We start from the raw sequence: 136,912 nt of genomic DNA, 5'->3' as shown, positions 1-136,912 counted from the left end.
TCAACGCGTGTGGGAGTGCGGGCGTGTGTGCGCGCAGGTGAGTACAGACGTGTGGGAACGGCTGCGAACACGGGTGGGGAGAAGTACCTGTGGGAGTGGGTGGATATATACACGTGGGTGAGCACACGCACGTGGGTGCCCTCACCCCCCTGTCCCTCTGCGTGTCCCTGTGTCGCACACCCGTGTCCGTGTCCCCACAGACCCCTTCCCGGATGGGGCCACGGAACGTCCCGGGTGGGAGCCAAGTGGGAGCAGTGCCAGGTTGTGACGGAGGGTGAGTAATGGATGACGTCATCGATGACATCATCCCCCACAGCGGGTGAAGGGACCCAGTGGGTGCCGGGAGGGGGGGACCCGGGGGGGGGGAGTGGGGCCGGGGTCAGCGGGTGGGAGGGGACACGGGTGGGAGGGGGGGGTCCCCAAGTCCCATCCCTGACCCCATCCCAGTCCCACCCCCCCCGCCCTTGGCTCCGCCCCCTCCCCTCCTGCCCCTCCGAGGCTCAGCCAATCAGCGCCGCCATGACCAATTAGGGACGAGCAGCCCTTTCCGTCTCCACCAATCACACCGCTCTTTCTCCATCCGCCCCGCCCACCCGCCTCTCCCTCTCTCCCCCTCTACTCCAATCACAACCCAGCACCTCTCCCTACGCCACGCCCCTTCCCTTCCCTCCACCACTCAGCTTTCTCCTCGGCGCCGCTCTCCGTGCCGATTGGCTGCCGCCGCCGGGCCGGAGGGGCGGGGCCGGACACCCCGCTCGTATATAAGTGTCTGTGGGGCCGGAGGGCCGCAGTGCCGTTGCCATGACCACCGCGCTCTGCCCGCTCCGCGCCCTCGGACGCTCCGCGCTGCGGCCCCCGGGGCTCCCCCGCGCTCGCCGCCTCCACCTCAGCGCGCACAGGTAGGGCCCGAGCCCAGCGGGACGGGCGGGGGTTACACAGGGCCAGAGAACCCCCCCCCAAACCCCCGTGCCCCTCCGCCCAGCCGCGGGTGGGGTCGAGGAGGGGAAGGTCCAGCGCATCCCCCCTATCCCGGTTCGGGGGTATCGGTCCGGCTGCCCGGTACCGCGAATGAATGAGGCCGAGCCCCCAGCGGCCGGCCCGGGCGGTGCAGGCTGATGAAATCCCGCTCCCGCCTTGCGTGGGGTGTGCCGGCCCCACACCCCCCATCCCTTCCCCTTCTCCCCACGCAAAGGGGCCCCGGGTCTGCCGCCACCTCCCCCCCTTCCCTGCCCCTCCTCGGGGACCCAACCCGGGGTTAGGGGGGGTGAGAGGGGCTGCAGCCCCCCGAGCATCCTGCTCCTGCTGGGGCCAGGCCCCCGGTGAGGGTCCCGATCCCTTTCTGGGTTCCCTCCCCGGGGCTTTCGCTCCAGTTCATCCAAACTGCGCTTACGGAGCTGCTGTTGCTCGGTTCCGGTTCTGTTCCCTCCCCTCATGAGGGCTCCGAGCTCTGGATTTGCCCTCCCTGTGTCTCCCCCATCTCTGGGGAGCCCAGGCTGAGCCTTAACCTCACCCGAGGGGAAAACTCGGGTTGGTTCTGGGAAGCTTTGAGTTGTTTCTTGGCGTGAGGTCTCTCTGATTTAATAAGTATTCCTTCCCTTAACCCTGCCAGGTTCTTGTCACAGTTCCTGTGACACCTAAAGGGGGGTACAGCAGTTCAGTGGTGAAACTGCAGTGAGAATTCGGGTGCTCCAGGTGGGCTGGGCTTTTCCAGGTGTGCTTGGGGCAACTGCTGTTCGGGATGAAGTCCCATTTAACTGGGGAAAATGATGGACTTGAGTAGCTCGGGGATTAAGAAAGCCCCAAAAAAGTCCTCTGCCCTCCAAGGACTGAAACAAAAAAGGTTTTCCTACCTGGGCTGGTGTCTTGGGGCTGTCCTGTGCAGGCAGAGCTGCTCCTGTGGTCCCCAGAGCTCCAGGATCAGGATTGCACCTGGAGAAGGTCAGGAAACAGCAGTGTTGGACTTAACTTGGGAGCCTCTGGTGGGATTTAGAGGGGAAACTGAGGCAGGGCAGCTCATTCATTCCCCTGGGATGGTGTTGGGAATGGTTGGGTGCCTGTGTCCTGAGTCCTTCCACTTGGGAAGGCTCCGTGGGGCATCTCTGAGGTCCCGTTCCTTGGGCAGGGGAGTGAGGGGCTTGCTGAGAGGCCTTGGAGCTTGGGAAGGTAAAGCCAAGGCTGGGAGAGCAGAATTTTTTGGTATTTTAGTGAGAAACTGAAGGAAAAAAAGCATGAGCAGTGGGAGAGGAGCTGAGAGCCCCAGCCTCCCAGCTCCCTGTGGGTCAGGCTGGGCTCTCCATGTCCTGTCCAGCTGCCTGGGACACATTTGGCAGTGACTGGAATATCCCCCTCACCCATTTAGGCTCAGAATGCCTGCCAGGAGGTGTTCTGGAATGGCTCAGGCAGGCAAATGTCCCTCCTGTCCTGTTGGGAGGGGATGAAACTCTGTAATCCCTCTTTAAACAGTCTGAAAACACAAGTGTGGTGGTGACAGCAATGCCTTGAGTCTGGGGGAGGTTTGAGACAGCGTGTGCTGGGCTAGAGGGGCTGACAGCCCTGCCAAAAAATTGTTGGGGGGTTGAGGATCTCCAGGAACAGCTCCTGGCCCGTGTCCCAACCCCCTCAGGGCTGGAAACTCCAAAGTGGAGTCAGTTGTGCTTGGTGTAAACCCTTTGTAGTGAAGCCCTGGTGAAGAACAGGTGACTGGCTTTCTAAAACTGGCAGCAACAGGATCTCAGCTTGGAATGGGAACAATTCCCATGGACTCCTGGCCCTGCAGACAGGAATGGTGCTGCAGCTCTCAGGCTGCACAGATAAGTTGGTCCCTGGGGCAGCTGTGGCTGCTCAGCCTGGTTGTGAATGGAGGCTGAGAGGGAAGGGGCAATGGAAAAGAGCTTCTTCCCCCCTGGCCTGGGGTTGGCATTTTGGTTTTCCTGCTCTGTGTTGCCCAGCAGGTGGGTTTGATAGCTTTATAGAGTCCTAGAATGGGTTGGGTTGGAAGGGGCCTTAAAGCTCCTGCAGTTCCTGGGCAGGGACACCTCCCACTCGAGCAGGTTGCTCAAAGCCCCATCCAACCCCTCCCTCTTAAGTTAAAGAATTTCTTTAAATAAAGAATTGCTTCCTAATGTCCAACCTCAGCCTCTGGTAACCCTTTCTGTGTTGCAGGCAGGAGGCTGTTGTGATCTCTGGGAGGAAGCTGGCCAGGCAGATCAGGCAGGAGGCCCGGCAGGAGGTGGAGCAGTGGGTGGCAGCTGGGAACAAGAGACCCCACCTCAGCGTGGTCCTCGTGGGTGCAAACCCTGCCAGCCACTCCTACGTCCTCAACAAGACCAAAGCAGCTGCTGACGTTGGTAATGTGCTCAGGGCTGATAACGTGGAGCAAGTGGTGCCTTATCCTGCTGCTGGGGGAGGCTTCTGGGTGCTGGATCTTAGAATCATAGGATGGGCTGGGTTGGAAGGGACCTCAGAGCTCATCAAGTCCAACCCTTGATCCACTCCCCCCGTGGTTCCCAGCCCATGGCACTCAGTGCCACATCCAGGCTCTTTGGAAAGATCTCCAGACACGGAGAATCCACTCCTTCCCTGGGCAGCCCATTCCAATGCCTGAGCACCCTCTCCAGAAAGAAATTCTTTCTCATCTCCAACCTAAACCTCCCCTGGCACAACTTGAGACCAAGCCCAACTTGAGATCTTATCTGTCAGGGTGTGGGACAGTCCCCAGCATTTGCTGTGACTCCCTGGTGTTACAAACGTGGTTGTGCCTTTTGACTCTACAGAGCTTGGATTTGCAGTCCCAAAATCCCAGAGTGTTGGGTTGGAAGGAACCTCTGGAGATCATCCAGGGCAGGATCCCCCAGAGCAGGTGGCACAGGAGGGACTCCAGGGGGGTTGGGAATGTCTCCAGAGATGGAGACTCCACCACCTCTCTGGGCAGCCTGGCCCAGTGCTCTGCCACCCTCAAAGGCAACAAGTTCCTCCTCAGCTTGAGCTGGGGCTCTTTAAATGTTGGGTGCAAGAGTTGGGAAGGTTTCCTGCCTGGAAAGGGGTTTCTTATTATGCAGTGTCCAGTTTTTAGTGTTATTAAACAGTGTCCAGGCCTTGGTGTCTGCTCTACCAAACCCAGCAAGCACTGAAATGGTGCAGCTGAAATCCACGTGGCTTGAGGAAGTGTCTCTGCCCTTGGTACACGTGTGGCTCTAACACCTTCTGATGCTTGTGCAGGAATCAGCAGTGAAACCATCCTCAGGCCAGCATCTGTCACTGAGGAGGAGCTCCTGGAGCTGATCAGCAAACTCAACAATGATGCCAATGTGGATGGGCTCTTGGTCCAGCTTCCTTTGCCTGGTGAGGGTCTGGCTTTCATCCTTCCTTTGCAGATAAAGCAGCTTTTTTTAAGGCTTTGTATGTGTCAGAAGGGGGAGTAGCAGCACCAGAGGTGTCACTCTGCAGGAAGCTGAGGGAGCTGCTCTGGAGGGGTTTAAGTTGCTGGGGGTGTCACAGAAATCTCTTCTTGCCTGGGGAGTATCAGCTTCTGGAAGCTTGGACTTAGCTGGGACACTGAGGCTGCCTAAATGCCCTCTGTGTGTTGGTGACACTGATCTCAAAGTCTTTCCACCCCCCTTCTGCTGGGAGCTGTTGATCTTGAGCTCTTTGAGGGGGGGGAAGCCTTGAGGAGCTTTGAGTTTCCAAGCTCTGGAGGGGCTGGTGCAGCAGCAGGTCAGGGCTCTGACTGTGCAAAGAGCAGGCTTGATTTTTGGTTTTGTTTTTTGGCTGATCCCTGGGACTCAAAGCTTTTTGGTCTCTTCCAGAACACATTGATGAGAGGAAGATCTGCAATGCTGTGACTCCAGACAAAGATGTTGATGGCTTCCATGTCATCAACGTGGGACGCATGTGCCTGGACCAGTATTCCATGCTGCCAGCCACCCCCTGGGGGGTGTGGGAGATCATCCAGAGAACTGGTGAGCCAGAGACAGCTCCAGGCTTTGCCTGCTCTCTGGTAACGTGTCTGGTGGTGATAAACTCTTCTCTGATCCTTGTCTTGTGACTCCCAACGTGTCCCCTGCAGGCATCCCAACGCTGGGGAAGAACGTGGTGGTGGCAGGCAGGTCCAAGAACGTGGGGATGCCCATTGCCATGCTGCTGCACACTGATGGCAGGCACGAGCGCCCGGGAGGTAGGAGCTTGGGGACCTCAGCCTGGGTGCCAGGGGGCAGCAGAAAGAGGCCTCAGCTTGTCACATCATCCTCATCAGGCTCCCATGCCCGTGGCCCAGGAGCATCTGGAGCCCATCACACAGGCTGAGGGGTTAACTCTGCACATGGAACGTTTTGCAGCCTTTTCAAATCACAGTTCTTTTCCAACCAAAACATCCTGAAGAGCATTGAGTCCAACCAGTCCCCAGCACTGCCCAGTCCCCACCACCCCATGTCCCTCATCCCCACATCCCCAGGCTCTGAAACCCCTCCAGGGATGATGGGGACTCCAGCCCTGCCCTGGGCAGCCTGGGCCAGGCCCTGACAACCCTTTCCAGGCAGAAATTCTTCCCCAGCTCCAACCTAAACCTCCCCTGGCACAACTTGAGTTGTGCCAAAAGTTCCTCTTGTCCCACCCCTTGTTCCTTGGGAGCAGAGCCCGACCCCCCCTGGCTCCAACCTCCTCTCAGGGGGTTGCAGAGAGCCACAAGGTCTCCCCTCAGCCTCCTCTGCTCCAAGATCAACACCCCCAGGGCCCTCAGTTGCTCCTCACAACTTCTCCAGACCCTTCTCCTTCTGCTCCACACCCTTCCCCAGCTCCCTTGCCCTTCTCTGGACACCCCCAGCCCCTCAGTGTCTCTTTTCTGACCCAAAACTGAGCCCAGAGCCTGAACCCCCCCCTTGGCTCCAACCTCCTGTCAGTGATTCCTTGTCCTCTTCCATCCCAGATCCCTCTCTCTGGCTCTAGGCTGTCCCCTGTGATTGATCAGCAGGCTCTGCTGGTCCTGATCAATAGAGAGGTGGGGACAGAGGGTTAGGGGTGTCCCTGGCACTCAGGTGTGTGTGACCCCCCTGCAGGTGATGCCACAGTGACAATCTCTCACCGGTACACGCCCAAGGAGCAGCTGAAGCAGCACACCATCCGTGCAGACATCGTGGTGGCTGCAGCAGGTGAGACCTGACCCCAACCTCAGGCTGCTGTGCTGCAGCTTGGGGGTGTTTCTGGTGGGGATCCGTGCTGACAGGGACATCCTGTTGGTGTTAACCATCTCCTGGGGCAGCTCGGGAGAGGCTGGGGCTCTGGGTGAGGGGCAGGACTGAGTGGGAGGCAGGTTGAGCCACATAATTAACCCTGTGATAGGACATGGGAGAATGGCTTCAACTAGAAGAGGGCAGATTGAGGTTGGGCCTTAGGAAAAAATTCTTTGCTGTGAGGGTGCTGAGCCCCTGGTTGCCCCCAGAAGCTGTGGCTGCCCCATCCCTGGAGGTGCTGAAGGTTGGATGGGGCTTGGAGCACCCTGGGGAGGTGTCCCTGCCCAAGGGACTGGATGAGCTTTAAGGTCCCTTCCCACCCAAACCACTCTGGGATTCTCTGGGGCTCCCCTTTAGAAGCAGCTGTTCAGAAATTCCAAGCACAGAAGCTGTTTGGAACCAGATGATCCAAACAGCACCAAACAGCTTCTGTGCTTGTTACTTCTGAACAGTTTTGTATTGGAGGCAGAGTGGCCCAGGTGGGTGAAAAGATCAAATGAAGATGGGGTGAGGGGGAACAGGGGCTGTTGAGCCCCACCATGAGCTGTGTGGTTCTTCTGTTCTCTCCTCCCAGGCATTCCCAACCTGATCACAGCTGACATGATCAAAGAAGGAGCTGCAGTTATTGATGTGGGGATAACCAGAGTGCAGGATCCTGTCACTGCCAAGTCAAGGCTGGTGGGAGATGTGGATTTTGAAGGTATGGAAAGGTTCTGCCCCTGGGGCCTTGAGCAGTAACCAGCAAGGGTGCTGAGAAGGGGAGGGGAAAGCTCACAGAGCAGATGCAGACTCTGCTCATGTTCCTGATGCACCCAATGTTCTACCACACCCAAGGGTGCAGCTTTCTTGCTGGGTGCTGCAGGAGACCCACCCTGAGCTGAAGCAGGAGGTTGCTTTGCTTCTGCTCCAATTCCTCACTCATACTCCTGCTAAACTAAAACCATGCAGAACTTACCTTCTGCCTTGCAGGTCCCTGGTCCTGTTCAGTGCTTGGCTGCAGAGGGGCTGCTCCAATGATCCCTGCTGCACCTCTGGGTGCTGCTGGAAGGCACCACAACCTCTGCCTGGAAGAGAGAGTGAATGTTCAGATAATTGTGGCTGCCCCCATGGGCTCACCTCTGATCTTAGCCTTGACATTTCTGTGCTAGAAATCCCACTATCAGACCTTGCTTTTTGCTTTTCCCCAGCTGGGGTTTGGCAGTTTTGGTGGCTCAGGAGCAGGGATGGGACAAAGTGGGGTGTGCTCCATCCTGCTGTCTAACTCTGGGGGGGCAAAAGTTCCTCTTGAGAAATTTGGGTAGTAATTTTGAAGGAATTTAAGCACTTTTAAACTGAATCATAACCAATCAGTTTGACAAGTGGTGCTGCTCTCCACTTGTGTCCTAAGCTCCAGGTTTTCCTTCCTCAGGGGTGAAGAAGAAAGCCAGCTACATCACTCCAGTCCCTGGGGGTGTGGGGCCCATGACAGTGGCCATGCTGATGAAGAACACCATCATTGCTGCCAAGAAGCTCTTGAAACCCAAGGAGCTGGAAGCATTAACTGCTTAACACGGGACTTGTTAGCACTGAAACCAACATTCCAAAGTGACTCCCAAACAGGCCGATAGAAAACATGCAATATTTTTATTTATTGCCTTGGAGGGGGGAATTTCTTCCCCTGAGGTCACAGCTATTTATTGGCAGCTGCAGCTTAGGCACAATAGTTGGACTAAGGTGTCAGCATCTCCACTCCTGCCTTACTCCTGCTTGTGGTTAAGCTCTTGTAGGAAGCTCTCCCTGCTCTTGCAGGGGAATCCTGGCTGTGCAGCTTTCCTGGGAGTTTGGTGATTCCATGGGAACCACTGCATGGTGCAAGGCAGGACCTGCAGGGTTCCCTCTCTTCTCTTGACTGCTCCCTCTGGCTGGGTTGCTGGTGTGGAACTCGTGCTGAAGTCTTCTACTCAAGGCTGGATGTTTTGTTTGCAGTTCAGCTCTTCTGTAGAAGAAGTTACTTGAAAAAAACATAATGATTAAAAAGAGAAAAAAAAAAAAAAAAAAAAAGCCATATGTCTGTTCCCAGAGTGTGGGGCAGTGGCAGAGCTGTTGTAAGATGAGGTTCTCATGTGGAGCCAAGCTGGGGTTTTTTTGCTAGTTAGATGGTGACATTTTTAAAAGTTGTTTTTTTGGTTTTTTTCTAACCAAAGAAGAAGGGGTGGGGGCTGCTGGTGTCTACCTGGGGCACACAGGAGGTTTAAAGTGTACAGGTACTTAGTGAATAATGCAGGTTAACTTCAAATAAAGTGTGAGAAGAAAAAGAACCCCTCCTTCTTTCCTAGAGTTATTACTAAACAAGTTTTTCACTTCTCCCAGCAAAGAGCAGCCCCCAGGAAGGGTTTATTAAAGAACTGGTGCTGCCAGGTCCCTTTGGGCCATTAGCACAGGTCTGGGGTCACCTTCCCAAGTTCAGCCAAGACACAACTGCAGCACAGCTCCCCCCTTCAGCACTGAGCAGCTCGGAGGTTTTCCTGCCTGGACAAACCCAATTCAGTTTCCTGACTTCTTTAATGACATCAACATCCTCCTCTAATGAGTTTCTAATTATCTGTTGAACATTAACCTTACCTGGGGTCATGATGTCCTGGACAGGATGGAAAATCTTACATGTGAGGAGATTGCTGGGGGGCAGCCAGGGCAACTCAAACTCCTTCTCCTTTGTCAAGTCCCTGGAAAGCCTGAGCCCACCTTTCTGGGAGTGGGAAAGTGGGTGCTGAGGGGGCTGCTGAACCCCCCAACCAAAGGGGAGGGAGAGCTGAGGGTGAAGGACTCTGCACCAGAAACACAAAGAGCTGAGACCGATTGAAAGGAGGTTTATTGGGTTGTATGGCTGAGAAATACAAAATGCCTAAAGTGGAACTGAACAGAGGGGGCTGAGCTGGGATGCTCCACTCTGCCCAGATACAAAACGTTAGAAACCCCATGGAAACCCTGGAAAAACATGGAGAAATGGAGGGTATGAGAGTGGCTTCAGCTCTGCTCCATCAACATCTACCAGAGTCCACCAAGCCTTGCTGGGGAGTAGAGCTGAGGGACTGGATGAAGCAAATTAACCTGGTTGATTAAAATCTTAAGCCTACCTGTACCATGCTGCAGCTACCACATGGGAGGTGGGAACAAAAAGCTACCAAAGAGATAAAGAAGATGCCTTTCAAGTTGAAATAGTTCTTAAAGTCAAGCTTAAGTGGTGGGGGGAAGCATAGGGTGGTGTTGAGCTCCCCACCTTTCCCCAGGAGGGGGATTGGTACTAGAAAAAAAATAAAATAAATTGGTTATAAATAGGAATCCACATTCCAGTCTTTCTGTTGGACTCAGCTATTTACAGAGAGCTGGGACCTGTCCTCTGCAAGGGTTCAGACCAGTTGCAATAATTAATTAATATTTAATTAATACACCTGTAGGGCTGGTGTGGAGGTTGGGTGTGTGAGCTCAGAGGAAGGGTTGGGGCTAGAAATTGAGCAAAAAACCAAACCCAAACCCAATCCAACTAGTAAAAAAGAGTAAAAGCAACACATCTGAGAGGGCTGCTTATGTTTGAAACCACAGTTGGGCTCAGGCCATGGAAGAAAATAAAATAAAAAGCTTGGAAGGTTCATCATCCCCCTGGGCTACAGGGAAAAAGGTGAGAGCTGGGCAGAGCTGAGTCCCACCCTGCTCCTTCCCTGGGGGGACCTGGAGAGAGCAGTGGGTGAGAAGAACCCTTTGGGAGCCAAAATTCCAGCAGGGGCCAGGAGGAACCAGGGTGGAGGAGCTGAAGTGGGTGAGAAGCTCCTGGCAGGGCTGGGTGGGCAGAATCTCCAGCAGGGAAAGAGCTTGGGCTCATCCCAGCCCCAGGGAGGCAGAGATGGGGCTGATCCCAAATCCAGGGCCCTGGGGGTGACCAAGTAGCTGGGGGGTCCCAATGGGAAGGGTCCTGCTGCCTCCCCGAACCACTCCTAACACCCTGGGGAAACCCTCTGGCTCCTGTTGCCCTCCAGAAGGAATAACCCAAAGCCTGAGCTGCTTTTCCATCTCCTCTTCCCGTGGCTCCAGGCCACCTCCTCACCCTCCCCTCTGCACCCAGCCCAGGCTGAGCAGAGCTGGGTCCCTCCTGGGTGGCTCTGGCACCCACAGTGGGGGCTGCACCACCAGAAAGGGGTCCCAAACACCTTGGGCTTGGACCTGCATCCTCTGACCACACCACAACCCCCCATGGACATCATCCTCCTCTTCCCAGACCCTCCAAGAGCATTTGTAGGACTTGGGAAGCAGGGATGAGAACTCCCATTTCCTTCTCAGCCACAGCAACCTCCTCCCCACCCCAAAAAATCCCCTTCCAAACCATCCCCCATTCCCATCCCCTTCCCCATCCCCTTCCCCATCCCCTTCCCCATCCCCATCTTGGCTGCTCCCACACCTCCAACCCAGGGCTGAAAACCACAGAAATCACAAAATATTTAGGTTGGAAGAGACCTTCAAGATCATCCAAGCCCAACCTTTGACCAACGAACCAACCCCAACCCCCTAAATCATCAATTCCACCTTTTCAACCCCGTTTTGCCACCGCTGCCTTTGCTGGGCAGAAAAGGGAGGAAAAAAAAAATAAATTCCACCTCGCTTTTGAGACTCATGATGCTAAAAAAAATAATATACAACTACCAGAACAACCAAGCCCAGGTTTGGGGGGGAGGGCGAGCAGGGGGCACCAGTCTCCTTCATCTCCAATAGAAAAATAAAGCAGTTTTTTTTCCTTTATATATATATATGAATATTGCAAATATCAATATATATATATAAACGCTGAGGAAGGCCTGGGGGGAGGACTAGAGGGTGGTCTCACTGCCCATGTCCCGAGGTGCTTTTTCTGTGTCTGTGTCCTCGTAGTCTGACTCCATCTCTATCTTCACCTGGGGCACGGTGCAGATGGGGTTTCGGGAGTAGTTAAATGCAGGAGAGGAAGGGCAGGAAATCTTCAAGTGAAGCGTGATACTGAGGAGGAGAGAGACCAGTGACCACCTGGGCACCCAAAGCATCCCAGCACCTCCAGGTGATGCCACCACCAGGGGAAAAAAAACCACAAAAAGGAGGAATTTTTGCCTTTCTTAAGGGCAACCTCCACGTGCAGCTGGGAAGTCTGCAGAGTAATCTCAAACTGGGGAGGATTTGGGTGTTCAGCCAACTGGAAAAATCCCCGTGGCTTGGCACCCAGTGGCTTTCTGATGGTTGGAAAGGATCCCTGAGATCTCTCCTGCCAGGCTTGGGAGGTGTCACCCAGCACCCACCCACCCACCAGCTGGGACAAGGAGCTGAAAGCACCCAAAACACCAAAGGGATGCTGCAAAAATACCCCCAGGGACTGAGTTTCTTTATTTCACTGAGGGTGGGGAACAAGGAGCAGCATCCCAAGGTGTTTCCCATGGGGGATTCCCTAGGGAATGGGGTGGGAAGAGGGTGAAGAGGGAGTGAGTTGGGTGCAGGAGAACAAGGAGCATCATCCCAAGGTGTTTCCCTTGGTGGATTCCCTAGGGAATGGGGTGGGAAGAGGGTGAAGAGGGAGTGAGTTGGGTGCAGGAGAACAAGGAGCATCATCCCAAGGTGTTTCCCATGGTGGTCCCTTGGGAATGGGGTGGAAAGAGGGTGAGGAGGGAGCCATTTGGGTGCAGGAGAACAAGGGGCATCATCCCAAGGTGTTTCCCATGGGGGATTCCCTAAGGAAGGGGGTGGGAAGAGGGTGAAGAGGGAGCCATTTGGGTGCATCCTACCTGCGATCCAGGTCTGAACCATTTGGGGAAGGATCAGAACGCAAAGCTCCAGGTGGAGGACCTCTTTCCTGGGGGAAAACACAGCCTGGGTGAGGAACCCTCCAAAAAAACCAACAAAGACCACTCAAACCCCTCCCCTTCAACCTGCATCCTCCAGCACTGGGAAGAGGAGAGAAACTCCTGGGAAATGCTGATTTTGGGGGTGATGTGAGCAAGAGAAAGGCTCCAGCAGCCCCTGCCAGCAGCAGTTAGGGGACAGATTTGATGTTATCAGCCTGCTGGTTGCCCCCAAGTTTATTCTGAATTCTGGGGGGTCTTGCACCAGCTCAGAACTGAGCAGAACTGAGCCCAATCTGCTCTTCTGCAGCCAGGATGCTTTTTAGGCTCCAAACCTTCTAAAATATATATATATATATTTCTTTTTTCCAAAAAAATCCCCTTTCAGCATCATCTTGGGGTCGGGTGGGAGGGAAGCCCAGGAGAATCTTGGGTTTCCATCACCTGCATCTTCTCCAACCTCCATTAAAAGGAGCAAATCCTCTGTGGGTGGGTGGGTGGGAGGGGTCCAGGACATGGGTGGGAGTGGGGTTAGTGCTGAGGGGGTCCCGGTGAGGGGGGGTTAGGAGGGTTTGGGAGGGGGGGGAGCAGCTCCCTGAGCTCTTTACTTACGGCTGAGGCAATGGGGACCCCCGTTGCGGGGCTGCGGTGGCAGGGGCTCCATGGGGATCTTAATGACTGAGGGAGGTGGGAACTGGGGGAAGAAAGGGTGAATTCGGTGAAGGTAACAGCCTGGCTGGGCTCCAAAAACCACCAAAAGGACCCAAAAAAAACAACTTTCAGAGCTGGGTGGAGGAGAAGGAGGCTTTGCCTTCCTCTTCTGTGCCTGGGGAAGGGGCTGCAGGAGGAGGTTGCTGGGTTGGATGATGTTTTGCCACCGTTTGATGGGTGCTGTGCCCTCAGCCATGAGATTTTGGCTCTTCTCCCGAAGGATTTCATTTTTTTGCTATGATTTTCCAGCTTTTTGGACATTTTGAGCATCCCTCGGAGCTTTTGGCCAGCCCCCAAGCATCACTTAAAGCCCCTCAATCAGCCAGTCCTATATGTGCAGGGAAAGTCAAAGGTCTTCATCCCAAACCAACCAAAACCAATCCTCCAGGTTGATGGGACCTGGGTTTTGGTGGGACCTTTCCCTCCCCAGCTGGTCTGGGATGTCCTCACCACCCATGGGGGTCCCTCACCCACCTCCTCTTCGCTGCTGCTGTCTCCTTTGTTGCCTTTTTTCTTCTTCTTCTTGTCATCCTCTTTCTTCTTCTCCTTCTCGGGGATGATGTTGTCAATCCAAGCCAGGTCATGTTGGGAGAAGACAAAATCCAGCAGCCTCCTCACCAGGATCAGGGCTAAAATCTAAGAAGGGAGAGATCCACCAGTGGGGTCTCCAAGAGCTCCTCTCATCCCAAGACCTGGAGACCCCAACGAGCCCCAAAATTCCCTTTCCACCTCCACGGAAATCCACAGGAGGTTGCAGTGGCAGCCCAGAGGAAGTGGTGGCCTTACCATGACAGGGAAGATGATGGCAGCCACGGTGGATTTGAGGACCCAAAGGACAGCCAAGCAGATGATCTGCACCAGGGTGAAGAGGTGGATGCGGCGCAAGGGGACGTGGCGCAGGAAGACGTAGTCGGGTTGGTGCTTGGCTGGCATGAGGAAGAGCTTGCAGCGGTCCCAGAACTGGGGGTGGGATGAAGGCTGGTGTTAGCCCCCAGCCCCAGGTCCTAGACTCTTCGAGTTGCCCAGATAAACCCTCTTTTAGCCCAAAAAAAATGCAGGGAGTTGGGGTCGCTTCGATGTTTCTGGGAGGGTTCTGGGTAGCTGCTGCTCCACGCAGATGGGAAGTTTGGCTGGGTGTAAATTTGGGGGTTTTATGTCCCTTTTTGTTGGCTGCCTGAAAATTCGAGGGGCAAAGGGCTCCTTTTGTTGGCCTCCTGAAAATCTGGGGGTCAAAAAACCCCCTTTTGTTGGCTGTGTCCAAATTTGGGGGTGAAAATGCCTCTTTTTGTTGGCTGTGTGCACATTTAAGGCTCAAAACTCCCCTTTTTGTTGGCTGTGTCCAAATTCGGGGGTGAAAATGCCCCTTTTTGTTGGCTGTGTGCAAATTTTGGGGTCGAAACTCCCCTTTTTACCCCAGGATAGGAACTCTTCGTGGCTATTAAGGAGGAAGAGGAGGAGGAGCTCTTACCTGGATGCCATTGAGCGACGCGACCCCCATGTAGAGAAAGACACCATAGAGCACGGGCATGGGGATGTACTGGGAAAAAACAGAATTTTTACCCCCAGGAAGGTGGCAGCTTGTTCCCGGGGACCAACGTTGAGGATAAAATCCATCTTTTATTTCCCAGGTCCCCCAGGAGCTGCAGGGAGGGGGGAACGGGTCCGTTTTACCTTCAGGATTGGGGCCAGGAAGACTGAAACCCCCGTCAGCACGAAGACGATGATGCCCGTCACCCTCTGCTCCCTGGAACAGAGCAAAACGAGGATGAGGAGGGAGCTGCTGCTGCCTCTGAGGAAGAGTGTGGCCGAAGCCTTCCTCACCTGACCCCCAAGAACTGGGGCTGCTCCCCCGGGGCACTGGTCTCTGTCTCCATCTTCAAGCTGTCGATGTGGGCGATGGAGATGACGGTGGCTGCCACGTACCAGGGCAGCCCCATGAAGGAGCAGACAGCCATGAGAATGCCCACCCAGAAGAGGTCCAGGTGGTAGCCAGCAGCTTTCTACAACACAGCACCCCAAGTTGGGGACAACAATGCTCAGGAAGCTGCTCCTGGGATCACCCAGCAAGGCGGGGAGGGGTTCCCCTGGGATGCGCTCTGCAGCACCCCAATCGCACCCCCCTGGAGCACCCTGAGACACCCCCACATTGCTGTGGTGCACACCACATCACCATGGAGCACCCCACATTGCACCCTGCATCCCCCCCAGTGCACCCCATGGGTGGAACCTTAAAGGGAGGAACCTTAAAGCCCCCCCAGTGCCACCCCTGCCATGGGCAGGGACCCCTCCCACAGCCCAGGGTGCTCCAAGCCCCATCCAACCTTCAACACCTCCAGGGATGGGGCAGCCACAGCTTCTGGGGGCAACCAGGGGCTCAGCACCCTCAAATTCAAGAATTTCTTCCCCATGTCCAACCTCAATCTCCCCTAAATCTCCAAGTTTTAACCCATTTCCCCTCGTGTGTCCCCAGGTGTCCCAGCTCACCCGCAGCTTGTGCTCCTTCCTGTTGACAATGACAGCTGTAATCTGCTGGTCCATGAAGATGAGGATGGTGACCAGGAGGGCAGGCAGGGCACTGGCCAGGTAGACCCACCAGGGGTTCTTTCCAAAGGGAAACACAAACCACCCTCGGTCCAGGCGGGTGGGCTGGGGGGAAAAGAAGAAAATGTGGACATCTTGGACTCTTCCCCCAAAGGTGGAAAAGGCAAGAGAATCATAGAGGGAGAGAATGGGTTGGGTTGGAAGGGACCTTAAAGCTCATCCAGTTCCAACCCCATGGGCAGGGACCCCTCCCACAGCCCAGGGTGCTCCAAGCCCCATCCAACCTTCAACACCTCCAGGGATGGGGCAGCCACAGCTTCTGGGGACAACCCTCAAGTTAATTAATTTTTTTCTCATGTCCAACCTCAATCTCCCCTTTCTCTCCAAGTTTTAACCCATTTCCCCTCATCCTCTCCCTACCCCCATGTCCAAAGCCCTCCCCCAGCTTTCTTGGAGCCCCTTCAGATATTGGAAGGTTGCTCTGAGCTCCCCTGGGAGCCTCCTCTTCTCCAGGCTGAACAACCCCAATCCCTCAGCCTGGCTTCCCAGGGAGCTGCTCAGCCCTCTGAGCATTTCAGTGCCTCCTCTGGACACCTTCCAGGAGCTCTGTGTCCTCCTTGTGTTGGGGACTCCAGAACTGGACCCAGAACTCCAGGTGGGGTCTCACAAGACCAGAAAGTCCAAGAGGACATTTTGGGAAGCCCCACCTCACCCTCCATCCCCATCACCTTGGAGCATCATCTTATCCCATGTCCATCACTCAATCCCACCCCTCAATCCCATTTTTTCCTCTCATCAGATTGTCCCTACCATCAAATGCTCCAGCTTATCAAACGATGTTATCAAACTATTCAGAGAATCACAGACTGGTTGGACAGGACCATAAAGATCCACACTTTTCTGCTATCAGATTATCCATCTTCTCCAACTATCAGGACTCCCCTTCTCACCCCAGGGTGGGATTTTCCAGCAATATTTCCAGAAAGGGTTTTGATGGGGTTTTTAAGTGCCTTTTTTTTCTTTTTTTTTGTCTTCCTTCTTCATGTTTTTTTACCTTAAAATCAGTAGGCACTTGGAGCTTTGGGGTGTTGAGTCCAAAAAGTACATCCAGCCCCACAAACATTAGTATGGACATAAAGATAGAGAAATCACTTATGAGTTTACGCAGCTGCCAGCAGAGAAAAAACAAAAATAGGAAGAAAAGAGAGAAAAAGGGGTGGGAAAAAAACCCAAACCACAAAACAACAAAAGGAAAGAGAGAGAGAAAAAAGCAGAGAATTAGAATATTCCCCCCCAAAAGAAGACAAAGCATATTTTTTAAGCCAAGTTGTGATCATCCCCTAAGATTGGTGAAGAGGAGGAAAGGCAAATGAGAGGTCCCCTCCCTGGGCAAACCTTGATGATACTGGGGATGTGGAGCTTGGGGGTGTCCAGTCCAAAGCAGGCATCGACTCCACAGAAGATGAGGATGGAGAAAACATTGGAAAAATCAGCAATGAAAGCCCTGACCTGGAGGCAAGATGAGGAAATGGGGGTGGAAAGGGTGATTAATGGGATGGGGAGGGGAATGGAGAGGGAGGGATGGAGTGAAACCATGGGATGGGGAGGGAATTCATGGGATGGAGAGGGTAGCTCATGGATAGATGGGGTCATGTATGGAAATTCCTGGATGGAGAGGGCAGTTCATGGGATAGAAATGTTTCCTCCTGCTCCAGCATCCTACTCTGGGGCTTTCCAGCTCCTCTCCCCATGGACAACTCAGACACAGAATGGGACAAATCTTTTGGCCAATTCTCCCCTTGGGTCCAACACCCAAAATTCCCATTTTTTTCCCCCTTTGATGGGGCATTCATGGAAGAGCTGAATCAGCAGCTGGAAGCTCAGCAAGGACTCTCCTAATTGCTACCAACGTCTCCTAGAAATCCAGATTTCTTTCCCTCTAAAGAGCCCAACAGCTCCTGGGTTTCCTACCTGGTGGCAAAACGAAGGGTAAAACCCCAGGGCTTTCCTTACCTTGGTGGGGAAATAGCGACTGAATTTGAATTTTTTCAAGGTCAAAGTCATGGAGTAGGTCCCAAAGAAGAGGATGAAGGACATGAGGGCCAGGTCAGGCACAAATTTACAGGATTTTCCCACTAAGCTCCCGCCGTATTTGAGACATTCCTTCTTACTCAGCTGAGTCCAGTCCAGAGCTGTTAGGTTAATAGCATTGTACTGGGGAGAAAGCCCCCCAAAAAAACCCAAAATTAACATTTGAAGTCGTTGCAAAGTGCAAGGAAAAGGTGTTTTTCCAGCCCAAAAAAAAGCAAAATGAGCAAAATGAGCATTTTATGCAATCATGCAAAGAAAGGGAAGATTTCCTGGCCAGAAAAACAAAGAGCAAAAATAGCATTTTTAACATGGCAGCCTGCACAGAAACGGGTGTTTCCTGGCCAAAAAGAAGCAAAATTAACACTTCTAGCCATTTCAGAATGCAGGAAAGGGGAATTCCCCAGGGCTGCTGCCACTGGGAGCTCCAAACCACAGGAAAGCCCTGGAGCTGCTCTTGATGTGAGCAAAAAAAGAGAGGATTGAGCCCAACCGTGAGCCCAGATTGATGCAAATTCACATTTCCCTCAGTCCCTGGGTGCAAAAGCCCTTGGGATTTGCCCTCCCTTGTCCCAGATTTCCCGTTGGGATGAGCAAAACCACTTACCAGAGAAGTGTTAGTGGTGTTTGGTGCCACTGGAGCTGAAGCATCAAACAAGGTTGCGTTGGCTGTGGGAAAGGAGTTGGTTAATTGAGGAGGGGTTGGGTTTTGGGGGCTATTTTGTTGTTTTTGGTTTTTTTTTTAACTAATTTTGAGTTTTCTGTCTCAAAAGCAACCGGGTTGCACCCAGAGATTGAGATGGTGGGGTGGAGAACATCCTCCTGCAGCCGGGCATCCCAAGAGAGGAGCAGGAGGTGGGGAGAAACTCCCCCATTTCTAACCCCGCAGCGACTTCTCCCTCAATAATCCCATGGGGTGGTGGAGAAAACGGCTTCTCCTTTGCTGGCTGCTCCCTCCAGGGCTGCTGAGTGCCAGGGTGGGTATTTTTAGGAACTTCCCAGCTCCTAAAATTGTTTTTTTTTGTTTTAGGAAAGCCACCAGCAGTGGGGCCCAGCATCCCAACCCCCGCCTCTGAACAACCGAGCCTGAAAAAACCAACTTAGTTTTGGAGAGGTGGCACCTGAGTGTGCCCAGCTTGCCTTATTTATTTTGGTTTTTAGAGGGTTTGAATTATTTTAAGGGTGTTTTGGGGTGTCTCACTGCAAAAAGAAACCCAACCAACCCATCCCTTCGAGCCCCCAGCACCTTCTCCTCCAGTGCAAAACCAGCTCGGGCTCTTCGGGCGATGCAGCTCCGTGGCTCCAGGAGCACCCACAGTTTTGATGGGTGCCCCTAAACGGGGTCCTGGACCTCTCTTTCCCCCCCTTTTCCCTCCGGTCCATCGTCTTCTGGGGCCAAACAGGAATTCTGGCTGCCCCCACCCTGCTGCCTCCATCCCCAGCAGAGGATTAATGAAGGAGAAGCAGTTGCTGGGTTAGAAGCAAAGACCCCGGAGCTGCCAAAAGCTGAAACAGTGGTGGCAAACCCAGCACTAAAAACATTATAATGATAATAATAATAATATTAATAATAATGATAATAATTTGGGGTTTTTTTGGCTCCCTAGCCTGTTAGTTATCCAGCCACCAGCCTACAAATGCAGCAGAACTCTGGTGCTGTTTTGAAAGGAGCCCCCTGGGCTCTACAGAAACCCTTTTAGCAGAGCAGAGAGAAAGGTATGGTAAGTAAGAGTAAAATATATGGGAGGGGGGGAAATAACCATATATCCCCCAGTGGGGGAAAGAGTATCAAATATTAAAAGAGTTTTAATATTTAGAAGGTGATACTCACTTGAGATTGAAATCAGCCCAAATTGATGTGTGCAGCAGAGACAAATATGGTACAAATCAGTTATAATAATCAAAAATCAGAGCTAGTAATTAAAAAAAAGATTAAAAAAAAAATAAAAAAGGATGGGGGGGGATAAACATAATTTCTTGCTATCTAGAGGACTGGAAAATCCAACACGGCCCTGGCTGCCACGGGGGGGGCAGCAAGGGTGAAGAATAGGACTGGGGTTGCAAAGAGACTTTTTGGGGTGCAAATCCCTCTGGGCAGCCTGGGAATGGAGGCTTGGGAAAGGGTGAGACCTCCCTGGAGGAAAAAGGTTTCTCCTTTCCTTGGGGCTGATCCATGGCAATGGTGCTGGAGGACAAACTTCAGTAGAGGAGGGTGGTGGAGATGGTCCTGGGTCCTGTTTGGGGTGTTTCAGCCCCCCACATGGGGTTGTGTTGGGTGTTGGGCTTCATTTCCCAGCCATTTCGGGGGGTTTGGGTTGGGTTGGGTTGGGTTGGCTGCTGGTGCTGCTCTCCACCATTCTGAATCCCAAGGAGCTGGAGGTGGCTCATGGGTGGTTGATGGATAGAAATGGAGGCAAAATACAAAATGGAAGCCAAGCAAAGTTGTTGCCAGCGTGGCAGGTCAAGAGCTCATCTTGCAGAGAGAGACGTGCTGGGAAGAGCTGGCATGGTGGGTCTTGGATGCTTTGGTTTCTGGGAGAGCTTCACCACCCCACCTCTCCATCCCTTCTGTCTGCAGTCAGTACTCCAAAATTGTCAGCATTTTGGGGTTTTTAAAGAAATTCAGACTGTCTGAGAGCAAGAGGGGGCTGGCAGTAGCCCAGAGCAAAGATTTCCCTTCCAGGTGGCCACAGGAGCATCTGAGTTGCAGGATTTGGGCCATGGGGTATCTCTACCCAAGAGCAAAACCAGGGAAGTCATGGAAAGACCATCTGCTGGGAGCCCCATGGCTTCTTCTTAAAAAGGAGGGAAAAAAAGAGGAGGGAAAAAAATCCAAGGAGGTTTCCACACCCAACCAGGACATCCCAGACACCGGAGAGGACAAAATCACTTGGGTACATCTTCTGGAGACTGAGATTCTTTCATCAGCAGCTTGGAATGAATGGTTTAAAATGTGGTTTTTTCTTCACTTTTCCTTTTCATCCACCCAGGTCTGGCTGCTCCAGGCTGAGGCCCTGCCTCTTCAGCACCATTCCTGGTGTCCTGGCAAACACTGATTCTCCCATCCACAGCTCTCCTTCCATCCTGCCCACCATCACCTCCAGAGGAGGAGGAGGAGGTTTCTCCACCCCACGCTGAGAGCACAGCTGTCTCCTTCCACATCCTCAGCCAACAAACTGGTGGGATTTAGTCACGGTGGGACCACCCCCCAGCCCCCTCAATCCTCCCCAGCCAGCACTGCCAAAGCTGAGCACTCACCTGGGTCGGGGGCGATGCACTCGCACTTGTACATGGTGACGTAGTCGGGCTTGAAGTCGGAGTTGATGGGGTAGTACTTAAAGGCTCCAATCATCTTCTTGATGGCGTCGTAGATGAAGATGAAGCTTATGAGGGTGGAGAAGCCTTCCTCAGTGAAGCGGGTGATGTATTTTATAATGAAGCTGGCATCAGTGGCCACCAGGATAAGGCACTGGAAGGCAGAGTGCAGACCGATCCAGAGGCGGAATTCCATGTAGTCGATGCCGTTGCCTCTGCAAGGAGGAATGGAGGTGGGAGAAACCCTGTGAGAACCCACTGTGGGCTGGAGGAGGTATCCATCCTGGTACTGGGTGGATTCTACTTCCCCTCACCCCCCCAGCACCTACTTGCTGAAGTCGAAGAGCAGTTTCTCAAAGATGAGGATGGGGCCAGTGCTGCTGAGGATGATGAGTGGCTGCCCGGCGAAGAGGCAGAACATGGAGCCTGCCATGGCTGTGCCAAGGAAGCTCTCCATGACCCCCTGGAGTTGGACCAAACCCAGCGTTAGGATGATGCTATGACACCTTAAATCCCCACCCAGACCCTGCCTGGAAATGGGAATTGAGGACCTCAGCTTGGCCCCACTTTGGATGGTTGGGACCAGGTCCTCCTGCTCCTGGGATTGCCATTGAGATGGATTTTCCCACCCTGGAGATATTTCAGGAGTGCCTTGGCAATGAATTTCCAGCCTCAGGATTAAAACTCAGCATGGCACAAGTTGGGTAAAACCCATCCCATCCCATCCCATCCCTTCCTGTTCCATCTCATCTCGTCTTGTCTCATCCCATCTCATCCCTCCCACTGAATCTCATTCCATCCCACCTCATCCCTCCCCAGCCTATTCCTGCTGGCTGTCCCCAAGCCAGTGACTCCCTTTTTTTGGACTCAACCTGGTAGTTGTCTGTAGCATCCCCCAGCAAGCCCCCAAAGGTGATGGCATTGGTGATGCAGCCCAGGTAGATGAACAAGATGGCAGAAATGGACTGGATATGAAAACCTTCATAGAAGTCGCTGGGGAACCAGGGCAGCTTCCTCTTGATATCCAAGTAGAGGCCACCACAAAACCTGGGGTAGATACCACCACGTTGGAGCTGCACAGCCCTTCCCCCAAAACAGATTTGGTGCCACACGAAAGGCTTTCACCCCTCGGTGCTCCCCAGGGGGTGAAGCAGCAGGAGGTGCTGATGGGTGCTGGCACCCTCTGGAGTTTTTGGAGTGGTGGGATTCTTGCTCACCTGCCCGTCCAGGCGAGTTCTTCTCCAATTTCATGAACTTCAGGCATCTCCCCATCGTCGCTGCCTCCTCCACCACCCCCGGCACCCGCTCCCCCAGCCGTGCCGTTCATCTGCCCCACTTCATTCAGGGAGAAAACTGATTTCCTGCAGGAGAGAGGCACCAGAGGTGGCCATGAGGATCAGCCACACCACCCACCCTCCGGTCCCACGCCCAAGGCCACGGTGTAGCTCTCCAGCTGCACCAGAGCTCGGGTTCTGGGGTGCGTTTGGAAAGATCAAGAGCTGGATTTGTTCAGCCCAAGGGGAGAAAATGCAGGTTTTTGCAGAGTGGAAACAGCTCTGGACTGATCTGGGGGCAAAAAAGTGCCCCAAAAGCAGCATTTCTGGAAAATGGGCAAAGATTTTCTAGGAATGAAGGCACACAAAGATGCTGACCTCCTCCAGCATCTCCAAACCAAGAGAGATGGGGATGGGACAAGCCCCTAAGTCTCCCACCCACCTCTTCTCAGCTGAGGGCACTTTTTTGGGTGGTTCAATCCTAATGTTGGGGTCCCACTCGCCAGGTGGCAGGACAATGACTTCATCCAGAAACTCATCTATGCCAGCAATCAGGTCTTCTCTATCCCGGGCTTTGTAGGCAACATCACTGAAGAGCTGGGGGTTGAGAAAGACAAGGTGGGAAGGGTGTCCAGCACCTCATGTCCTTATGGGATTTTAAAGCTCATTCAATGGGTGATAAGATGAAAAAAGCTTTTTTTTTTCTTGGTTCTGAGCATGGATTTTCCTGGGGAGGGCTGGGAACATCTACTCACATCATCCACCATGAGGGTTGCGATGGCTCTGCCGATCTCGTTGTAAGATTTGGCTTTTCCAGCAGGACCAAGGAGAATGAAGAGGAACCTAGGAAGGGACAGGCAACCTTGCACCCCTGGTGTCCACGTTGTGAGACCACTCAGGGCTCTGGATCTGAAGGAACTGCACCCACCTGGTGGGGACGGGCACCTCTGTCACCCCCCCCAGCATCGTGGCCTGCAGGAGACGCACGAAAGCCACAAAAGGTTTCTCCAGGAACTCCACTTCTCCCACTAGCACATTGGAGGCCTCTGCATCCTTGGGGATCTTCTTGATGAACTTGTTCTTCAGCTGGTGGAAAGGCCAAAGGGGGGGAAGGGAGCTGTTGCCAAAATTTGGCTCTTTGCCCCCTCTTTTCCAACCCCCAAACACAAAACCTGAAGCCATCGCTTGGCCTTGGATGGTCCAGAGGCTTCTGGAGGTGGGGATTCAAAAGCCATGTCCAAGAATAAACCAGCAAGAGTCTGTAAAGCTGAACCTCTTCATTTTTCCCAAATCATCATCAAGCTCAAGATGAACCTGAAACCAACCCACTTGGGGTTCCCTAACGTGACCTACAAGAGGGTGGGGGCAAAAGGGGCTTCACAGCGCTGGGGTCTATGCAAGAAAAAACCCTCGTGGCCAACCTGGGCCAAAAACCAAGGGTCCTGGAGGGACACAACATCCATTTTTGCAAGCCCCAGGCTCCCTGGGAACCCTCTCTAATGCTGATGTTTTTGTAGCTGGTTCCTCCTCAGTTTCATCCTGGGAGCAGGAGCAAATCATGGAAGTAGGAAACCTCTCTCATGGATTTGTTCCCCAGGTCTCTTCCCCCCTGCAGCTCTTTCATTATTAGTCTAAAAGGGTTCAATACCAACCCGGGCAGGGTGTTATTATAATCTATATGCCAGCATGAGGGGAGGCATGTGAGCTGGGCAGCAAAGTTCTCCCCTTTCTAATCTTTTAAACCCAAATGGAAAAAAAAAAAAAAAAAAAGTGGAAAAAAAAATAATAATAAAGCAACTCCCTCCACCTCAGCCTGGAACAAGCAAGAGCAGGAGTTAACAGTGACCATTAAGCTGTGTGTAACACTTAAAAAGTCCCTTTGTAGTGGGTCTAATAGGGTGATTAAACCTAAATGCTTTGCATATTTTGGGATTAACCCTCCACACCCCACTGTTGGAGGCTGGGATTTGGGGTTCAGTAGCAGGAATCTGGCTGGGAATAAAGCAGGTCTCCTATGGGATGTGTCCTGGAAACCTTCTGATCATGGTAGCCCTTCTCCTGAGGCTCAGAAACACCTGGATCCCCATCTTTCCCTTCCCTCTGTTGGGACAAGGATGTTGTTCCTTACATGGGACAAGGATGTCCTTGCTGGTCTGCCCTGGGGAACATCAATCCATTATCCCTGGGGAATACAAAGTCATTATCCCAAGGGATCACCAAGCTGTTATCCTGTACAAAACCCCCATTGGGTTTAATTCTGCTGAAATCATGCAGAAACAGACACCAAGTCCATATAATGCATCAGCACATCCCAGCTGAAGAGCTTTGATGCCAGGATGGGACATGCATGGTTGGACTTGATGATCTTAAAGGTGTTTTCCCAGCAAACTGGTGGTATGATCCACAAGAATGGCACAAAACCCTCCTGAGTTTTGCCCAGGAACTGCTGGAGCAGCCTGACCTCTTTCTCAGCTCTCTCCTGCAGAGCAAACCAGGGATGGAAAAGCCTCCCACAGGCTCTGGGATGAGGTTTGCATGAAGAACCTGACATCCAGCAGGGAAAAATGGAACCCACCTCTATCTGCTTGGGTGGGATTTACCCCCTGCCCTCACCAAGCCAAACAAAAGCTCTTTGAGGGGCCCTGCCCTCTTCTTTCATTCCTGGAGGGGTTAAAAAAAACCGTGTGGATATGGCTTGAGGACATGGCTGGTGGTGTTGGCTTCATGGATATGGCTTGAGGACATGGCTGGTGGTGTTGGCTTCGTGGCTGGACTTGACCCAGCCAGCAAGAGGTTGAAATCCTGTCCAACTGTAATGATTCCATGATCCTATTCTATCACCCTCTGATTCCAAACACTTTTCCTTTCCTACCTGAAGACTTTTCTCTCCATCCTAAGGATCTCAGCCATGTCAGCATCCTTGCCAGCACAGGTAAAATGCTTCTGGGACAGCTTCCCCATGAACGAGCAGGGATCAATACACTGATTAATTCCCCTAATTAGGAATTATCGACCAAATGAAACCACACAAAGTTCACATGGACCTTAATGACCACGGAGGCCCTGCCCTAACATGGGCTGTGCTGGAGATGCCCCCATAACAGCCCACTGATGGGTTTTGGGGTTTTTTTTGGGATTACCTGGTCGGTGCTCGGCGTGTCCGAGATGTCGTTCATGCTCCGGCTCTGAGCGTGACCTGGTGGAGATAAAAGAGAGAGAGGGTGAGGAAAGGGCTCTGTGACACTCATCCCCAAGGAGAAAATGTGTTGGGAGGACTGCAGCTCAAAGAAAAAAAAAAGAATTATTTCTTATTTGTCTTTCTTGCAAAGCCAGAGAAATGAAACCCCAGAAATCTTGAGTTTTCCTGATGTCACTCACCCTGAGCTTCATAGAATCACAGGCTGGTTAGAGCTGGAAGGGACCTTAAAGCTCACCTAGTGCCACCTCCTGCATGGGCAGGGACCCCTCCCACAGCCCAGGGTGCTCCAAGCCCCATCCAACCTGGCGCTGAATGCCTCCAAGGAGGGGGCAGGCACAGTTCCCTGGACAACCTACTCAAGTGTCTTCCCATCCTCACACTGAAGAATTTCCTCCTCATCTAAAATGTCTCCTCTTCCAGTTCCACCCCACCACCCCTTGTCCCCTCACCCTTCTCACAAGTCCCTCCCCAGCTTCCCTGCAGCCTCCCTTCCCCTGGGAAGCACCTCCCAGCTCCCCCTGGAGCCTTCTCTTCCACAGTCCCCATCTCCTTTACGCCCGGGGTGGCACCTCCTCTTAATTACAGCCTCCCATCCTGTTGTCATTCGATTTTTATGGGTTTTTTTTGATGTTTCCCCCTCCCCAGCTTACGCAGGCGGCCGTAGCTGGCGCTTTGCCGCATCCTCAGGTCCTCGGTGGAGCGGTGGAAGGCGGCGCCGGCAGCCGGGCTCCGGACGGGGCTGCGGGCTGGGGGGGAAGGAGTTGGTAGATGAGAGGTTGGGAAACTCTTGGGTGATGCTGAAGGCTGAAAATCAGCTGCCCCACCCAGACCTGAGCCTTCCAGGGCTGATCCACCAGCAATTGGTTTTTCTGTCCCGTTCCCACCGGTGTTTTTATCCCACCCAGGGGGGTTTTTCCCGTACCCACACCTCCTCTTGCTGCAGGACCCTGCAGCACCCCCCATCCCACCAATGCTCTTCAAAATTCCAACTTCAGGTACTCAGGAAGACCCACCCTCTTGATGCACTGATTCTCCCCAGAAACATCTGTGGGATTTTCTGTAGCCTTCACACCTCCAAACACCCCCCGGGCCAGCACCTCCTGAACGTTTCATGTGAACGTTTCCCCTCTCTACACTGGTGACAGGTCCCATCTTCCCTCTCCAGTGTTTCAACTCTATAAAGATTTCCTCCTTCCCTTTCCCCCAGGCATTTTTTCTGTGTTGAGCCCAGCATTTTCTCAGGAAACCTCCTGAATTCCCACAGCTCTGCTTTTCTTGGGGGGAAAAAACCCAAACCATCTGGACCAGATTTGGTTGAGCTGCAACCACAACATCCAGCCTCACTTTTTTCCCTTTTTTTTTTTTTTTTTTGTTAAATTCCCACTGGGCATGACCCCATTTCCAACACCATGGAGTCCCATCCACCAGGATGGGACCATCACTTCTGGACATCCACTTCCATGTGCCTGCTGAGCTCGGGCGCTGCTGTTTGTGTCTACCGGGGCAGCAGCCAAAGCCCGGCAAATCCTGGGCTCCACCAAATGACCTCTGGTTAAACCTAAGTAAATAAGCTCGGGTGAAAACAAATCCCCTTTTATAAAGGCTCAAAAATCGGCAGGTTCAACCACAGAGCAGACTGGATTTGTCTGTGGGCTGCTCTGCCAGAAAACTCCTTGGCCAAGTGACCGCCAACGGCATCGTCCCTCACACGGTGTCATTGGCCCTCACACAAGGTCATTGGCCCTCGTGTGACGTTGTTGTCCCTCACAAAACACTCTTGTTCCTCACACAACACCCTTGTCCATCACACAACTGAACCCTGCTGTCCATCACACAACTCAAGTGTTGTCCATCACACAACTCAACACTTGTCCATCACACAACTGAACCCTGTTGTCCATCACACAACTCAACACTTGTCCATCACACAACTCAACGCTGTTGTCCATCACACAGTGACATTGCCCTCACGCATGCATCTCAGGAGACATCTCCATGGTTTCTGGTTCTCAGTAACCCTTAAAGCCACCAGTGGCAGAGCTTTTGAGGTCTTAATCAATGTAGTAAATAGTTGGCTGCCTTAAATGGTTGAGTTTCTTCTTTTCCTTTTCCTGAGATCTTCCAACCCCTCTGGTTTGCTCACCAAAGACTCAAGGATGCAACTGGCCAGAGGTTGGACCCCAAGAACTCACCTGTGTTGGAGGAGACAGACTTGCCAATGTCAGCCAAGGACCTGTGGATGGGTTTCTTGGTTTGGTGACGATGCTTCCTGAGGAGCACGTAGCTTATCTTCTCCCGCAGCTCTGCCTTCAGCAGCCCGTCCTCAATCTGCTTCTCAATCACCTCATCTGCAAGCACCAAGAGAGAGAGATGCAGGAGTTACCCAACTAAAAACCCTCAAGACAACAATGACTGAACCAAGCTGATGGGTCTCAGCTCCTGCCATGCAAATGGGTTTAGGTTTGCATGGAGCAAGTCAAGGAGTTCAATGAATTGAAACCTGCTCCCAGCACTTTGGGACAAACCCATCAGAAGCCACTGCCTCTCATACCTATGATCTGGGGCAAGGAGTAGCCATCTAAGTCCAGGAGAACTGTTCCTGTCTGCAGACATGTCCGTAGCTCAAACAGGCTGTGCAAGGACAAGGTGGACACGTGGGGCTTGCTCCACCTCTCCCCTCCTTCCTCCACCTTTTCTTCAAACTTGATCCACCTGCAAGGAGAACATCAGGCGTGGGGATGGTGGGTTAGAAGAAGAGAATTGGTGGTTCCCTTCCCCAGGTGGCTTTGGAAGCTGGGACTCATTCATCCTGCAAAGTTTCAGGATGGGAATGGAGAAACGAAGTCAAACCCTTCCACCAAGAGCTGCTTGGGTGGAGCAAAACCTCTGGGTTCCACCACTCAACCCAACCCAACCCTGCAGGTTTATCCCTCCTCAAGTTGGTCCTGCCACTGCTGGGAGGTGTTCCCATGGAGCTGACCTCGGCTCACCTGGGATCCCTGCCAAAGAAACCCAAAATCCCAGCACACTGCCAACACTTCCTGGGCTCCCACAGAGGCAGATGAGAGGGGCTCTTGGGTATCAGCCCTTCCACCTCCTTATTTGTCCTTAGTTTTCCAAACCAGAAGACCTCAGAGGAAATCTGGGGATGCTGGCTGACTCCTCCCACCTCTGGGTTTGGGGAAGGGCAGGTGGCTCTTAGCAAGATGTTGCTTTTGGGGGGAAAAAGCTGCTTTTCCTTAAGAGGAGGTTTGCAGGCTCTGTGGATTAGTCTTCCCAGGGCTTAACCTTCCAACTTTTAACTGGTACAACTGGGATTTGGGCTCCTGCCACCACAGAGGGCGCAAATGGGAGGGATGGAGGAGGAGAAGAGGTTTGGGAAGAGCTGATGGTGCAGGGGGATGCATTAAAACCCTGCTGCAAAGAGGAAACATCAGGTGTCCCTGTTTAAGAAGCCCCAAAAGATGATTAGCTGGGGGTGTCAGAAATGGTCTGTGCCAGGACCAAAACTCTGAAGCATCCTAAAAATATAAAATTCAGCTCCAGTGGCCACCACCCCAAAGCTCAGCACCCTGCTTGCTTTGCAGGAACCCTTCTCCAACCCTCCAAACAAACGCTGCTTTTATTGGCAGGGAAATTCAAGCTTCCCGCCCCAGCACCTCCCCAGCCCCGGCGCCGCTCACCCAAAGCTGATTAAATCCCTTTTTCTTTTCTTTTTGCCCCGTTTCCCTGCCAAAAGTGGGTTATTAGCACGGGGCAGCAGCTCTGGGCAGGGCACGCGGGGCTCCAGGCACGTTTCCAGCCATGGCTTTTCCCCCAGCCCAGGGTCCCGTGATGCTTTTGCCAAGGCTGCAGCCAAACCCCCATCTCCCTGCTGAGCTTGGCTGCTTTCTTTCCATTTCTTTCTGTTTCTTCCCATTTACTGTGGATTTAGCCTCAAGCCAGGACTTGAGAAACCTCCATCCTCCCCCTGGGGTGGAATTCAGAAACCTTCATCTCAAGCCTCCTGGATGGAAATCAGAATGCAAGCCTTGATTTTTTTTTTTTTTTTGGCCTTCTGAGGTTTTTTTTTTTAGGGGGGGAGCAAGGTGGGATGAGTAGATGCAAAATAAAATAAAAAAGGATGTTACTAACACTGTCCCTGTGCTGCTGTGTCCTCAGTAGGGTTGGCAACCAGGAGGATGAGTGAGAGGTTTCCAAATTTTGGGGGATGAAAATAACCCAAGAAAGAGGATGAGCACCCCCAGGGCCTCAGCCTGATCCCTTCCCCATCTCCTGGGCAAATCTCTGCCCCCAGACTTGGAAATCTCCTGTGCTACTGAAAGAAAAGGGCTCGGGGTGACACCAGCATCCCTGTGTGCCTTCCCAAAGCTCCCCAGCTCTTCTGAAGTTCCCCCCAAACCCTCAACCCTACTAGCCCTGAGGCTAGGAAGAGAAAATCCCACTGGATTTGGGATTTTGCCCTTGGATAAGTTCCTAATTCAACAAAACAAATGCCACTGGCAGCTCCTCTAAGACTCAGAGTGTGGGGGGGTTTATTATTATTATTGCTTGAGGGGTAGGAGCAGTTCAACTCTTGGACTGCCCAGTAGAAGAGTGGAAGGGGAAAAAAACAGACCTGCAAAAATGTTCTTTAAGTCTCCTATTTCCCCATTTCCCATCTCTCTTTCTCTCCACTTTCCCATCATGTTTCCCCAGTTGTATTTCCAACCCCTTAGCCCTTTCTGCAGGGCTCTGCTCTCAGGCTGGGAACGGGAAAAGTCCCATCTCCATCTTAGGGGGCACATGGAAGATGATGGGAATTCTTCCTCCCTTCCTCCTCCTCCTCCTCAGTAGGCTGAAGCTGCTGAGAAAGACCCCAAAACCTTGTGTTTTCTGCTTTTCCCTAACTCAGACTTTTAAAACCCCATTAAAATCCCTGATCCTGTTTCCACACATTCAGCAGTTGTGGGAGGGGATTCTGCCCCTCTGAGACCCTCCCTGGAGTTCTGGGTCCAGTTCTGGAGTCCCCAACACCAGAAGGACACAGAACTCCTGGAAGGTGTCCAGAGGAGGCACTGAAATGCTCAGAGGGCTGAGCACCTCCCTGGGAAGCCAGGCTGAGGGATTGGGGTTGTTCAGCCTGGAGAAGAGGAGGCTCCCAGGGGAGCTCAGAGCAACCTTCCAATATCTGAAGGGGCTCCAAGAAAGCTGGGGGAGGGCTTTGGACACAGGGGGGTAGGGAGAGGATGAGGGAAATGGGTTAAAACTTGGAGAGAAAGGGGAGATTGAGGTTGGACATGAGGAAAAAATTAATTAACTTGAGGGTGCTGAGCCCCTGGTTGTCCCCAGAAGCTGTGGCTGCCCCATCCCTGGAGGTGTTGAAGGTTGGATGGGGCTTGGAGCACCCTGGGCTGTGGGAAGGGTCCCTGCCCATGGGGTTGGAACTGGATGAGCTTTAAGGTCCCTTCCAACCCAACCCATTCTCTCCCTCTATGATTCTCTTGGCTTTTCCACCTTTGGGGGAAGAGTCCAAGATGTCCACATTTTCTTCTTTTCCCCCCAGTTTGTGTTTCCCTTTGGAAAGAACCCCTGGTGGGTCTACCTGGCCAGGTCCCTTCCAACCCAACCCATCCTATCACTATGCTATTTAAGGGGTGGATTTTCACACACTGTGTTTGCAACTCAAAGCCTCTCCTCCTCCTCCTCCTCCTCCTGCTCCTCCTCTTTGCTCACCTGGCTGACTCCTTCCACTCCATCTCCTCCCCGTCGTGCTGCAGAGTGTCCATCTCTGTGAAGAGTGTGGGGTTGGGAAGTTCATCATCCTCCCCCAGGATGTAACGGAGGCGTTCAGCTGCTGGTGACACTGTCAGGAAAATAAAATAAATTAAAAAAAAAAAAAAAGTATTTATCCTCAGCTGGAGATGAGGTGATCCAACACCTTTCCCAGGTGGAAAGATCCGGAGGGAGCAAAAAGATCTGTTGAGGGGCTGTTGGGGATGTTGGTGGAAAAAAAAAGATTTGGAGGTAAATGGTGAAGGTGAGAGACAGTGAGGAGGGGGGGAATTCTAAGGAGACCTTGAAGAGGGAGGAAACTCTGAGGAGACATTGAGGAGGGAGGAAACTCGAGGGAATTCTGTCCCAAAATCCCTGTGCAAAGAGATACGAGGTGCTGGTGGACAGGAGGAGTGGGGGCTGTAGAGGTCCAGGCTTGGAATCCATGAATGCAGCCACTCCAATATACAATATAATCAAATTCCCCTTCCAGGACCAATTATTTATCTTGTTTCCATGGGCTATGCCATACTTTGCCCCATATTTCCATGGGGTACCCCCTATTTTTCCCTGGTTTGGCCAGGTTAGACCCATCTCCCATCAGCAACCAAATCCATCCAGTCCCTGGCACTGAATATTGGGATGCACGAGGGCTCAGCACCCATTTTCCCACTGGATCCTCAAGGGCAATGGGGATCACTGGAGGGAAATGATCCACCTTTCCCAGTTCTGCAGGAAAAATACAGATTTTTGCTGCAAATAACCAGCCTGGGGCTGGGAAACTCCCTTCTTGCCTTTTGCTCCCTGCAGGGTGTTTTGGGAAGGGGAGCAGGGACACATCACCCATCCACAAACCTCCTGACTGATTGGGAAAAAAGGGTTTTTTTTCCCATCCTGGAGGAATTCCTGGAGGCCACACAAGGGTGACGGAGCTGCCCTCTTCTCTGGTGGAAATAAACCAAAAAAGCCAGGTTGGTTATTCTCTTAACCCTCCCCTTTTAGTGTGGTTTTTAGTGAAGCCTCTCAGATTTGGTCACCAGTTGGGTCACAGGGAGGAATCAGGCACCTGGGGATGAAGCTGGGGTGGGACATGTTCTTCAACCAGGAGGTTAAAACTCAGCCCCATGCCAGACCCCATGGAAATGGTGTGTTTTTAATAAAACCTTGGGGTTTTAGCCCTCTCCCTGAGTTCAGCTCACTCTTTGTCAGCAGAATCCTCCCGTCCTCAAACTTTGGGTAGCAGGGTACCCAAAAAAGCTGCTCATGGGGGAGAGGAAGGCAAAATGTGAATATTGTCCTGTTCCCCCCCCAAAAAGAGCAGACAAAACCCAAGTCGTGGTGGCCATAAAAAGAATAGGATGTCCCTTGCCTTGGGCTGAGCCTGCTTAACCACTTAAGCCCTTTAAGCCCCTCTCCCAGGACTAAAGCTCTGTTTGTCAAGTCCTCCTTCCACTTCCATAAGCTCCATTATTATGATTATTAATATTCCTGTTAATTTTAGAGCTGGGCTACATGCCTGGAAGGCTTCAGGCTCTTTAAGCCTAAGTGCTGTTCAGGGAAGAGGGGATGAAGTCAGTGTGATCCCAGGAACTCCCCCACCTCCAGCCACAGGCAGCTCTTCTGCTCCACAACCCAAACTGGAAATTTCCTTGCAAATCCCTAAATGCAATGAGCTGGACCAAAAATAATGAAAAAAACCCAACAAATGAGGAGTTTGTTGGTAACATCCACCTTGGGTGGGATCTCGGGATGCATTTGGAAAAAAAGCAATAGAAAAAGAAGGGGGATTTGCAGGTCTGCAGGAGCCAGGTGGAGCTTTGCAAATCCTCCAAACCCTGGTTGCTGCTCCCAGCTCTGCCCAAATTCTTCCACTCGTGGGTTTAGGGATGGATCCTTTCTGCTCCAACCTCCCTGAGGGTCTCCCCAGGGGTTTATATTCAGGGTGTCAGGGGTAGGACACATTTTAACTACTGGAAACCACAAGAATAAAAGGTACTGGAAACCTCAAAAATAAAAGGAAATCTTGCACATAAAGAGCTTGTTTTTTTTTTTTTTTTCCTCAGTTTTTTTTCCCCTTTCCCAGCTTTTTTTTTTCCCCTTTTCTTTCCCCAGTTCAAGGACTAAACTGAGCACACAACCACCCCCTCCTCTCCTCACCGCTCACTGACCCGAGCAAAGAGGCAGCTGCTAAACCAACAGCTTCACCAGGCAGCCAAAATCCATGGGGTTTCTTCACCTGGAGGACCCTTTCGTGCCTGGGAAAGCTCTCCAGGCTTTTTTTTTTTTCTTTTTTTTCCCCTAAAAATTGGATTCATCCCCTAAATGAATCCCAGGAAATAGCAGGGATTCACTCGGGAGGAAATTCTGAACAAGATCTGGAACCTCCAAGTAATGCAAGAGCAAAACTGCTGCAATGGCACCAGCCAAAACCCCCCCAAAAGTCACCCCAAAATCAGCACCCACGTCTTGCAGGACAGTTTGGGGGTTGCAGGATTCCTGCTTCATGCCCATCAAACCTCCCCTGGGCAGCTCCAGAACTAGCTCAGGTTGGTGAGAGACTTTGGAGGAGAACTTGATGGAACAGGAGAACTTTATGCACCCATTCCTGTGGGTAATCCAACAGGACACTGATATTTACCACCTTTATTTTGAGGTGCTTGGAGCCCTTCACACCCCAGCTTGGTGAAGCTTCACCTAAAGATGCTTTTCCACCCTCAAAATCCTGCTCTGGCTTTCAGCTCCACTATAAAAAGGGTGAGGAGATGGGGAAGGGGGTTTGCAATCTGGCTGGGCAGCAGGACCCAGCCTCATTTAAGGCTCCCAAACATGAAGTACCTGCTGGTGAGGTCCCTCTGGATATGTGACAGCTTTTTCCTGGGCTTTCATGGCTCAGAAGTGGCTCCTCCTTGCCCCAAAATACAGGACACCAAGGAGCACATCCCATGGGATTGGATGCTCCATTGGCTTTCAAGATACCCCCAACTCTGGCAGGCTTTCTTCCCCCAAAATCATCTTTTCCTGCCTCTGGGGAACAGCAGCAACTGATCCAGACCCTGTCCCTCCCCTCCTGTTATTTATTTGCCTCCAGCCCAACGCAGGTTCCTGAGTTGGTTTTACAAGGCAAAAAGCAAGGCTGGAAAAGAAAAAAAAAACCCCAAAACAAAGGAGCCTTTCTTCCCCTCCAGCTACTCCCATCCCCAAACACCAAAGACAGATGGAAAGAACCTACCTGGAATGGTTTCCATTTTTTCCCCCATTTCTTCCCGGATAAAACCCAACCGCACGGTACCAAAAAATAGATTAAAATAATAATAAAAAATAAAAATAATAATAAAAAAACCCAACAACCCCCCAAACTTCCTCCTTTATCCACTCAGGCTTGTTAAACTCCCCAGGCTTAAGGAGCAGATTATAGAGAATATAAAGCACTTTCCTTTCCCTTTGGCTCCCATGACGGGAAGTTACCAAATCCTACGGGATGCGTGTAGGAGAGGTGAGAGGAGGGAGGGAGGGACAGAAATCACAGCTTTGGGGGAGTTTCTGAAGGGTTTTTGTTGTTGTTTCCCACTCAGAGCGAGGCTGGAAAGCCCACTCCATGCTCAGAGATGTTTTCCCTGGGGGGAAAAACAGCCAAAGGAGGGAGATTTCCTAAGGGAAGGCAGGGCTGCTGCAGAGTTGAGGCTTTTTTGGGGTGTTTTTCCTCCATTAAAGGGCTTTGCACCCTTCAAAGCAGACCAATGTTCTATGCTGGTGGTATTTCTGGGGACGTGGTCTTGCTGTCACTGCTGCTGAATGAAGCAGAGCAAATAAAAACTCTCCTGGTGCAAAAGGAAAAAAAAAAAAGAAAAAAAAAAAACCCCAAAAAACCCAGAGGAAACCCAGTCACTCAAACAACCAAAACAACATAACAAAACAAAACAAAAAAGATCCCAAACAAACCAAAATACAGCTGGAAAACTCCTCTCTCCAGAGGGAAAAGCCAAACCTGAGCTCCTGCCTGCTCCCCCCAGCAATGCTCTGCTCAACATAAACCCAACTGTGAATTGCTATAGGGCAGGGGGAAAAAAACCCAAACAAACCCTCAAACCCAAGAGGCCGACAGCTACTTTGCTGTGCAAATTATTAATCTGCCTTAAGGAGATTTAAGGAAACTGGGCAAAAAGCCTCTTGAGAACACGGGGTGATGCCTGCAGGGTGTCTGCACCACCAGGACCTTGCTGGACCCGGATTTCATTGAATCCCAGACTGCCAGGTTGGAAGGGACCTCAAGCATCACCTGGCCCAACCCTTCTGATATTTTTCCTTATCTGAGATGTCCCAGCACCCACTTCCAACTTTCCAAAGTGAGGGAATCTCCACCACTTCCCCTGGGAGACCATTTCCAGCAAGAGGACAAATGTTCCTCTTGTGTTCCAACAAGAATTTCATTGGAAATGACAAGGACAAGGACAAGGAATATCTCTTTTTAGCCCACCCATCACCCAAACAGCCTCAAATTCCATTCTCCCACCTTGCATCCAGCTCAAACCTGGGAATGACCCGGGGGGGGGGTGTTGGGAAAGCAGCGCTCCAAGCACCGGGGATTCCACCCGGGATCGAAGCGAGGCTGCAAAAATAAAAGGACCCTCGTGGGTTTTTTTTTGGGGGGGGTCCCGGAGGTGACTCACTGGTCCTGCTGGCGTTGTCGTTGCCGTTCTCATAGCAGCCGTGGCCGCCGTCGTCGGTGTCGGAGCGGTCCTGGCGCTCGTAGTGCCGCTCGCCCTCGCTCGCCCGGTCCCTGCTGGACGCCGATCTGCGCCGACGCCGTTTCCTCCGGTAGCCCCGGGACACCGGGACCCCGATGTAGATGGAGTGGTAATCTGGGAGGTAACGGGAAGGAGGGAAAAGGAAAAAAAAAATAAAAATAATCAAACCGAGCTTTAGACGGCGGCTCTGAGCGCCGATTTGCCAAACAGAAGGCAAGGAGATGGTTGTCTTCTTCCCACCAGGTTTCAAACCCCGCCCAGCACAAGAACTTTTTTTTTTCCTTTTTCCCGTGGGATGTGCGGTGCTGAGGGACGGGAGATGGGGATGTAGCAGCCAGCTGGGAAGACCTCGCTGCTGTTGGGGGTTTTGCTCACCTTCCTCATCGTCGTATCTTCTCCTGGAGCTGCCGAGCCCCCGCTCGCTCATCCCATCCTCATCCTCCAGCATGGTCCTGATGCCCAGAGGAAGCTGAGCAGCGGGGAGGAGAAAGGAGTTTTGAAAGGGTTTTGAAAAGGAGCAGCCCCTCTGCAAGCTCCCTGGGTGCTCTGGGGAATCTCTGGGACCTTCCCAGCCGGGGTGAGGATGCAGCAGAGAGCTGGGATATTCCTCCTGCCCCTGCTCCACCTCCCCTCTCTCCCCATATTTAAGAAAATCCAGAAAAACTCCACCGGGGTTACATCTCCATCTTTATTTCTGCTGCTCAGAGGAAGAAGGAGCAAGTGAAGAGCAAGAGGTTGTTGCTAAAGAAGAGGTTTGCTGGCATGGTTACAGACACAGGCTCAGGTAACAGGGGTTGCTCACTGGTAATAAACACCCAGATAACTTTTTTTTTGGGGTGTGCACAGACAGAAAAGGGTTTGCAGAAGCAGAGTTTGATTTTTCCCCATCCCCTCAGCACAGATTTTACACCCTCCCCACACCACTGCCAGAGAAATTCCTTCAAACCTGCTTGTCTTACTCCCCACCCGAGCTCCTTTGGGTTTTGCCACGGATGCTAATTAACCTCCTAATTATCTGACCTCCAGTGATTGCCTTTCACACTTGACTTGGATGGCAGGACAGTTACTATTCCTGGCAGCCGGGTCGATGGCTCCCAAAGTCACTTTGAGAGCTGCTGGAGCACAGCCCCCATCCCAGCTGCTTGGCAATATCAGCATTATCCAGCTAGTTGAGGGAAGAAAAACCTCAATTCAAGCCAAATTGGTGAAAAATATAAAGCAAATGGGACGTGCAGCTGCTACCTGGAAGGATCCAGGTGAGCTCTGCTCAGTTTGCCCAATTATTGATTTATTTCCCTCCAAGGCAAAGAGCATCTTTAGCCTGATGCAGGAGTTGCTGCCTGAAGACACCTCTTGATTTAATGGTTTTGGGATGGTGTTTTCAGATCATATTAGCCCAAGACCTAGAGGTGTAGGAACCAATTTATTTTAGGGACAAACACCTCTGGATGGCCCCAGACCTGGCTGTGTTACAGGGTAAGAGCCTGGTCACAAGCCTTGGCTTCCTGGGAATAATTTGGGGATAATTTGGGGGATTTTAGGAAGCTGCTGCTGGTGGCAGGAGACACAGAAAACACCAACCCAGGTGCAAGCATAAATATTTTTGTTTGAAAAATAATCCAGTACCTTCTAAGAGATGAAGTGTCCCAAAGCCCTCCAGGAGATCTCAGCACGAGTTTCAGCCCTTGTTGGTTGGGGACCCCAGATGATGGCTGATGATGCAAAACCCTTCAGCTGGGTCTAGATGGGAAAGAAATATCACTTTTTTTTTTCTTTTCTTCCTTTTTGCAATCTAACTCTATCACAGCTCTGTCAGGCATCCAAAATAACCCACCCAAGAAACCCAAATCCACCAAGAAATGAACCCACTGTTTGATGATGGTTGATTTATAAGAGTTATACAGCCTGGGAATTTTTTCCTCTCGTTTTTTTACCTTCATTTCTTTAAATTTTTACAAGCTTTTCCCCTCCCCCAAATCCTTCCATGCAACACACAAGTAAGACACAGCCAGGACCTGCTTGAAAACACGACTGTAAGTGCTCTAGAAATAAGGGAAGGGAAAAAAGAGCCCTGGTATCTCTGCCAAATAAACCCCACTGCCCCCCACCCAGCTCTCAGCTCCCCCAGAACAAGTTTTACCCTTAAAAAACTCACCTTGAGCTCCCCCAGAACTGCCCAGAAACCAGAGGATGGGGCTGCAGAGTGAAATCACGGGTGCTGGTGGGTGAGGGAGCTCGGATTGCCTTGGGATAAAGCTGCTCTTCCAACCATTGGATCGACACCCACTGCCCCAACGCTTTGTAGCTCCCAGGTTAAAATGGATTTGGGAGCAGCAAGGGCTCACGGGATGCTCAGGGACCTCTGGAGATTGAAGGCACTGGAGATTTCCTCTGCACAGTGATGGGTTTCAGATACCAGAGCTGCAGGAGGTGGGGAAATTCAAATTGTCCATCCCCACCTTGCAGGATCTGCAGCATCTTCTGGGGTTGTTGGGTTGGTTGTTTGGGGTTTGGTGTGTTTTTTTTTGGTTTGGTTTTTTTTTGGTGTGTTTTTTTGGGTTTTTTTGTTTGTTTTGTTTTGTTTTTCACCAGTTTTGGCAAGGGAAGGCAACTGCTTTGAGTTTTTGACTCTCTGCAATATCACCTCCAGCCCTGGGGGTGTTCAAGAAGGGCTCAGATGTGGCACTTCAGGAGATGGCTCCGTGGAAGCTGGGTGATGGAAGCTGGACTTGATGATCTGGAAGAGCTTTTCCAACCTTAATGATTCTGTGATTTGAAAGGAATGGAAGAAAATTCTTCAATGAGCTGTGGAGAAACATCAGCAACACTGAGCCAGCTCCTGAAACACCCTGGGGAACAAAAGGCTCAACCCTTGGGCCATCGAATCCAGTGGTGAAATCATCTCACAGTTCCCTGTTTGGACATCTGGAAATGGAATTTCATGAACTGCAAGCTCCTGGTGCCCACTCCCCTTCCTGAGGTGTCCACTTGTGTTTCATGCCTGGGTTGCTTGCTTCCACTCTGCCTTTTAATGGGGCCATCAATAAATCTGCATCAGAGTGTTGTCAGGCACAGCTTTGTTGTCAAGCCAAAAAAAACCCCAACCAACCCAAACAAAACAAGAAACCTAAAAACAAAAAGGAAAACCCAACAAAAAGGAGGGCTGGGAAGTCAAATGTTGTGTTTTCAGGTCATCTGAGAGTGGGGCTTTTCTCTTGCCTCTGGGGAGATTATAGGATGCCACAAAGCAGCCTCAGCAGGGGCAATGCAGAATCTCTCTTATATTTATGTGTTCTTTATCCCTGCTCCCCTCTTCTTCCCAACCCGTTTCATGGGATTCACTCTTCCATGGTCAAAATGCAACCTTTAGGGTGCATTAGGGAATATCATCAGCTACCCCTCTACTTCGAGTTCCAAGGGCTGTTTGTAGAGCACACTCAGCATTTCCTGCTCTTGCTTAAATCCCCTTTTCTCCTTTTCCCAGGCATTTGCAGACCAGCTCTGGGTGGGAATGAGGAAGATGATGCCCCAGGTGATGTCTGAATTGGCTTCTCTCCATTTTCCATCTCAGGATTAACGCAGGCACAAACACCTCCTGCATCCCACCCGGCTGCTGCTGCCTCAGCCTCACCCAGGGTGGTGCTTGGGAAGCTTCCAGGAGCTGCTTGTCCTGTAAATAAAATAGAAGTGGAAAGAAATAAAAAGAATAGAAACTTTCTTTCTCTAAATAAACACAAATCCAAAGAGAGGGGTGAATTTACCAGCATGTATTTCTTAAGGTTTTATTAAACTGCTCCTGGGAAGAAGGAAGCAAAGGAAAATCCCCAGAGTCCAAGAGGTGCCTGGGGGCAAGCAGCCACCCTGATACTCCTGCTCACCCCAACTCCTTGCCTGCAGGTTTTACTTTTGCCACTTGCAAAGAAAAAACCAAACCAAACACCTCAATTTTAGCCAAACCATTGTAACAAAAAAATTCACTAAGCCACTGCTCAGCTCCTGTGCTTCCCTGATTTGGTTTTAATGTGATTTGTCAGGGAAAAAAAAAAAAAAAAAAAAAAGTTTTAAAAAGTGTTTTTTTCAGGCTTGTGCTGAGGATTGCTCCTCATTTAGTTAAAATATAAAGCCTGGAAGCTGTCAGAAGGGGGAGACAGAGCCCAGGAGTTGCTCACCAGCTCTTACCCACCTTTGGGCATCCAAAGAAATGCCCCCAGCCTCCAGCTTCCAAAATACCTTTGTTATTAAAAGATGTTCCTAATGAAGCCAGAGCTGCAGACCCCTCGCTCTTGGGGAAAAAAAGAGACATTTTTCTCTTTCCATTTCACTTTGGAGAAGCTTGGTTTCCTTTAAGCCTCTTCCCCAACTCAGCAGTCCAGGGCTGGGCACGATGTTTAATTCCTGCTGCCTGGGATCCCCAGGTTGTGCTAAACCAGAAATATTTATTGCAAAGCTATTCTATTTCTTACCTAGATGTCAGAAAGGAGTATTCTTATCATTCCTTACCTGCTCATTAGTGGTTGGTCTCCAGCAGAGGGGGAGTCACCACCATCTCCAGGGCCAGCACCATTGCACCAATAAAACTGTTTTTATTTTCCAGCTTGCTGGGCTCTCCTTTTCTGTGCACTGGGGATGAAAACTCACCTTGCTGTTGATGGGGAAGAGCTGGAAAGCTTCAGAAATGGCTGGTTTGCCTCTCTGCAAGCCTTTCCCAAACTTCCATCTTGTTCCAGGAGATGGAAGTTGTGTCTCCCTGGAGATCTGACTCCTGGAAAAGCCCTTGGGAAAGGCTCTGCCCAGCAAGCTGCTCCTTTTTTATCACCTGGGGATCTACCAGGAAGCCCCTCGTTTTTAGGAGATTGGGTTAAATATAAGTCTAAAGACACCCCAAACCAGTGCCACCTCCCCCCCTGCCCAGCATGGAGCAAGTGGAAGTGATTTTGCAAAACCCAACAGAAGTCACATTTATTGTGTAAAAAAAACCACCCCAAACAACCTCAAAAACCCCAATAAAGAGACACACAACCAAAAAGGCAGCAAAAAGACCCCAGGGACCTCCCTGGGCTTGCACAGTGCATTGATTATTTTTGTTTGTTTTTAGAGCCCTCCAGTGTTCCTTTACAGTTTCCCCCCCAGAGCATCCCTTGAACCTGAGAAAATAAATCCCATTATTTCCACCTTCACCATCCACCCCCTTCTCAGTCCTCAGCCTCCTCACACTTTGCTGTGGCAGGTGGCCTCTTCCTCCTCTTCTTCATCTTCCTCCTCCCCATCATTGACAGGGATGTAACCCCCTTCCTTGGGCAGGCACCAGCACCAGCCTGCACCACTCAGATCCACTGCCCCAAAGCTGAAATCTCCCATCTCCAGGAGCTTGAAGTCAACAGCATCCAGCTTGGAGTAGATGTCATCCAGCTCCTGCCAGTACAGCCAAGCCATCACCAGGCCAATCACCTGCAAAGCACAAGGGTTAAAGCCACTGGATCACACAAATCCTTCCTGCTCATCCAGGAGGGTGTTCTCCTTCCCAGGATGCTGTCAGCTGAACTTCTAAACTAAGGAATTGTTTTGGCTGAAAAAGACCTTTAAGATCTTCCTGTCAACCATGACCCCAACTCTACCAAAGCCACCACCCCATGTCCCTCATCCCCACATCTCCAGGCTCTGAAACCCCTCCAGGGATGATGGGGACTCCAGCCCTGCCCTGGGCAGCCTGGGCCAGGCCCTGACAACCCTTTCCAGGCAGAAATTCTTCCCCAGCTCCAACCTAAACCTCCCCTGGCACCACTTGAGTTGTGCCAAAAGTTCCTCTTGTCCCATCCCTTGTTCCTTGGGAGCAGAGCCTGACCCTCCCCTGGCTCCAACCTCCTCTCAGGGGGTTGCAGAGAGCCACAAGGTCTCCCCTCAGCCTCCTCTGCTCCCCAGGACCCCCAGTTGCTCCTCACAACTTCCCCAGACCCTTCTCCTTGCTCTCCAGACCCTTCCCCAGCTCCAGTCCCTTCTCTGGACACTCTCCAGTCCCTCAGACAAGAGAGGACAAGAACCATGGGACTTGATGACCTCAAAGATCTTTCCCAACCAAAACAATTCCATGAATCTGTAATTCTAACTCTGCCAAAGCGGAATTAAAAAAAAACAAAGCTCATTGCCCAACTCATTTATGGCCAGGTCCATCTCAGGACTTCCCACCTCACCTCTGCCAGCAGGACATGGATTGCTTGGACGTCACCAGCAGCATCACGGGGAGAGGAGCAGCAGCTCCTGCTCCAATGAAGTCACTGCTGCCACTCGGGTTATTTCCCATTTCCCTGCTGGCTGGCAGGGATTCTGGGATCCCTGGCTAGCAGGAAATTAAAAAATACTCTTTAAATCTTGAGAAGAAGAAGGGGTTTGGGGAGGGGGGATTTTCATCAGCACAAGATTTCAGGCTCTGGGCTTTGATTTCCCCCAGTGCTGTTTTACCACCCATGGCAAGGAGCTATTTGCAGAGCTGATGCTGACAAGGGGCACGGTGGCAATCAGAACACTGGCCCTGGGGACACTCAATCAGCCCATTTTCAGCCCAAGCTGCTAATCCTCTGCTCACCTTGGCTGCTGAGCCTGATAATGAAGCTTTATTCCCCCTTAGCCTCTGATGCTTCAGGATATTTGGCACCAGGAGACAACTGGTGAAGCTTTAGAGATCTTTCCAGTGAATGAGAGGGGATGGAGAAGGACAAGAAACCCTCAGGGGTTTTCCTCTCATTTTTGAGGCCAGGAGTTAACACGTTCTTCTGGTCTTTTTAACAGAGTCAAGAAATAAAGGCAGCTGCACCCACACCCTCCATCAGCTGGAATCTCCCCCACACTCTGGTGTTGGGTTTGGAGCTGAAAAACATTATTCATCATTTCTCTGGGTCCTATCAATCCATTAAACAGTCTGGAAAGCAGGAACATTAAGAGAAAGATAAATGGGGACAAGAGAAAAGGGTTGTAATGCATGTTAAATCGGGGACTGGTTTTGTCCCACAGTGGAAAGGGAAAAGGGGTTTGTTTGGGGGTTTTTTGGTTTCTTTTGGTTTTTTTTTTCTTCCCAGAGGAGGCTGCAGAAAAGGGAGGCAAAAACTCCACAGGGAAAGTGTGGCACCCAGCAAGCTGAAAGCCAAGAGATGAACACAGCCACCCCCAGGGTTTAGGTTTTTGCCTTTTAAAGCTGGAGAACCCAGCACCACACAACCAGTGCCTGGAACAGGAGTCACCCCTAAAGAGCTCAATAGTTCTTTTTCCCTCCCAAATCCACTTGAAACTGGATCCCCAAGGGGCACCCCGGGATCAACAGCTCCTCCCTCAGTGATTCAGGAGAAGCAGACGACCACATCCCTGGAGATGCTCTCCCAGGATCACAGAATCCCAGGATTTCAGGTTGGAAGGGGCCTCAAGTATCACCTGGTCCAACCCTTCTGATATTCTTGTTTCTGTGAGGTGTCCCAGCACCCCTCGAGCTGAGACTTCCAACTTTCCAAAGTGGGGGAATCCACTCCTCCCCCTGGGAGACCATTCCAGTGTCTGACTGTGCTGAGTGAAACATTTTCCTCTTCTGTCCAACTGGAGTTGAAGATGGAGAATCCTCTCCTTGGATCCTTGCCCCTTTCCTACTAATTGCACCCACTACTCCTCAAGGAGCATCCTGATTATCTGATGTTCCAGCTAATTACTGGATTTGGTGAGGAACAGGATTAATCTCCCCAAGAAGAGACAAAGGGCTGGAGGTTGCTGCATGGTCACAGCCAGCAGGGCTTCCCCAAGCCAGGAATTACAGAAATCCTGGACCTAAGCCATCAGGGTTCCTTGCTGGGAAAGACAAATGAGGATGCTGAGATAGAAATGGAAGCCTGGAAACATCTCAGCATCTCCTTTTGTCATCAAAATGGCCTGAAACCAGGTTATCAGCCCCAGAAACTCCTCTGGATGCATCTATGTGTCTCCCTGCTTCCCTCCAAACCTTCCCTGGTGCTCTGAGCGTTCCAGATCTATCCCAGCTGGCAGCTCCAGGACATTATTTCATCTCCTGTACAGAGCTGCCATTCATCTCCAACCCAAATCTTGTTCCTTGAGAACAGGCACAGGAGCAGAACTGAGCTGTGAAAGCTCAAAGTCACCAGGGCTGGAGCTTGGATTTGGTGGAGGAGGAAAAACAACAAACCCAAAGACTTGGCCAGAGAAACACCAAGCAAGGTCTTGTTTGCTCTCCTGTCCCATTCCCACCCCTTCCCTTGTCTCCTAATCCTGCAGAAACCTCCAGATGGGGATGCAGGAGCTCCAAGGCTGCTTGGATGATGCTCGGGGGTGGCTCTTGGCAAGAGCTCCCGTGCAGCTCCAGATAATGAGATTGTGCTAATCCAGGTTTGCCAGCAGAGCCCTAAGGATCCCCAAAGTTCTGAAAGAATGCTGAGCTGGAGGGCAGGTTTCAGCATTATTTACTTCATTAGCCTGTCATCAGATTCAAATCCACAAGCAAGCAAAACCCATTAAAAATGACAAATCTTTAAGCAAGTGTGTCATTTGTTCTCCTCCCTCCCTCCCTAAAACCAAGAGAGTAATTCAGGAAAGATCTGGGGCTTGCAATAAATCAAATGCAAATGAATTCTTCCAAAGCAAGAAGGTTGGGGGGGAGCATCCCCCCCTCTCCTGCTCAAGACTCAGCCTCCAGGTTTTGCTGGGGATTTCTTGAATGGAATAAAATGACCCCAAGTCCTCAATTGCCAACCTGAATCACACACAACCCCCCCAAGGCTTTGCTCTCCTCTGAGTTATGAACCATCTTCCTCCCCAGCTCGCCTCGAAATCTCCTCTTTCACTTAATGAGAACAGAGAAAAGCTGTCAGGAATATAGATGCATCCAATATCCCTGCTACCAAGGGCACCATGTTTTTCCCCAAGTAAAGAGAATTCTACGGCGAGCACTGATTTTATTGCACTGCAATCTGCAGGCAGGCCTCAGAGCAGAGGAGTGTGGTAAAAAAACATAGCAAAAATCAGGCTAAAAACCTCCAAAAGCTGCTTTTCTCCCTGCCCTCCCCCTCCTCGGGCTGGCAACCACCACCAAGCAAGGGGAGAACCAGCTGGGGGTTACTTGGGGGGCATTTTTAAAGCTGAGAAAATCCCTTTTTCCCCCTGGCTGGGAGGTGCAGAACCCCCCCAGCCTCAGCCAGGCTCCAGTTTTATCTGGGGGGTTTAAATACTCAGGGTTTGCAGAGGATCAGCTGAGGAGCTGCTCCTAGAGCAGGAGCAGTGCAGGATGCAGCAGATGCAGGAGCAGTGGCATCCCTACAGGAAACCCACAGAGCTTTGCACCCCTAAAGCAGGGAAGAAGTGGCAATATGGGGTCTTTTTTATATATACATCTCATTTTTGCAGTCAAATCTGGTTCTCCCTGGCAGCACACTGCCCACCTCACAAAGCAAGGAGGGAAACTTTGGAAACCCAAAGCATCAGAAGCCACGAGGAGCTTTGCAGGTACCTGGATGATTCTGTTTCAAGCCACTAAGCCCAAAATGTTGCACTAGGAAGGTTTTGGGTTTGTTTTCTTTAAATATATTTAAACACCCAGAATGGGAGGCAGATGGCTGTGGCTGTTTCCCACCTCCCAATAGCAGCTGAAAATGATCCAAACTGGGGTATTGAAGCTGAAGACCTTGATCTCCATCTCTTGGCAGTGTTTTGGGGCTCTCCTAGAAAGCCACAGAGGGATTCTGCCCCAAACCCATCCCTTTAGGACTCAGTGAGCTGGAAGGTCCTTTCCAGCCACGATGATTCTGTGAACTTAGGGTGAAGAACTTCAGAATTTGTATTTGAAACGTGAGTGGGATGTCTGCTGACAACCAGCCATGATTCTGCCCATCCAACCCACTAGAGGAAATCCATTTCCATCAGAGAGACAGAGAAAAAAAAAAAATCACACACAAGTTCCAAAACACAAATCCTCAGGGATTTTGGCTCAGGGGCTGTAGGAGCCAGCAGGAAGGGTGAGGAAATAAAAACCCATTCAGAAAAATGGAGAACTTTGGCAATACAAAGCCCTTTGCAGAAGGCAACGTTTCAGCACTTCTGGCAGCCAGAGATGGAGACACCACCCTGCAGAACACCTTTCTTGAGGCTTGAAAGAGTTGATCTTCTGGATTTATACACTTAGGAGGGAACAACCACCTCTCCACCTGGCATTCTGTAGCTGCTCCCCAGGGAAAGCTTTGGAGATGGATGAGATTTCAAAGCAAAACCAAGGCAGCAACAATTTCCTGCCAGCTGGTTGTGCCACGGAGCTGATAAACACCAACCCTTGGCAGAGACCTGGCAGGTTTTTTTCCTGTTTAATTGGATTCCTGCAACTTTCTGCTTCTTCAGGAGGGAGAAAAAGGGGATGGAGAGCTTTTTCATGCCTTTGTTTCTACCTCATTACAGTGGCTCCCTCTTTACCTTGCTAAGGAGGATGAAATCCCACGGGAGAGCATCCCCTGCAAAGATGTGGGTGTGGAAAAGCTGGAGGTCGTTTTCCTGAGGTCCATCTAAAAGCTGCTGAATGAGCCCCTGGGTATGGCAAAGGGGAAGGAGCAAGCCCCAAGGTTATTCAGCTTATTTTAATTACAAATGCACCTCATGCAGGCTGTGAACCCCTCGGATGATCTCACTAGAGGCAGGGAAAGGAGTGCTCCAAGGCAGAGAAAATACTATTTTATGTCCTTTGCTGCACCTGCTGAAAGATCAGGGGCTGCTTGATAATAAACACAAGCAGGAGGAGGCCACGGTGTGGATTTGCCCCTGCCTGCCTGGGACTAAATGAAAACATCTTCCTGACAGGCAGAGGAAACCCATCATGGTTTGGCCTTGCTCTGCATGAGAAGGGCAAGGAAAGGAGGAAAAAAAGAGGATGAAGGGGACTTCTGAAAGGCAGAAAAACAATGGAGATGCTGCATTTTTGCTCAGCTCTGAATTGAGTCAAACGACCCCAACCACGTCCCCTCTCCTAACTGGGAGTTTTTCAACCCCTTGCTTGATGGTTTCCTCCCAAAAGGCAGAGAAAGGAATGATTTAAGAGCACATGGAACATCCCTGACTCCCTCTGGCTCGTGGTGGCTGACATCCTGGGTCCTTCCTTGCCTCCTGAAGCACACAACAGGTCCCAGCATTTTTTCAGCTTTCCCTGATCCCACCCAGAGGTGTAAGGAAACAACAGAGCAGCCTGCCCTGTGCCCTTCCCTATTGGGGGGGAAAGCAGAGAAAACAGAAAAATGTAAAAAAAACCAACTTTTGGTATGATGGAAAGCTAAAATGGGATGGCTTCCCACCCAGGAGCACAAAGCCATGACAACACCCAGAGCTCTGGGTGCTCTTTGCCAGCCAAAACTTTTCTTGGGTCTCTCTGCACCAGAACTGGGATGATGAAGACTCCAGCCCTGCCCTGGGCAGCCTGGGCCAGGCCCTGACAACCTTTTTGGGTGTCAATGCATCTGCTCAACCCCAAGTTCAAGGCACTGGCACCTCCCTACATCACCAGTGCCACCCCTTTCCCCTTGGCTTGCCAGACAAGATCCTCACCCCAGCTTTCTGCTGGCAGGAGCTGGGAATGAAGCTGTTTCTGGGCTGACAGCTCCTGGCAGCACAGATGGCCATTTATAACAGAACTCCCTCCCAAAACTTGACAGAACCCAATCTGATTTATATTTAAAACCTGGAAATAGGGAGCAGATGGGGCGAATGAGGTTCTGCAGCATTTAAGGGCACGCCAGGAAAAAAAAATCCCAAAAAGCACTTGATCTTCATCAAGGCTCAGCAACCCTCATTGCCAGCTCTGGTTTGATTCTCCATCCTTCCCAATTAAGAGCTTCCTGTTGGCTGGTTAATGGGGAACACAACAGGAGGCTCCTGCAATGGCCTCTTGACATCCTAGGAGGCAGATGGAAGTGGTCGTTGCTATTCCAGAACATTCTCACCCCATTTCTGGGCCCGTTCCCTCTCCTGGTTGGTAGCACAGCAGAAAACCATTGCTCATCTTTACAGAAAGCACTTGAGAAAGGAGGAGCATCCCAGGTAGGATGGGCACAAAGTGCTCCCTCATCCTGGATTTTAATTTGAAACCATCTGAGACCTCGAGAGAACTGGGTCTGTTCAGAAGGCTCCAAGAACCTCATTATGATGTTCCAGAACTTCAAAGGGGGCTGCAAAGCAGATGGAGACTCCCTGTTCACAAGGAGTCCCATGGACAAGACATGGGGCAATGGGCACAAGGTGCTCCTGGGGAGGTTCCCATCAGACACCAGATGATAACTTTTCATCCTGAGCACAGTCAGACACTGGAATGGTCTCTCAGGGGAAGGGGTGGATTCCCCCACTTTGAGAAGTTTGAAGCCTCAGCACCCCATCCAGCTGAGATTTCATCTCATATAAACAATAACATGAGAAGGATTGGAGCAGATGGTCCTTGAGGTCCCTTCCAAGCTGACACTCTAGGATTCAATCAAAGTCCACCCTTAGAAAAACTATTTCCCCATCAGCTTCTGCTTTATCCAACCTTTATCCAACACCATTTTCACCACAAGCAGAAACACACAAACAATTGCAACCATTTCATTCCCATTTAGATAAAACCCCACATCTGGTAAACATCACAAGTACCTCCCCTGAGGCAAACCCAATGTCACATCCCAGGAGATAAAAAGACTTTTTGCTTGGGAGCCTTGAAAGGAACTCCCTGAAGGCTCAAAGCAACTCTAAATCACCAAAGTTTGGTCAAAAATAATTCTGGAAAGATCTAGGAGAGAGCTTCACCTCCTTGCTAGCACAGTGCCCAGAGTGTTGCAGAGGGGTAGCCCCAGCTGCCACCCCAAATTTCTCTCCTTGTGGGCCACCTGTGATGAAAAGCTTTGTTACCTGTGCTGGGAAGTCACTGGGAACCTCCAGCAACTTAAGGGGAAATGGATTTCATCAGAACTGAAGGTGATTTGGGTTAAAATTTATGCTCTGTTTGAAGGGAGCTGGATAAACAAACAGAAAGGGATGCCCTGTGCTCAGAATGCACATCCTGCTTTTTCCTGCTGTTCCTTAACCCCTGATGAAGCTGCCAGGAGCAGGTTGGGAAGCACCAGCACTGCAGGCAGAGTCTGCTCAGTTTGCTGAGGATGCTCCAGGAAGAGCCACGATGTTTCCCACCCAAGACAAAGAGGCAAACAGAGGGGGAAAAAAAGAACCAAAACTGTGAAGTTTTCCTCCTCCAGACCCTGCCTGGATCCAGGATGTACCTGAGGAAGCAGCAGGGAGCAAACGATGCCCAAAGTGGCCTCGAAGTTGTCTTTGAGCCAGAGCCCCACGGCGTGGATGCAGCCTCGGACGTGGATCACCTCGAGCAGCTCCAGGCGCTGGAAGCAGAGGGGAGAGGAGCATCACAGGGCTGAGATCTTGGGTTTGGGGAGGAAATGTTACCTGTTGCATTTCCCCCTTCTTGGAAAACCAAAGGAGTGGTGTGAGAAGTGCTGTGGAACTGATTTCTTGGGATTAGACCCTTCACTTGGGTTGGTTTTTGACAAATAAACCCATCCCTGGGAGCTACAGATTGGTACCCGGGGATGGTGACATCACTGTCACCCCTGAAGGCCTCAGAATCAGCTTCTCTCCAACCACCAAGCCTCAAAACTCATCTGAGGAGCTGAATTTCCCAGGGCTGATCAAGCAGAGAGCTGGATGCTCCCACAGAGGCCACCTCAAAGCTTCCAGGGAATTCGAGCCTGCCCAAGCTTGGCTGTGCCTGAGCAACACCCTGCCAGGAAAAAAGCACTCAAAATGAATGTCTGCATTTATCTAGCTGCAGTAGCTGCCATCCTAGGTGAGGAAGAGCAGAGAACTGGGTTATTTTAAGAGGTTTGGGGAAGGAGAACCAGATTTTCTATGGAAGGAGGAAAAAGCCAACGTTACCTCTTTATCCAGGGTCCTGTACCCACACAGGGTGTTCACAACTTCTCCAGGGATCTGCAAACAGAGAGTTGGTGACCAGACTTAGAGCAGAGGAAGGCAAAGGGGAAATGCAAGAAAGAAGAATAAATAATAAATTAGAATAAGAATTAAAAAAAAAGCAATAGAAGAGCTCACCCACTCACAGGGTTGCACAAGGCAACTCCAGCCCCTCACTTGGCTACCCCAGGCTCCTTTATGTCCCAGTGCAATGCTGGGGTTTTAAATTCTTTCTTTTAAAACCACTTTTCTCTCTGGTTTCTGGTGGCTGGGAGGATGCTCAGGTCCAGTGATCTGAACTGGGACCAGTTCCACATCCCCCGAGCATCTTGCAAAGCTCTGTTGTCTCCTTTATTTCTGGCCACTTTTTCTGACACCTTCAGTCCTGCCCCTCCCTCCCAATAAAGGGAATTTCACAGGTATTAAATCTATCAAGCTCTGCAGAAAACAAGGAGGAATTACCCCAAAGTCTCCCAGCACTTTGGGGAGGATTTGAGGGATTCCCAAGGCTTAGAGCTTTGTTGGCCAACAAAAACGTTCCAAGATTTACAAACACTGAGAGAAATCCCAGCCAAACTCTGCTGCTCAGTGACTTCTAGAAAACAAAACTCAAACCCAATTTCTCTGCCTCTGCTGGGATGGAAAACCAGAACATTTTGGGTTACAAAACTGCATCTTGCTCATCTGAAAACAAAAAACAAAAATGGGAGAGGAGCTCCAGCACATCCTGAGTTTGGGACTTTGCACCTCTCAGGACTGATCTTCTGACAGTTTGGGGGTTTTTTGGGGGGGGGTTGATTCACAGATAAAACAGCAGCTTCCCTAACACCATTGCCAAAAGGGCCTTGTGGCCCTAAAATGTGCTGCAATTAGGATGCTTTCAGACAGATGGCTTTGCCATCCAGTACAAGCTCACGGACAGCAAAACAAACCCACCTCGTGCTTTGGAAGCACAGAGAAGATGAAAAAGAGAAATGGGCACATTTAGGGGGAAATGATGCTTTCCTCCAAGACATGGCATCAAAGAAATGCTGGCCAGGCTCCAGCTTCTTCCTCCTGTGGCTGGCAGGGAAATTATCCCAGAGTTACCCTACCAAGAGCTTCTGTACCCACCTCCTTGCTCAGGGTGCTCTCAAAAACCCCATCTGGCACCACTTCAAGACACTGATTCCAAACTGGGCTTGGTTAAGGAGATTAATTAGTCCCTCCCTGGGTGTATGAAAGACTTGCAGGGAAATGCAGAGCTCAGCAGCAAAGCATCCCTGAGGGGCACTGAGAGGGATCTCATCTGGGTTGGGACCACACAACTGGAACCTGCAATGCTCTGCAGGTCAAGACTGCTTCTGCAGTGGCAGAAAGGGACCTGTGCATGACCAAGGATCTGTCTATTTGGGTGACATTTCACAATTAAACCACTTTTCTTGACAGCTTTCAGTGGCCCTTGGTTTTCCAGTCTCCCTTTGGTAGCCAAACTGGGACCTTTGATGGTGAAACATCCTGTGGATGGAGCTCATCTGGCTCTGGCACAAATCCATCCCCACTTTTCTTCCTTCTCCACTTCATTAACCAAGGGTTTCACAATCCTCTCCAGTCCTGACCATCCAGCTGAGTAATTCCCTCAGCACTTGGGGTTTGGGAGACAGAAAAGTGAAGTTTTAGCCTCCAGGGACCTTTGCCAAGATCTTTGGTGGGAGGGAAGGTCAGAGCTGAACTGCAAGGTCCCAGACAAAACCAAGCAGAAGCATTTCTTCTTCCAGAATGTATTTTGATGCCTTCAAGGCTCCCAAAAGAGCAACACATGCAGATATAATTTAAACCCACCGAGGGCCAAGGACTGCAAGTCTGGCACTTTTTTTTTTTTTAATTTAATCAGCTGCTTTTCTCCCCCACATTGGTGCCAAATGGTGCCACTTGACCAGGGCTTCAGAGATGCTGGCAAAGGCACAGGCACACCGTGGCTTCCCTGGAGGAGGCACAAAGGTGTTGGAAAACCATTTTAGAAAAGCACTTAGAGATGAGGCTCCCAGTCCCAGGTAGCTGCAGATTTGCTTTTTAGTTTTACCTGAAGGTTTCTGACCTCTGGGAATCCTCTGCCAAGTAGACAGAGCATTCTGGAAGGATTCTGCTCTCATTAATGCAACTCAACCTGTCCTGAAGGATACCCCAGGGTATCCCAGGGAACACAAAGCTCTTGGAGGCTTTTGTGAGAAAAAGAAAGGAATTTCTTGGAAAAGAGGCTGGGTTTAGGGCTGTGCTTAATGACAAGTCAAAACCATACTGCAAACAACCTCCTAAGCCACGTTTCGAGCTCCTTCCTTCAGACAAGCTGACTCCTACCAGCACCTTTTGTTCTCCAGAAGATTACATTTCTACATGATTCTACAAAACATGACATTCTCCAAACTATTCCATCTCCAAATGACCTCTCTGCTGAAATCTCAGAGGTTCCCTGAGGCAAAATGTTGCTGGGCTCTCAGCCTCTCACTCAGGAAAGCCCAAGGAGGACATGAGAAGGGTTTCTTGCCTTACAAACCAGTAGGATTTATAAATGAGTTTATAAAAGGTTATTCCCAGCAAGGAGACCACACTAAGACCCAATCAGGTCTGTCCAGGGCATCCCACACTGGTCCCTTCTTCATCCCTAATTCCTTCTCCCACCTCCTCAGCCCACGAAGAAAAACCCCACAACAACTTCAGCAATTTCAGCAAACAGCTACAAACTGAGACATAAAGGCAGTGCTGGGGGGGTGGGGTGGGGGTGGTTCACTCTACTTTTTAAGCTGAATTTTTATTAGATGGTGTTTTTGTGCTGCAGAGAGCAGAGAAGTCCCCTGGGAGCTGGCTCTCTCTGTCCATTCCGTGCACTGTTGGCATTGCATCGAGCTGGTTTCTTAATCAAAAATGCTTTGCAGTGCCAGAAATCCAATCTTTGCAGAGCCAGGCTCCATCCAGCCACCTGGTTACTGCTCATCCCCTGAAATGCTCCCATTTCTCATGGAGATTCAGGGGCATTTAGTGAGGTTTTGCTTCCCATAAAGCACTCTGGCTGCCAGAGCCTCATTCATGGGCTTTAATTCTTGAAAAAAACCTGGAAGATTTAGCATCAGCTTCCCTTTCCAGGAGCTCCAGCCCTTCACTAGAACATCCTCCAGAGCAAGAGGAAGCCCCCAAATATTTAATTTCTTACCCCACTACATGAACCACCCCCCATTTCTTCTCTCTCCCAACTGCCCAATGCACCCAGGGCTTCTTTTGTGTTTGCTTTTTTTGCCAAATTGTCACCCAAAGCCACGGGGAGTCTCAAGATCCTGAATAATGCACTTGTCTCTCTCCAGCACATCCTCCCAGAAGGACAACACATGAATTCCTAATTCCAGCTTCGGGAGCTTTGAGATTCTTCATCAACGCCCTGATTGGAGCAGGCAATTATTTCTGCAGCTGATTTGCATGCCAGCCTTCCACTGCTAATTAAAACACCTCAGATTTCCCTCTTTTCCTGAGAAAATTCCAACGATATTGGATGGCTGATCTATTCCCCCAGTGCAAGGAGCACCAGGCAGGGCTCAGAGGCAACGATGCTCTGAACCCCTGAGGAGGTTTTGCCACCAGGATCATGCTCAGAAAACCCTTTTTAACAACATTTACAGCATCTCTGGCCACAGCCAGCAGGGATATTTGTACTTTTTCTTTTTTTTCCCCTGCCTTGACCCAGCTCCAGGCATTTTGTCCACAGCATGTGTTGGATTGATTGCAACAAGGTGGATGCTTGGAGTAAACAAGAGCACTTAGCTTGGGCTCAGCAGGAAAAGCACTGCCTGGTGGGGGGGGAAAAGTCTTGATTTTCAGCTCTGAAAATCAGCACAGGGGACTCCAATGGCTCTGCAAATGAACTCCCTCCTCTCCCCATCTCCCTCCCACCCAGCTCACAGAATATTGGGAATGCAGCTGCTCCCGAGACTGCTTTGAATTCCGATGCACAAGGGGGGGGGGGCTGTATCCAAGGACCTCTCAAAGCTTCATTTTCAACCAGAGACCCCAAAACCCTGCAGCAGCACATGCAGACATCTGTCCTCTTGGCCAGGAGCATTGGGGACAGCAGCTCCCTTGGGTCCCTGCTGAGATGCAGCCCAAGTCCTTCCAAGATGCTGCCAGCACTTTGCAGAACTATCCTCCAAAACCCTTTGGTATCACACATCAGGTTGAAAAAAACAAAACAACCCAGGAATCCAAGCAGGAATCCAGCATTTCCAACACCTCTGTGGCGTGATAAGAATGGAATTAATAGCCCAGTGCTTTGGTATTTATTCCAGGTTAAACCTACTAAAGTGCAGCCTGGTTTTAGTTCCTTTAGCAACTTGAGCTGCTTCAGGCTGCTTTGCACCACAGGAGCTGGCAAGAAATCCTAGAGAGCAGAAAGATGCAGAGATAACCAGCTGGAAGAGGGATTTTTTTGGGTTTTTTTTGCTGAATTATGGTGTGAAATCAAGGCATTTTGGGTGCCTTGGCTGCCTTACCCTCCTGATGCAGCAGGTATAGGGCACCCCACAGGCCAGGGGCCCGGTGCTGTTGCAGGAGTGGTACTGGTTCACCTTCCAGTCCTGGTACTCATCACCACCACAGCAGGAGAACTGGAAAAATAAAAGGAGAAGAGCTGAAAAAAACTCAAAGAAAACCCAAAACAAAACCAAACCTCAAGAAAAAAAAAAAAAAAAAAAGCCTCAACCCCAACCATGCATCTCCTCTCCATCTCCTCTCCAACCCAACCCTTGCCCTGAGAGCCCTGACTCTTTGCTGCTTTCCAGGGCAGTAAAAACAAAATTAAAGACACTTTTTTTTTAAAAAAAGTGGGTGTTTAACCTCGTTTAGCCCCATTTCAGAGGCTGTTCTAGCAAAGCACACAGAGGTACTGGAGCCATCCCTGCTTTCATGAGCAAGCTCAGGTTCATTCATGTTTCCCTTATTTAATTAGAGGTGCCCAAGCCAGGCTGCTCCCAGAGATGGCTCTTTGAGGCCCCTGAATGAATGGAATTCTTGGGTCTTGAAGGCAGCTGAGCTGCCTGGTGCCACTCCACAAAATGCTAATGATGCTCCTCAGCCTCACAGGGATTTCTCTTCCCGTCAAGTTAAATTAGAGATCAAATGCTACAGCTACAAAGGGGGAGAAAAAAAAAAACACAACCCCAAAAAAGCAGCTTTTTTGCTTCTGTTCACACAATGAGGAGAAGAAAGAAAGAAAAAAAATTGTAATGAAAGTAATTTTCTGTTCTCCACAGAATAAAAAGGGGCTGATTATCTGGAGTCAGCCCTTCTCTTGGTAAACAAGCTTGAAGCTTCTGCATTTCCCCCCCTGAAAGAACAGCCTGAAGTGGGCAGGAGAGGTGTGTGTGCTTGATGAGAAAAAAACCCCAAAACCCCAGTGTTTTGCCATCCCTTTAAGCACCACACTTGTCATGGAGCAGTTTCTGGGAGAGCTTTAACCCCCAGAGCATCTGCTCCCCACCTCCCAGTGGGTCAGTGCCTTGGCCAATGGGGATAGGAAAACCACCAGGTTTTGGGGTCCTCCTGGTCTCATCCCACCCCAAGAGGAGCAGGTAAGCCAGGAGCAGCCAGCCCACAGCTTCCCAACTATTTTCTACCTTCCTGCCTTTAATTCTTGTGTTGCTTTTAATCCTACTGAGTGAGACCTGCTTGCAAATGTTGTCTGGGAAGAGGGGGGGAAAAACACCTACAGGTTATTGCTACCCCCCACGCTGCCAAGTTTTGTCCATTTGCTTTTGTAATTATGCAAAAATTGGTGTAAATTGGTCCCAAATCCTCACAGTGAGGTTCAGCACCTCCGGGAAGCCTCACAAGGGAGAGAGTTTGAGCCTAAGCTGCTCTTGGCCCTGCACTGATTTCTTGTGAGCTGAGATGAACTTTGGAGGGGCTTTGACTTCCAGGAAGGCTGTTGCAGCTCAGAGAATCCTAAGGGGCAGGAAAAACCATGGGAAGAGCCCTGCAGGTTGCAGCTGGGGAGCTCTCTGAGTTGGGGTCACCCAGGAGATGTCAGCTCTTTGTGTCCAAAACCATCCCCCTAAAGCTCTGTGCTCCAACCAGAGCTCCAACCAGCCCCTCATCTTCCCCAAGAAAAAAGGAGAAAGTTTGCAAGTGCAACCCCCTCATCCCTCCAGAGCCTTCCTGGAGTTGGAGCAAGAACCCCAGCCCTGGCAGCTCTCTGAAACTCAGCTTCTGTGCTCAGCCAACTCCTTCCTTCCACCTGGACCATTAAAAAAAGATAAAGTGAGGAAGAGCAGAGAGCTGCAGTGAATAACTTTGGGCAAACCTGGCCTTTTGAGTCAGCCAGGTCACCAGCCTTGAGTCCTAGGACTGAAGTATAAATGATAAAAACCCCAAAGTTCTATTTTCCTCAGGGCAATTTCTCCTTGCTCCCAGGCAGCCAGACTGAGTGGGTGTCGACAAGTATTACTTGCACCATCACCCTGGTAATGTAAAATATTCCATTCTGGACCATAATTACTTGTTATTTTTACTGGATGATATGGGGCTAAGGGTGGGAAGGCAGCTGGCTCTTGTTTAAAGCATCACTTGAGCGTAGAGTGTTCTTCCCTGCCCTAAACAAGCTGTGTGCCAGCTAACCTGTGCAGAGACAAGGTCTGTACCAGGGAAAAAGAAAAGAATAATCCCTAAATTATGATAACAGGCTGCTCTGAGCTTGTGTTTTATCAAAAAAGCAGGTTTGGGTGCAGTAATTCCAGGCTGACTGCAAGTTTGCATCTTCCCAAAGCCAACTGGGCTGCTCAGAGCCTGTAAAACCAATTTCCCTCCTTTTAAAAGCAAAACTTCCTCTGCTTTCTTTCTCCCCCTTGCTTCTTCCTCCCTTCAGGATGCCACAACTCTGCATTTCAGGTGTTGGCATTGCTGCTGCTCCTGCTTTGGGAATGGTGTAAAACCCCCCCCAGCAATGAGCTGCACATCCTTGCAAAGCTCCTGCTCTCCCTCTGGGATCAGGGGGGCAGCAACACTGGAAGGGGCCACAACTCCTTTTAGTGCAGCCAGAGGCTTTGAGATGGACACCTCCCCCTGCAACAAGAGTTGAGTGAAGAAGTAAATAGAAAAAAATGCTGTAAAAATGGGGCAAGGTTGTAAGGGCTGCTCCTCACTGGTCTGGAGATCCAGAAACCTCCCTGCCTGAGCTACCTGGAGATTTCTGGTCCTTGGCCAAGGCTCACTGAAAGCTCCAACGTGAATTTATCCAGCAGCAGCCTCTGTTTGGCATCTGAATTATGGAGAGGTTGGAGTAACACATGAAAAAGATTCCATCTTTCTCAGAACCAGTCGTTCTGAGCCTCTTCAGAGAGTTCTGAGCCTGCTTAATGCGCTCGGTAACGACTCCACCAGTCTAAAGGGCACCAGGAGCCTTCAATCCCAGCTACATCAAAGGCAAAGGAACTTCCCAGCCTCCTTTTCTTCAAAGCAGGAGATAAGATTCATGCATTTATGATGCTCTAACCCAGAATGAAAGGAGAGGAATCAGGCTGATGGGAGAACACTCAAAGTTCACCTCCAAGTAGCTCTGCCATCTCCAAAGCCCACCCTGGGGATGGGACATCCCTGCAAATTCCCTACTAAATTTCAAGTTTGGGGGGTTTGGGTTTTTTTTCCCCCTTTATTTTCATTCACCAAATGCTGCCAGCCAAGTGCTTCCTTTCCACAGCAACACAAATACAGAATAAAGCAAATATCCTGACTCCAGTCATGAGCAAACCCACAGCCCCCAAACTCCCAGGAAAAGCTTCTTGGTGCCATTTGGTTTTCCAGCACCAGCAAGAACCAGCCAAGCTTCTCTGGACCAGTCCCACACATGGATAATAGCTCCAAAACCTGACTTTTTGGGGCTTTTTCATGTTGTGGTGGGGGATACCCCTGCTGAAGCACTGCTACTTCTTTGGAGAGGCAGAGAAAGACACCAAGCCAGGGCCCCCCAGCAGGAACTGGGAAGGCATTTTAATTTAATACTTAATTGAGCACTTAGCACCTCAAATGTGGTCCATAAAACCCAAGGCAAGGGCAGCAGCATCTCCAAGGTTTGGGTTGAAAGAGGAAATTTATGGGATGGTTTTATAGATCTGCAGCTTGGCTCGAGGAGAAGGGATGGGTCCTGCCAGCTCCTGGAGATGAGAGAACATGCAACCACACACCTAAAAAAATGAAAGCAGACTATGCCAAGCCACTGGGTTGGACTGGGCCAAGCTCTCCCCAGCCCATGGAGCTCAGATCTCCTTCCATCTAGCATGAAAACACCAGATCTGCTCTATTTCTGGGGAGTCAAGGGCTTGGTGCCACCTCAAATACATCAAGATCCCTAAGTTAGCCTGACCTAAGGGTTGCTCCAGCCCTGAAGCAGTTTTAGCAAGTGTTATTTTATTTCTCCATCTCTGTGCAGGCTGGGGGAGCCATAGCTCAGGCATTTATTTCCCATTAGGACTGGGAAATAGAAATATTTTGCTCTGGAACAGCAGCAGAAGGATAACTCACTGAGAACACCACTGGGGTGGGGTTGTTGGGCAGCAAAAGTGTGCAAAAAGAGGGGTGCAAACCAAGTAGGATCAAGATGTACAAGGGAAGTCGAGCAAAGCATCAGAGGGATGGGGATAAACCTCAACAAATCCTGGCAAAACAAACCCTTCAGCTTCAGTGAGGCCCCAAGTTCACCTCTCCTTGGAAAACTCCACAACCAGACCCCCCCAGTGCCACCCCAAACCCCAAACCCCAAACCTTTTCTTGTACAAAATCCAGGATGTTTTTGAAGTCAAGGTCATCATAATAGTGTCTGATGCCCTCCTGGACACTGGAGTGGAAAACTGCATTCATCTGAGGAGAGAAAAACCCAAATAAACAGAGAAACCAAAGCCAGAGCTCCCAGCTGGAAGACACCAGGAAAATACTGCAAAATAATTGAACATTTTTTCACAGTAAGCTGTTACCAGAGCAAAAACTGAATCCCCATGCTGGTACAAACCTGTTTCTTGGGGCAAAAAGCCAGCATTTTGGAGCTCTTGGGGTTAACAGCATCCCCTAACACCTCCTTTTGATCAATTGAATTCTGAAGGTGACTTCTTGGAAAGGTCCCTGGAGATCTCCAACCCCACTGACCAACAGGATTTGAACCACTTGCAGAGGGCTTTCTGCTGCATTAGGAGGGGTTGGAGGAGATGAAATGAGGTGTGATGGCCAAGACTGCCAGCAGCCTGGTGATTTATCCCTGATTTGAGGGAGCAGAAACCTCAGCAGAGCCTTAAACTGGTCCCAATCCCCCCAAACTGCCTTAATCCTGGCCTGGAAGATGCTGGGACTCTTCCTGCTGCTCCTTCAGCTGGATCTCTGAGGATGCTTTGGCACACCAGGCACTTTAAATTAAATAACTGAATGGGCAAATGTCTTTCCCAGATAACCTGGGAAGCTTCTTCATCAGCTGGGAGGCTCCAAGTGTCCTCCTCCAAGCCAGGTGTGACTCCTGCCAAACCACGAGGCAGAAAATTAATGAAGAAAATGAAGAAAAAGGCACTTTGCTCTGAGTTAGAAGCCAGGGAGGGAAGGAAAGGGGAGGGGGAAAGCAAGCATTGCTCTCATAATTCCCTCTGACATGAAAATTAGAGGGTGGGTAAAGCAGGAACGTGGAGAAGAACGTGAAGAAAGAGAAATGAAGGCAGAGCAGCAAACAAAGGCTGCCAAGAGACAGGGCTCAGGCCCAGGGAGGTGAAAGAACGGGGGAGAAATTGCCCAGGTGGAACTTTATTAAAATCTTCATTCCTGGTGTGCCCCCCCCTAAGGCCAACCCCTGAGTTTTACCCTTTTTCTGCCTGTTTTCCCCCAAATAACCTCACCCCACTGGCTCTCCAAGAAGATGCCAGCCTGGAGGCAGCCTCTGAAATGAAATCTTGATTTGAAGAGGGGAGATAAATGTGAACTCATGAAGTTGTGGTCAGGAGACTTCTCCTCTCCCTTCAGAGATCCCACCCCCTTTCTCTCTGACCATTCTTCCCTTTTCCATCTCAGCAGAGCCCATTCCAATGCTCAGGAGTTTCCATGCCCCCAAATCCCTTCCCCCTCCCTGCTCACTTAATAGAGAACCCAATTACATCTCTTTGTAACAAGTTAAATAAAACACCATTCTTCCAAACGCAGATTTTGGGCCTCCCAACAATTTGGGGTCAAGTGGATTCATTGCTGGTCAGAGCTCTCTTTTCCCTCTCATTGTTTGATTTTTAATTATCTTTGGATTCTTGCCCATTAAATTGAAATTAAGGGACAATTCAGGCCCTACTGGTTGCTGCTCCAGCCAGGAATTGCATCACAAGGCTCCTGGTTCCTCAGGGCATCCCTGCAGGATGGAGCTGAGCATCACCAAAGGAGGCTCAGGGGTGGAGAGAAGCTGAGGATTTCGGGCTGAATTTCACCAAAATGCTGAGATCCCACCAAAAAACGTGGGATTTTCCACAGGTGAGAGAGACACAAGCAAGGTGATTGCCTTTGGGGCAGCTCAGCTCCCCACCAGGGCACTGTGGGGTTGGGGGGATCAGAGAGCTCTAGAAAGCTGCTGGATGAGGTTGGCTGCAGCATCCCAAAGGCAACCGTGTCCCCCAGTGAACCCCTTCAACTCTGGGGCTCACCAACCCCATAACCCCAAACCCCAACTTGCCTTTAGGACCCACCAACCCCATCATTCTGAAGTCCAACCTGTCTTTGGGGCTCACCAACCCCATAATCCCAAACCCCAACCTGTCTTTGAGGCTCACCAACCCCATAATCCCAAACCCCAATGGGTCTTTGGGGCTCCCCAATCCCCTAATCCCCAACCCCAACCTGTCTTTGGGGCTCCCCAATCCCCTAATCCCCAACCCCAACCTGTCTTTGGGGCTCACCAACCCCCTAATCCCAAACCCCAATGGGTTTTTGGGGCTCACCAACCCCATAACTCCCAACTAGGATTTTTTGGAAAGCCCCAAGCAAGCCAGCATTTAATGTCAGAGAGGTGAGGAGCTTCATAAGTCCCTAGGACAAACAAAAAAACCTCAAAAAAACCCCAAGGTTTTGGCTGAGAGTCTGCACAGGGAGCTCAGATGGGGTCTGGGTGGTGCTGGAGCAGCCCCAAAAGAGCAAGAGCAACAAACCCCTCTATTTTCAGGCCAAGAAATAACAAATATTGGAGGATTTCCCCACCCTGCTGACACCTGAAGGCCTCTTGATTGCACCTACCTTGGTTTCAAAGATGATTTCAATCAAGAGCAGCAGCAGCTCCGTGAGGAAAATCCCCAGGAGGACCCAGAAGAACTGAAAAGGGAAAGGGAAGGATCAGCCCCAACGGGGAGACCTGGAAACCAAGAGCTTGGAAATCCCATCAGTCCATGACAAGCTCCATGAGGGGCTGGAAAACTCTTCCAAAGAGTTCAATCCTACCAGGGGATGCAGTTTGGTGCCTTGGAGAGAGAGGGGAAGGGGGAAAGGGAAGGGGGAAAGGGGAGGGGGAAAGGGGAGGGGGAAAGGGAAGGAAGGGGGAAGAGGAAAAGGAGGAAGAGGAGGAAGAGGAGGAAGAGGAGGAAGAGGAGGAAGAGGAGGAAGAGGAGGAAGAGGAGGAAGAGGAGGAAGAGGAGGAAGAGGAGGAAGGGAAGGAAGGGAAGGAAGGGAAGGAAGGGAAGGAGGGGAAGGAGGGGAAGGAGGGGAAGGAGGGGAAGGAGGGGAAGGAGGGGAAGGAGGGGAAGGAGGGGAAGAAAGGAACCTGCTCAGATTCCCCAAATCCCCCCCCCAAAATGAGGGTTTTATGACCACCCCCTCCCTGCTCCTTGCATCCAGCTCCATGAGCTCCTTCCAAATCAAATTTCTTCCTGATATGGAGGGGCCAAGCAACCCAACTTCACCTCTTTGCCAGGATCTCTCTGCCTCTTGCTTTCCCCCCCCCCAGCAGTCAGGATCAATAACTCCACAGCTCAATCCTATCATGAGCACCAAGCAGTTCCCTGGCAGCTTTTAATGCAGAAGAAACCACTGGATTGTCACTCATTTCATCTTGGACTCTGCAAAAACCTCTCCTTGGCCTTCCTGGGACTCCCCAGCATCCCTCCTGCCTCTGAGAGATGCTGGGGAACCCCCCCCAGTTCTCTTTAGGGAGTAAAAATGCAGCATGAGAGATCTTTAATCTATGAAAAATTCCTTGGAGAAGGTGACTGCAAAGCTGGCTGTAAATAATCCAGGCTGGGAGGATTTTTGGAAGGTTTTTCTCATGTCAGCCCTTCCCTGGGCTTCCAGAAAGCTCAGTAATTCACTGGAAGGCAGGACTGGGATTAATGCACTGCTTAATTTAATGATTAAACTAAAAAAAACAGAAAAGGGGTGAGCACCAAGGAATGAAATGCAACATGCTGAGAGCTTTCTGGCAAGGCTCAAGAAGTAAACCTGGCTTTTGTTGTCAGCAAAACCTTCCCAACCTGCTCCTAGGATGCAATAAATTCCATGTGTAAGTGCCAGTAATTAAGGTAGCAAAAGCTTCATTAATTCCCCCAGGGCTCCAGCCCCCTCTTCTCCCTCTGAGCCAAACAAATCCCTGGATAAAACACAACAGGGGGGATGAAAAATCCCCCATCCAAGAAGTGAGCAATCTTTACCAGAGGAGAACAGCCCCAATTTCTTGCACAAAGCTCCTGCAGCCACCCTGGGCTTTCCTATTTTGTCTCAAGCAAATGAAATAATAATCATTAAAAAGAGTGAAACCCCCCCTGGATTTAAAGGAGAACAAATTAAGAGATGGAGAGCTGGTAAAAAAAGGCTGGAGGGGCCCTGGGAAGCTTTTCCAGTCAGAACACCACTGGATTTGGGTGTGAAAGGAGAAACCTGGGGATTCTGGTACAAACCTGGAACAAGGGGGGGTTTTTATTTCTTAAGTTTTCCAAAGTGTGGAAAAGTTCCAAAGTTTTCCACCACTGCCCAGGTTTGGAACATTCTGGGCTTTGGTGGAGATGAGGAGCACCTGATGTCCCAAACCTGCAGCACCTTCTCAAAAGCTGCATTTTCCCCATTAGAAAACCCCCACAGCAGGGCTAGGAGCAGAAATTATTTTGGTTTTTTTGTTTGTTTCGTGGGGTTTTTTTCCTCTTTTTTTCTCCTTTTTTCCTCTTTTTTTTTTCCCTCATTTTTTCCTCTTTTTTTTTCCCCAGGAAGGGAATCTCCACATTGCCCACAAATACCCCATTTCCCCCCCCTGCATCCTCAACCACTTGCTTCACCCTTATTTATTTTTCACAGACAGAAAATCCCCCCTCCAGCCACCACCTGCAATCTTCCCAAGCCCAGACCACCCCAAACCCCCCCCCAAAACTCCTGAGGTCAGCTCAGGAGATCCCACCCAGCATTTTGGTTCAGCTCAAAACCTTTTCCAAGCCCTCTGGCCTTGGCAACTTGTCAATTTACTGCAAATATTCAAGGGTTGAGGTTTTTTCAGCTGGCAATGGATGAGCTGGACACTCTGTCCAAATCCTCTGCTCTCTTTTCCAGCACCACAAAACCCCAAGCCAAACATCCAAGTGATTTAAGAGCAAGCAAAGCACCCCCAAAACAGGAATTATTTCACCCAATTCTTCCAAATGCAGAAGAAAACCAAGGTTTGGGTGCTACTTCTTGGTATTTTCCCCTCCTCTGGCTTGCAGCTAACTTTAAGGGGATGCTCTGGGGTGATGAATCAGTGCTGGTGGTGGGGCAGAGGGATGCTCTCTGTTGGGCCAGAAATTGGCTCTGTATTTTTTCCCCCTTTTTGCCACACAATCAGGAAAAAAAAAACCCACAAAACCCCAGCTGCTTGTACTAGCTCAGCCCTCCAAGTGCTCCTTCACCCCTGTGTTATTCTGATTGCTTTTATTCAGGGTCCCCAAGCTGCAAATGACTGGAGGAGGTGATGCTCTGGGAAGAGGAGTTTCTTTCCCCAGGAGAAGGTCAGTTCTCCATCCAGACAATAGCTCCCTGATTGCCAACCATTTCCCCACACTCCCCTTTTTCTCTTCACATCTGAAGCATCCCCCATTTCCCAGTTTGAGCTCTCTATTTACAGGAGCAATCAGGGCTGGAGAGGTGGGGAGGGGGGGGGATGAAAAGAAGATTTCAAGCCCAGGGAAGTCACATCCTGGGGTCGAGCTCGAGAGTAAAACCACAAAAATAAATAGTATTTATTTTTATTAAGAGTAGCAAAGCAACCCATACCTCCAGAGGGTGCTGCTCAAGAGAGGACATCCCACAGGAAAATCCCCCATGGCCAGGGCACTTAGAGATGCTCTTGAAGAGCATTTTTTCTCTCCTGTCAGTCTGCAATATTTCCTACAAGAAACAGAAATCCTACGTGATGGTTTTTGCCTCCACGCAGACCACCAAACCTTCCACACAACACGTGCACAAGGAACACCCTTACTGGGTTATCTGGAGCATTTCCAAAAAGCTTCACTGCTGCCAAGCTCATGCCCAAAATGCTGAATTCCCCCATGGAGCAAACGGGGCTTCAGCTCCAAGGAACTTCAGGAACAAAACGTCAGACAAACATTAAATCATTAAGGCTGGAAAAGACCCCCAAGATCATCAAGACCAAACGCCAACCCAACACCACTAAACCAGGTCCTGAAATTTCATTTACCTGCTCCTGGGAAGGAGCTAATTAAGGTACTAATTACAGCTGGGCTGCCCTGCAGTGCCTGAAGGCAGATGAGGAGCCTTGAGTAACCCCAACCCCTCCCCACCCAGAAACCCAACCTATTTCTGACCTCTCAGACAAACACTTTCCCTCTACCCCAGCCAAAGGGATTCTTGGGGCCAATGCCTTGTCTGAGCATCCCTTTTTTTATTCCACATGGCAGGCGTGGAGCTGCTTCTGCCCCCGGGGAGATAAATCCACTCAAACCAGAATTATCTCTTTGACTTCACATTGCCCAATTGGTTCAGTGACAACCTGTGAAATGCAGTTAATGAGCTTGGGCTTTTGTCACCCTGAGTTGCTCCAAGGATGAGATTTCCTACCCTCTGATGTGTCAATTTCCCCACTTGGATGGGGGCTGTGTGGAAGCAGAGCATTATCTGTGATTCAGGAGTATTAGCAAAGAAAGGAAAATATTATCAGAGATTTGAAGTACTTATCCCCCTGCTTTGGAATATGCCTCAGCAGAAGGAGGACAGTGCCTGGAGAACCTGAAAAGCAGACAGACTAAAAAGGATTAAATATTTTCCACAAGAACTTCAGCTTTGGCAGAGAAAAGGTTTCTGGGCTAAGATGGCAAAGAAACTCTGAGGTTTCCTCTGCTGGAGAGGAGCAGGAGGGTTGTGTTAGAGGTACAGCTGAGTCCAGGTAAATTCCCCCTGGAATTGTGAGCATCCAACCAGAAGGAAAAAAGGTCAGGTGCTAAGGAATGTGTTAATAATTAAGTTTTAAACAAGTTATCAGGGCTATTCCATTTCCTCTTCTCCCATCACCAGTAACTTGGGAGAAGAGACTGAGCTCTACCTCACCACAACCAGGAGAGCAGAAAGGTTTCCCCTGAGCCTCCTTTTTTTGGGCTGAACAATCCCAAGTCCCTCAGCTGCTCCTCCTTGTGCTCCAGACCCTTCCCTGCCCCTCCCTGGAGGTGATGCCCCGGAGCAAGGGCAGGCAAAGAACTGCAGGGAGGAGGGATGCTCAGCTGCTCAACACCCCAAGAGAGCCCCTGGGAAGCAGGTTGAGGAGCAGACAGCTTTGCTTTAGTGTCCTGGATCTTTCCCAGAGGTAATTTATCCCTCTGCTAAGGGAAAAAAGCAAATGAAGCTGTTTCCTGTTGGCTCTGTCACAGCTACAACAAACTGAGTGGTGGGGACTGGGATGGGAGCTCAGCCCCCCAAATAATTCCTGTGCTGCCTCAGGAGGAAGGCAGCAATGCTTCCCTGAGGTGCTGGGAGGCATTCAGCCACGGAGAACAAGGAAATTAGGGTGCCAGCTCTGTGGCTGAAATACACCCACCCCCTGACATCCCTCTGATGGCTTCGTGGTACCTGAGCAGTCACCACCCTGCAAGCACTGAAATGCAGGAAGAGGCACCCAGCCACCTCCTTGGCATCATCAGGAGAGGGCAGTTTTTCCCCCCAGAGCATCCCCAGGGCTGCCTTACCACCTTCAGCAGGGTCCTGTTGTCTCTGAGGCTCCCAACCATGCCAACAAAGGAGACCCCAAACATGGTGAAGCCCAGCAGGAGGAGGAGGATGGCCGGAGCCAGGAAAATCCCTTCCAAGGTTTTGTGCTTCTGCCTCTCCACTTCAGCATAAATCCCCACACAGAGGATCAGGAGGCCCAGGATCTGCAAGGGAAGGAGGGGATGGGGGTCAGATACCCATAGGGAACATGCAAAAGCTTTGAGAAGGAAGCAGAAGATGTTGCAGACAGCCAAGGAAAACCCAAAATCTGGATCCCAATCCCAAAAAGCTGCTGTCAGCACTCAGTGAGGTCCCTGTGCTGGAAGCTGCTCCTCCTCTGGCTGGGAAGGGGACAGGTTCCTAGCCCAGAAAGTTGGACCAGATGATTCCTGAGGTCCCTTCCAACCTGGCACTCCATGACTGAATGATCCTGTACAGCTTTATGCTGGGTTTTGCCAGGTTTTCCCTCTCCTTGCTTGGATCTTTACGATGGGTCTGGGTCCTCAGCAGGGCCCTTTCCTGGGGTTTGATAGCCCCAGAGGTTGGGAGTCACTAACCCCAGCAGCCACCCTGCTCAGCACCACCAGGAACTTCAGAAATAAAATGTCAGACATTTTATTTACAAATCATTAAGGCTGGAAAAGTCCCCTGAGATCACCAAGGCCAACCCAACACCACCACCCCTACAAAAGACTTGTTTCACAGCACCAACCTGCACCCAAACCCAGCCCCAAGAACCAGAACCAAAGCCAACTGCACCTCGAGAAGCTCCTTGGATCCCTGGGTGCAAAGAGCCCTAAAGAAAAGCAAGGGATGATTTCTGACAACTTCCCCCTCTTCCCCTTCCCCCAAACAGCTCTAATTGAGAGAGGAAGGCTGAAGGTGCTGGGATCAAGCAGAGCTCCAAGGATGGATGTTTGCATCCCTCCTCCCACCCCAAAGCACAGCAGGAAAGCCCCTGACTCTACAAACCTGGACTCAAAACCCTCCATCTCCAAACAGAAGAAAAACACTTTTTTTTTTGTCTCCTTTTCCATCACTTCCACCTTCCCTGAGGGCTTTGTTGCTCCTAAAGGCTTTGCTCAATTTCTTCCTGCTAATTCAATTCTTAATTTCCATGCACAATCCTTGCTTTTTTGGAGGAGTTGATTTTTTATTATTTTTTTTTTCCTTCTCAGCTCTGCCTGGTCTCTATTTCTGGTACATTTCTGTAGCTTGTTCCTGTCGATCAATCACTGCTGCTTCCAGGCACCACCTCACTGAAACCTTTCTGGAAGCAGAATTTAGACTCCTGGTATTTTACAGACACTTTCATTAGCTGCAACTCAACAGGCTGATTTCTGATAAGAGGCTTTTAATCACAGTTTCATCTTCAGGCTCTATTTTAAGTGCCAGGTTGGTGCTGGGGGGGGATTATGTTTGATTCCAGGTTGCTTTCTCCTACCATGTCCCAGGAAATGCATTTGGATTTGAAGGTTGGGGAGGGGGGGGGACACATCAATGCCCACCCCACGGCCCCTGCTAATCCCCACGTGCCAATTAGAACCACTTTCTCCTTTGTAATCAATCCATCTGTGATGAGAGGGGAGAGAAAGTGCAAGGATTCAAGGGTTGGATGTCTGGGGATGGTGCATGGGATGGGGCTTCACCTGCTAGCAAGGGAAAAAAAAAAAACAAACTAGGGTTTTGCAAGAAGGACACTTGCATTGCTTCCAAATGGGTTCTTCCAGGGTTGAAAAGAAGCTTTGAAAAACTGAAAGCATGTGGCATGCATGATGGGGCTGGGCCTTGCTCCCTGCATGGCCACAGGTTTGGGTTTGGCAGGGAGAACCCTGAGCAGTGCCAGGAGCAACACCAACACCAACACCAAACACCAACACCAACACCAACACCAACACCAACACCAACACCAAACACCAACACCAACACCAACACCAACACCAACACCAACACCAACACCAACACCAAACACCAACACCAACACCAACATCAACACCAACACCAAACACCAACACCAACACCCCTCTGTCTGGAGAGGGACACCCAAGGCTGATTTGCCAGGCAAATGTGATGGGGAAATGCAAAACTGATGGGGAAGAGCAAGGAGAATGGGGGAGAAGTGCTGCCCAGCATGGGGAGATACTGCCAGCAGCCTGAGCCATGCTGGAATAGGTTGGGCTTTTTTGTTGGGTTGTGGGGTTTTTGGTTTGTTGTTTTTTTTTTTTTTTTTTTGTGGTTTAGGAAAACTAATTGGGACTGACAAGCCAATATCAAGCTGGTCCAGCTGAATTCCATGGCTCCCTCTTTAGGTCCAAGCTTAAAAGCTCCCCCAGCCCCTTGCAAAGGGATGAGAGCTGCAGGCTGGACCCCAGCCCAGCTCCCTCAAAGCATCCTCCAGTTAAAAAAAAAAATAAATGACAAGTTGCTTCTACTCAAAGCAGCTTAAAGCACCAGAAAGCATCTTGCAAAGCAACACACACCTCGAGGAAGGGAATGGCTCTAACTTGGCACATCTCCCAGCAAAGGCAGATTGCAGAGGATGTAATGGGCTCTGGGGGAGGAGCAGGCAGTGATGCTGCTGCACAGTGGGTACCAAAGAGGCCTGGGTGGAAAAGAGCTGGGGAGGCAGGCCAGCATTCCCTGAAAAGCATCATTTTGGGGGAAAAAATGGTGTATTTGGAGCAAACTGGCCTCCTCAAAGTCTCTGCCAGGACCTACGCCATGCTGTAACAAAACTGCAAGAGGAATAGCCACGAATTTCATACAAAACTTTATCATCCCATCCCCATCCAGGTGGAGAGGAGCTCCAAAAGCAGCAGGAAAAGTTTCCATCCTTCCTGGCAAAAGCAGTTTCCATCCCTGGGCTTCTCAGGGTGAGGATTTGGGTTTTGCCAAGTGAATCCCAAAGGATATTTTTGATTTCTGGCATCCCAACCCTTTTCTCCATCCTACACTCCAGGAGAGGGTCTGGTGCATCATGATGTTTGCTGATAATTCCTCAGTCCTTAGCTTTTAATTGCCTGGCAATCAATCACCTCGCTGAAGTGCAAAGGAGAGGCAGCAGCCAGAAATCACAAGTGCTCTGCAACTCGGGGAAGACAAAAAGCAGAGGAGAAGGTGATTAAACCATCTCTGTACCATGAGGACCACCCCACAAAAGCATCACTGGGGGGAATGGCAAAGGGGGGGGCTGCAGATCTCATGGTGAGGATGTCCCACATCAATTCACCTTTTAGAAGCCCTTTGCTCCATGTTTGGTTTATAGGATCATAGAATTGTCAAGACTTGGAAAAGGCCTTAAATATCATCCACCTCCCACAGACCAGGGTGCTCTGAGCCTCATCCAGCCTGGCCTTAAAACCTCCCAGGGATGGATGGGGCTTCCACCACCTCTCTGGGCAACCTATGCCACCCCTAAGGTGATTTTTTTTTCCTAACATCCAACCTGGATTTACCCACCTCTAGTTTGAATCCATTTCCACTACCTGAGATCCTAAAGAGTCCTTCAGCAGCTTCCTTGTAGGTCCCTTTAAGCTACTGGAAGGAAAAAAAACCACATACCAAGACCCTCTTGCTTATCCCACACTCCTTGACTGATTTTCCCACCTAGTAATAAATGCTTTCATTCCATGGCAAGGATCTGACAGCACTAAATCCAGTTTTCTGCAGGCTGGGACACCCCTGTGCTAGAAGACTCTGCTCCATCTCACCCCAAACCTCTCAGAGGCTTCGTGGTGAACCAGCTCAATATTCCAGTGAATTTTTTGCTCAAGGGGGTTCCATTTGCCAAGTGAACCATTCGTGTGGTTCCTACACGAGCATTTTCCATCAAGTGCATTTGGCCAGAGAGAGAGGGAGGCAGCCCCAGTCTGGGTAACAAAGCTCTGAGGGTTGGGCAGCATCACTGCATGAAAGCAGCAGCAACATGTGCAAATAAGGCCAGAAGTAGGTCAGGCAGCTGCAGAGCTCCCAAGAGCCCTATAATCTGTATGGATTTGATGGGACAATGTCCCCACACAAGGACAGTCCCAGGGCTGAAGGCAGGCTGGCAGGGAGGGGCTCCAAGTGGCTTTTTCACAATGATTTTCCACTCGCTGGGAACTTGAGTCTTTTGGTGAGGTCCCACCAGGTCCCACTGAGCCCCCCAAAATGCCCCAGCAATTTAATAGGATCTGGCATGGGGATTGTGCTGATTCAGCTCATCACCCACCTGCACATCTGCTGCCAAGCTCAGCCCTCACCTGGGGTTGGATTAGTTGGGAGACAAAAAAAAAACCCCAAACACCTCAACCCCAACCCTACAGCTGCCTCAAGACATTTGGGGGAACCTCAAACCCAGCCAAACTCAGCTCTTTAGAGAAATCAAACCCACACTGCCAGGTTTTCCCACAGCTTAGTTTTGCAAGTGAAAAAATAAATCATGTTATCCCCCCAAAAAACCCTCAAACCCTGGCCACAAATGGGTCAAAAGAAATCTGAAGTGTTTTGGTGTCACTGTGTGCTGTGGGAGGGTCCTGGCCACCCCACTGGGAGCCATTTGAGTCTCCTCTCTCCTTGGGAGCTTTCCTACCCAGAAGAACAGAGATTTCCTACCGAAAAAAATCTCTTTTTTAAATCCTTACCCACGACCTGGGGGCAGCACAAGAAACTCAGTGCAGTGAAACAAGGAGCTTCAGTGTCCCCAGCCAGCAAGGGGGGGTTTTGCCAACCCAACAAGCTCATTCACCAACAAGTTTAAATAAACAGGGAAACAAAAAGCATTTTCAAGCTGCCTGTGACCCCCCGTTCACCTTTCTCAGCCTCCCTGGGAACTTGCACAGGTATTTCTGCAGTCACACCTCTGCAATTAAACACACCCAACCTCAGCCATGCCCAGCGGGCAGCCGGGGAAAGAGGAGTAATTAAGCCTCAGGAAGAAAGAGCTGAAAATACGGAGTAGATTATGCAAGATGAACCCCGGGAAGGTGCTAACATCGGATCTCCTGCATTACCTGAGGATGCAGGGACCTAAAGAGCAAAGGGATTCCCTGCCCCTTCCCAACCCTGCTCCCAGGTCCCGGGAAGCCTCGTCCCCACTGGAGCTGAATGACTACAAAACTGCTTAAAAAGGCGATTTTTCCCTCTTCAACCAACCAGCTTGGCTGAAATCCCCCTCACCTGATCTCTGCTTTTTGTGCCTTCTTCCTGCTTAATGTTACAGAGCCGGGATGGGGAGGGGGCAACCAGGGGCAAGGGGGGGTGGGGTGAAAAGACGGAATTGCTGCTTCCCCGAGCTCCGTTTCTCCAAATGCCTGGAAAACCAACTCCCTGCCCCCAGGGCTTTGCAAACACAGCCCCAAGGAGCTGCTCTGAAATTCACCAAAACCTGCGGCTTCCCCCGAGCTTCTCACACCCGGGGGGCTCCGTGACAACATCGGCTCCGCCTGCAGGGATTGGATGCCTTGGAAAGGGAAAGCTTTAAACACCGAAAACCCAAATCCAAAGGGGAGGCTGGAGGAAGGGAAGGGCAGGAAAGCAGGGGGTGCACCTACCGAGAAGAGGGTGGCATAGGTGGAGAGAGCAAACTTGATGCTGTAGTAATAGAGGTGGGAACTGCGGCACCCCGAGGCTTGGGGCATCCTCCCTGCTCCCTCCGGAGCCCTCCCTGCTCCAGATGCCTCCTGCCCAGCTGGAAAATCCTCCCCATGCAGCCGGGCTGAGCCTTGAACTTCAACTGCTTGGGCTCCAACTTCCGCCGGGCAGGAGCGGGAGAGGGAGAGGGAGATGGAGCTGGATCTAAAGCAGGAGCTGGAACGGGAGCTGGAACTGGAGCTGGAGCACGAACAGGAGCTGGAGCTTGAACGGGAGCAGGAGCTTGAACGGGAGCTGGAACAGGAGCAGGAGCTGGAGCAGGAGCAGGAACAGGAGCTGGAACAGGAACAGGAGCAGGAGCTTGAACGGGAGCAGGAGCAGGAACAGGAGCTGGAGCAGGAGCTGCTGGGTTAACCCTTTGCTGAGCTGGGTGCGGGGTTTGGCTGCGAAAAGAGGAAGAGCAGAGCTCTGCTCCAGTGGCTTTTCTCCACCAATTCACCCAGGAATCGCTCGGCTGGGTGGATCTCTGGCAAATGTTTAACAGGCAGGGTGGTGCCATTGGGGCTGCTGCCCTCAGAGAGCCTTTCTGAGCCTGCCCAGGAGCTCTCCTGCTGCACAAAGGGGGAAGTGGGAGCTCAGAATCCCAGAGTGGGTTGGAAGGGACCTTAAAGCTCACCCAGTCCCACCCCCTGCATGGCCAGGGACCCCTCCCACAGCACAGGGTGCTCCAAGCCCCATCCAACCTGGGGCCTTCAACACCTCCAGGGATGGGGCAGCCACAGCTTCTGGGGGCAACCAGGGGCTCAGCACCCTCACCCCAAAGAATTTCTCCCCCATGTCGATGTCTTTCCACCATGCAATTGCATCACTCCAATGACAACTGGGCCTCTATTTTTTTTTCCTGTCCCAGGAAGGCAGTGATTGAAGTGGAAAATGTTCATCTGTGGCCCTGTAAGCCATGGCACAGCTGGCTTGCTAGGAGGGTGAGAACAAAGTGAGCAGCAAGGGGCTGGGAGGAAAAATTGCTCCAAGGAGTTAAGATAATAAGCAAGCGATGCTGGAAGATGATGAGCAGGAATCCAACCAAAGCATTAATGTGCAATTTTCTGATTTGTAAACCACACTGATTACAGGAGGAGGAGAGGGGCTCAGAGGGTGCCAGGCTCAGCACCAGGCTGGTGGTAAAAGGGAGGTGGAGAACAGGAGCTGCTTATTCCTGCTGCTCAGATGCACTCGAGCATCCCCCTGGGCCAGCATCAGTCTGCAGAGCATCACTTGTAATAGCCCAGGACAGAGCAGCCTGCCACAAACCTCTGCTTTATCCCCCTGGGAAGAGACTGATGCTCCTGACTTCCAGAGTTCTGAGCCCTGTGATTTAATTAGAGAAGGCAGAGCAGCCTTGCCTTCCACTGGGGATGTGCAGTGTGTGCCCAGAGCTTCTGCCTCCTTCCTTGCAGCTTCTAAAGGCCCCTACTCACTGGGGTCATTTTTTTTCCCCTCACCCTCTATCCCTCTACTTTCTGTCTTTTTTTAGGGTCTGCTGAGCTTCTGTGCTGAAGCTGCACAGGTGGACACAAACTCATAGAAATGCACCCAAAACAGTTGAGTGAAAAAAACCCCAAAACCACAACCCACCCCCCCGGGCATGGTGGGACATCTGCCAGCTGCTGCTTCAGCAAAACATCACTAAAAACTGAGTTAGTACATGCCAAAGGGTAGAGACTGCCCCAAGAAATCAGGTTTTAGCTGGCAGAGAATCACAAAAGGAAGATGAAGTTGTAGCTCATTGCTGGCAGCTTTGCCTTTCCCTGGCTTGTTTGGTTTGGTTTCAGAGGATTATATATATTAGTTCATAAACTCAGGAAAAAAGGGAATTAGCTTCCATTTCCTAGGCAAGCTTTGCTCCCTGCAACATTGGCTAAAACCCACTGGGAACCCCTAAAGACTTTCCAAAACACTGAGTCACCACAGTTGTCTCTGCTAAAAAGCCTCACTCATTAACCCACAGCAAATAACAACCTCATTCCGTGGGTTTCCAACCCTAAAAATATCTAAAAACTAAAAAAAAAAAAAACCCCAACCCCCCTGGACATCAACCCTGTGGATCTGTGTAGGGTTTGGCCCACTTGGGAAACTTGGATGGATGGATGGAACTGCTGCAGTTTTTCTCTTCTGTGTGTTGTGCACTAAGATTTAGTCTCTTCTGTGGATATTTAATCTTGTGCCATGAGCTATCTGGCTTAAAAATGGTAAATAATAAAGCCATGGAGTGGTAGAAATTATCCAGCAGCTTGGGGGGAAAAAACCAACCCAACAACCTTCCCCTTCCCTTCTCAAGAGGAGTCAGATGGGTTTAATTATCCCCCAATCACCATGAGCAGATCGTGTTCATTTTCCCCCTTTCAACGTGCATATTCTCCTCTTTAAAACCCTCAGACTTCTTGGAAAATCCCAAGCTCATTAGGGCTGCCCCAGAAGGGGGGGCCCAGCAACCAGCCAGCCCTCATTTCATCCCCAGCAAAGATTCCTGGGGGGATTTGCTCAGCCAAAAACCAGTGGGACAGGAGCAGCCGGGAGGATGGAGCTGAGGTCAGGCAGGGCTGAGTCCTTCTGCAGTTAAAGCACAGCAGATCTCAGAGAATCCTAAAACTGGCAGGGCTGGAAGGGACCTTAAATATCATCCACCTCCCACCAGCTCAGGATGCTCAGAGCCTCATCCAGCCTGGCCTTAAAACCTCCCAGGGATGGATGGGGCTTCCACCACCTCTCTGGGCAACCTGTGCCAGGGTCTCACCACCCTCCTGCTGATTTCTTTTGTCCTAACATCCAACCTGGATTTACCCACCTCTAGTTTGAATCCATTCCCCCTGCTCCTACCACTGCCCAAGATCCTAAAAGATCCTAAAATGACCCCATCCTACTGCAGCAGAGAAAACCCCAGGCTCTCAATGCACTCAAACCCCCTCAATTTTAGGGTGATGCTTCCCAAGCTTGATTTACATCCCTAGTGCCAAACAGAATCTCATCTGTTGCAGGAAAACCAGCAGCCACAGGGAGGAAATCAATTAAAGGAAAAACCAACCAAAAAAACCCCAAACCCAATCCCCTACAAAGGAAATAAAGGCCAGTGCAGCTTTGCTGGTCCAAAAGCCCAGGGTGGCACCGAGGGACCCAAACACCAATGCAATATCCTCCTCCTGTGCTTCCTCAGAAGTTGAAATTCAAGTGGAAAACACAAAAAGATGATGGTGGCTGCCCAGCAATCCAACCCTAATGTCCCTTCTCCAATGGTTTCCTCCTCCCTTCAATCCCAGTGGCCTTTCCTGGGTTCAAAACCCATGGAAATAATCCAGGTCTTTTCTCTCTCTCCCCTTCAGGAGCTTTATCCATCCTGACAGATCTTGGAGCTGCTGAGGATACAATTATCTCATCAAACTCTTCCTCCAGCAGCAGACACCAAGGGAGAGGAAGCAAAACCTCCGTGTTCCCAGGCTGCTATCAAGGTCTTTTGGGTTTTTTTCCCATTTTTCATCCATCCACCCTGGCCACAAGCTTCCACTCCAAGACACAGTCTCATTTCTTGGACTCTTTGCAAGCCTAAAAGCAACCAGGTGGATAAAAGCAAAGTCCCCAGCAGAGATCTCTGCTCCCCCTCCCACCCTGCAGCCAGGATCTCCAAGGACAGGCTCTGGACATCACTTCCCTTCAGGAGAAAATCCCCAGCAGTTTCTCTTTTTAGAGCACAGGACACGAGAGCACAAACCCCCTGGAAATAACAGCACTTCCCTGGCAACACCCAGAACATTTCACACTTGGCAACTTCTCAAAAGCCCTTAGGAAATGCTTTTACAGGAGGGAATCCCAGGCTTGGGTTACAGCACTATTTATAACCAAGTTTTTTCTTTTTTTTTTTGGCATATCCACAAAAAGGAAAAAAAAGAAGGAAGGAAGTTGTAACAAACCCAGGAGTTTTTTATGGGAATTCAGAGCCAGGCAGGAGCAAACCCTGTCCAGTTTCATGTCCAAACCATTTCTACTCATCTCAAGCAATGCTCCTTCTGCTCAAACCACTGCTGGATTTCCACCTCCAAAAAGGAAATAAAAAGCAGGCTCCAGGAGTGTTTCCTCCTGTCTCCCAGTACAAAATAGGAAATAACTGGGGCAGGAGACTCAGAGGTGGTGGCACACGTGGCTCCAGACACCAGAACCAAGCAGCTGTGAAGCACCAGACCTGTTCCCCCCCCCCTGGCCACAGAGACTGCTGGGGGCCTTTAATTAAAGAGAGGCAAAGGTTGGTAGGAGCTGTGAAGCCTTTTGCTTAATTAATTAATTTGACAGACACTTCTGCCTTCAGACCATCACCTCATTTCCCTGTCTTCTAAGAAGTGATTTTGAGATTAAAAAAAAACAACAAAACAACACAGAATAAAAAAACAAAAGTCACAATTTAATTTCTAGCAGCAGAAGTCCTCTTGATTTTGCTCCTGGAGCCACATTCCTGCCCTGCAGTGACTCCTCACCTTTCCACATCACCAGTTCAAGCACTAATTCCTCTCTCCCCATCAGCCACTTTCAAGAATTATCCCTTTTTTCCCTTCTTTTATTGACTTTGGAGCTGTAACACACGAGCTGCCTGACTCTAATTGCTCACCTCCCACCCAATCTGTCCAGCACATCCCCAGCTCTGCTCACAGAACCTCAACCAAATCTCAGGCTGGGGTTATTCATCAGCACAAATTGCATTTTGAACAAGGGAAAAAGGAAGGAAAAACCACAGCTAAAACAGATTTACCACTTTGGTTTTGTTGTTGTTGTTGTAAGCAGCCAGGGACCAAGCTTTTGAGCAAGTTTTCTTGATGCTTTATCTACTTCAGGCTCAGCAGGAGAAAAAGAGATTTCCAGCCCATGTTGCCCTCCAGATTCATGACAGCACCTCCAGCTTTAGAGACTCCTCACAAGTAGAGGTTCCCTGACATGAACCAACCAAAAGCTCTGGTCCTCCTTGAGCCTCTTCTGAAGATGTTCAGCTCTAATTTCAGGTCTAATTTCCTTCCCACCTGCATCCCCAAATCCCTTGTTGCCTCCAAACTGAGGATGTTGCCTCCCTAACAGCTTGGAATTAAAAAAACCCAACCCTTTTTGCCCTGGAAGATGATTTCCCAGCATCTTCCACCATGAAATAAGAGTGAGAAATCCCAGCCAGTCAAGCAATCTGGAGACAGGATACACACAGGCTGTGGAGCTGCTGGGGAAAAATGGCTTTTTGCAGTTATTTTTACCCTAAAATAATGCCAGCCAACCAAACCCCACATACAGAAGACCATTACAACAAGAGCTTGTGGTTTGCATACAAAAAGGCTACAAATCGTATTCCTCAGCTGAAAGCATCTCTTGCTGATTTTATTTGCACAGCTCACTTCTCTCTGATCTGATCTGAATCTCATTTAATATTCAATCCTTGCAAAGAGAAAGGATGAATTAGGATGATCTGGCTACTGCTTGCTCTAGAGCTCATTAATTCAGTGACAGCTCAGCAAAGCTCCCAGCTCATCATTTGTCAGCACACTGATGGGGGGGCAGCATCACTGCTGTTATTTTTTTTTTTTTCCATGGCAAGCAAGAGGGGTTTGTAGAACAAATCCTTCCTCAGCCATCCCCTGGCTCACGTTCCAGGGCTCCCCAGCCCCAAGCAGGAGTTTAGTCATAAAAAACTTCATAACCCCGTGGTAAATTCAGCCACTTGCTGAGCCACCAGAGCCACCAAGCTCCCTCTGAACTGGTTTTAATTTAATAGTTGCAGAAATCTGCTCTCCACTGCCCTCCTGGCCCAGCTCCATGGGATAGGTGCTGCTCTTACCCCTTCCAGCTAGGAAAAAAAAAAACCCTTCTCCCCAACCTTCCTCTCTGCCAAGGCAGCCCCAGGACCTGCTTCCAAGTTTTGCAGGCAGCTTTTCTGCTAAAACACAGGGTTTTGGGTTGAGCCAGGGGCTGCTGCAGAAAATTCCCAGCCTAGAAGCAACCCTTGGAGGTCAGGATGAGCTCAGGAAGTGGCTCAGTTGCAAACTTGGGAAGTCCAGTGGGATCTTGTGAATTTTCCCAGTCCCAGTGTGCTCAGAAAGGACTCAGAGATGCTCAGTGCCACTAGGACATGGAGCTGAGGAGCCAGCAGCCCAGCTTTGAGCCCTCCAAAGCCTCTCCCCCCCCCAAAATGCTTTGCAATCCTCACTGGAAAAAATTGGAAAAAACTTCCTTGGAGCTGAACACCACCAAGCACAACTTCATTGCTTGGGCTGGAAGTGCCAAGGTGAAAATCAGTTCAAAATCTGAACTTAGGTTGGAGCCTTCTTCCACCTGACAAAGCAAATGAAGCAGATTTAAGAAAAAGCAAATTAAGAAAGCAAATGAGGGGGAGGGGGGAGAGGAATGAACCCTCCTGTGGACACAGCCCCCCAGGGATCTTTCAGTTTCAGGGGGCTAAACTGAAAAAAAGTTCTCCCTGGAAACACTTTGGGCCAAGTCAAGTGTTGCTGGGGGAACCTGCCTTGGAAATAAATAGCAGAACCAACAGAAGCTGGATTAAATCAGCAAATAATTGCCTGCAGCCAAGAGATGTTGCAGCTTTCACAGCTAAATCAAACCCAGGGCTCCTGGAGGGCTCTGCTATCGATCCCTCCTGGAGCAGCATTTGCTTTCCCTGCCTTCTCTTGGTATCACACGTTGTGCAGCAGCAGCAGCAAAAAAAAAAAAAAAATCCCTGCCTTTTATTTTGCTAGCGTGGATTTTGGGTTTTTTATTTGTTTGTTTTCATCTAATCCCAGTTATTTTCTCTTCTGACATCCCAAAGCTGAGGACTCCTTCCCACTGCAGGCAGCTTCAGAGGCCCAGCAGTTCCAGGGGGTCTGACTTCATTATAAGGCAGGGTTTTAAACCAAGACTTCACCCCAGGGAGATCTCAGGCTTCTGCTTGCCAAACCACAGCTTCCCAAACTCACACCTCTGTCTGCTGGCCATTCCCCCAACCCTTCAGCTGGGATTCTGGAGGGTCTCCAAACCTCAGGAGGGACTTGGAGGGTTTTGCCCATCATCACCTCCAGCCTCTGGGTTCCACGGTGATAAAAGAGCTGCAAGAAACCTCCCCCCAGGTTTATCCTCCCTCTTCTCTCACTTCTACAACCCAGAGCTGCTCTACAAGGGCCCTGTTGGAATGGGGATGCTAAAATACAACATTTTTAGCCCCTTTTTTTAGCTCATAAATGAGGATGCAAACCAGGACATGCTTGAGAGCCACTGCACGTTGACAGCTGATGTTGAGCTTCTTCCCAGGGCTGTTCCCTTCCAGATCCATCTCTTTTAGGGAAAGACACAGTTGCTTTGCTGGGTGCAAGCTGCTGTTCCCCACTCTTGCCCTACCCCAGATTTAAAGCCCAGCTGCCTGCAGGGACATTTTGGGGAGGTGGCAAATCTTGACCCTGCTCTTGGTGTTTCTCCTTTATGCAACAGGTTCCAACCCCCCCAGCCAAGGTGGGTAGAGGAGGCAAAACCTCAGAAGCTGGAAAAACACCCTCTCTGATGGGTCCCTGAAGGACCAGACCAGTTTTTCCTCCCAGACAACCAGGCTTTGTCTGTGCTCCTTGTGACGCCAGCCCTGGGGGCTCTGCTGGGAAACCTACAGAGTAAGAGGTTCCTGTCCTGGAAAACAACAGGAAAAGGCAAGTTTTTGTTGTGTTTTTTTTTTTTTTCTCCAAAGCCTCAAAGCCTTTCTCTGATCTTTGGAAGGGCTGACAATGTACAGAAGGTATAGCAGTGCCCCTGAGGGTAGATGTTGGTTTATTGATGCCCAGAATAGCTCTGGCATCTTCCCAGGGACCTGGAGCCTTCATCGCTTGTCAAGAGTTTCCAATAATCTGTTTTTTCTGAGTGTCTCTTCTCTCCTCAAACGGTTTTCCGTCCTAGGATTGATTGATTTGTTTTCTCTTTTTGATGCAAGCTCTTCCAACAGAAAGAAAACACATCCTTTTGGTTAAAATTCCCCCCTGCAGGATAATCCAGCAGCTTGAACATGCTTGAGCCCCGTGCCCCTTCCAGAGCTTGCTTTGGTTGAGGTCTCAGGTTGTGTTTCAATTCCTTGCACGGCAGCAGCACAGGGAAAAAAAAAATAATAAAAAAGAGCCAGTTCTTTTCCACAGGAGTGTGCAAAAAAAACCCCTCTTCTTCCTCCTGGGGAAACTGAGGCAGGAGACAGGGATGTGCCCTGTCTCAGCCCTGCAGTGGTCTTTGGGGTGATGCCACCAGCCTGAAGTAATTTGGGGATGGAGAGAGAGGGAAAGGGTTTGGATGGGGTGGGAAGTTATTTGCTGGGGGGGCTGAGGTGGCTGCTAACCTTGTCCCCCCCTCCCAGGGTGTCCCCTCCTTTGAGCTTCAGCCTTTGCCAGATTCACAGCAATGCCCCAAACCAGGCTGGGGAGGGAAGGGGGGTTGGAAATGCCATCACCACCAAGCTCCAGCCCATTCCTCCTCCTGCATTTTTAGGCAATGCTGCCATCGAGTGGTCCAGGAGCACCTGGACGGGGGAAGAGCTCTTGGACATCAGCCTGGACACCCCTGGGCTCACCCAGGGTGTGGGAAAGGCAGAGATCCTGCTGGGAATCTCCTTCCCTTCTGTTCCTTCAGCCATCAGCCTCACTTAACCAACTGGCCTGGCCTCAGGGACTAAAGATTCCCAGTGTCTTGGGCTTCCTGAAGGGTTTGCTCTGGTGTAAGAGCCCAGCAGCCTCCCTCCAGCCCCTCTGCAATCCCAACCCCCCTTTCCAATGGGTTTTTCAACCCCAGTGTTTAGGGAGCTGCAGCTTTCCCTGGCAGTGGTTCCTCTTCCACCCATCTGGGAGGCTGCATCCCAAGCACACAATTTAGGAATATCCTTTGCCAAACCAGAGGGACATTGCTCACCTTCCCAAGGTGATTTTCCTCTTCCTTGGTGCATCCCAAAGGAAAACCAGCTCTCCTGGCAAGCAGCACCACAGTTGGTATTTATTTCCTTTCCCCACGCTTGGCAGTAGCACGGTGCTAAAGGAGGAAGTCAAAATCTCTCCTGTCTGGTGGAGATGATGAACCCCAACCGTGGGAAGGTGCAAAACTCTCGTTTGCACTTTAATTAAATTCCAGCAGCCTCTTCGTGGGAGAAAAGAGGGTTTCTTCATGAAGGTCTCACCTGCCCAAGAGGAGCTGTGTTTGCTTGCTGGGCTGAGGGGCACTGAAATGCAAAGTCCTGTTTGCAGGGGGAGGAAAACACTTTGCACTGGGCTGGGAAAAGCTTTTTGCTGCTTCAGGAAATCAAACATTTGCTTTGTTCCTCGGGGATGCAAAGCCCTCACCCACCACAACGGAAAGGCAGAGAAATCCCAGAGCTCTTACACTGGAAAGCTGTAGAACTTATAATGAAAATAAAATCAGAAAAGCTTGGTGATGATCAGCGTGTTTTAACCCCCCAGGGACTCTCTGGAGCCTCTTTGTTCCAGGCACCTCTCAGCCCCCCAAAAAAGAAGGAAGATTTGGATGGCAAAGAGGTTGAAAAGGGGGATGAGGTGGGAAAAGGGGGAGAACTGGGGAGTTGAGCCCGCTGGGGAGGGGCAGGGGGCGGGGAGGCAGCGGAACCCCCCCGGCCTGACCCGGGGGAGGGCTCTCCGGGCCGGCTCTGCCCCGAGCTCTCTGGCACCGCCCGCGCTGCTGATAAAAGCCGCGGTTCTGCCTCGTCCGCCGCAGCCGGTACCGCGGCACTGGCTGTGCCTCCGCATAGCTCCGGTACCGGACCCGGGGCTCAAGGAGCCGGCTGCACCCCGAACCGGGAGGGACCCAGATGCTGCTCCGGTCCTGAGCCAGGAGGCACCTGCATCCCGCTCCGGTCCCGAACTGGGAAGGACCCGCACATCCTGTTACGGTACCGAACCCGGAGGGACCCGCATCCGGCATCCCCGCTCCAGTCCTGAAGCGGGAGGGACCCGCACCCTGAACCGGCTTCGCCCCAGATCTGGCCCCGGTCCTGGCCCAGCCGCACTCCGAGCCGGGAAGGACCCGCAGCCAGCATCCTGCTCCAGTCCTGAACTGGGAGACATCTGCATCCCGAGCCGCCTGCACCCAAACCGGGAGGGACCCGCATCCTGCTCTGGACCCGAATCCCTTCCTGGTCCCGACCGCATCCTGCTCCGGTTCAGAATTAGAAGAGAACCGGTCCCAAACCGCCTGCGCCCTGAATCGGGAGGAATCTGCAGCTGCACCCGAGCCCGGAGGCACCCGAACCAGCCTGCATCCCAGTCCAGCCGTGCCCAAACTGGGAGGTACCCGAACCATGTGTGTGCCTTGACACTGCCGGGCACCCTGCTCCAGCTGAACCCGAGACAGGAGGGACCTGCGCTCCCAACCAGCTCTGCACCCCAAACCTGTGCACCCTGAACCAGAAGGGTCCCAAACCGGCCATGCACCCCAAAATGGTTGCACCCTAAAGCAGGAGGGAGCTGCACCCTAAAGCATCCATGCACCCTGATCCTGCTGTACCCTAAACCAGGAGGAACCTGCACCCCAAAGCATCCATGCACCCTGATCCTGCTCCACCTAGACCAGAAAGTACCTGCACCCAAAAGCATCTGTGCACCCTGATCTTGCTGCACCTCACAGCATTCATGCACCCTGCTCCTCCTGCACCCTAAACCAGAAGGAAGCTGCACCCTACATCATCTGTGCACCCTGATCCTCCTGCACCCTAAACTAGGAGGAACCTGCACCCCACATCATCTGTACACCCTGCTCCTCCTGCACCCTAAACCAGGAGGCAGCTGCCCCCCAGAGCACCCCGGTTGCTGGTGGGGCTGGATGGTGGCACGATGGACAACGCTGTGCCACTGGCAGCAGAGCTGGAGCAGCAGTGGGTGCTCAACACCTCCCTGAACGAGTCCTTCAGCAACCAGTTTGTGCAGCCCCCCTGGCAGGTGGCCCTGTGGGCTGTTGCCTACGCCCTCATCGTGGTGGTGTCAGTGGTGGGGAACGTGGTGGTGATGTGGATCATCCTGGCTCACAAGAGGATGCGCACGGTCACCAACTACTTCCTGGTGAACTTGGCTTTTGCCGAGGCCTCCATGTCTGCCTTCAACACGGTGGTGAACTTCACCTATGCCATCCACAACGAGTGGTATTATGGGATGCTCTACTGCAAGTTCCACAACTTCTTCCCCATCGCCGCCGTCTTCGCCAGCATCTACTCCATGACGGCCGTCGCCCTGGACAGGTGAGTTCTGCCCACCAGAACCCAAACCTTCCCTGGCACCGAGTTGCTGTGCTCAGCTCCCTCTGATCTCCTGGCTGTGAGGGAGCGTCGTGGCTAAAACCAAGCTGGTTGGGGTCAAAGAGGTAAAATAATCCCTCTCTGTGCCCTGGTTGCAGGTGGCTTTGGGAAAGGAGCTCCAGAAAAGGCTTTGTAAGCCCTGAGCAGGTGGGCAGCGTGCCCTGGGTGAGTGTGGCATTGCTCTCCTCTCCCTTCCCAGCTCCTCTGCAGAACTGTCTGTTCCTTTCCCAGCCTCCTCATTTCAAAGCCAACTCGATATTTAGCACAAAATGGCATCACCTCCTGACAGAAAACACAGGTCTGTCTTGGGTGGGGGTTGTGTCGCTTGGATTGGGGTTGGGAACCCTCTAAGGAGCTTTGGAGAGGAGTTGGAGGGAGGCATCAGGACTCGGTGGGTGCCTGTGGTCACCCTGGGTGCTGGCGTGTGTCCCCCAGGCAAACCCACCTGTATTTTATCAGTGGGGCCAAGGGGGAGAGGTCAGTGCTGGGGATTTCTCTCCTTGGGCTGCAGCCAGCAGAGCTGAGTTGGGTTTGGGTGGGGTTTTTTGACTGGGGGTAGGAGGGGTCCCTGTGTTTTACACCGAGCAGTTCAGGCAGGGCTCAGCAGGGTGTGATGGCACGGGGGATGCTGCCTGTGCCACCCCAGGGTTGTCAGATGGGGGTCAGGGGACACACACCAAGCACCTCCAGCCCCTCTCTCTTCTCTGCCTTTCATAGAACCCCAGACTGGTTTGGGTTGGAAGGGACCTTAAAGCTCCTCCAGTCCCACCCTGTAGTAGGGTGCTCCAAGCCCCACCCAAGCTGGGGCCTTCAACACCTCCAGGGCTGGGGCAGCCACAGCTTCTGGGGGCAACCAGGGGCTCAGTACCCTCAAATTAAAGAATTTTTTTTCCTAATGTCCAACCTCAATCTCCCTTCTTCAAATTTTAAACCATTTCCCTTCATCCTCTCCCTACACACCCAGCCCTACCTCAGAAAAGAAATCTTTTTCTTTTTCCAAGAAATCTTTTTATTTGATGGCATTTTCACACCGGTGCAAGAGTCAAACCAAAGAGCTTTTGCAATTCCCTCTCAAGCCCAACAGATTTTTTTTTTTTCCCAAGGCATTGTATTTCCTAAAGACAGCTCAGCTCTCTGACACTTCTCTTGGGTCCTTCTTCCCAGGGAGTAAAAGACATTTTGGCAAGGGGGGGGGGGGAAGAGATTCGTGTTGCTGTATGCCAGCACATTTGGAGCTGATATCCAAGTGCTGCCCAAACTGGCACGGATTATTTCCCAATGATAAATTCTGGTGCTGTCCCAACTCCTGGGCTGACAGCTTGGGAAAGGGAGCTGGAGGGTGGGTGATGCTGTCTGCTCATTAAAAACAGGCTCAGCTTTTGTTTTGCTCTGGTTCCAAATGGTTACAAGCCCCCTGCCCTGAAATAAATCAGCCAGAGCCAAGCTCTCATACTGGAGATGTGAGAAGAATTAAAGAAATATTAATAAAAAGAGGAATACTGCCAGAGTGGCTCTGTTCATACCTGGTGGTGTTGCTGCCTCTCTATCAGGAGCATCTGAGGATCCTAGGGATCAGCTGGCACAGTCCCTTTCAGGTTCAGATGAATTCAAGAAATAAGTTGTTTTTAATACTTTGTTTTTAGCCTTCAGTCCACACCCTGCAATAGCCAGAAAAACAAATCTGCCAAGAGAAGCAGGAAAAGCATGTGTAAAATTCAGGGCAAAAGCCAATCTGGGAGCTGGGGGCTGATTTTTTTGGGGGGGAAATTGGTGTTTCCATCTTGCTTTCTGCACCTGCAAACCCATAACAAGAGGTTTTTCTGGGGCTGGGCTACAAAACCCCTGCATGAGGGCTTGGCTTACCCACCAAGAAAGACCCAGAAGAAGCTGCAGCCTTGGTGTGCAGACACCTCCTGCACAGACCTACCTGCTGCATGTTTTGGCCCCAAATTTCCAGTGAGGGGGGAAATTGGGAAGGTTCAGGTAGCAAGGCCACTCCTCTGCCCCTCCAGACGAGCAGCATGCAACAATATCTCCAAGTGCTGGAAAACTGCTGTTTTCTTCTGTCCAAAACTTGACAATAGCAACTCAAATGCATGAAATGCAGGAAGTTGTTCCAGGAACCCAAAAGCAAAAAGCTGTGTGGGAACAAGAAAAAACAAGGACCTGAAATTGAGCAGCAGAGTCAGGTGGGTTCAGCAAAATGGGCAGAGGTCAGAGCCAGGGTGGCTCTGCAATCCAAGACACCTTTTGATCTCCATCAAAAACTAGGAAAAGGGAATGGAATGTGCCTCCAGTTCCTCAGTGCTATTAAGCCATCCATCAGAGGGGTTGGGCTGGGAGTCTGAGGGCTCAGAGGAGCATCAGACTGCTCCCCTAAACCATCTCTGCTGGTGGTTTCTGCAAGCAATATCCAGAACAGCCTCGCTGGAGGATTTGAAACCACCTTGGGAAGACCCTGCCCAGCTGTAACAGAGATATTGAGAGAAGCAGGGAAGTGGGGTTGATTCTCCCAATGGCTTGTGATTTCTTTTCTGCAGAACCTGCCACAAGTTTGGGCAGGAAAAAAGAAAAAAAACCAACAAAAAAGCTTTTGCTGGAAGCTGGATCTGCTGCTCTTTCCCCAGGACCTATTTCAGCCAGGGCACAACTGCTCTGCAAAAATGAAAAAGAAGGTAATTCTGTAGTGTTCTTTGGAAGCCTGCAACAATAGCAGGAAATTCTGCCAGCCTTGACTCCTGATGGTTAAATCTGCTCAGGAAAAGCCATGAGGCTGCTTCTCAGCACCCTTCAGCAGTGGGGCCCAAACAGCTCACTTGGGCACTAGAAAATCTTGTCGTGCCCTTTGTTTTTTGGGTGCTCCAGAGCACCTCACACAGCCCTTCCCAGCCTTGAATCCTCTTGGTGATTTAATTAACTTGAGAGACAGAAAGCCCTGGGTTTATCCAATCTTCCAGGAAAAGTGAGAGCCCAGCAGTGCCCAGTCCAAGCTGATGTGCAGCCACACTTAGAATAAAAATCATCAACTCTGGACATCCCCATTGCAATACCTGTGGCACAGGGGGTGGAACTGAGTTAGTTGGTATTTTCCCTCTCCCTGGGACCTGGCTTCATTTCTGAGCAGCAGCACTCACCCCCACCATTAGGAAGCTTTGGACAGAGGAACCAGTTTCTGTGATGATGGACAACCTGGCATGGTGCTGGAGGTGAAGATCCTGCATTAAATGCAGGATTAGAAAAAGAATTGTGTCTGATCTCAAAACTTCAAGTGAGTTAAGCTGAAAACACTGCAGACTGAGCAAACCTCTGTGAGAAGGGGGAGAGCTCTGCCCCAAGCTCAGGGTGCAGCCAGACTGGGCAGCACTCAGGCTATTTAATATAAAGAAATTTCCCTTTCTCTGCAAAGAATCCTCTGCTCTAAAGCAGCAATAAAAGTGAAATATGGTGGGACTAACCTCCTGCCACTCCTAGACTCACTGCTTTACTCACTAGAAGAACCCCTTCTGCCTTCCACCAGCACCACCACTTGCAGGACTGGGCAATCCAGCTGAGATCTTTATATCCCCCACCTTTTTTTTTTTTTTAATTTCCAAACTGGTAGCCAAACCATATTAGACATCTTAAGATCCATCAATTTACCAGCAGGAGCTGCAGAAGAAACATCAAATCTGCTGAACCTTCATTCACCACTGCAGTTCCCAAAATTGCTCCTCTGCAACCAAGAGCAGTTAATATCTCCCCAACCCCTGATTATTTGCAGCAGAAAAACTGGCTTGGAAAATTATTTACTGCTTGCAAGCCTGAACGCCCTGGTTGGTCCTGGCTGAATCTCAGGAACACATTCACCAGCTCAGTGACCCCATGCCTACCCCAAGAGATGATTACTGCAGAAAGAAACCCTCCGGAGAAGACAAATTACATCAGCACACAGACAGATTAATTAGTCATTTACACCCTAGTGTAGCACCAGGTTGCTGGGGTTTGTTTTTTTTTTTTAATCTTGACTTAAAGGACTTGTGGGGTTTACAGCACAGGACTTTGATTTGGGTAATCTTGCCCTGTTGGGATGTAATTTGGAAGGGGGAAGCAAAAGGAGCTCAGGGTTTAGGGGAGCAGCCCCAGCACTGCCTACACCAGAACCAGAGCAGCTTTTTGCACTCCTGATAAATCAACATCCCCAAACCCAAGTAAAAAACTGCAAAGCTGCTGGGTGCTCAGCAAGGAGCTGGCTGGGAGTGTTGTTTTCCCAGTTGGGGTTGGAAAGCAAGGGGATGGGGAGGGACACAGCAGTACCTTGGTAAGGTGTCACTCATCAGGGCTGTCGATGCCTCTGCTCCCAGCAGCTGCTGGGTATGGAGTTGTCCTGGAGTGGAATCAATCCCAGTGCCCACCAGATACAAGTTCAGCCTGTCAAAAAAGAAATTGCATCTTTTTTCCTTCCCTTTCCATTGGAAAGAAGAAGGGGCTTGAAATTCCTCTGGCAATAAACAGAGGACTGAGATGAATTAGCAGCAGTTTGGTGGCTGGGAGATGATGCAGGTGACACAGGTTTCAGGCAAGCTTTTGGGGTGATCAAGGGGCTCACCTGGGAGCTGGGTGCTGCCAGAAGCCACCACAGGAGTTTGAGGGCCTCTGGTTTGACTTATCCACTGGCTGTGCTAAATTATTCCTCCTAATTCCTCACTGGCCCAGCAGGAACCACCCAAGCACTTAGAGGACCTGCTGGGTCACCAGCCCTGCATTTTCTGGGGGTCTTTTTGTTGTCCCCCTTCCATCTCCAGCTCCAGAGCAGAACTAATTGATTGATAAGGTGGTGCAGATGCCTTGAATCACAGCACCTACAAAAGGTGGGCTTGTGGTTTGGGTCCTCCTTTCCCACCCCAAGCACTGATTACAGGAGAGCTTTGTGCCCCCATACCAGCCCGTGGCAGCTCCCCAGGGTTTGCTCCCACCTCACCTGCACTTGGCTTTTCCAACAGAGAATTGCCCACAGGGTTTGCAAGGCCAGAGGTGCACAGGTCCCAGTTTGCTGGTGGGTAATGTGGCCTTCTCAGTCATCCTCGAAGGAAATCCCAAAGTGCTGCCAAAAGGGAAAGGTGGTGGTTTTGGGGAGAGACCTGCAGCCTCCTGCTCCATGAGGATGCTCAGGTCTCAGGGCAGCAGAATGCTGACATTCCCATGTTGGAAGGGTCTCTGGTTTCCAGCAAAGCAAGAAGTGGGAAGCAGCAGCTGCTCACTGTGCCTTCATCCCCTCTCTCATGTTTCAAGCACACAGGGCTCAGATGTCATCCAGATCCCAGGGATTTAGGGCCAAGCTTCCCTAAGCCACCCTGCTCAAGGGATGCTGGGTCTGCAACCACTGTTGTGAACAGGAAAGTTTTTCTCTACAGAGCTTTTGGTTTCTTAAGGAGGAAGGAGCTGGGGCTGTGCAGGAGGAGGTATTTGAGCCACCTCAATGAGGGGCATCTACTCTGACCTGGTTGGAAATTCCCCCCCAGGAGTGACTCTGCACTAAACCCCTCTTTGCTCAGGCTGGGAAATCCTCGTGCAACAGAACACCCAGCACGAGCTGCATCCTCTTAGTTCCTCACCTCTTACCTGTTGTACCCTTCCTACTTAATGAATCAGGGTAAGGAAAGTCTGGGATGAAAGATGCTTTGTAAAATCCTTCCTATTATATTAATCTCATCTCTATTACAGTCGTGCAACATTAATTATCCAGGAAGAATCCAGATTCCCAGATGCAATTAATAGATGGCTACAGTGCCTTGAATGCAAGCCCTGATTAATGACCCAGCCTTTCAGAGCTACCCTGGCCCAACGTGCTCATGTTATGGGGTCAGCATGGTAACACTTCCCTGAAACACAAGAAATACAGACAGATTGGGTAGAGAAATATGGGAAGTCCAATGGAAATGCAAGGAAATGAAGGTTATCTGAGTGCAAATAAGGCATAAGAAGCTGCTTTGCTGCCTGTACTGATGCTTTTCCACAAGCAAGACATCATCTGAGGTAGGGGGCCCCAAAACATTGCTGACACCCCGTGCCTTGCCTTTCCCTAACTTGCTTCCATTCCAGGGAGCAGCCAGAGGAGATTATCTAGGTCTAATTATCAGGTGGATTAGGTGGATTTTCAGCTGCACAGAGCTGATAAGGGTTGGTACCCTGGGGCAGAGAAAGACCTGATGGCAGAACTTCCTGCTTGTTGATTTATTAATACCTACGTGTCTGCCCCTGCAAGCAGCCACCCAGAAATGCAACGTGGAGAGTACTGGCCATCTAGAAAAAAGAATTAAAAGGAGAAACTGTTCATTCTCTACAAGGAAAAGGGCTGAAAGGAGAGACAGGCTGCCAATGTGTTGACACACACAGAGTGATGAGATGTTGCTCGTCTTCCTGAAGCTTGACATGGAGCTGGGGGGAAATTAAATAAAAAATTAGTGATGTTCTCACTTAATCCTTCCAGTGCTGCTGGCTGCTGCCAGCTTTGCACAACCAGATTTGCAGAGGGATAAATTCAATCCCTCTTGTCACCACTGGAGCTTTCCTCCCCTAAGATAACTGACATCTGGGGGAAGGAGTCCAGGAGCTGGGCAGATAGAGGCAGCAGCTCAGCTCCCCCATCCCATGCTGGTCCAGCATCTCCATTTTTAATTCTCCTCCTGTACCACTTGGCACTGAGATCTACCACACTGACAGGATTTTATGCAGGTGCAAAACTCCTGGGAGCTGCCAAATTGTGCCTGGCATTATGCAAATTGGTCTTCACAGAAGCAGCAGGTTGCTGGTTGCGTTAGCAAATCTGGTTTTCAGCTAAAAATCAATTAATATCTCAGACAAGATTCATATCTTGAGGGTAAGATGCTGCAAGAATATTGGAGCATTACCCAGGGAGTCCTCTGTAAAGGGATAACTCAAAGCAGTTTGCATTGTGCAGAGGGAAGGGCTGCCAGGATGCATTTAGAGGGTGTCAAAAGTACAACCTGCACACAACAGAGACCTAAACCTAAACAGAGACCTAAAGCAGCCCCAAAATGCAAGACTGGAACTTTCCAGCCTTGATTTTGAGACCTCTCACATCAACAATAACGTGAGAAGGGTTGGAGCAGATGATCCTTGAGGTCCCTTCCAAGCTGACACTGATTCTGTGATGATTTCTTTCTCCTTTCCCTACCTTGCAGGTACATGGCCATCATCCACCCGCTGCAACCCCGACTTTCAGCCACTGCCACCAAGGTGGTCATTGGTGTCATCTGGCTCCTGGCTTTCCTGCTGGCTTTCCCCCAGGGTTACTACTCAGTGATGGAAAAGCTGCCAGGTCGACAGGTTTGTCTGGTGGAGTGGCCTGAGCACAGCACCAACGCCTATGGAAAGATGTGAGTTGAATGTTGCCAAGTGGGGACTCTACAGAATTAAAAAAAAAAAAAATTAAAAAGAAAAAAAAGTCTGGGGAAAAAAAAAAAGAAAAAAAAAAGGAAGGATGGAAATGGCTTAGAGCTCCCTCAGATCCTCAACCTACCCTAATGAGGGGTGCTGTGGTGTAGTTAACAGAAGCAAGATCTCCCTCCTTATGCTGGGGCAAATGAAGGTTAATTAAGGTGAATTCAGAGCTGCTTGTGGTCCTAGAGCTCCCTGCCCTCCTTGGATGCTCATCCTCAAGGGAAACTCCCATAAAATAAGAGAATATCTTGGTTGCATTGCCTCCAAGGGCTTATTCATACTCACAGGCATCACTCAGGTTTTTTGGAGCACTTCTCCTGCACTCCATATCCCTGAAAGCTTCCTGAGGCAAGAATCATTCCTGCAAGAGGTAAAGAGGGGCTTCCAGGGAGTATCATGGCCAGGCAATAACAGAGAAGAAACAACACCTGACTGAGGATTTACCAAGTCCAAAGGGTACTTGGTAACCATTTCATTCTTGGTAACTGAAATTCATTCACCTGCTTAAAAAAACCCCAAAAACCAGAGGCTCTGTGGCATCAGCTCAAGCTGGGAGGCAAACCCTGAGGTAGGAGGGCTCAGCAAGAATCTGTTTCCTTCCTGTTAAGGTGCTGGGCTAATTAAATCTGGCATTTCTAAAGGGTCTGGGCAACCCTGCTGGTCTGCCAGCACAGCAGTCCTCTGGGGTTTGCTCTTTGAAGTCTGCGAGTCATGCAGTGAGTTAAATGTCATGTGTTAGGGAAAAAAAAGAGGCAGAGGGAAAAAAAAAAAAGGCATTTGTTATCTTCAGCCCTGTGGAGCAATGAGTAAGGGCTGTGAAGTTGTGCTGGAGCCAAAGCAAGACGCACACACAAACACACACACACACACATAGAGGGGTTTGGAGTCAACCTCAGCCTGGCAAAGGTCTCTCTGCAAGACAACTGAGATGAGTTTGTCAGTCAGCAGCGAGCTGGCTGCTCTCACTTATTATCTCTGTCTTTATCTACATTTTGCAAGGTAGGTATGGCAAGAACTAAGCTAAGGCCAGCCCCACTGATCCCCAGGGGTGGTTTCCAACCTTAATTATTCCAGAGCCCCAAGATTAATGGAGCTGTCGGGAAGGAATGCCGCTGGCTTCAGCAGCCCACATGGCCAGGATGTGTCCTCCCTCCCAGGCCCAGAGCAGCAACCATCACCAGCTCAGTGCCTGGGTTTGACAGATCATTTTTTATTCAGCTGCCCGCCAGGGCTGTCACTGTTTCAAATAGCTAATTCAAGAGAAAAATACCCCCGTGGACTTAGGAATGATTTGCTGCTGGAAGGCAGGCACAGCTTCCAAGCCTGAGCATCCCGGGGGGCCAGCCAGGGGCTCTGCAACCAGGAGAGCAGATGCTAAGCAGAAAAATAACCAAAAAAAATCAGAGAACCAAATATTTTGTGAGGACTGAAAAGAACTTGCAGCTCAGGAGCCTCTTCCCAAACTGCAGGAGCCCACTCACACAGCATGGAGCTGGGGTTTTCTGTCCCAAAATAACTTTTCAGGGACAGGTGGCTGGTCCTCTCTCAAACCCCTTCCCCTGCTCATGTGGCCTTGCAGCAGTTATTTAAGGCAGGGGCTGGCTTGGTTGCAATGTCAGGATGCAAAATAATATTATTTCAGTACTTAGTGAAAACTGGGGATTTCTCCCAACACCACGGGGTCCTTTCACTTGGCAAATGGAGCTCAGAAAGGCCAAGCCTGGCACACAGAGAGTACCAGAGCCAGGGATGTGCATTTGGATTTTTTTTTTTTTCCCAGTGGGAAAACATCTCCAGTTCTCAGCCTGCTCCCAGGGGGGAAGCAGGCAGAGGTGAGATGCTGCATCAGCCCCAGGAGCAAACAATTTGGTGACTCCTCAGCCCTGGTTCCCTTCTGATTTGGGTTTCAAAGTAGAGGTCTGCTCTATTCCCATTCCCTTTGCTGCTATTTCAGTTTAAGGGAAGGAGTAAAGCTGCTTCCCTTTCCAGGAGCCATCAGCCCCCAGCAGCCAGCTAGACTTTGTCAGGCAAATAAAAAAAGAAAAGCAGCCACCAACATCCTTGTCCCTTAACTCCAACACCCTTGTCCCCTAACTCCAACACCCTTGTCCCCTAACTCCAACACCCTTGTCCCTTAACTCCAACACCCTTGTCCCTTAACTCCAACACCCTTGTCCCTTAACTCCAACACCCTTGTCCCTTAACTCCAACATCCTTGTCCCTTAACTCCAACACCCTTGTCCCTTAACTCCAACACCCTTGTCCCCTAACTCCAACATCCTTGTCCCCTAACTCCAACATCCTTGTCCCCTAACTCCAACACCCTTGTCCCTTAACTCCAACACCCTTGTCCCCTAACTCCAACATCCTTGTCCCCTAACTCCAACACCCTTGTCCCTTAACTCCAACACCCTTGTCCCTTAACTCCAACATCCTTGTCCCCTAACTCCAACACCCTTGTCCCTTAACTCCAACACCCTTGTCCCTTAACTCCAACACCCTTGTCCCCTAACTCCAACACCCTTGTCCCCTAACTCCAACACCCTTGTCCCTTAACTCCAACACCCTTGTCCCTTAACTCCTACGGGCTCCCCTAAATCCCCATAGGGGATTGGTCATGCAGAACCCTAAATCCCCACACCCAAGACCTTTACATTCCAAAGCCCACATGTCTCTGAGTGCTCTGATCCTGCAGTCCTTGCAACCTGAATACCAGAGGTATGGTTTCACATGGAGATCAGTTCTCAGCACCCAAGGGACAAAAAAACAAAGTCCCAGAGCAATCCCTGACAATCCCTGTCATGCCCAGGCAGCTCCAAACTGAGGATCTGCCTGGCTCAGGTTATCTGACAGCCCCTCTGAGGCATTTCTGCAGGGTTTGCAGCTGGTTTCAGTGCCTGCACTACAGGGGAACCACAACAAAAAGCTTGATGGGGGAGCCACGGAGACGCCTCTTTAATCCCCAAAACAGAAACCAGCCTCACAAAATCCAGCTGAAATGTGATTAGCAGGGGGCCAAGAGAAGGGCAAATGAGATTGCAGGTCCAAAACCAGGGCTGGGGCCAAGGCCAACTGCACCAGGCAGGAGCCAGCCCCATTCATTCCTCTTGGGAGATAGGATTCAATCCAAGCTCTCTGGGAGGACAACTGAGAGCAAGAGCAGAGCGAGGCTACAGGGCTTGAATGACCTGCAACAGATGCAGCCCCTCACATGCAAGCACCCCAAAAGTGCATGAAAAAACCCTAAAACTGCTGGGAAAAAATTACCTCCAGAGCTGAGAGCACAAGGGATGCTTTGCAAGGCAGCATGGTGCAGACAGGCTGTGTTTCTGTACCACTGGTTTTCATCTTTCAGCAGGACAGAGAGGTTTGTGCAAGCTCTGATGGCAGGAAGGACCCTGCAGGGTGAAACCATCCATCCCCAGGGCTCCAAACAGCTTTTTTTTTTTTCTTTCTTTCTTTTTTAAGCAAACCACTAAATCCTTCACTGAGCCCATTCTTTTATTGCAACCTGCTGCAGCTCCACCAACTCCACAGCATAACAGCCTTGAGCCTGTAGGAACAGTTCAGTCCTGACTGTCTTGTTCCATTTGGGGGTTATTTATACCTCTGATAAACAGACACAAAGATCCTGAAGAACTGACCCAACTACTGAATTCCCAGACAGGTTTTAATGAACCTCCCCAACAAGGGTTGAGGCTCCAGATAAAAGGTGTGATCAGAGGAAGCATTCCTCTCTAAAATAACCTGGGGTTGAAATAGGGTAAAAATGAGAGTACAGCCACTTCAGCTAAGATCATAGGATGGGTTGGGTTGGAAGGGACCTTAAAGCTCATCCAGTTCCAGATCCCTGCATGGGCAGGGACCCTTCCCACAGCCCAGAGTGCTCCAAGCTCCATCCAACACTTCCAGGGATGGGGCAGCCACAGCTTCTGGGGGCAACCTGGGGCAGGGGCTCAGCACCCTCAAATTAAAGAATTTCTTCCTAATGTCCAACCTCAATCTCCCCTAAATCTCCAAGTTTTAACCCATTTCCCCTCATCCTCTCCCTACCCCCCTGTGTCCAAAGCCCTCCCCCAGCTTTCTTGGAGCCCCTTCAGATATTGGGAGGTTGCTCTGAGCTCCCCTGGGAGCCTCCTCTTCTCCAGGCTGAACAACCCCAATCCCTCAGCCTGGCTTCCCAGGGAGCTGCTCAGCCCTCTGAGCATTTCAGTGCCTCCTCTGGACACCTTCCAGGAGCTCTGTGTCCTCCTTGTGCTGGGGACTCCAGAACTGGACCCAGCACTGCAGTGGGGGGTCCCTTAAGAGCAGAGTAGATGGGGTCCTTGCCTTCTGAAGGAAACAAGTTTCTCACAGATTTATACATCCAGTCCCAGGAGCATGCTAGGGTGCCAAAGGCTGGCAAAGAAACTGGGAAAAGATTGGAGTGAAAGTTGGGAGTCCTTCCCCACCTGAGCTCTGCAGGAATTGTGCCAAATTCTTTTTGCCCCAGTGAAGCTCTTCACCTTCAAGCTTGGTCTGGCAGAAAAAGACTGAAGAGGTAGAGGACACACTCAGTGACCATATTTTTTTTTATCTTTTTTTTTTTTCTTCTAGCTATCACTTCTGCATGACCATCTTGATCTACTTCTTGCCACTTCTGGTGATAGGATGTGCCTACACTGTGGTGGGCATCACCCTCTGGGCCAGTGAGATTCCTGGTGACTCCTCTGACCGCTACCATGAGCAGGTCTCAGCCAAGAGGAAGGTAAGGAGCTCCAGACACAGCAGGATGTGCCATCATCCATGCCCAATCCAAACAAACCAGGGCCAAAAATACTTCACCAGGGGTGGAACCAGGCTAGGATTTGATGCTAATGGAGCAGTGTCCTCCAGAGCTGTGCCCTCCATAAACACCCATGGTTTAACCAAAGTGTCAGCCACCTCCTCCCAGTTGGAGAGGTCTCCAAGGCAGAAAGAGGTGAGTTGTTCAAAGGATGACTTTGCTTCCCTGCCCACTCTTCTTTTCCCAGGTAGTGAAGATGATGATCATCGTGGTGTGCACCTTTGCACTCTGCTGGCTGCCCTACCACATCTACTTCACCCTGCAGTACTTCAACCCTGAGTGGTACCTGCAGAAGTTCATCCAGCAGGTGTACCTGGCCATCATGTGGCTGGCCATGAGCTCCACCATGTACAACCCCATCATCTACTGCTGCCTCAACGACAGGTGAGTGTCCTGGGACTCCTGGTGCAACAGGAAGGGGAGAGCCAGAGGGGTCTGATGGAGGAGACTATGGATGGAGTATTTTTTCCGGGATGATGCTGTCCCATCCTCTGCCAGGGGATGCTTGCCCAAGCCACAAATACTCACTTAAATAAATCTTTCCTAAAGCCCCTATGGGATTGAAGGGCTGACTCCTTATTGGGGTTGATCACAAGTCTTCTCCTCCCCTTAGTGAAAAGTTGCAGAACAGAAAGTTGCAGAAAGAAATATTCTTTCTGTTGTTCAGCACTGCTTAGCTCTGTCTTCCCACCCTTAGCCATGTCCTTTTGCCCTCTCCACATCCCTCATCCCTGCCTTTCCCCATCTCTGTTTTTGAGCAGAAGAGGCAAGTTTTTCACTCTGAAGACAGTCAGACACTGGAATGGTCTCCCAGGGGAAGGGGTGGATTCCTCCACTTCGGGAAGTTTGAAGTCTGAGCTTGACAGAGTGTTGGGATGTCATATAAACAATAATATTGGGAGGGTCAGACCAGGTGATGCTTGAGGTCCCTTCCAACCTGAGACTCTGGGATTCTCTGATCTCTTCTCCTCTCCCCCCAGGTTCCGTGTGGGGTTCAAGCATGCCTTTCGGTGGTGCCCCTTCATCAGCACTGGGGAGTACGAGGGCCTGGAGATGAAGTCAGCCCGGTACCTGCAGACCCAGAGCAGCATGTACAAGGTCAGCAGGATAGAGACCACCGTGTCCTCAGCACTTGGGGCAGCTGAGGAGGAGCTGGAGGAGAGCACCAAGGCCAAACGTCTCTCTGTAGACATGACCTCCAACGGCTCCTCCCGCAGCGACTCCAAAACCCTCTCTGAAAGCTTCAGTTTCTACTCCAACACCCTCACCTAAGCAGCTCCCCAGCTCCATCAGCCACTCACAAGGGTGTCCTCATCCCCTCCTCTCTCTCCCCAGGGTGCTGCAGTACCCAAGCCACCTAGAATCATCACCCCAGTCTGTGATGTGCCAGCTTTTTCCCATGCTGTTTTACCACCTCTTGCTGGGCCACTCGCCCTTTGGTGAGCTCAGAGCAAAAGCTGGGGATGAATTCCAGGTGCTTCTCCATGGCTCATGTCCCAACTCTAGGAAAGGCTGGCTGACCTCTACCTCGCTCACTGCCTGGCCAAGCCACCCCTTGCTGGGCAGGTGGAGAGGATGCAGAAATGGGACAGAGAAGGTTTGGGTTTTTTGTCTCCAAAACCCCAAGCACAGCCCTGGCAGACACTTTACTGCTCTCCCAGCACATCCCATCCCACAGGAAAATCAACCAGTCTTGCACTTCTCTCCTCCCCCCTTTGATATCATTCTCCATATCACTCCCAGATGAAAATATATAGAGAAATTAAATTGGAAAATACAGCAAGAAAACACTGCTTTTAACTTCAGGAGCCTGTGCATCCATGGGGCACCACCAGCCCCTTGGTGTTTCAGCTCAGCTCCAGGCATTTCTTCTCAGCCTCATCCCTGGCACCCACATCCCTCTGCAGAAAGGTTTTCTGTTGCCACCCCACAACACAGCTCACCAAAAGAGGGCTCACAAAGAAGGATTTCAGGACCCAGCCAGACTTTGGTTGCTGTTAATCAGCCATATGTGCCAGAAGCAATCACTCTGATTTCCTAGAAGGCCCCAGGTGATGTCTCTCAGAGATTTTGGAAGCCTCTGGAGGTCTGGAAGAGAGAACGACCATCCTGGAATGCTTTGTGCCACCTGGAAATGTCTCAAACTGCATAGAGAGGAGCATGGAAAATTCTGTCAGGAAAAACAAAGTTTCATCAGCATGCAGGGCCTGAAGAGAGACAAGAATTGTGCTTTACTAGAGGGTTGCAATGATTCACTTCCACTTTCTGGATTTTGTTTTGATCAAGAAAAGCACATCTCTCTTGTCTTTTGCATCAAAAATTAAGTTTATGATGTGTACATGGATCTAATACTTTAATCCTGTTATAATGGCTGATTTTTCCCTGGGGCTGTTCATACCAAGGGCTCCTGTGGTCAAATATATGAACATACACTCAAAGGGGAAAAAAAAAAATATAATAGGGGAAATTTGGCTTATTGGGAGGAAATCCACAAATTTGGGAGTATTCTGGGGGAAGTTCTATCAACTGCTCCTTGCTGCTGGTTCAATTTATCACTTTCAGTGAAGAAATCAGACTCCTAAAATGGATTCAGTACAAGACAGACACACTGGAGATGTGTGATAGATTTGCACAGGGCAAGAAAATGGCTTTCATTTGAAAATAAACAAACATCAGCCCCTGCTAAGCACACAGCAAATTCTGGAAGTAAAGCAGAGAGGACTTTGGGAGCTTTTCAACTCTTCAGCCTCCAAAGGGGCTGCTGGAAAAACCACTCATCAAATGACTCAGCCACAATGATTCTTGGGAGATATTTAAGCAATGACTCCAGCAGAAATTAAATGGATGGGGAAAGAGATGGATCTAAGAGCAACAAAATGGCTGCAAAACCAGATTGGCAAGAACAATCAGCATCTTTTTTTAAACAAATATCCTGCCAAGTGCCAGGAGTGAGGAGCAGCTCTTCCAGCCCCTTCCACTCTGTTCCCAACTGCTGCAAGGACACGAGGTTACAAACTGCAAATTCTGGAATGTGCTGGGTTTTGTCTTGCTTCAAACTCCCACTTCTCCCTGTTCTCATTGCCTTAATATATACATTCCCTGGCCACTGCCTCCAGCATCCCTGTGCCATGAAGAAGCTGCAATGCCTGAGGATTTTTTTTTGGGATGGGCAATGCCAAAGCATTTTAACCCTGGGAATCTTTCCCCCCCCAGTTCCCCAGGAGCTGTGCTGCCAATACACAAGAAGGTGCTACAAAAACCAGAGCCAAATACTGATTTGTTCTCTGCTGCCAACCCAAATACAAAGAGGGAGCTGAAGAAGGCAAGCAGAGATCTGCTCCATAAGCTCCACACACTGGAGTTTGTGTCAGGTTGTGAGAGGCATCAGCATTCAGGAAAATTAAATATATATATATATAACCACACTGCCCTTTTGCCCATAATTTATGCCCCAAGAAAGATGAGACTTGCAGAGAAATGACAACTGTCTTTTCACAAACAATGCTCAGCTTGAAATGTGGGACAAGCCCAGGGCCATGCCTGGCAACACTGACTCAAGCTGAGAGTTTCCAGCCTGAAATGTTTCTTGTGCATCTTGTAGAAAACTCTCTTGAAATCAAGTGAGGGAAATTCCCACCCCTCATAAAACAGTGCCCCTGACAGCAGCAGAGCCTGGCTGGGATGCCCAAGCTGATGGCAACAGGTCTGAGGATCATTCAACAGATGGAGAAGGATGCAGAAAAACCAAAATATTGTGTAAATGGGTACAACCTGCCCAAACTTGAGTTTTCTTCCCCCCATCCAAGTGCCAAATCATTTTCCCTGTGGAGGCAGGAACAGGTATAGGGGGCTCTTTGCATATTTAGGATCTGGGTGGGATGTTTGGCTCAGGTCCATGTCTATGACCTGGATCAGGCAAGACAAGCTGGTTTCACCAACCTTGGGATGCTCTGAGCACACAAAGCCACAGAGAAATCTTCTTCTGAAGCTTGAAAAGCTTAAAACAAGACTACCCCTGCTCCCAGGTTTGGGGATGGGACTTCAAATCATGTGGAAGCCCAGCCTCTACACTACTGCCAGCTCTGCTTTCAGACAGGTCAGCTGAAACAGAGGCTTTCCTGAGTTCATGAAGCCCTTTTCCCTGCTTTGCTTGCAGCTCTTGGATTAGAAACTCAATTGCTAAGTGAGACAGTTGCTCTGCCTCTTTCCTGCCTCTCTGAAATGCAAAAATCACAGCATCTGGAGAGAATCCCTCAGCAGGTCTGTGGAGGCACACAGATAACTCCCACCATCATTAAGAGGAGCTCCCTAACCCCAGGTACAATCCCAAACTGTCACAGGAGGAAGCTCTGAAACTCTAATCCCAGCCTGAAGCCAGATCCCAGCCCCCAGGAAGCTGATTACAGGCTGAGCTTTGCCCTCTGGCACTCAGAATTTGCTCTTTTCACCTAGAAGGATGTTCCACCTCCCAGCAGGAGCAAGGAGCAGCAAGTCCCCAGTTCCATCCAGCTCTCCAGGGCTGCTCAATTGCTCCACAATACAATATCTACACTCTGTTTCACCTCTTTCAACACTGATCTCCCCCCAGCTCAAAACAAAAAAAGCAGCAAAAGCCAAGCCCTCCTGTGAGATCACACAACCCAAGTGCCCAGCCTGAGAGCTCCCAGCTTCAGTTTACCATTAAAATCATAATTTTTAGATAAAAACACCTCTCAGACTTCAGGAATCTGTTACTGAGCAAACCATTCTGCAATTAGAAAGCAAAGTTTAACATGCAAATAGCCCCTTGTCCTGTGCTATATCCACCCAAAATAGCACCTCAGCTGGAAGCTGGCACTCATCAGTTAAACAATGAGAAGGGACAGTGAGTCCAAGAGCAGCTGAGCATGAGAGATGACTCTCAGGTGTCTTTGCCCTTAAACCTTCCATCCCAGCCAAAAAAAAAAATAAAAAAATACAGTAGCATCTCTCCAGAGAAAAAGTCCAAGCCTCCTCTCAAAAATGGTCTCTTGACTCATCAGGTTTGTCCCAGGGGATTTTCATAAATACATTTTCTTTTGTGAGAGCATGGTGCACCCCATGCAGGAGCCTGCAGTGATCAGAGGGGGGAACTGAGGGCTTGGGGTGGGAGCAGGAGAAGCAAGAGGTGGCAAAGAACTGAGGGAAGAGAGATGACACCAGAAATCACAAACTTTGCATCAATTCTTGAAATCTCTGTGAATTCTTGCTCACAATAATGGGTGAAAATAATGCTCTTTGATAATACAAAAGACCAGATGATCCTTGAGATCCCTTCCAACCTGGCATTCTGTGACAGACACCTGGGGAGGAGGTAAGGGGGGGACTTGGAGGGATCATTGGTGTGAGGGGTGAGCTCTGAAAGTTTCAAAACTACAGCAAGAAAAAGCAGAACCCTCAAAACTCAGCCACACAACCCGCCAGGAGCTGCTGCACCTCTTCTACTCCCGAGGCAGGGGAAGGGCTCGGGAAGGGCTGGGATTGCTCCTGGGTGAGGGGTGGGAATTACCGGGGGCATCCAGAGGGTGACTGAGCTGCAGCGCTGCCGCTTGGCCACTGCGAGGCACCGAGGTTTTTCTTCCTGAAGCAGCAAACTCTGCTCGGCTCCCCTTGCTGCTCTGGCCATCCCAAACTCTACCCTGGCCATCCCAAACTCTGCTCAGCTCCACTTGCTGCTCTGGCCATCCCAAACTCTGCTGCTCAAGCTGGGGCAGGCACCCTGAGCACATGATTCTTGGCTGAGGCTTCACCATCCTGATGGGAGAAAGAAAAAAAAAACCTGTGAATGTGCTGAGCAGCCCCCAGAGCAAAGCCCCCAGCCCAGGCAGCACTCCCAACCAGCTCCAGCAGGCTATAATTTGCAGTTTTTAATTAGAGAAGAGCTGCCGAGGCACAGCTGATTCACTTCCCTGCCAAAGGCCCCGTCCCATGTGCCCATTAAGCTCTTGTTATTTATTTTCAGGGGTTATTTTATCATACAAAAGGGAGAGAAGGAATGAACAGTGTCAGGCACTGCTGCTGTTTTGTGTAGGCATCTGCTTCCAAACTTCCCCGCTGTGGGAAGCTGAAAGCAGATCCCAGATCCAACCAGGGGGTCATCAATGCATCACCTTTCCCAGAAGGGTTCTGCCCCTTCCCAAATGCCCCTGCACACACACACACACATATGATAAAAGTGATGAGAAGCTGCTTATTGGTTATAAAAACCTCAGCAGCAGGAGCAAATCAGGACAAAAATGGTACTGGGAGCCCCCAAAACCCTTGTGCTGTGTTCACACACTTTGCAAGCATCCACCCATCAGCAATCTGATGTGAAACCCCCCCGAAATCCAGAGCTACCTGGTGGGTTTTTTGAGGAGAAATGAAGGTGGTGGTTGTACAAAGGAGCTTTGCAATCACCTGCAGAGTTGGGTCTGTTCACAGATGCTCTCTGCCATCCACCTCGAGTTCTGCAGACTCCAGTGAACCCATCAATCTGATGATCTCCTGTGGCAGAGTCACAAGTTCAACTCAGTTACCATGTATGGATTCCAGAGTGTTTTGCATAAACGTTTGCTTAATATACAAGTCAAAAATATCCCCAGCAAATGAAAACTGAAGATTGCTAATTGCCTGCAGCTATGCACCAGTGTGTGTAAAGTGGGGTTTCCATAGCACCAAATGGTTTGTTAAATCATGATGACAAAGTTGGAGCTTCAAGAGAAAACACTGGAGTCTAAAAGTATACAGAGCAAAGTGGATTTTTCATTAGTTCTCCAGCTCCCCATTCCCATTCCTGTACAGGTTGCAGATTTTGGGTTTTCTCCCTGCAAACTGAGCTACTTGGTGGAGAATTCCAGGCCATGGGGAAGCAGTGTTGTCATTTTGACAAGCAATGACTTGTTATTACTGAACTAAATGAATCAAGCAGTAACTAATTAAAGATTTAAGAACCCACAGTGACAATTCAGAAACCAACTCAGTTCAGTTGCAAGCGTGAAATAAGGATTAACTGCAGGTTTCATCTTCCTGGGGCCAAAGAACCACATCAAAAGGACATTCCTTCACATCAGGGAGATGTAAATACCCCAGGAAAGGAAGGGTGAGAGTGATGATTGCTTAAATATGCTTAAGCATGGCAACAACCTTAATGGGCTTCATTAAAATTCAATTATTATTAATTTAAGCAATTTGATGGACAGACAAGTGTGGTCACAGAAGGGTTTAGGAAATCCCAGTGTGCCCTGTGCTCTCACTGTACAGGATCAGGGCTTTGCCCTGGGAGATATCCCAGGGTGGGCATCACAGCCAAAGCACACACTCCTGTGCCACACTCCTCCTGCTTTCCCCTTTCACTTCTCCAATAGGGAAGTTTTAAGTCAGGTAATTCCAAGCCTCACAACAAAAAATATTCTGTTTCCAGAAGACCAAGGTGTCAAGAAGAAACACAAGCCTGTCCTGAAGCAGCAGTCATGCCAAACAACAGCGATTCAGGCTGAGAAGATCATTACCATGCAAAGCACCTCCAAAAACATTATTCCTGCTACTGCAAAGCAGATTGTGCTGTCCAGGTTGATTAAAAAGGTTTCAGGGAGGTAATGAGAGCAATTTTCAACAGAGGTAAAAGAAGGAGGGTTGTTCTGAACCACTCTGCTCTCTGCAGGGGCAGGAGCCCTGACACCACCACGGCAGATAATCTCTGTATTGAGGGATGCCCAGCTGATGATTACAAGCTGCTCCCCATCCAAAAGCCTCTCTGATGCATGGCACAATCAAAACGACTCCAAATTTGCATTTGAAGTAATCCATACCCCAAAGAGGTGAAGGCCTCCTTGGGTGACACTTCACTCAGTCTTCACAGCAGACAAATCATACACAACTCCAAACCTCCCCCAAAGCCTGTCCTGGTTGATACCCTGGTCCAAACCCAAACTCCTCAGGTCCAAACCCAAACTCCACAGTGGCAGACACTATCCCCACTGGGATTTGCTCAGCAACACCCAAAAAAGGCCCCAAAACCAGCAGCAGAGCCACACTGGGTGTATCTCCAGGAACTTGGGAGTCAATCTGCATGCCCAGGAGGTGGAGGACAACATCCTCCAGATCAGCCCTGCTCCAAGATGCTCTCTCAAGAAAATCCTCTCCAAGGATTTCCCCCATGTTCTGCATGCAAGCAGAGAAGGGTGGTGAAGCAATCCATCCTGCTCTGCAAACTGGCTTCTTTTCCTCTCCATACAGGGTGCCCACAGCACCCTCTGTAGCTCTGCAGTACCTCTGCAAACACCCATCTGCTCAGCAGCCTGGAAACCCCCCAGATTCCCCTGGGATGGAGGGAAACACTGCTTGCCCCCCTGGATTCAGTCCCAGGTGAGCACCAATCCTGCCCTCCTCTCCCCCCTGCAGCCAGAGCTTGGCTCTGCTCTAAGTCCCTCCTTCACAAACCCCAACCTACTCCAGAGTGACCATTTCAAAGCATTAAGACTCCTAAATGACACAATTCAACTGAATTAACAAGGCACAGAGCCAGCCAGGCCCATCCAGCATCTCTGCAGCAGGCTCCTGCCATCAGGAAGGATTGCTGGGGGAATTCCTGGGGGCTGTAGGCTGGCAGTTGCCTCCAGACCAGCCTCTCCTTTCTCTGTTAAGGGAAAACTGTCAAGAACAAAGTGAAATGCTGCGTGGGCACAGCCAGACCAAAACCAGGGAGACACAATTTCATCTTGCTGCTGCCAGCCTCAACAGCTCGAGAGGATTTATAGCTCATCACATCCCCCAGCTGCTTTCGACCCTGCAATCTTATCTTGATTGCTTCAGCAGGACCTTGAGGACTTCTCCTCAGCTAGAAGTTGAAGCTGGCACTGAAACTGTGCTGCCCATGATCTACATTGCTGCACTGGAGTTATTTTTATATTTGGTTTCACAGCCATTACCAGGTCTGTGAAATCCTGGATTTTCTGGTGCAGGTGCTTCACCTGGTGATAAAAGACAAAAAAAAAAAGAGCACGAAAGGTCAGACCATCACTGGGATAAGTCAGCCTGGTCACCCTAAGCACTGAAAGCCTCTGGGGTGGTACTTCAAGTGCTGGGTTCCTCCACTCAGAGCCAGACTCTTTAAGGGGTAGAAAAAACCCCAAGAAGCTGTGTTAGTGCAACCCATGTTAAAGCTTTTTCAGATGTAGTACCAAAGCAAGGGCATGGCAAGGCTGCTCAGGAACAGGCCTTCCCCCAGCCCTTTGAGACATCAAACCATTTACCTCTGGTGAGGTCTCAAGCTCTTCCTCGTGCCCTGAGTCTCAAGCAGGGCCAGGAGCAGCCCTGCAGCAATAAACAAGCCAAGCTGGCAGCAGACAGCACGCTCTGGGAGGGGAAAAGCAGACAGAGAGGCTGACCCGAGGGCATCTGTCTGCAGAAAAAGATCTGCACTGAAAACCAAGACCCTTCCCAGCCCCTGTCAGCAGCTGAGCAGATATTAAATTGCCTTTTATTGCTGAGATGAGCTACAGTCATTTGTGTAAGAATAGTACCAGGGGGTTAATAATACTTCTGTGGAGCTGCTCCAGCACCCTGGACTAGATGAACCTTAGTTTACAAGTCTCTGACAGGGGGATGCACCAGTTCACCAAGAGGAGATCCTGCTTGTGTGGCACCAGGAGTCCCAGTCCCTGCAGCAGGGTTCCCAGATGCTCAGGGAGATGCAGAAGTGTCCCTGACCCACAGGGAAACCAAACCTCCAGCACCCACCCTGGTCTGATGTTCACAGGTGACAGAGATGCCAGTAACCCCAGAAGGCTGTGAGTTCCACACTCCCCCAGCTCTATTTTTAAGCCCTGCAGCTGGGGAAGATCCTGGTTGCCATGCTCCCCATGTTGTGGGTCAGCACATCCCACCCTGAGACCCACTCAGCAGCTCAGCACTCCCCTGTGGATGTGACCCACAAGGTTTCAAATCCATCTGAGGAGCTGCAGCAGTTACACAGGATCACTTCCCCCCTTCTTACTCTTCTCCTAAACTTCTCACCCCCTCCAGCACTTGTCTGCAGCTCAGAGACATTCCCCCCATGTTTGGGGTCACCCCAAAGCTTCCCCCAGCCTGGCAGGTGGAAAAGTATCAGGAACACAACAGGCAACAGTTGTTGCCTTGAGGGTGGACAGGATTTTCCCTCTGAATTAATCCTTCCCAGCTCCCAAAGCAAAACCTAAATGAGCTTCCAGCATTTCTTCCAAGAGCAGGAACACCTCCATCTACCAGAGGGTTTTCCAGAACACATCCTCAGGCTCACCAGCAGGTTTGAGTTGTAAAGCAAGTTTCCCAAAGTCCTGACAGTGATTTATTTATTAGTTGGGGAGCTGATGGAAGGGGGAGCAGCCTTTTGTAAAAATCCCTGTCAGCAAATGATACATTTGCTTAATTTCCTGATAAATACAGAGCATGAATATTTCTGTCCTCACTACCATCTCTAATGGCTAGGAATAATCAAATGCTCCACACACTGCTACTGCCACAGCAGGAGTAATTTATTTGGGCATTAAACACCTTCCCAGCTCCTTCAGCCTCTTTCAGTTTCAGATGTATAGGTGGAGATATTGATTTATTTACAACAGCCTTTAAAAAGCTTCATTATGAAGCTTTTGCTCACAAGAGAAGATTACAGAACATAACCTGGGGTTTTCAGCCTCTCCATTTTAGTCTGCCCCAACTGCAGCAGCTGAGGAAAGGGGTAAAATCCTTTTATTCAGATTATCTGGGGACAAAAAAACCAACAACAAACCCAAACAACCACAAGGCCTACAGGCTTTTTTGCCCCTAACTTACACCCTTTGGAGCCCTAACTTACACCCTCTGTGCTTACAAGTAGATGCCAGGCCCCTGAAATTTAATCTCTTACCATTCTAGGGATGGCTGGAATCAGTACAGCAACCAGCTGACGGCACAGCGAATCCTTCATCCACTTTGTATGGGAAACAGCACGGGAGGGGGGGGAAACGCTGCCAGGCTTGGCTCAGCAGGAGACAACCCTGAGGAATGTAGCTGAGCTCAAACCACATCTTTACCTCCTGCCCCATCCAGCGGCTCAGGCTGGAAGAGCACCTTTGCAGCAAGGGAAAACTCAGCCATCAAATGTCGTACTCCCCAGTACCTAAATCCCCCAAGAAGGACTGGGGTAGCTGCGGCTTCATCCTCCTCGGGGGATGGACGGCTGGGAACGCTGGACAGGTAGGGCTGGAAACTCTTCTTGTCCAGATGCTGAGACCGGAGAAGAGGCTGCTTTTCCCATCAGCTATGAGGTCAGGGTGATGGTGGAGGCAGACACAGGTCCAGACGACCTAAAGCTTTTGCCAAAGCACTCCTCCAGCACAGGACCTGCCACAAAAATAAACCAGGAGGTTTTAGTTCTCTCATCACGCAGCCTTGCCCCAGGCACACAGCTCAGCCCTCAGCCCAGACTGCTCTCCATCCAAATGTAAGGAGCAAACCTCCCCTGCTAGCAAGCACAGGGAAAGCAAAGCAACACAGATGAACCTGGGAGACTGGGGAAAAGCTGAAGCAGAGATGTGGATACCCTGTCTGCAGGGGACCCTGCACACCCTGCTTTGGCTCAGACCAAGAGCAGAGGGGATGGAGTTTAGGAGACACCACAGCCTCTTGGGGACCACTGGCTGTTGGGGAGCACTCCCTAAAACGATGGGCAAAACAGGAGAGTTCCAGAGTTGAAGGTAAGGAGGGAAGGCCCCAGCCACCTGCTAACCCAGTACCCAAGGCTGACATCTCATCTGCTGCCCAGCCTGAAGCTGTAAAGCCCCAGACACCCCCCCTGCTCTGCCCCTGTTACACCCAGGGGGCTGATGGAGAGAAAGAGCTTCAAGGCTTGTGGGACACCCCAAAGCACCCCTGAAGGGCCATGAGGTGCACGAAAACCCACACGGGGAGCCTGGGGAGCACCAAGCAGCGGGAAGGGAGGGTTCTGCAGAGCAAACAGGAGCCAGACAAGCGGGTTTGAGGGCACTTCCACACAGCGGCTGGGAGAGGGGCGGTCAGTACCTCAGCAAGCAGGCTCTGCGGAGGGTCTCCCTTCTCCGAGGCGGCCTTTGCACCGCTGCCAGAGGCCCGGGCACAGCGGTGGAGGCGGATGGCAGCGCTCAGGGGACACCCCCGAGGTGGGGAGGCAGCCGGGGGTCTCCCCTCAGGGTCCGGCGGAGGAGAAGCCGCCGATCCCGCGCTCCGCCCCCGGCACCGCCGTTACCCGCGGCGCGCGCAGCGATTCAAATCCCGACGGTGGGCGGGGCGGGGAGGAGCTGCTGCGCATCCGATTGGCTGCCGTCTCGCCCTGCCGTCCGCTGATTGGTCAGTGTCGGAGAGGAGTGGGCGTGGCCTCGCTGGCGGCGGGGTCCGGGGCGGCGAGGTCTGAGCCGTGAGGTGAAGGAGGAGGAGGAGGAGGAGGAGGAAGATGAAGATGAGCGCCCCAGCGCTGTCCCGGCCCCCGGTCTCTTCCCCTGTCCCTCGGCCCCGCGGCAGCACCGGCTCCCTCGTCATTGCAGATTGTCCCGGGAACGATGATGAACGCGAAAGGCGCCAGCGCCGGCGATCGAGAGCCACCGACCTCCAGTTCAGCAGCACCGATTCGCCGCTGAGCCTCGGCTCGCCCGCCCTCAGGTAGGGCCGGGCCCGGTGTGAGGAGGGGAACGGGTGGGAAGGAGGAGGAGGAGGAAGGTGCCCAGGCAGCCGTGTCTCCCTCAGGCAGGCGGAAACATGGCAGCCGGCCCTGCCCCAATGGACCAACGCTCAGATCTCGGATCACTACAGCACCTGCATCAAGCTCTGCTCCCAGAACGTGAGTCAGCCTCCTCCCGACCCCGGCCTCCATAACACCACCTCCCCCGGGCCTTGGCTGCAAGGCCAGAGGGGATTTAAACCTCCTCAAGCTGGGGATAATCGCTTATTCTTCTCCCAAGCCCCCTGAGCCACCACTTGAGTTAAAACCACTTCCAGCTCTGGGCTGCTGTTACTGCCTTCCCCCCAACACAGATCGTGTCCCCCCTGTCCTGCTGGAAATACCCCCACGAGTGCTAAGGAACACGGTTTAGCACCGAACTAATGGGTTAATGCTTGGACTCTGCCATCTTAAAAGGTCTTTTCCAACCAAATGGTGTAAACTTGTTCAGTGAAAGGGTTAATGGTCACAGGCACTGCCTGGGGGGTTGGTTTGAATTGCAACACCTTGGGGGGGTTTAAAAGACTGTAGGTGTGGTGCTGAGGGTTAGGAGTTCCCCAGGGGTCTGACAGGTGTCATTTGGTCAGCTCTGAGCTGTGCTTTGTTTCAGAAAATCACCACGAAGAATGCCTTTGGCTTGCACCTGATAGATTATATCCCTGAGATCCTGAAACAGAAGGACTCTGAACTGACCAACTTCAAGGTGAGAACAGTCACTGCCCGGGCAAAGTGATGTTTTGTTTCTGACTAGCATTTAGGCTGAGGTTTAGTCAATAACAAACCTCAAATAATGCTGGAGGCAACTGAGCTGGTTACTCCCACTAAAAATACCTTCTAGAGGCAGCACAGTCACTTTTCACAGAAGCTTGGAGTGTTGAATCCTTTTGTGCCACAGAAATTAAAGGCTGGATCCTTTCTGTTATTGATGCCAGTTATTAATGGAAGTCAGTAAAGTTTTAGGGGGGAGAAAAGTCACATTTGGGGGAAAATCACATAAAAGAGACAAGCAGAATAAAAATAAGGCTCACATAACAGTGAAACAGTCAAAAATAGACAAAACCAGATTCCAGCTAGGTAGTCAGCAGCTCAGCCTTGAGCCAAACCTGCAAGAGAGATGACAGGGATGGGAAGGACAACTCCCCCCATACAGCCCTGAGTACTGGGGAGAAAACTGCTGGGAAGAGCACAGTGGACATCACACAGATCAATAAAATCCAAGTATTGCCATTTATTGAGAGCAGCAGCAGCCCTTTTATACCCAGTCAGGCTGATAACATAAGCACATTGCTGATGGGTACAACACACTCCATATGCCACAGGGCACTATCTAACTGGTTAAATACAACTGTCTGATGCTTGCCCAGCCTGTTATTCTTCTTTTCTGCTGCCCACTCCCTTATCTTTTGCCCATAGCTGATCTTCTAATAACTTTGCAGCTGGGCCTCAAGGCCCTCAGCTCACCCTGGCTAAAGCTAAGTGGTCAGGATTGCTCTCATGTCCCTTTTCTTCCAAAAACTCCCCCAACAGAACACTGAGGAATGGATAGAAAACAGCACAGGTTTTCAGTGGGTGCTCCTTCAGCTTCCTTGGGAAGGGTCAGGGATTGGGAAGGGGATTTGGGGTGTCTCCTGTGCTTCCCCTTTTCTGACTTCATAAATAGACTGGTGCCATGAGGATGACCCCAAAGGAAGGGATGAAGGAGCAGTGGAAGTGAGAGGGCTCTTGGCAGGTGTAGCTCTATCTGCTTCTCCCCATTGCTTAATTTTGGCAACTCCAAGTATTATTTAAGCATTCCTCTGTGTGATCCCTTCCAATAAAAATGCTGAAGCAGATTGCAGGCTCTGGCAGGGAGGGCACACCCTGACCCCTGCTGCCCTCCTCACTCCCCAGCACCTTTCAGGATAAATCCTTTTCCAGTCGTTCACAGTTTCCCTCTTCACAGAGCACTCAGAAATTCAGGTCTGCACTTTTATCTTCTGCATTTGCACCTCCTCAAGGAGACTTTTCCCTTTCTAACCTTTGTTTTCTTGCATCTCTTCTCCCTTCCTGGCAGCTGGCAGCTGGCACGCTCGATGCCAGTGCCAAGATTTATGCCATGCGTGTGGACGCCGTCCATGCAGATGCCTACAAAGTCCTTGGAGGCTTGGGCAAGGATTCAGCACCCACCAAAAGCATGGACAGCCCAGGAGGAGGTGTGCCATTCCCTCATTTTCTCTTTAGCTGCTCCTGTTCCACCTGCACGTGAGAGAAATGTCAGTGTACTTACACAGCACTCAGGAGTTTCTGAGTGCGTTTTACACCTGGGAGATTAACTTTATTCTTCATGAAATACTGAATTGTTGCCCAGTTGTCCTGGGTGCTTGAGAAGGCAGGGTTCAGGTAAGAACCCAAATCTGTTGCTCAAGCTTTTATTCAGCCATTTGGCCTCCCAGGTTTGAATGGATAACCAAAGGTGGCCTGAGCTGAAACATTTTTCTCTGTGACCTCCACGAGGAGATCCTGCTCTCATAGGGGAGTTGGACTCAGTCATCTCCCAAGGTCCCTTCCAGCCCCTGACATTCTGTGATTCTTTCACAAATGAACTGCACCACTCTTTGCTTTCCTTTGCTTTGAGAATAAAACACACTGTTAAGATAAAACAGAGTTAATAAAAAGAAATGCAGCCTCCAGCCAATAAAATATTGGGAAGCTTCACACCCCCTGGTTTTTGAGATACAAGTGGTGTTATCCATCTGTAGGGTATTTTAGCATGGTTTTCAAATGGAACTTGTTCTTCTTTTCCTTTTAGAAGGCAGTCCATCTCGTGAGGCTGTCAAGAAAGTTCAGACAAAGAAAAAGTACTCATTCAAAACCATTGAGCAAAACTTGAGCAACATCAACGTGTCAGAAGCTACCCGCAGGCACGAGGTGGGTGCAGGGGGGCTGCTGGAGGAGCTGCCTTCTGGTGGAGGAAAGGAGATGTGGCCTCATCTCTCTCATTTCTATTCTTTTCCTTAGTGTGTCCTCTCTTGGGCTCTGCCATTCACACACAGGACTGTGACTGGTACAGCAAGAGTGTTCCTCTTACAGACATTCCTCCTGTGTGAGGCACCTGGGAGAGCTCTCTCCTGGCTGAAAAAGATGCTTGGGTCACTGTCCCTGGGGCTCTGTACTTTGAAGTCTTCTGCACAGCCCTGCTCCATCCACTGCATTCCTTGATTCTCTGCTCCCTTCCATCTAGATTGATCCCATGCTCCAGAAAGCAGCAGCACTCTTTGATGACTGCAGCACAGCTGGCATTTTCCTCAGGAGGCTGCAGACCCAGAACTACCACAGTGAGATCCTCTTTGACTCCATGGTTGTGCCTCTGCCTTCTTCAGAGAAGCTCACACCCCCCAGCTCTGATCCTGTGAAAGTGATGGGTTTAAAGGGTGAGTGTTGGTAACCACCAAGCAAAGGGGCCCATACAGCCCTTTCCATCCTTCCCACCTCCCAGACAGGCTCAAGCTTGACTTGGGCTTTTGTTCACTGCTTGGATACCCCATTACTCCAGTTCTGCTCAAGCTGAGACTGGTTGGCCCAAACCCAGGACCTTTAGAGGTTTTAAATCACTACTTGTAGCTTCACCTCTGACAGATCTGTCACACAACCTGGTCTGAGCTGTGCAGCAGTTGAGATTAATGTGCCCCAGGCTAAGGACTGATCTTAGAGGGTTCTGAGTCTTTAAATACCACCAAACCCCACTGCTCTGAGAAGATTTCCACTGCTATGCCTGCCTTTGAGTCAGGGTGGCAGCTGAACCCTGCTGAGAAATGAGCTCAGCTCCTTTTACAGCCAGCCCCATCCTGCTCTCCATGCATGAAGTGCTGCCTCCATGCCTGCATGGCTTGAAGAAGGACAATTCCTGGCACTTGTTTTAACTTCTGGTTGCTTCCTCTTGTATCTGATCTCTTCCCTTGCTCTGTCTCTAGCCCTGCTAGCCCAGTGCACTGAGAAACGCCCCATCTGCCCTTCCCTGGCTGGCTTTACAAAGTGGGATGCAGCATCCCAGGATGAGGTATGTTGGTCAGCTCCTCTCTGCTCACCTCCTAAGTGATCTCCACCACCCACCCCCAGGCAGTGGGACTGCTGAGCTGCATTTTAATTGGGTTTCCTGAGCACCTCCTTCTCCCACAGTCAGTGTCAGCCCTCTTGGAAAAATTTAAGAAGAGTGACCAAGTATTCAATATCAACACAGAGAGCAACAGTGATGGGGAAGACTGTGCTCCCAGCCTGCCAGATGATGATTTCCATTCTGACTCCCCCACCAATGCAGTAACAGACAATATAAAGGAATTCACAGAAAACCTCAACTCCTCTGGAACAGGTTGCCAGAGCATGAGGTAAGGATTCACTGAAAAATCTGTAATTTCCACATCAATCCACAGCTCTCTGGGCAATCTTTATTTTGCTGCATGTGTTTCCCAGCTGGCTATAGCTTGCTTTCTGCTCAAGTTTCAGGTACATCCAGAAAGCCATTATTACAATATCTCCACCTTCTGAGAGGGAGACCTACTCTATGGTCACATTTTTTCCAGAGTTATTGCTTGCTCACTCCCTCTGCTGCCCAGTTTCCAGACTGCCCTTTAACAAACCTTTGGATTTTCGGAGGCTTTGGAGAGCTTAAAGTCTCAGCTTGATGGGGTGTTGAGACATCTCCTATAAACAATAACATCAGAAGGGCTGCACCAGATGAGCCTTGAGGCCCCTCCCAACCTGACATTCTGTGATTCTATGAAATCCACCTCTGCTTTTGCTTTAAAAACAGTCACCAAGTCCCCTCCCCTGGTTGAGGAGCACAGCAACACCTCTGTGTGCAGACACTCAACACCCCTTCAGGCTCTCTGTGTGCCCCAGGAATGGTTTGACTGAGCAGCCTGTGTGTGCTCTTTCCAGGAGTGATGCTGTTCCTTTTGGAGAGGGAGACATCGAGAGCATGTGCCATCATCTCTCCATGAAACCAGGGGAATATTCCTACTTCAGTCCCAGGATTCTCTCCATGTGGGCTGGCCCTGAGCACTGGCGTTTCAAACCCCAGCACAAATGTAGGTATTTACAGACACTCCTACCTTGCAGAGGCACCTTCTGCCCCCAGCTCCTGCTTACCTTTGGAGATGGGTGGCATCTGAGTCCTAAAGTGGGAGCAGTCAAGAAGGGGAGAAGCCTGTGGGGCTCTGTTCTTATGCTGGGTTCAGACACTGAGGATCCTTTGGTGTTCTCTCCTATTTCTTCATGCTCAAAGCTGAGGGGGTGTCTCTCACTGCAGCAGCAGGAGATACTAGCATGAGTTCAGGTCCTCTTGTTTCCCATCTTCTGCATAAAGCTTGAAGATTAAATGACACTTTCTGCTCCTGTAAAACGATCCTGCTCCCTTTCAAACATGAAGCTGAGAACAACACCTTTTGTGTTCCCATAAACAAAGGGAAAAGTCCTCACAGGTGACCTTGCTGTGTTCAGGTTAGGAAAGAGTTTGTTGTCCTTACTCTGTCACAAGGCACTGACAGGTTCCTTCCTTTCTCCAGCAGATGCCAACTCTGAAAAAGAAACCAAGAAAAGGAGTGCAAAGAAACCATTTGAAATTAACTTTGATGAGAGCATTAACTTTGCAACACATTTCTGTAAGACCAAGGTGGGTGCTGAGTTTCTGCCTCTTCCTGCTCTCTCCTGCCCTATCAGTGGGGCTCAGCACTGCCATCTGCAAGTGGCTCCTGTGAAACTGGCTCTGTGACCACAAACCATGTGTGTTCCTTGGTGTGGGCTCTTCTGACTCCAGGTCACCTTACAAACTGAGGGTTTTACCAGCCTGGAAATAGAGAATCAGATGAGATTCCTCCTGGCATCTCTCCTGACAGCCACCAGACCCAGCAGGTCCAGTTGCATGGCCCAGGGGGTTGTGCAGAAAGCCACCTCCTGACCCCAGCTCCTCTCAGACCACCTCTACCAGGCTGTGGCTGCAAGGCCAGAGGGGATTTTAAACTCCTGTTGGTTGATTCATGGTTATTCTTCCAAGACCTGGTTGAAGCCACATCCAGGTCTGGGCTGCTGTTGCCCCCCTCTCCAGCAGCAACCAAGCAGGACATGACACAGACCATGTCCCCTCAGGTGCTGAGGGTTTAGCACCAGTGTTTAGAACTGGGTTAGTGGCTGGACTCAGTGATCTTAAAAGATCTTTTCCAATGAAAATGATTCTTTGAGTCTCTAAAGTTCCTCACTGGGTGTTCTGACAGGACCAGTATGGAGCTCCTCTTCAGAGGCATCTCAGAACTCACCCTCTTTCAGATAAAAAGCTGTGTTCAAAGCACTTTTTAGTGCATTGATGCTCCTAGCTGGGGACAGCTCACAGGTACTGGTGTTTCTTACCTCCCCCAGGCACCTGTAACTCTGGTTAAATCCATTCTGGAAAACCAAAACACAAAGAGCACCACACTTCCCAGTGACTTCAACTACGACCCTAAGAGCCTTCTCCAGCTGTTCCTCAAACCAGCTGTTAAGGTAAGAATCCTCTCCAGCAGCCTGTTGGCAATGATTCTGTGCACAAAACCACTTCTCCACTGAAGAATTTTGGGATGCTGCTCAGGGCTGGAGGCAGAGCAGCACGTCTGACACTGAACTGACCCACTGTGCTTGGCTGCTGTGCTTTATAAGGGGCTATAAGAGAGGAGGATGTGAGGAAGAGGAAGAGTCAGCAGGCTGGGAAAGAGGGAGGTGGTGAAGAAACAAAGTGCAGGCATTTCTTGGGGAAGTATTTTGAGTTTTTCCTTTGCTGATGCTTGGTTTTTGTCTCTGTAGTGCTTCAGGATGGCTGAGCCAGGCAGCTCCTTGAATCCTGAAGATGAGATTGGTGAATATGATTACAACAACCCCAATGATACCTCCAATTTCTGTCCTGCCTTGAAGGTAACTAGAACAAGATTTCTTTCTTGAAGCCAGGCTGAGGGATTGGGGGTGTTCAGCCTGGAGAAGAGGAGGCTCCCAGGTGAGCTCAGAGCAACCTTCCAATATCTGAAGGGGCTCCAAGAAAGCTGGGGGAGGGCTTTGGACACGGGGGGGGAGGGAGAGGAGAAGGGAAATGGGTTAAAACTTGAAGATTTAGGGGAGGTTGAGGTTGGACATTAGGAAAAAATTATTTCCTGTGAGGGTGGTGAGACACTGGAACAGGTTTCCCAGGGAAGCTGTGGCTGCCCCATCCCTGGCAGTGTCTCAGCCCAGGCTGGATGGGGTCTTGAGCACCCTGGGGTGGGAGGTGTCCCTGCACATGCAGGGGGTTGGAACTGGATGAGCTTTAAAGTCCTTTCCAACCCAACCCAACCCATTCTCTGATTCTATTCTGTGTCCAGAATTTATGACTATGGAATTCCATGGGAAAAAGGTATTGCCACCCTCCTGAGAGGCAGGTGCTCTTGTTACCTGAGTGCAGGCCACCTCTGGCTCTTCAGAGATGTCTCTGGGTGGCCTCACTGCTCTCCTCCCTCTTCTTCACCAGGCTGCAGACAGTGATGATGACAACGACCCTGTCCAATTCATGAGCCAGACAGGGGAGTTCAACCTCACTGCCCACCCTGAGGGTCGGGAGCCTGAGCTCAACAGGGGGGACACTGCACCCTATGGAGAGCTGAACCTCATTGCTGAGCCCCACAAGGTAAGGACTCATCATCAAGCTGTGAGCTGCTCACTGGGCAGGTCTGGAGCTCAGTCTCTCACCACCTTGGGTGGTCAGAAGTCCCAAGACAGTTTCCCTGGTGCAGGATCTCCTGGGTTTGCTGCTGGATGCTTTCTCTCCTGAGAAGAAGGAGGGAATTAAAGAGAAGGGAATTAAAAACCAAAGGGTTAGCTGGATAATGACATTCACCATTGATCTCAAGAATAAGTATGGTTTGATTATTCCTGAGGCCAGTGCTTCTGTTCAGTTCCTCTCAACTAACACTGGACATCTTTCCCTCAGGTCAATAAGATTGCCATTCAGTATGCCAAGACAGCCAAAAAAATGGACATGAAGAGGCTGAAAAAAAACATGTGGGAGGTCTTGACTGGTGAACAGAACCAAAGAGTGGCAGAAGTGGTGAGTGCAGGGGGAGCCAGATAACTGGAGGATGAGAGAACACCCTGCAGGTGACCATGCCTGACTCCTGCAGAGACAGTCTGGGGGAGCAGCAATTCCTTTCTGGTAATTTTGCTCCCCTGGGGGGGTTGGTAAGGACAGGCTGAGTGGGACTTGAAGTGGGTTTATTCTGACCATGAGGCTGAGTACTGGGGAGCCACATCTGTCTCATCAGTGACTATCTTTTCATCCAAAATAGGTGGAGGACACAGAGCAAGAGAAGGACAGATCAGTGGTAGCAGGTGTGAAGACCTTAAGTAGCATCACAAAGGAACTGCATCACAGGTAAGGAGGCCCTACAAGAGCTTGGACTGACTTGGGCTCAGCCTGGGGAAACACTGACCCCTCCTGTGTCCATCACAGCCTAATGGGGGGGAAAAAAACCCAAACCTTCTCTTGCTCTTTGGTTGCATTCATCTTGGCTGATTCTTGATTAGGGGAAAGGTAGAGAAAACCAGATCCCTGGGGAGCTGATCCTTGAGTCGTGCTCCAGCCCTGGGGTTGCTGTGGCCATCCTGAGCTCCTCCCTTCTCTTTTGTAGGCTGCCTTCTTTGATGGCCAGCAATCTCTCTGTCCCTTTAGCCTTTGCCTGCCTCTTGGATTTGGCAAACGAGAAGGTAAGCATGGGGGGAGGTGTGGGGGAGCAGGGCTGAGGTCTTGCTCCATCAGCTGAAGGCCCCATCTGTCTCATGCTGCCTGTCCCTCCCCAGTAGCAGCAGGACGAGCATTTTTTTCCAAGTTCTGCTGTTTCAGACTCTGGAGCAACAGCTGAGGGGAAGCCTTGGTCTTGCAGTGGTGACAGAAGGGGCTGGGGTTATTCTGCACCTTCAGCACCTGGGGGGTTTTTTGTGCCAGGCCTTCAGATTCAGAGGGGAAGAGTTTGGAAGTGTCAGACTGAAGCTTTTCTCTTCCCAGAATCTGAAGCTGGAGAGCCTGGAGGACCTGTCTGATGTTGTGGTGAAACAGGAGGACCCAGCCCCAGGTGGAGCAGACCACCAGGACTGACCCCCAGGACACAGCTCAGCTTCCCAGCTGCCTGCTGCTGGCTCTGGACTCTCCCCAGTGCCTGGGTTTTCTCCTCCCAGCACCATCACTGGGAAATCCCACTGGGTTCTGCACCTCAGGAAGCCTTTGACATCAAGACTGTCCTCCAGAAGACCTGTACCTATTTGTAGAGGTTGCAGTTCCTGCCATCTTCAATCCATCAGCTCTTTCCTGGCTCAGGGTGCTGGAGTTCCTCCCACCCCCTTGGGACCCCCCAGCTAAGGACTTCTCTGCCTCTCCCTCCCTGGAACTCCCAGTACAGGGACTGACTCTTCCTCATGGCTCCAGTTCCTCCTCTAGTCCTGTTCATCCCACAGAATTACTTACATTTTATACTGAGTTGAAGAGATAATAAAAGAAAGGACTAGAGACTATGTAGATGGGCCTTTGGGAAGGGGAAGGAGACTCCAAAACCAGGAGAGAGGTGAGTAAGAGCAGGAGCAGAAAGACAAGCCAGGAGTCCCAGTCCCTCAGGGCCTGAACAACAGGAGCAGAACCAACCTGAAGCTGGGGGCCAGGTTCAAGCAGAACCGAGATCAGGAGGCAGAGAGATCCAAGCTGGAGCTGGGAAGTCCATCTGCAGGTCAGGGTTGGCTCTGAGGCAGCTGAGGCAGGGCTTGAAGCCCTTGAGCTGAGCTTCTGTGGAGCTCCTGAGCCATGGGTGGGGGTCAGGGCCTCTGATGAGATTGGTGAAGATCGTGGGGGTTTTTAGTGCCCTCAGGGCTAAGAGGAGGGTGGGAAGAGGTCTGTGCAGGCTGGTGGAACCCAGAGCTGGCCCTGTGCTGCCAGCTCTGCCTCTGAGGGGATCTGTGGGCCAGAGAGTGGGCAGAGCTGGGCTGGGAGGGAAGGCTGGGGGCACAAGGGGAGAGGTTTGAAGTAAGAGAGTTCCAAACAAGCAAGGCTGTGTTTCCTGGAGCTGTGATTCAGCTGAGGGGAGATGTGAAGAGGAAGCAGCTGGTATCCACAGCTTCAGGAGACATTCCCCAGAGGCTTCTGGGGCCATTTGGGATGGCAGCAGCACCTGTGTCAGCTCATCCCCTCCAGCATGGTCAGGGTGGGTGGGCTCAAGGGCCCCCATGCCTCCCAGCCCTGGGATCCATCCCACATCCTGCTCCACAGCTCCTCCAGTCCCACCTCCCAGCAGACCTGCAGGGAGCTGCCTGCCCCTCACTGCCTGGGGACCTGGGGCTCAGCCTCAGGAGGGGAGATGGAAGCAGAGGCTGAGCTTTTTGCTGCTCTGGGCACCCTCCAGCCCTCCTCTTCCTCCTCCTCCTCTTCCTCCTCCTGGCTGCTGCACCACCAGTAAGCTCCTCAGTTCCTCCTCCAGCATCTGGAGAAGGGAATCCCAGATTCCTTGCAATCCAAATAGAACATAATAGCTTGGATCATAACAGTAGTTGAAGTGTAAATGAAAACCCACCAGAAATTTTCTCCTTTTTCCTCTGAAGAGGTTTTTAAACAAATGAATCACATCAAGGCAAAGGAGTGAAAAGAAAGAACGTTTAATGCTTTTTTCAACCCCTGCAGAAAGTCCCAGCTGGCTGCTGCTCTCACTGTTGGCTTGGAGGAACTTGCAGCACTGGGTCAGGATGCCCGTGAAACTGAGCCGTGCTGCTGCCACCAGCAAGGGTTCCACATGGCAGGACTGTCCCAGTGTCCCACGCTGAGTGAGGACGCTGACAAGTTCCAGGGAAACATTCCCCATCTTCTGCTCCTCCTGGCAGCTGCCAAACAAAGCCCTGAAAGCAAGAAAGCAGCGCTGTGGTGAACTGGAGCTTTTGAAACCCTGAGCCCTTCTCCCCTCTGCCTCCTTGCACCCCCCAGCACCAGCGTGGGCACTGGCAGCAGCCGCGGGAAGGCAGCTGACCTGCAGGGGTGATGGTGTCTGCTCAGCAGGCTCGGGGGGCTGCCTGTGGGAAGGAGGCCATGGCACCGGGCTGCTGCTTCCACCTTGGTTCAAATGCTGCCATCTGCCCCAGGAGACCTTCCCCCCTCCTCAGGCTCTTCGGGTCAGGGGGGGTCTCAATGACATCTTCCCACCTTCATCTTCGCACTGGCACCTTCAGTCCCATGCTGCTGCTGTCCCCTGCTCGGGTGACTTTGGGGAGGTTTAACCCGAGGAGAGCGACCCAAGGGGAGTCCTGGAGGTGGAGAGGGGGCTTGGAGGGCACTGGTTTGGGTTGGAAGGCACTGCTTTGGACTGGGACAGTCCAGTAGGGCCTGGGGAGGCACATGGGGGTCTGGGGGACACCAGCTGCAGTGTGGCATTGCTGAAGGTACCGTTGGGAAGATGTCCCCGAGACGCCAGAGACAGCAGCACAGAGCCCGGAGACTCTGTCCTCATCTTTTCCGATGCTGCAGAGTTTCCAGGATCATTGAGGTCTGAATTGCCAGGGACTGGACTGAGGGCTCAGGGTCGTTTTCCAGGCGCCCGACAGCTGGGAGAGAAAGAAAGAGCAGTGGTGAAGCCTCCCTGTCTGCACAGCCCCTCCCGTGCAGCCTGGCTTGGGCTGGAAGGGACCTTAAGGCTTCTCCAGTCCTAACCCCCAGCCTGTCCCAGAGTGTCCTCAAGAGCTTCCCCCTCCCCTGAGGCTTTTCCCTCAAATGGGGCCAGGCACGGCAGCCCCCTGCCCAGGCTCTGTCCCCTGCCCCATCCATCCCCATCCAGCCCAGCTCTGACCCCACTCACCATACAAGATTTCCAGCACACTGTTCTGATGCCTCCTCAGGCGCCGCGCAGCAGCCCCTGTGCACAGAGTTCCTGTCAGACCTCCCCCTGCCCAGCACTGCACAGCCCCCTGCCCGGGGCAGCCAGAAGAGGGTCCCCGGGGGCTGTTGCTCACCAAGGAACCTGATGGCTGCCAATCTCACAGCAGTTGGAGCATCCTTGGCCTGGATCTGGCTGAAACTCACATACTCCTCCACCCAGCTCCTCTTCTGCTCCAGCTGGGGAGAGACAGAGCCCAAGGTCACAGACCATTCCCTGTGTGCCAGAGCAGTCCCTCTGCCCATCCCCAAGCCCTTCCCCTCCAGACCATTCCTTTCTGCCAGCCAGGAGCCCTGGGGGGCTGAGGTGCAGCCAGAGCGTGGGCCGGGGGCTCCTGCAGCACCCAGGGGCTGGGGGGAACTCGAGGGGTCTGCAGAACCACCCCTGGGGGGGCTGCGTGGCTGAGGGGGAATTGGACAGGGAAGAAGGGAAAAACGGAAAGGGCAAAGGGAAAGATGGAAAGGGAAAAGGGAAGGGCAAGGGGAACTGAGCTCCAGGCTGTGTGTTCCGCTCTGGAGCAGGGCCAGCCAGGAACAGCTGCACACCCACACCCTGGGCACATGGGGCAGCCCTTGTCCAGCCCAGGCCCTGGCACCTGGGGCTTGTCCTCACCAGGATCTCTCCAATCCTCCATGTCTCCTGGTTCTTCACCACTCTCTTCAGCTTCCTCCAGCCCAGGAACTTGGTGGAGGCGAGGAGGGCTTTGCTAGAGGCCTGCAAAGCAGCAGAGGGTGAGAGCTGGCACCAAGCTGGGAGAAGGAGACCTCTCACCCCCCTCCTCTGGGCAAGGCTGCAAAGTGTCCCCAGCTGGGAGCTGAAGGGGGGGATTCAGTGCCCGAGGCAGGGACATGGGGCAGCCAGCAGCTGAGGCATCACGTTCTGCCAGCCAGCAGCAGAGAGATGGGCAAGAGCTGCTGAGCTGCTGCCAGGGCTGGGGCAGAGGGAAGGGCAAAGCTCTGAAGGCTCAGCTCTGGAGTCTGTACCTCAGCCACGCTCTCGTCACTCATCCGAAGGAAGAGCGAGATCAGGGTCCTCCGCACCATCTCCTCTACCTTTTTCTTGTCCCTCCTCGCCATCACCCTCAACAGCTCTCCGAAGAGGAGGAGGGAGAGCTCTCTCACCTGGCTGGACTCCTGGCAAAGAGGGAGGAAGGAAGGAAGGAAGAGACCCAGGTCAGGGTGACTGCAGCAGCAGCCTCTCCCTACCCATGGTTCCTGTTGTTCTGAGTGGGGAGATGCTGCGGGGTGGTGGGGCTGGGGGCAGCAGAGGCCTCATCCTGCCAAGGAGAGGCTGTGCTGGGCTCCAGAGCCCAGAAGCCCTCCCAGCAGAGCCCAGGGCCATGAGGAGGGCAGCAGCCCTGCCCAAGTGCTGCCTGCGGGGCTGGGCTGGAGGGCAGCTGTCCTTGCCCCGGGCCCCTCTGCGGGGTCAGGTCCCACAGCAGACTTACATCACCAAAGAGGGGTGGGAGACTTTCTGCTGCCATCACAGCCATTTCGCTGGCTTCCTTCTTCTCCAGCTGCCCGCTCAGGAGAGCTCTGAGTAAGAGCAGGGCCTCCACCTTGACGTCGCTGTGGCCGCGTGTCGTCCTCTGCAGGATGGAGTCCATCAGGGCCTCGCTCCGCATTTCTGCTGCCTGTGTGAAGAGAGAATTGATTTCTGAGCCGGGGAGGGCAGGGAGGGCTCTGTGGCCCCTGCTCAGCCACCTCCTTCCTCTCAGCCAGGCCCAAGCCACCGCGTTACCCCCATGCCCCAGCCCCAGGCTGCCAAGGCGGCTCCACCTCGCTCCTCACCATCTGCGGATCCCCTGACAGGGTCGCCAGGCCCCTGAGTGCCAGCAATTGCATGGTGTGGCTGTAAGACTCCAGGTACTGCTGGAGGTGGTGCAGGTCACCCGAAGTCTTCTCAATGTCCTGGCAGCCCAGGAGCTGAAAGAAGGACAGCGGTGAGAGACGGGCAGAGCTGCAGCACCGTGCAGGACCGCTTGGGACAGAGGGACGGCTTCAGAAGCATCTGCCAGAGGCACTGCTTCCCACCAGCCTTACCTCAACGTAGAAAGTCAAGGCCAAGATGCTCTGCCAGTGCTCCCCAGAGCCAAATCTCCTCCTGACGTGCAGGAACAGGGAGCAGCGCTGCTCAGCTGAGCTCTTGCTCCTCATCTCTCTGGGCAGGGAAAGAAAAGCAGCGCTGGCGGTGAGCAGGGCAGGCAAAGCCTTGCTGCCATTCAGCTCTCTGCCCCCGGGCATGGGGCTGCCGAGGCTGAGAAGGGCTCTCACCTGGCCAGCAAGCTGACTCCTCTCTGGAGGGCCTCACTTCCAAGGAGCAGGTCCCAGCCGCCCTCCTGCTGGATCGACTGCACAACCTCCTCACACCCAGCAGCGCACAGCAGACACTTCACGGCCTTCACTGCCACTTGCTGCTCGTCTCCCCGAATCCGTGGATCACGGACAAGCTGGCTGATCAAGGCCATGAAGAGCCTGGGGAAGAGCACTCCCAGGCTTTCCTTGCACTGAGGCCACTGGAGGAAGGTGCACAGGACCCGGGATGCCTGTCGAAAAGACACAGGGACAGCTCTCAGTGCACAGGCGCTGCCTCTGCTTGCCTGGGCAGCCAGGAACTGCCCTGAACCTGAGCAAGACCTGCTCTGCTCACTCACAGCTGAGACATTGACGCCTGCTGTGGTGCCCTCCATCACATCCAGCAGCTCCTCAAAGATCTTCTGGCTGTTTCTGGCTGGGGACAGCATCACCTCCCAGATGGCCAGGGCAGTGCTGCAAGCCAGAGCGCTCCGTTAGCAGGGCTGCCTTGGCCACCCTGCTGTGCCCGGGCTCTGGAGCAGGTCCCCATGGCTGGAGGGGCTCCTACCTGTCACACTCTGGACTCATCCTCAGCAGAGTCCTGACCGTGTCCTCGGGGCTCCTCTCAGCCAGCAGGCAGAGCAGTGAGTCCAGGCTCTGCTGGGCTGTCACCCTGGGGACACGCTGCAGGGTGCTGTGGATGCACCTCAAGATCTCTTCTGCCTGGAGGATGGTAAGACAAGAGGGCATGGTCTTAAGCTCTGCCAGGACAGGTTCAATATTAGGAAGAGAAGAAATTCTTCCCAGAGAGGGTGCTCAGGCATTAGAATGGGCTGCCCAGGGACGGGGGGCATTCTCCATCTCTGAGGGTTTTTAAGAAGAGACTGAATGTGGCACTGAGTGCAATGGCCTGGGAACCACGGGGGGAGTGGATCACGGGCTGGAATTGATGATCTCTTTCTAGGCCAGGTGATTCCATGATTCTCTGATTCTATGGTTGCAATGCAACCATCTCCTCAGCCACCACTGCAACTGCTGCCCTGCCCACCCCATCCCTCTCTGCTGCCTTGCCCTGGCTTCAGGTGCCCAAGAGACTGGGATCTGGGGGGGAGGGAGCAGGGAAAAGCACCAGGAAGGTGTGATGGGCAGGACAGGGCAGCCCCAGGACACTTACATCCACCAGCCAGAAGCCAGGGTCGCTGGTGGCCACGTCCAGCAGCCTGCAGGCCACCTGGCTGTCCTGGGTGTTGGAATCTCCCAGGGCTGCTACAGCTGTGAGGACCAGGCTGGTCCTCTCTGCAGCCCAGGAGTAAATTCCAAACTCCTATGGGGAGAAGGGAAAGGAGGGAGGGAAGAGATGTCAGTGCCCTGCTTGTGCTGCTCAGCTGGGCCGTGCCAGCAGCCCCGGCAAGAGGTGCCCGGCGGTGCTGGCAGCAGTGCCCGCAGGAAAGCTGCAGCAGGGGCATTTTGGGAAGGGTCCAGCAAGGAGGGAGCTCCTTACCCTGGCAAGGCCACTGGTGTCCATCTCCTCTTCCTCTGACATCCAGCCTGAGGAGGAGTGGAGGAAAGAGGAAACCCTCGGTCCTTGCCCAGAGCCTCCCCAGCGCTGTTGATGCAGCACGTTGAAGAGGACCTGAAGAGCCTCTGCTGCCGTGGAGCTGATTTTCCAGATGCTGGAGGCGCAGCAGAGGATGAGACGTGCCACCAGTTGTCCCAGGCACTGGAAAAGCAAGGATCAGAGGGTTGTGGAGGTGTCTGCCCCAGCCCCTGCACGCTGCCAGCTCCTCTGCCCAGCGCAGGGTCCCCTCTCAGCAGCCCCCGGCCCAGGGGAGCAGAGCAGCAGGACGGGGGAGGCCCAGCTGTCCCCAGCAGGAACAAACAGCCTCCCCTGCAGCCCTGCTCTCCCCTCTGCCTCTCCCTGCTCTCCAGCCCTCAGCTGGCATGAGGACTGGGACTCGGGAGAGCCACAGAGTGAGTCTCCAGGAGAGCGGGAAGGGCTGAGTGAGGGGGGCACCGGAGCTTGTCTGGCCCTGGGGGCTCCTTACCCTGGCAGAGGAAGGGCTGACGCCTGACTCCATTGCCCTGGTAATCAGCACCAGAGCCTCCTGACGTTCCTCTGCTCTGGAGGAGGCTGTGAAGAACATCAGGCCCTGCAAGAAGAAAAGCCAATGCTCTGCCCTGGGCTCTGCTGGCTCTGCCAGGCAGGGCTGGGATCCTTTGCCAAGGCTCCCTTCCTGGGAACAGCAGCAAAGCCTGACTCTGCCTTCATGTCCCTGGGCTCCCTCCCAAGCTCAGGGCTCACACCAATCTGCCATGGCCAGGGAGGTGACCAGAGCCCCTTCCCACTGCAGCCTCTGCTCCTGTCTCTGCCGCCCTCCAAAAGCGGCCTCTGTGCCCCTCAGGCTGCAGAAACCTCCCGGGGGGGTTGCCCTGGGGAAGCAGTGACCTGCTCTGCAAATGCCAGACCTGCAAGAGATGCTCCTGCTTCCAGAGCCTGGAGGATGAAGGCTTCAGCTCCAAATCCCTCATCTCCTTCTTCAGATCCCTCAGCTCCTGCCGGGAGAAGAGAAGGTTAAGGGGTTCCTTGATTGATCCCCCTTGCCCACACGACTCGTCTCTTGATTTGGGTGACATTTTTACCTCTGCTGAGTCCTCCAGGACATCCATAAGGATCCGTCCTCTTCCCTCCTCCACTGGGGGCAGATCCTCATAGATGCTGGATTCAGAGTCACTGGAATCTAACAAAGCAAGGGAGGAGGGTGAGCTGAAGGTGCTGGCAGGACAGGCTGAAGGGTCCCCTACCTGGCACCCAGCCCCGTGCCAGCTCCCGAGGACAGAGCCAGCCCTGGGCGGGGGGACCCAAAGAGGGGACTGGCAGGGATCGGGCCGGGGATGTGCCCAGCAACCACTGCCATGCAGGAGGAGAGCAAAGCAGCCAAAGGCCACTCACTCACTCACTCACTCACCTGTCTCCAGCAGCACGTCCTCCCACACCTCTGATGGGGCAGGGGGGTGGCCTTCCTCCTCTTCCTCTCCCCCCCAGGCCAGCTGGGGCCGGCTCGGGGGTCTCTGCAGAGTGGGGGAAGAGGAGAGGCCATGGGGGGTGGGCATGGGGGGGCAGTGCTGCCAGCCCCAAGGCTGCACTGCCTGGGGGGAGAGCCCGTGGGGCCAAGGGGACTGAGTGGGGACAGGGAGGGGGCTGGGATGGGCCCTGAACAGGGCAGGGAATCTCCAGTGGATGGAGGCTGCTGGGCAGCCTGGGGAGATTCACAGCCCTCAGGGGCTGGGCAGAGGCTCCCTCTGGACAAACTAGCAAGGACTGTTGAGTCCTCTCCTGTTTGCCCCGAGGGCATCCACCCAGCCCCAGTCCCTGGCTCATCCCTCTCCCGGGAACCAGGCACCGTTTCCGGATGTCCTTGGTCCTCTCGGGATCGACGCCCACGACGGAAGAATCTCCGAAGTGCTGAGAACGCAGACATCGCTCAGGGCTCCTATCGGCTCTGTGCTCACTTCTGCGCTCTCCGCTGTCCTGCTGGACACTGAGCCGGGGCCTCCCCGGCGCTCAGAAGGGACCCCGGGACCCGCGGTGTCACAGGTGAGGTCACAAAGGGTCCCTTTGTCACCTGGCAGGCAGGCCGGGTGTGTCCAGGCAGCCGTTGGCACCTGGAATCATGGAATCACAGCGGCTGGGAAGGACCTTCAAGATGATGGAGTCCAAGTGTCAGCCCTGCACCCCCTGAACCACCACAGCAGCATCTCCCCCAGCTGCCCCTCTGTTGAACACCTCCAGGGATGGAGGCTCCACCACCTCCCTGGCCAGACGCTTCCAATGCTTCACCACTCTTTCTGGGAAGAAATTTTTCTGCTCTGGTTTCTAGAAACCTGGTGTCGTGGAAGGGAACGGGGTGATCTTCAAGGTCCCTTCCACCCCAACCCATCCCATGATTTTACACCATGGTTTTCAAATCCATGCCTCAGGAAACACCTCCAAGTGCCTCATGCTGACATGGCAGCAGAGCTTGCTGCTTCTTCTTCACAAAAAACAGTTTCTAGAGAAAAACTTCAGCTTTGTATTTGAAGAGAAAAGCATCAACCCCAGATTCAAAGCAGGAGCTGACTTCACTCTCACTCCTCTCCAGCTGCCACCCCCTTTGGCAAAGTTACTGCCAGCTGAGTTGGAGGATGGTGGGAGACCTGCTCTGCCACAAAGGTTCCACTGCTTTTGCTGACCCAAGCAAACCTCCTGAGGAGACACCATCCCATCACCAAGGTCATTGATAAAGAGGATGGAAAGATGTTTTATCTCTTGGATAGCCACAAGCCAAAAAAAAAACAAAACCCAGAAGAAAACCCAAAACGTTGAGGTGTAACTGGCATCCAACCTTTCAAGAAGGAAACGGAGAAAAGCAGCCTGACGTTTGTGCAAAAGAATAACTTGCTCAAATATTTTACAGAAACAGGAAACAAAACTGTAAGAAATAAACCAAAACCCAACACAAACCTCAAAATAAAATAACCCAGCAGGCTCAGAGGAATTTTGTCACATTTTATGTCTTTATTTTTTTTTATTTTCGCCGTTCCAGGGTGGAAATCCTCACTGGCAAGGGGAGCTGGGTGCCACTCCCCATCCTAAGGCAAAAGATGACCCTGAAAAAGACGCTGCAATATAAAAAAAAACCCAAAACACTGACCCTGCTGTAAACTCAGAATTTCTCCTTTCCAAACCCCCCCGGTGTAACAAAAGGGGGAGGTGGAGGTTTAGCACAAGAGGCTTTTCTGAAACAGAGGTGCAAAGGCTGAAGGTGGCTTCAGGATTCACACACTTTTGGCTTGGTTTTTTAGAATACATTTTAGAACCCTTCAGAACACAAACGAGGGAACAACAAAAAAAAATCAGTAACAACTCAAAAAAAAAACAAAAAAAAACCCCCAAAAACCCCCAAAACAACCCTCCTGGAAAGAAAAATACTTGTGCAACTTGCTGCCCCCAACCCCTTCCCAGGGGCAGCCATAGGTCCCTGTGTTTTTTGCTGTGTTTCCAAAAAAAAAAACCACCAAAAAACCCCACCCACAAACAAACCAAAACCAACCTGTGGATCATCCAAAAACACAGAAAGGAGGGGAAAAAAAAAAACCCAAACAAATGAACAAAACAACCCAAAACCCCGTGAAGGCAGAAATTGGCAGACATCCAGCATCTCCCTCTGAGTGATTTGTAGCTTTTTTTAAAGAAGGGGGATGACAATTTCATGATTAAAAATGGTTTTTTGTTTGTTTTTGTGTTGTTTTGGGGATTTTGTGTGTGTGTGTGTGTTTCTCTTTTAAATAAATACATGGTATCTTGAGGCTTCATCTGGTGAATATCAACTCCTCCTCCCTTCTCCTCACGGCGTCTCGAAGCCAGCCACCCGGTACCCGCTCTGGTTGGCCATCACGCTCCCATTCTGCCCCTGGGGGGGCTGCACGCTGTAGTTGGGGCCCATCCAGGGTGCTGAGGACTGAGTCTGGCTGAGGTGGGAGCAACAAAAAAGCTCGTTAGGTTCACGAGGGAGAAGTCAACCAGGGGGCTGTGCTCAGCCCTGCAGCTGTACGCACGTTTCCCGCTCATCTGGGTGAAGGGGGGGAACAACCCGGGAGGTTTTTTCCTGGGCTTGTCTCCCCACCCTGGCAAAAGGAGGAAAAGCCCCTCCAGATGCTCACTTGAAGCCTTGCTGGTTCGTCTCCCTCCCTGGAACTCCCAGTACAGGGACTGACTCTTCCTCATGGCTCCAGTTCCTCCTCTAGTCCTGTTCATCCCACAGAATTACTTACATTTTATACTGAGTTGAAGAGATAATAAAAGAAAGGACTAGAGACTATGTAGATGGGCCTTTGGGAAGGGGAAGGAGACTCCAAAAGCAGGAGAGAGGTGAGTAAGAGCAGGAGCAGAAAGACAAGCCAGGAGTCCCAGTCCCTCAGGGCCTGAACAACAGGAGCAGAACCAACCTGAAGCTGGGGGCCAGGTTCAAGCAGAACCGAGATCAGGAGGCAGAGAGATCCAAGCTGGAGCTGGGAAGTCCATCTGCAGGTCAGGGTTGGCTCTGAGGCAGCTGAGGCAGGGCTTGAAGCCCTTGAGCTGAGCTTCTGTGGAGCTCCTGAGCCATGGGTGGGGGTCAGGGCCTCTGATGAGATTGGTGAAGATCGTGGGGGTTTTTAGTGCCCTCAGGGCTAAGAGGAGGGTGGAAGAGGTCTGTGCAGGCTGGTGGAACCCAGAGCTGGCCCTGTGCTGCCAGCTCTGCCTCTGAGGGGATCTGTGGGCCAGAGAGTGGGCAGAGCTGGGCTGGGAGGGAAGGCTGGGGGCACAAGGGGAGAGGTTTGAAGTAAGAGAGTTCCAAACAAGCAAGGCTGTGTTTCCTGGAGCTGTGATTCAGCTGAGGGGAGATGTGAAGAGGAAGCAGCTGGTATCCACAGCTTCAGGAGGCATTCCCCAGAGGCTTCTGGGGCCATTTGGGATGGCAGCAGCACCTGTGTCAGCTCATCCCCTCCAGCATGGTCAGGGTGGGTGGGCTCAAGGGCCCCCATGCCTCCCAGCCCTGGGATCCATCCCACATCCTGCTCCACAGCTCCTCCAGTCCCACCTCCCAGCAGACCTGCAGGGAGCTGCCTGCCCCTCACTGCCTGGGGACCTGGGGCTCAGCCTCAGGAGGGGAGATGGAAGCAGAGGCTGAGCTTTTTGCTGCTCTGGGCACCCTCCAGCCCTCCTCTTCCTCCTCCTGGCTGCTGCACCACCAGTAAGCTCCTCAGTTCCTCCTCCAGCATCTGGAGAAGGGAATCCCAGATTCCTTGCAATCCAAATAGAACATAATAGCTTGGATCATAACAGTAGTTGAAGTGTAAATGAAAACCCAACAGAAATTTTCTCCTTTTTCCTCTGAAGAAGTTTTTAAACAAATGAATCACACCAAGGCAAAGGAGTGAAAAGAAAGAACGTTTAATGCTTTTTTCAACCCCTGCAGAAAGTCCCAGCTGGCTGCTGCTGTCACTGTTGGCCTGGAGGAACTTGCAGCACTGGGTCAGGATGCCCGTGAAACTGAGCCGTGCTGCTGCCACCAGCAAGGGTTCCACATGGCAGGACTGTCCCAGTGTCCCACGCTGAGTGAGGACGCTGACAAGTTCCAGGGAAACATTCCCCATCTTCCGCTCCTCCTGGCAGCTGCCAAACAAAGCCCTGAAAGCAAGAAAGCAGCGCTGGGGTGAACTGGAGCTTTTGAAACCCTGAGCCCTTCTCCCCTCTGCCTCCTTGCACCCCCCAGCACCAGCGTGGGCACTGGCAGCAGCCGTGGGAAGGCAGCTGACCTGCAGGGGTGATGGTGTCTGCTCAGCAGGCTCGGGGGGCTGCCTGTGGGAAGGAGGCCATGGCACCGGGCTGCTGCTTCCACCTTGGTTCACACGCTGCCATCTGCCCCAGGAGACCTTCCCCCCTCCTCAGGCTCTTCGGGTCAGGGGGGGTCTCAATGACATCTTCCCACCTTCATCTTCGCACTGGCACCTTCAGTCCCACGCTGCTGCTGTCCCCTGCTCGGGTGACATTGGGGAGGTTTAACCCAAGGAGAGCGACCCGAGGGGAGTCCTGGGGGTGGAGACGAGGGCTTGGAGGGCACTGGTTTGGGTTGGAAGGCACTGCTTTGGACTGGGACAGTCCAGTAGGGCCTGGGGAGGCACATGGAGGTCTGGGGGACACCAGCTGCAGTGTGGCATTGGTGAAGGTACCGTTGGGAAGATGTCCCCAAGACACCAGAGACAGCAGCACAGAGCCCGGAGACTCTGTCCTCATCTTTTCCGATGCTGCAGAGTTTCCAGGATCATTAAGGTCTGAACTGCCAGGGACATTACTGGGAGCTCAGGGTCGTTTTCCAGGCACCGGAGGGCTGGGAGAGAAAGAAAGAGCAGTGGTGAAACCTCCCTGTCTGCACAGCCCCTCCTGTGCAGCCTGGCTTGGGCTGGAAGGGACCTTAAGGATCCTCCAGTCCTAACCCCCAGCCTGTCCCAGAGTGTCCCCAAGACCTTCCCCCTCCCCTGAGGCTTTTCCCTTGAATGGGGCCAGGCACGGCAGCCCCCTGCCCAGGCTCTGTCCCCTGCCCCATCCATCCCCATCCAGCCCAGCTCTGACCCCACTCACCATACAAGATTTCCAGCACACTATTCCGATGCCTCCTCAGGCGCCGCACAGCAGCCCCTGTGCACAGAGTTCCTGTCAGACCTCCCCCTGCCCAGCACTGCACAGCCCCCTGCCCAGGGCAGCCAGAAGAGGGTCTGTGGGGGCTGTTGCTCACCAAGGAACCTGATGGCTGCCAATCTCACAGCAGCTGGAGCATCCTCGGCCTGGATCTGGCTGAAACTCACATACTCCTCCACCCAGCTCCTCTTCTGCTCCAGCTGGGGAGAGACAGAGCCCAAGGTCACAGACCATTCCCTGTGTGCCAGAGCAGTCCCTCTGCCCATCCCCAAGCCCTTTCCCTCCAGACCATTCCTTTCTGCCAGCCAGGAGCCCTGGGGGGCTGAGGTGCAGCCAGAGCGTGGGCCGGGGGCTCCTGCAGCACCCAGGGGCTGGGGGGAACTCGAGGGGTCTGCAGAACCACCCCTGGGGGGGCTGCGTGACTGAGGGGGAATTGGAAAGGGAAGAAGGGAAAAACGGAAAGGGCAAAGGGAAAGATGGAAAGGGAAAAGGGAAGGGCAAGGGGAACTGAGCTCCAGGCTGTGTGTTCCGCTCTGGAGCAGGGCCAGCCAGGAACAGCTGCACACCCACACCCTGGGCACATGGGGCAGCCCTTGTCCAGCCCAGGCCCTGGCACCTGGGGCTTGTCCTCACCAGGATCTCTCCAATCCTCCATGTCTCCTGGTTCTTCACCACTCTCTTCAGCTTCCTCCAGCCCAGGAACTTGGCGGAGGCGAGGAGGGCTTTGCCAGAGGCCTGCAAAGCAGCAGAGGGTGGGAGCTGACCCCACAGCTGGGAGAAGGAGACCTCTCACCCCCCTCCTCTGGGCAAGGCTGCAAAGTGTCCCCAGCTGGGAGCTGAAGGGGGGGATTCAGTGCCCGAGGCAGGGACATGGGGCAGCCAGCAGCTGAGGCATCACGTTCTGCCAGCCAGCAGCAGAGAGATGGGCAAGAGCTGCTGAGCTGCTGCCAGGGCTGGGGCAGAGGGAAGGGCAAAGCTCTGAAGGCTCAGCTCTGGAGTCTGTACCTCAGCCACGCTCTCGTCACTCATCCGAAGGAAGAGCGAGATCAGGGTCCTCCGCACCATCTCCTCTACCTTTTTCTTGTCCCTCCTCGCCATCACCCTCAACAGCTCTCCGAAGAGGAGGAGGGAGAGCTCTCTCACCTGGCTGGACTCCTGGCAAAGAGGGAGGAAGGAAGGAATGAAGAGACCCAGGTCAGGGTGACTGCAGCAGCAGCCTCTCCCTACCCATGGTTCCTGTTGTTCTGAGTGGGGAGATGCTGCAGGGTGGTGGGGCTGGGGGCAGCAGAGGCCTCATCCTGCCAAGGAGAGGCTGTGCTGGGCTCCAGAGCCCAGAAGCCCTCCCAGCAGAGCCCAGGGCCATGAGGAGGGCAGCAGCCCTGCCCAAGTGCTGCCTGCGGGGCTGGGCTGGAGGGCAGCTGTCCTTGCCCCGGGCCCCTCTGCGGGGTCAGGTCCCACAGCAGACTTACATCACCAAAGAGGGGTGGGAGACTTTCTGCTGCCATCACAGCCATTTCGCTGGCTTCCTTCTTCTCCAGCTGCCCGCTCAGGAGAGCTCTGAGTAAGAGCAGGGCCTCCACCTTGACGTCGCTGTGGCCGCGTGTCGTCCTCTGCAGGATGGAGTCCATCAGGGCCTCGCTCCGCATTTCTGCTGCCTGTGTGAAGAGAGAATTGATTTCTGAGCCGGGGAGGGCAGGGAGGGCTCTGTGGCCCCTGCTCAGCCACCTCCTTCCTCTCAGCCAGGCCCAAGCCACCGCGTTACCCCCATGCCCCAGCCCCAGGCTGCCAAGGCGGCTCCACCTCGCTCCTCACCATCTGCGGATCCCCTGACAGGGTCGCCAGGCCCCTGAGTGCCAGCAATTGCATGGTGTGGCTGTAAGACTCCAGGTACTGCTGGAGGTGGTGCAGGTCACCCGAAGTCTTCTCAATGTCCTGGCAGCCCAGGAGCTGAAAGAAGGACAGCGGTGAGAGACGGGCAGAGCTGCAGCACCCTGCAGGACCGCCTGGGACAGAGGGACGGCTTCAGAAGCATCTGCCAGAGGCACTGCTTCCCACCAGCCTTACCTCAACGTAGAAAGTCAAGTCCAAGATGCTCTGCCAGTGCTCCCCAGAGCCAAAACTCCTCCTGACGTGCAGGAACAGGGAGCAGCGCTGCTCAGCTGAGCTCTTGCTCCTCATCTCTCTGGGCAGGGAAAGAAAAGCAGCGCTGGCGGTGAGCAGGGCAGGCAAAGCCTTGCTGCCATTCAGCTCTCTGCCCCCGGGCATGGGGCTGCCGAGGCTGAGAAGGGCTCTCACCTGGCCAGCAAGCTGACTCCTCTCTGGAGGGCCTCACTTCCAAGGAGCAGGTCCCAGCCGCCCTCCTGCTGGATCGACTGCACAACCTCCTCACACCCAGCAGCGCACAGCAGACACTTCACGGCCTTCACTGCCACTTGCTGCTCGTCTCCCCCAACCCGTGGATCACGGACAAGCTGGCTGATCAAGGCCATGAAGAGCCTGGGGAAGAGCACTCCCAGGCTTTCCTTGCACTGAGGCCACTGGAGGAAGGTGCACAGGACCCGGGATGCCTGTCGAAAAGACACAGGGACAGCTCTCAGTGCACAGGCGCTGCCTCTGCTTGCCTGGGCAGCCAGGAACTGCCCTGAACCTGAGCAAGACCTGCTCTGCTCACTCACAGCTGAGACATTGACGCCTGCTGTGGTGCCCTCCATCACATCCAGCAGCTCCTCAAAGATCTTCTGGCTGTTTCTGGCTGGGGACAGCATCACCTCCCAGATGGCCAGGGCAGTGCTGCAAGCCAGAGCGCTCCGTTAGCAGGGCTGCCTTGGCCACCCTGCTGTGCCCGGGCTCTGGAGCAGGTCCCCAGGGCTGGAGGGGCTCCTACCTGTCACACTCTGGACTCATCCTCAGCAGAGTCCTGACCGTGTCCTCGGGGCTCCTCTCAGCCAGCAGGCAGAGCAGTGAGTCCAGGCTCTGCTGGGCTGTCACCCTGGGGACACGCTGCAGGGTGCTGTGGATGCACCTCAAGATCTCTTCTGCCTGGAGGATGGCAAGACAAGAGGGCATGGTCTTAAGCTCTGCCAGGACAGGTTCAATATTAGGAAGAGAAGAAATTCTTCCCAGAGAGGGTGCTCAGGCATTAGAATGGGCTGCCCAGGGACGGGGGGCATTCTCCATCTCTGAGGGTTTTTAAGAAGAGACTGAATGTGGCACTGAGTGCAATGGCCTGGGAACCACGGGGGGAGTGGATCACGGGCTGGAATTGATGATCTCTTTCTAGGCCAGGTGATTCCATGATTCTCTGATTCTATGGTTGCAATGCAACCATCTCCTCAGCCACCACTGCAACTGCTGCCCTGCCCACCCCATCCCTCTCTGCTGCCTTGCCCTGGCTTCAGGTGCCCAAGAGACTGGGATCTGGGGGGGAGGGAGCAGGGAAAAGCACCAGGAAGGTGTGATGGGCAGGACAGGGCAGCCCCAGGACACTTACATCCACCAGCCAGAAGCCAGGGTCGCTGGTGGCCACGTCCAGCAGCCTGCAGGCCACCTGGCTGTCCTGGGTGTTGGAATCTCCCAGGGCTGCTACAGCTGTGAGGACCAGGCTGGTCCTCTCTGCAGCCCAGGAGTAAATTCCAAACTCCTGTGGGGAGAAGGGAAGGGAAGGAGGGAAGAGATGTCAGTGCCCTGCTTGTGCTGCTCAGCTGGGCCGTGCCAGCAGCCCCGGCAAGAGGTGCCCGGTGGTGCTGGCAGCAGTGCCCGCAGGAAAGCTGCAGCAGGGGCATTTTGGGAAGGGTCCCAGCAAGGAGGGAGCTCCTTACCCTGGCAAGGCCACTGGTGTCCATCTCCTCTTCCTCTGACATCCAGCCTGAGGAGGAGTGGAGGAAAGAGGAAACCCTCGGTCCTTGCCCAGAGCCTCCCCAGCGCTGTTGATGCAGCACGTTGAAGAGGACCTGAAGAGCCTCTGCTGCCGTGGAGCTGATTTTCCAGATGCTGGAGGCGCAGCAGAGGATGAGACGTGCCACCAGTTGTCCCAGGCACTGGAAAAGCAAGGATCAGAGGGCTGTGGAGGTGTCTGCCCCAGCCCCTGCACGCTGCCAGCTCCTCTGCCCAGCGCAGGGTCCCCTCTCAGCAGCCCCCGGCCCAGGGGAGCAGAGCAGCAGGACGGGGGAGGCCCAGCTGTCCCCAGCAGGAACAAACAGCCTCCCCTGCAGCCCCGCTCTCCCCTCTGCCTCTCCCTGCTCTCCAGCCCTCAGCTGGCATGAGGACTGGGACTCGGGATAGCCACAGAGTGAGTCTCCAGGAGAGCGGGAAGGGCTGAGTGAGGGGGGCTTGTCTGGCCCTGGGGGCTCCTTACCCTGGCAGAGGAAGGGCTGACGCCTGACTCCATTGCCCTGGTAATCAGCACCAGAGCCTCCTGACGTTCCTCTGCTCTGGAGGAGGCTGTGAAGAACATCAGGCCCTGCAAGAAGAAAAGCCAATGCTCTGCCCTGGGCTCTGCTGGCTCTGCCAGGCAGGGCTGGGATCCTTTGCCAAGGCTCCCTTCCTGGGAACAGCAGCAAAGCCTGACTCTGCCTTCATGTCCCTGGGCTCCCTCCCAAGCTCAGGGCTCACACCAATCTGCCATGGCCAGGGAGGTGACCAGAGCCCCTTCCCACTGCAGCCTCTGCTCCTGTCTCTGCCGCCCTCCAAAAGCGGCCTCTGTGCCCCTCAGGCTGCAGAAACCTCCCGGGGGGGTTGCCCTGGGGAAGCAGTGACCTGCTCTGCAAATGCCAGACCTGGAAGAGATGGTCCTGCTCCCACAGCCGGGAGGATGAAGGCTTCAGCTCCAAATCCCTCATCTCCTTCTTCAGATCCCTCAGCTCCTGCCGGGAGAAGAGAAGGTTAAGGGGTTCCTTGATTGATCCCCCTTGCCCACACGACTCGTCTCTTGATTTGGGTGACATTTTTACCTCTGCTGAGTCCTCCAGGACATCCATAAGGATCCGTCCTCTTCCCTCCTCCACTGGGGGCAGATCCTCATAGATGCTGGATTCAGAGTCACTGGAATCTAACAAAGCAAGGGAGGAGGGTGAGCTGAAGGTGCTGGCAGGACAGGCTGAAGGGTCCCCTACCTGGCACCCAGCCCCGTGCCAGCTCCCGAGGACAGAGCCAGCCCTGGGCGGGGGGACCCAAAGAGGGGTCTGGCAGGGATCGGGCCAAGGATGTGCCCAGCAACCACTGCCATGCAGGAGGAGAGCAAAGCAGCCAAAGGCCACTCACTCACTCACTCACTCACCTGTCTCCAGCAGCTCGTCCTCCCACACCTCTGATGGGGCAGGGGGGTGGCCTTCCTCCTCTTCCTCTCCCCCCCAGGCCAGCTGGGGCCGGCTCGGGGGTCTCTGCAGAGTGGGGGAAGAGGAGAGGCCATGGGGGGTGGGCATGGGGGGGGCAGTGCTGCCAGCCCCAAGGCTGCACTGCATGGGGGGAGAGCCCGTGGGGCCAAGGGGACTGAGTGGGGACAGGGAGGGGGCTGGGATGGGCCCTGAACAGGGCAGGGAATCTCCCGGGCATGGAGGCTGCTGGGCAGCCTGGGGAGATTCACAGCCCTCAGGGGCTGGGCAGAGGCTCCCTCTGGACAAACTAGCAAGGACTGTTGAGTCCTCTCCTGTTTGCCCCGAGGGCATCCACCCAGCCCCAGTCCCTGGCTCATCCCTCTCCCGGGAACCAGGCACCGTTTCCGGATGTCCTTGGTCCTCTCGGGATCGACGCCCACGACGGAAGAATCTCCGAAGTGCTGAGAACGCAGACATCGCTCAGGGCTCCTATCGGCTCTGTGCTCACTTCTGCGCTCTCCGCTGTCCTGCTGGACACTGAGCCGGGGCCTCCCGGCGCTCAGAAGGGACCCCGGGACCCGCGGTGTCACAGGTGAGGTCACAAAGGGTCCCTTTGTCACCTGGCAGGCAGGCCGGGTGTGTCCAGGCAGCCGTTGGCACCTGGAATCACCTGGATTCCAGCCTCATGGAATCACAGCGGCTGGGAAGGACCTTCAAGATGATGGAGTCCAAGTGTCAGCCCTGCACCCCCTGAACCACCACAGCAGCATCTCCCCCAGCTGCCCCTCTGTTGAACACCTCCAGGGATGGAGGCTCCACCACCTCCCTGGCCAGACTCTTCCACCACTCTTTCCGGGAAGAAATTCTTCTGCTCTGGTTTCTAGAAACCTGGTGTTGTAGAAGGGAACTGGGTGATCTTCAAGGTCCCTTCCACCCCAACCCATCCCATGCTTTTACACCATGGTTTTCAAATCCATGCCTCAGGAAACACCTCCAAGTGCCTCATGCTGACGTGGCAGCAGAGCTTGCTGCTTCTTCTTCAGAAAAAACAGTTTCTAGAGAAAAACTTCAGCTTTGTATTTGAAGAGAAAAGCATCAACCCCAGATTCAAAGCAGGAGCTGACTTCACTCTCACTCCTCTCCAGCTGCCACCCCCTTTGGCAAAGTTACTGCCAGCTGAGTTGGAGGATGGTGGGAGACCTGCTCTGCCACAAAGGTTCCACTGCTTTTGCTGACCCAAGCAAACCTGCTGAGGAGACACCGTCCCATCACCAAGGTCATTGATAAAGAGGATGGAAAGATGTTTTATCTCTTGGATAGCCACAAGCCAAAAAAAAAAAAAAACCCAGAAGAAAACCCAAAACGTTGAGGTGTAACTGGCATCCAACCTTTCAAGAAGGAAACGGAGAAAAGCAGCCTGACGTTTGTGCAAAAGAATAACTTGCTCAA

The 136,912-nt window shown here is 51.8% G+C and overlaps 5 protein-coding genes and 1 long non-coding RNA gene across 10 annotated transcripts; 3 read left to right on the top strand and 3 right to left on the bottom strand.

Moving 5' to 3' along the window:
- Positions 1-795: 795 nt before the first annotated feature.
- Positions 796-8,227, top strand: MTHFD2 (methylenetetrahydrofolate dehydrogenase (NADP+ dependent) 2, methenyltetrahydrofolate cyclohydrolase). The gene is made up of 8 exons (XM_030464162.1): positions 796-899; positions 3,163-3,347; positions 4,219-4,341; positions 4,806-4,958; positions 5,066-5,173; positions 6,051-6,143; positions 6,799-6,924; positions 7,633-8,227. The coding sequence occupies exons 1-8, from the start codon at positions 802-804 to the stop codon at positions 7,770-7,772; spliced, it is 1,026 nt and encodes a 341-aa protein (XP_030320022.1). The 5' UTR covers positions 796-801; the 3' UTR covers positions 7,773-8,227.
- A 2,928-nt stretch (positions 8,228-11,155) lies between these two features.
- On the bottom strand, positions 11,156-30,999 carry SLC4A5 (solute carrier family 4 member 5). The gene is made up of 24 exons (XM_030464152.1): positions 30,899-30,999; positions 27,735-27,895; positions 27,376-27,531; positions 25,834-25,929; positions 25,125-25,180; positions 22,913-23,070; positions 22,740-22,827; positions 22,427-22,581; positions 21,928-22,071; positions 21,583-21,757; positions 21,040-21,173; positions 20,654-20,925; positions 18,003-18,064; positions 17,321-17,521; positions 16,703-16,816; positions 15,251-15,412; positions 14,588-14,766; positions 14,438-14,510; positions 14,235-14,303; positions 13,553-13,726; positions 13,241-13,402; positions 12,668-12,749; positions 11,999-12,066; positions 11,156-11,225 (listed from the first exon to the last, which is right to left on the bottom strand). Exons 1-23 carry the CDS (start codon positions 30,949-30,951, stop codon positions 12,032-12,034), a joined length of 2,961 nt encoding a protein of 986 aa, XP_030320012.1. The 5' UTR covers positions 30,952-30,999; the 3' UTR covers positions 11,156-11,225; positions 11,999-12,031.
- Positions 31,000-40,780: 9,781 nt separating this feature from the next.
- LOC103536447 (tetraspanin-15) lies at positions 40,781-89,068 on the bottom strand. Of its 4 annotated transcripts, XM_030464163.1 has the most exons (9): positions 89,065-89,068; positions 71,373-71,610; positions 65,820-66,005; positions 60,910-60,984; positions 58,429-58,524; positions 54,168-54,281; positions 49,618-49,671; positions 48,948-49,064; positions 40,781-41,130 (listed from the first exon to the last, which is right to left on the bottom strand). In XM_030464163.1, the coding sequence occupies exons 2-9, from the start codon at positions 71,457-71,459 to the stop codon at positions 40,891-40,893; spliced, it is 969 nt and encodes a 322-aa protein (XP_030320023.1). In that variant the 5' UTR covers positions 71,460-71,610; positions 89,065-89,068; the 3' UTR covers positions 40,781-40,890. The 4 variants fall into 4 exon arrangements, with proteins under 4 accessions (XP_030320023.1, XP_008500832.1, XP_030320024.1 ...); XM_008502610.2 differs by lacking the exon at positions 89,065-89,068 and having other exon boundaries at positions 71,373-71,703; XM_030464164.1 differs by lacking the exons at positions 60,910-60,984; positions 89,065-89,068 and having other exon boundaries at positions 71,373-71,635.
- TACR1 (tachykinin receptor 1) lies at positions 81,168-99,952 on the top strand. Its single transcript, XM_008502608.2, has 5 exons — positions 81,168-82,687; positions 89,926-90,120; positions 94,781-94,931; positions 95,197-95,393; positions 95,990-99,952. The coding sequence occupies exons 1-5, from the start codon at positions 82,287-82,289 to the stop codon at positions 96,279-96,281; spliced, it is 1,236 nt and encodes a 411-aa protein (XP_008500830.2). The 5' UTR covers positions 81,168-82,286; the 3' UTR covers positions 96,282-99,952.
- A 35-nt stretch (positions 99,953-99,987) lies between these two features.
- Positions 99,988-107,177, bottom strand: LOC115599566. 2 transcript variants are annotated; one of them, XR_003988498.1, is made up of 5 exons: positions 107,046-107,177; positions 106,144-106,367; positions 103,937-103,978; positions 101,427-101,513; positions 99,988-100,781 (listed from the first exon to the last, which is right to left on the bottom strand). It is a non-coding gene; the product is annotated as an uncharacterized LOC115599566 (long non-coding RNA). The 2 variants fall into 2 exon arrangements; XR_003988497.1 differs by lacking the exon at positions 103,937-103,978.
- Positions 107,178-107,457: 280 nt separating this feature from the next.
- Positions 107,458-117,215, top strand: NCAPH (non-SMC condensin I complex subunit H). The gene is made up of 17 exons (XM_030463937.1): positions 107,458-107,657; positions 107,742-107,835; positions 108,326-108,418; positions 109,769-109,907; positions 110,504-110,622; positions 110,936-111,125; positions 111,666-111,751; positions 111,871-112,076; positions 112,630-112,778; positions 113,256-113,362; positions 114,103-114,225; positions 114,523-114,630; positions 115,217-115,372; positions 115,676-115,792; positions 116,031-116,116; positions 116,373-116,448; positions 116,747-117,215. Exons 1-17 carry the CDS (start codon positions 107,458-107,460, stop codon positions 116,834-116,836), a joined length of 2,139 nt encoding a protein of 712 aa, XP_030319797.1. The 3' UTR covers positions 116,837-117,215.
- Positions 117,216-136,912: the final 19,697 nt, after the last annotated feature.

The sequence above is a fragment of the Calypte anna genome, chromosome 22, assembly GCF_003957555.1.
Source record: "Calypte anna isolate BGI_N300 chromosome 22, bCalAnn1_v1.p, whole genome shotgun sequence".
Taxonomy (NCBI): domain Eukaryota; kingdom Metazoa; phylum Chordata; class Aves; order Apodiformes; family Trochilidae; genus Calypte; species Calypte anna.
The sequence above is the reverse complement of the archived record's forward strand: the minus strand, read 5'-3'. Positions and strand labels throughout refer to the sequence as shown.

Excerpts from the sequence above, each read along its gene's own strand:
- TACR1 (XM_008502608.2), top strand. The coding sequence starts at position 82,287 with ATGGACAACGCTGTGCCACTGGCAGCAGAGCTGGAGCAGCAGTGGGTG. Across the intron at positions 94,932-95,196 it reads AGGTCTCAGCCAAGAGGAAG|GTAGTGAAGATGATGATCAT; the intron begins GTAAGGAGCTCC and ends TTCTTTTCCCAG. Across the intron at positions 95,394-95,989 it reads TACTGCTGCCTCAACGACAG|GTTCCGTGTGGGGTTCAAGC; the intron begins GTGAGTGTCCTG and ends CTCTCCCCCCAG.
- LOC103536447 (XM_030464163.1), bottom strand. The coding sequence starts at position 71,459 with ATGCCCCAAGCCTCGGGGTGCCGCAGTTCCCACCTCTATTACTACAGC. Across the intron at positions 58,525-60,909 it reads AAATCATCTTTGAAACCAAG|ATGAATGCAGTTTTCCACTC; the intron begins GTAGGTGCAATC and ends TTCTCTCCTCAG. Across the intron at positions 49,065-49,617 it reads ACAGGACCCTGGATAAAGAG|CGCCTGGAGCTGCTCGAGGT; the intron begins GTAACGTTGGCT and ends CTCTGCTTCCAG.
- SLC4A5 (XM_030464152.1), bottom strand. The coding sequence starts at position 30,951 with ATGGACACTCTGCAGCACGACGGGGAGGAGATGGAGTGGAAGGAGTCA. Across the intron at positions 27,896-30,898 it reads GAGTGGAAGGAGTCAGCCAG|GTGGATCAAGTTTGAAGAAA; the intron begins GTGAGCAAAGAG and ends TTCTCCTTGCAG. Across the intron at positions 18,065-20,653 it reads GTGCATCGCCCCCGACCCAG|CCAACGCAACCTTGTTTGAT; the intron begins GTGAGTGCTCAG and ends CCTTTCCCACAG.
- NCAPH (XM_030463937.1), top strand. The coding sequence starts at position 107,458 with ATGAGCGCCCCAGCGCTGTCCCGGCCCCCGGTCTCTTCCCCTGTCCCT. Across the intron at positions 109,908-110,503 it reads CATGGACAGCCCAGGAGGAG|AAGGCAGTCCATCTCGTGAG; the intron begins GTGTGCCATTCC and ends TTTTCCTTTTAG. Across the intron at positions 111,126-111,665 it reads GAAAGTGATGGGTTTAAAGG|CCCTGCTAGCCCAGTGCACT; the intron begins GTGAGTGTTGGT and ends CTCTGTCTCTAG.
- MTHFD2 (XM_030464162.1), top strand. The coding sequence starts at position 802 with ATGACCACCGCGCTCTGCCCGCTCCGCGCCCTCGGACGCTCCGCGCTG. Across the intron at positions 4,959-5,065 it reads GGAGATCATCCAGAGAACTG|GCATCCCAACGCTGGGGAAG; the intron begins GTGAGCCAGAGA and ends TGTCCCCTGCAG. Across the intron at positions 6,144-6,798 it reads CATCGTGGTGGCTGCAGCAG|GCATTCCCAACCTGATCACA; the intron begins GTGAGACCTGAC and ends CTCTCCTCCCAG.